This window comes from Pleuronectes platessa, chromosome 19 (genome assembly GCF_947347685.1).
Source record: "Pleuronectes platessa chromosome 19, fPlePla1.1, whole genome shotgun sequence".
NCBI lineage: Eukaryota > Metazoa > Chordata > Actinopteri > Pleuronectiformes > Pleuronectidae > Pleuronectes > Pleuronectes platessa.
This window is the reverse complement of record NC_070644.1, coordinates 1,068,708-1,197,412: the sequence shown is the minus strand read 5'-3', so window position 1 is coordinate 1,197,412 and position 128,705 is coordinate 1,068,708. Positions and strand designations below refer to the sequence as shown.

The 128,705-nt window shown below is 41.2% G+C and overlaps 4 protein-coding genes and 2 long non-coding RNA genes across 10 annotated transcripts; 5 read left to right on the top strand and 1 right to left on the bottom strand.

Annotated features, from left to right (window-relative positions):
- Nucleotides 1–808: 808 nt before the first annotated feature.
- Nucleotides 809–22,634, bottom strand: mapkap1 (MAPK associated protein 1). 3 transcript variants are annotated; one of them, XM_053411274.1, is made up of 13 exons: nucleotides 22,484–22,634; nucleotides 20,799–21,282; nucleotides 17,125–17,163; nucleotides 16,714–16,803; nucleotides 15,981–16,129; nucleotides 14,718–14,890; nucleotides 14,445–14,621; nucleotides 13,675–13,784; nucleotides 12,189–12,296; nucleotides 7,053–7,193; nucleotides 5,817–5,954; nucleotides 4,854–4,951; nucleotides 809–1,576 (listed from the first exon to the last, which is right to left on the bottom strand). In XM_053411274.1, the coding sequence occupies exons 2-13, from the start codon at nucleotides 21,070–21,072 to the stop codon at nucleotides 1,454–1,456; spliced, it is 1,620 nt and encodes a 539-aa protein (XP_053267249.1). In that variant the 5' UTR covers nucleotides 21,073–21,282; nucleotides 22,484–22,634; the 3' UTR covers nucleotides 809–1,453. The 3 variants fall into 3 exon arrangements, with proteins under 3 accessions (XP_053267249.1, XP_053267250.1, XP_053267252.1); XM_053411275.1 differs by lacking the exon at nucleotides 17,125–17,163; XM_053411277.1 differs by lacking the exons at nucleotides 15,981–16,129; nucleotides 17,125–17,163; nucleotides 20,799–21,282; nucleotides 22,484–22,634 and having other exon boundaries at nucleotides 16,714–16,802.
- On the top strand, nucleotides 10,294–10,696 carry LOC128424853 (target of rapamycin complex 2 subunit MAPKAP1-like). The gene is made up of 2 exons (XM_053411278.1): nucleotides 10,294–10,414; nucleotides 10,511–10,696. Exons 1-2 carry the CDS (start codon nucleotides 10,296–10,298, stop codon nucleotides 10,689–10,691), a joined length of 300 nt encoding a protein of 99 aa, XP_053267253.1. The 5' UTR covers nucleotides 10,294–10,295; the 3' UTR covers nucleotides 10,692–10,696.
- Nucleotides 22,635–50,259: 27,625 nt separating the features above from the next.
- LOC128424461 (uncharacterized) lies at nucleotides 50,260–52,561 on the top strand. Of its 2 annotated transcripts, none has more exons than XR_008333030.1 (4): nucleotides 50,260–50,449; nucleotides 51,461–51,578; nucleotides 51,746–51,822; nucleotides 52,442–52,561. It is a non-coding gene; the product is annotated as an uncharacterized LOC128424461 (long non-coding RNA). The 2 variants fall into 2 exon arrangements; XR_008333031.1 differs by lacking the exon at nucleotides 50,260–50,449 and adding an exon at nucleotides 50,550–50,640.
- Nucleotides 52,562–55,057: 2,496 nt separating this feature from the next.
- Nucleotides 55,058–86,300, top strand: LOC128462375 (multivesicular body subunit 12B). Of its 2 annotated transcripts, XM_053447772.1 has the most exons (11): nucleotides 55,058–55,415; nucleotides 65,022–65,144; nucleotides 75,499–75,606; nucleotides 75,799–75,895; nucleotides 76,827–76,956; nucleotides 77,660–77,803; nucleotides 81,285–81,379; nucleotides 82,587–82,642; nucleotides 82,797–82,856; nucleotides 83,181–83,233; nucleotides 83,353–86,300. In XM_053447772.1, exons 2-11 carry the CDS (start codon nucleotides 65,034–65,036, stop codon nucleotides 83,423–83,425), a joined length of 927 nt encoding a protein of 308 aa, XP_053303747.1. In that variant the 5' UTR covers nucleotides 55,058–55,415; nucleotides 65,022–65,033; the 3' UTR covers nucleotides 83,426–86,300. The 2 variants fall into 2 exon arrangements, with proteins under 2 accessions (XP_053303747.1, XP_053303748.1); XM_053447773.1 differs by lacking the exon at nucleotides 83,181–83,233 and having other exon boundaries at nucleotides 55,062–55,415.
- On the top strand, nucleotides 69,063–69,884 carry LOC128462376 (uncharacterized). The gene is made up of 3 exons (XR_008333029.1): nucleotides 69,063–69,185; nucleotides 69,572–69,644; nucleotides 69,776–69,884. It is a non-coding gene; the product is annotated as an uncharacterized LOC128462376 (long non-coding RNA).
- Nucleotides 86,301–86,450: 150 nt separating the features above from the next.
- LOC128462374 (nuclear receptor subfamily 5 group A member 2) lies at nucleotides 86,451–120,735 on the top strand. Its single transcript, XM_053447771.1, has 6 exons — nucleotides 86,451–89,981; nucleotides 90,943–91,084; nucleotides 93,156–93,784; nucleotides 101,567–101,686; nucleotides 119,450–119,588; nucleotides 120,078–120,735. The coding sequence occupies exons 1-6, from the start codon at nucleotides 89,880–89,882 to the stop codon at nucleotides 120,329–120,331; spliced, it is 1,386 nt and encodes a 461-aa protein (XP_053303746.1). The 5' UTR covers nucleotides 86,451–89,879; the 3' UTR covers nucleotides 120,332–120,735.
- Nucleotides 120,736–128,705: the final 7,970 nt, after the last annotated feature.

The following is a 128,705-nucleotide window of genomic DNA, read 5'->3' as shown; positions in this document are numbered from 1 at the left end:
GAGCCTACATTGGGTTTCTGCTAGGACTATATGGTATACATACAACTTTAACCTTCAGGCATGGGAGAAAAATGACTAAATATTAAGATTTATTTCATGTCTGTAACATATTTAGGTATAGTCTAGACGTTAGAACTATTGTGACATGTGTCCGTTTTATGTTGATAACGAACAGTATTTTCGAGATTGTGAAAAATGGACACATGTTGAGACTCAAGTTGCGCCCCTGACTCTGCTCAAATCCAAGACTCTATATAAGATGGACAACACATCTAAAATTCCTCCCACTTCTGATAGACATTTCCCTGTATATGAATGCTGAGGTAGGGTCCTGTGAACAGTCCTGTCCTGCATAGGACAGGACTGTTTAGGGTTAGGGATAAGGAAAGTTAAAGATATGAGGGAAACTTTGATTTCCCTCCTTAAGTTTGTACTCTCCTATACAGATGCAAGGTTCATCATGGCAATGGTGGTTTGTGCTTTAGGCGTGTATGTTCCTACACCTGTTTGGTGTGCAATTACCAAAAGGCTGCTCATTTTTTAAATGAAAAAGCCTCAGACCATGTGCAGGGATAAAGGAGAAAGCATTTAAACCAAGGCATTCAAACACCTGTCCTCACTAGGCAAACCCAGCTAGTCCGCTAGTCCAGTCCTGTAAAATGTTTTAAAAGCCGCATGGATAATTTTGTAGGCTGCAATGTGTGGTGCTGTTACAGTTAACAGCATTATACTGTTTTTTTTTTATCTTATCTTCATCTCTTCTCCCTACTTATTCTTCAAACATCTGTCTGTATGTGAAGCACATACCTCATCCCAAAGCCAATTTTATTTGAAAAGGTTCATTTGCTGCAGGTCTTGTTTACAGTTTCAAAAAGAAACCAGCAAACAGATTTATCACAGGCCAATCAAACTTAATGTTAAAGAGTCAGACAGAAGGTACTCACCTGTTTGTTTTTTATTCCAGGGCTATTTCATCATTAGAATTTAATCTACTCAAGTTAAAATGCCAACTACAATACATCAGCAACGTGAAGCATTTTCTTTTTATATTGTGTAAAAAGATGCAGGAAGCTTGAGGAAAACACGTAGCATGATTTGATGTAGCTTTGATTTGATTGTTGGGTGTACAGACCAACTTGTCCAAGCTGTACAAATCCATCCTGGAGGATAGATAAATTCAGAGGCAGTTAATAAAAAAGGAACTGACGGCAACATGACAACCAACATTTCCCACAAGTCTTTCTTTTTTACAATACAATTTAAACGAGAAAACACATTTGTTTCCACTTGTCTTCTCTCTTCCCTGGTGGAGTTTCAGCTGTGTGTCCTGCTCTCCTCTCTTCTTTCTTGACTGTCCAGTCAGTCTCCAGTCCTATTTAGCCCGATGCTGTCAGTGTATGAGACTATCATTTCTGTGTACATACAGACAGGTGGCTGAGCAGCTTAGGTCAGTCTACTGGCCAGTCTTTTTCTCCTTCTGGAAGCTGAAGCTGGTCCGGCGGCTCAGTTTCCGCTGCTTCTGAGCAAAGTAATCAGCCCGAGAGGTACTGGCACGCGACTCCAAGATATAGTTCACCTGATGATCAAAAACACGAAAAATTATGAGGTACCACATTCAGCTGCATGTCTGACTTCCCCAGGCCTTGACCAAAGATACAAAGACATTAAATCATCATCATGGTAACACAGTTTAAGTCACCATCATTTAGTAGTAAGAAGACAAACAATCTCTATTGATACAGTTAGGTCCATAAATATTTGGACATTGACACAATTGTCATCATTTTGGCTCTGTACACAACCACAATGGATTTTGAATGAAACGATCAAGATGTTTTAATTTGAGGGTATTTACATCCAAATCAGGTGAACGGTGTAGGAATTACACATTTTATGTGTGGCCCTCCCTTTTTAAGGGAACAAAAGTAATTGGACCCTTAAAAACATAACATAACAATCATAAATTTAATTGTCACTTTTAATACTTGGTTGCAAATTCTTTGCAATCAATGACAGCCTGATGTCTGGAACCCATAGACATCACAAGATGCCGGGGATCGTCCCTGGTGATGCTCTGCCAGGCCTCTACTGCAACTGTCTTCAGTTCCTGCTTGTTCTTGGGGCATTTTCCCTTCAGTTTTGTCTTCAGCAATTGAAATGCATGCTCAATTGGATTCAGGTCAGGTAATTGACTTGGCCATTGCAGAACATTCCACTTCTTTGCCTTAAAAAACTCTTTGGTTGCTTTCGCAGTATGCTTCGGGTCATTGTCCAGCTGCACTGTGAAGCGCCGTCCAATGAGTTCTGAAGCATTTGGCTGAATATTAGCAGATAATATTGCCCGAAACACTTAAGAATTCATCCTACTGCTTTTGTCAACAGTCACATCATCAATAAATACAAAGGAACCAGTTCTATTGGCAGCCATACATGCCCACGCCATAACACTATCTCAACCATGCTTCACTAATGAGGTGGTATGCTTTGGATCAGGAGCAGTTACTTCCCTTCTCCATACTCTTCTTTTCCCATCATTCTGTTACAAGTTGATCTTTGTCTCAGCTGTCCATAGGATGTTGTTCCAGAACTGTACAGGCTCTTGTAGATGTTTTTTGGCAAACTCTAATCTGGTCTTCCTGTTTTTGAGGCTCACCAATGGTTTACATCTTGTGGTGTAACCTCTGTATTTACTCTGGTGAAGTTTTCTCTTGATTGTTGACTTTGACACAGATACGCCTACCTCCTGGAGAGTGTTCTTGATCTTGCCAACTGTTGTGAAGGGGTTTTTCTTCACAAGGGAAATAATTCTTCTGTCATCCACCACAGTTGTTTCCCGTGGTCTTCCGGGTCTTTTGGTGTTGCTGAGCTCACCAGTGCGTTGTTTCTTTTTAAGAATGTACCAAACTGTTGATTTGGCCACACCTAATGTTTTTGCTATCTCTCTGACAGGTTTGTTTTGATTTTTCAGCCTAATGATGTCTTGCTTCACTGATAGTGACAGCTCTTTGGACGTCATATTGAGAGTCGATAGCAACAGATTCCAAACACAAATACCACACTTGAAATTAACTCTAGACCTTTTATCTGCTCCTTGTCAATGAAATAACGAGGGAATAACACACACCTGGCCATGGAACAGCTGAGCAGCCAATTGTCCAATTACTTTTGGTCCCTTAAAAAGGGAGGGCCACATATACAAATTGTTGTAATTCCTACACCGTTCACCTGATTTGGATGTTGATAGCTTCAGATTAAAGCTGAAAGTCTGCACTTAGAGCACATCTTGATTGTTTCATTCAAAATCTATTGTGGTGGTGAACAGAGCCAAAATGATGAAAATTGTGTCAATGTTTATGGACCCAACTGTATCAACAACTAAAACTCATCCTGTGTATTGTCTGCAACAGTTGATAATATAGCAGCTATTATTGTTATAACATTTTAAGATGTACATATACAAATATAGTAGTAGTATGATAGGGTTGCAAAATTCTGGGAATATTCAAAGTTGGAAACTTTCCATGGGAATTAACGGGAATAAACTGGAAATTGTGTGGGTAATTTATACTAACTGTATTTACCTTGTCATAATCAGACATAAATATAAACATTTTGTTTTGTCATAGGCTGATTTGAGCCCTGAGGAAACTTTGGGCACTTGACTATATGCTTCTGCATCTTTTGTGTCATTCTTAACATAGGTCTCTGCACAGTATTTGTAAATGTACATAGCCTTTCCTTCTACATTGGCTGGGGTGAAATGTCTCCACACATGAGATTGTGTACGTGGCATTGTTCTGTAGAATAAGATGAGAAAAAAGCTTGTAAAAAAACACTAAAGCAATGCCAGAGATACAAATAGTTGGAATCGTATTTAAAAATATTTTACAATTGATGGATAAATGAATAGAAATAGGCTAGATGAACAGATGAACCATCCTCAATCAGCATGCTAATATATTTCCCCCAGTAATATCATCGAAACTTACCTGACTAGTACTGCACAATACAGCAGGCCTCAATAGCCCTGCTGTAGTGTGCAGGATGCTGGGAATTATCTGCGCAGGTAATGGAGAAATGCACAGTGAAGGGTTGAAATTCAACATGCAGCGTGTGCTGCATTCCATACATCTTTAAAATAGAGTTTTGAATGATGTTTTTATTGCTCAGCGTTTAATTTGTGTACCTTTTTTTTTAAAAATTTTTAAACAAAATTCCCGAGCTTAATATTCCCATGGAAAGTTTCCGGAAATTTTCCGAAAATGTACCGCCCCTTTGCAACCCTATATGCATTTATTTTCAAATGGTTGTAAACACGACTAATTAGCAAATTCTACATGATATCATGCATGCTGACATTAGAAAGGAGAGCGTGCTGAAAACACAAGACTGAAATCTGAGGAGGGATCATGAGAGTGAGAATACATGCTCAGTAGCAAGTTTCAAACTATCTTTCTGCTGTTTCATCCTGGGTATTTTTCTCAGACTTGACACAGTTGATATTAAGTGTGTTCACAGAACATACAGCACTGCAACAAAACAATAGTCTGGTCAATGGAGATAGTTAATGCTGTGATCCATTATACCTCGGAGCTTGGTATTACTGGCCCTAGTCGGAAGTTGCAACAGCCTGCGATTTCAAATTTTCACTCAGTGTGATTTTTTTTATCCAAATTTTTGGAGCAATGAGTGTTTCTCCTTCCACATTTGTAAAGACTCATCATCTATTTACTGACAGGCTGTCAGGTCATCTTGTTTGTCTGATCAGCTCTGTGCATGTCCCGGCATAATATTTGATTGAGAAACAAACCAAGACAGACACCCTGGAATACAGACCTTCATTTAGAACTCACCTTTAGCACTATTTCATTGACAGTACCAGCATCAGACTCAAAATAGAGGGGCTTGTAATCATGGTTGCTGAGATAGGTTAGCTTAAAAATTGCATGAGCTGTAAAACAGAGGGAAAACATTTATGAGACAGAGACTGACAAAAGCAATCATGCACAGACCAAAGCTATAACTTCTCCTGTCCATTTCTGCACATCTTTAGTCATGTTAGTTTGTGTGATCCATGTGTGAAACCATGAACGTGTCAGATTTCTTCTGAGCTGAGAAGATAACAGGCTGCTGGATAAAAGCAGAAATAAAGGGTTAATGATCCAAATCTATTTTTCATAAATGTTTAACAATTAAATGTTGTTTCCTGATTTCCAGGGAGTACCACATAATGTGAGAAAAATATCTTATCTTATATTATCTATATAAGTTTACACCCATATTTTAACTGATCAATATCAATATTGTGTTTATCTTCTAGTTCTGCCAGCAGAGTGTTGTTGAGCACCAACTAAATGTTTTTAATTTATGTAATGTGCTTAAGAGCGGTAGAAGAAAGGCTTACAACTGCTTGATGTCCCAAAACAAGCCTAGATCCCAAAGTGGGATAAATGTTTTACAAACCCAGCTACATCCAGCATTGAAACATTAAGGTAAAAATATCTTAATCATAAAAAATGGCAAAATTTACACTAGGGGGAGCACTAGCATCATCCCACAGCAGCTACAATGCCGATGTGTCTGCAGAAATTGTTGGTTTATCAGCTTTGAGAATTTATCTCAAAATGTCAGAAATCAACCCCATTAACTTCTGGCTGGGGTAGACTTAAAAGAATGAAAATTAAACATCAACTATTGTGTGACAATTGGGTAAAGTCCTTCTGCTGCATGAGAAAATCTCATCAGCAATGGGTGATAATGTACGTATGAATTGCTTTATATGTTAAGTTGAAGAAAATAAGCCATGGTACACTCACTGGGGCTTCTCTCCTCTACAAGGTCACAGGCACAGAGGTGGTCTGAGTCAATAGAGATGGGTTTCTGCCGTATCCAGAACTTAGTACTGGCCTTCTGATTGGTAACAGGATCAATCTCCACCTTCTCTCCTGAAATGCCTGAAGAAGCAATGGTATGTCAATCATGAATCAACTGGACAAGCTGCCCTGTGGTAGTATGCCTCCGCAAACCAGTGCAGTTTCCACTCAAATCAGATTAGTTAATCTCTGAGTCCAAATGACAACTGGCAAAAATGTGAAGAAATTCTGTGAAGGCAGACTTCAGATATCATGCTAAAAAATATGGTCAAAAACATATTTTAAGGGGCCAACATGACCTTGCCCTTTGACCATCTAAATCTACTCAGTTAATCCCTGAATCTAAATTGACATGTTCCAATTTTTAAAGCATTCTCTATAGGCCTTATTAAGAAAAAAGGGGTTTTAAGGTCACACTGGCCGTCTAATCATTTCCTCCGTGAATCAGAGTGAAAATCTTTACCAAATTTTATCGTATTCCTGGAGGTGTTCCTGAGATAACCAACTGACAATCTCAAAACAAAGCTTCTGGATACTGGATCAATATTTTCATAATGCAACTTTAGGGATGACAATATCAGTCAGTCCATCTATTGACAAATAGGGATAAGCATGAAATGTATCCTTTCAAGATGAACAAAAACACAGAGCTGCTGATTAAGGGGTAAAAAACAGGTGTCAAAAGGTTATGCTGTATGGGGTGTTTATCTTCCATTACCTTCTCTGGAAAATGATAAAACATTTGACTGTGAAGTCTGGTTTGTCTGTTTCAGCGTAAGTAGCATACCTAGTAAACAACTTTGTATTAAGCTCCAATTGTAACTTCAAACTTTTTAATTTTTAGCTAAAATACATTTGTCAAACTCATCAATTGGTTCAATTGCTCAATGCTTTCTAAGCAGTAACCAGCTGAGCATGACTGTTATGGATAAAAACTCCAACCTGGCTTATTAGCAAATTAAGGCTAAATAGCATTCAACTAAAGACAGTTTGTGTCAAACCTCTAAGTTAATTCACTAGCAAGCTCCAGCTAGAATATGCTCATTACGAGCATCTGGAATCAAGGACTTATTGTTTCAAGAATTACCAAGAGTTTTTCCAATAAGCATTATCTTGTGTAATTTCAAGAAACTGGAGAAAAATTATTACACAAATTATACAGCTTGCAGCAGTGTGTACCTAGCTGGACATCTGTGGTGAAGCGTAGCTTGTGGATCATACTGATCTTGAAGGACTTGTAGTGGTGACTGCTCAACATGTCTTGGACTGTGGTGATGTCAACAGGAGGGTCCTCCTCTGAACTCTCCTCTCCCCTAGAGCCTAGAGACAAAAGAAAAGCAAGCAAAAATATTGCTACAAACAGAAATTCTGGGAGGAAGCCCTAATCAGACCAACATTTGTTGCCATTCCATTGGGGCCACTCAGGGAACAAACACTGATGAGAGACCATCATCATCGATCAGCCCATTGTCTTCTCCACATGTTTGGTGACACCAATGGCTGCAGACCAAAGGACAGACTCTTCTGTGCTTTTTGGATCATCTCTGACCAAGAGAGCTAACTCAAGTGCTAGTTAGTTAATCAGACAATCAGTTTGAACGGACAGGGACAGACTGTATTTACCAGTAACTCCTGTCTGACAACTCTGATCCTGTGAAACATCTCTTTGGTTTATCTTTTTATTTTTACTTTTTAGTCCCTGAATGCGTATTTCCCCCATTTACAGAACTTAAATGACTGTCCCAGATTACCCAGAGAATGCTCTCCCACCTTATCAATCATATTTGATAAAGTGGGACAGCTAAAAAAAACTTGTTAACACATTTTAAACTACTCAATGCATATTCTGTTGCTTGAAGACATCACAAACATTATTGATAACAATCAACAATTATGAACATATCTTATTAATGATTTATAACCTTAACATTAATTGTATCAGAATCCTATTTCATTGACCCTATCATGCAATTCCAAGGGGGAGCTTCACATTGACACGTTCCATACCCCTTTCTGTGATATCAACCGCATGAAGTCATTTGATTTCAGTCAAGTCTTAAACTCCCTCCCCCCTGCTCCTCATCTGGCCTGTGACCTGATGTTGAAATATAATACAATAAGTCCCCTTATCTTTATTTTTTTTATTATTATTATTCCTAGTTGTTCCACAGCAATTTAAACCTTCAAATGCAATTTAAATAAACAATTCTATTCAAAATGTATTTAGTTTTGGGCAAAATAATGGCAAGGCTCAAAGGTTTAGAAGAGACCGTAACAGAGCAGGTTCGTGTGTTGTTTGCCGGCGAGCGGTAAAGATGACGCTTTCCCAACCGAAATGAGTGGAAGATGAACACAGAGAGTTTCAAGAAAGATGGACATTGAAGTATTTTTTCGTGGAGTTTAGCTGGAATGCTACCTGCCTGATATGCAAGCAAAAGTCGCTGCTCTGAAGGAATATAATCTCAAGCGTCACTACTTTATTAAACACGGCGAACATTACAAGAAGTATAAGCGTGCCTCGCAACCAGAGAGGACTAACGTCTCAGCAAGGTTTTTCCGCAAAGCAAAGAAGGATGCTGATGCTGCAGTTGAAGCAAAGTACATGGTGAGTGAATTAATCGCCAAAGCCATTCATCGAAGGGCAGTTTCTTAAGGACTGTATGTTGCAAGTTGCTGATATTCTATGTCCATAAAAGAAGAGCTCATTCAATAATATATCTTGCCGTCAGCAAATACAGTTACGGCAAGTAACTGTTAATATAAATAGAGTGTAAAAGCCTTCTCCACAAAACTGAGATTGTAGGAAACCCAGCCCTCTGCAAAAACCTCAGTCATTTCAGTGTGCAGATCCTCTTATGGAAGAGGGCACAGCATTCACTGGTGATGGATACGTTTCTGCTATTGAGAACCTACAGCAGGAGTTTGATGAGTGTTCCGCTGACTTCAAAGGCACACCGCAACACTTTCCAGATGTTTGCAGACCCCTTTTCAGCTGATGTGGAGAGTGTTCCAAGTGTGTTGCAAATGGAACTTAGACAGTGAGCTAAAAACTAAATTTAGAGAAGCAGAGCGAATAGCAGAAATGACTGGACAATTTCTGAGAGAACTGCCTACATCCTTCCCAGAAGCTGGATAATGTGTCTTTTTGGAAGCACATGTATGTGTGAGAAACTGTTCTCAACAATGTACCTTTAAGCTGTACTCAGGGAAACATTTCTGACCTTCATCAGGGCAAATGTGGCTCAGCTGTGTGAGAAGAAGCGCTGCCAGGTGTCTGGCAAGACAAATGCATTTGGGGATTTGTGTAATTTTTATGAAAAAAACATTTGCACTAATTGTTCAAAAATGTGGATGTTTGCATTTTATTTATTAAGTATGAAGAAAATATGAGTAGTAGCAATGCCAGGTGTTTTGGAAGACAAAAAATACAAATCTATTAAGGGATTTCATTTTGATAGTTCAGTAAGTGCAAGGTTTCAGTTTAAATTACTTTCTCTCACTTACTAAGGGTAAGGAAAAAAAGAATTTAACTTACTATTTAAGGCAGATGTTCTAAATTTGGATAATTTTCTGTTTAATGGTAATTAAAATGTTCAATTTTAGAAATATTGCACTTTCTTGTACTCCTTGAACATTGAAGTGGCCCTCCCTTGAGATGGCACTACCATTAGTGGCCCCAAGCTTATTTGAGTTTGAGATCTCTGGTTTAAAGGGATCAATGGTGTTCATTTGACAGGGATCAAACCAGGATCTAACAGCCAACCCGTGGTCAATTATATTGTAGTAGCTTCACTACACTGGCTTCCTGTTAACCATAGAAGAGAATGTATAACTCTCCTCCTCACCTCCAAAGCCCTTAATGATGACACCATCATACTACCATATCACCCCACTAGAGCACAGCACTCCCAGAATTAAAAAAGTAGCTATCAAGCTCCTCTCCTGTGGAATCTCCCAGTTTCAGTTAATGAGGGGAACCTTCCCTTTTGATAAAGCTTATAATAAGAGCCAATTCAGGTCTGCCTTGGACCAGCTTTTAGTTATGCTGCTATAGGCTTAGATTGTCGGAAGAGACATGACAGATCATTTTTCCTCTTCTCTCTCTTTATCACATGAATAAATTCTGTGTTTTTGGCCGTTTGAACATTTTACCTTTTGGAAATTAACTGACTAGTTGTCACTTGGACTCAAGGATAAATTATTGACATTATTTTTAGAAAATTGTAGGGTCATAGCAGGTAAAGCTCTAGGTGACCTCATAAGTCTTGGGGGGGGACATTCTGTAAACTGAAACTACAATGGTTGGCAAAAGCATTTCTAGGTATTTCCAGTTCCTTCATGATTTTCTTTCATCACTTCATGTTTTAGGGCCATATTGGCACAACAGCTACAAAGAAGATCGACGTCTACCTTTCAATGCAGATGGCTCAAGAGAAAGTACATCCAATGACAGTGGTGACTATCGCAAATGCCCGTGTCCATGACCGCATCGGGCTCATCTGTTGGCAGTACACAAGCGAGGGACGAGAACCCAAACTCAAGTGAGGGAAAACGTGTTAACAGCAGCTTCATTATATATCAGTTTCTATGTAACACTTCAGTCACTCTCTGCACTCGTTTGTCACATCTCTCCACAGTGAGAATGTGAACGCCTACTGTCTCCATATTGCAGAGGATGATGGTGAGGTGGACACTGACTTCCCTCCACTTGACTCCAATGAGCCAATCCACAAGTTTGGTTTCAGCACGTTGGCCTTGGTGGAAAAATACTCCTCTCCTGGTCTCATATCTCGACAGTCGCTGTTTGTCAGAATGTAAGGAGTACATGTGTGACATGACTGGTTTAGAGGAGAGAGAAGATTCCAGAACAGTTGTGTTTAAGGGTGTCTAATTACATTTTTCTGGCTTGACTTCTTCCCAGGAGTTCTTGTGCTTTATTATTGCAGATCAAGAAATCTGTCTGCAGCCAACTTGTGGATCATAGTTGGGCATCATGGACGGTAAATCATGCCACTATACTATATATTATCTCTGTTCATGTATACCATTTCTGTTTGTGTAGCTGCCAAGAGGACCTTCGATGATCGGCCTCACAGCAGATGCACTAGGTATCAGTCTCTGTAAAAGAGCTACAAAACTGTACTAGTCTCCTCCACATGGACCTTTAATGAGGCCCCTGTTGAAAGAGGCCCTTGATCTGTGTCTTATCTCCTCTTAAGACACACACGCATACCCATCTGCTTTTCACACAAACACATTACCTCTTCATCATTTTTGCATTAAACAGCATGCCTGCGGTTGTTTTCTTTGTCTTTCACATCTTCAAACTCTCCTAAGAGGTAAAATCATTGTTTAAACATTTACATCTACAACCACTGTTTGCTGAAGTAAAGCTGATGAAGTGTAACCAGTTGTAGCTCATCACTGAGAAGATAAGGCAGATGTATCAGCGCATGGGTCGGCAACCCGCAGCTCCGGACCCGCATTCAGCTCTTCGGCCCCTCTGCAGTGGCTCTCTGTAAAGTATTGTGTTCAAGGAACGCCGTTCATATTATTCGTGCGCAATGAACTTAACGATTCAGTTTACTATGACGAATGTTTACGTTCATTTTTTCATCATAATTATAACAGGCCTTCATTTGGCCTCCCAGAAAGTACGCACACACACAGACACCGGGGCTCCACCCCCCCCAGTCACAGCGACACACGCAGTGAGATCAGATCTCGTCCAGGTGAAGCAGACAGTAAGTGACTTTGAAGAACAGTGGAAACAGTGAATGCACAGAGTTTCTCTGGTCGCAGTTGCTCAGTGATTAGCGCCGCTGCTTCATGATCCAACCAGAAGCTGCAGTTGGTTTGTACCGAGCTGGAGTTTCTGTGTCCTCCTCCACCAATTAAAAATGACTCCTTCAACATTTTGTGCTCAGTACAATACGAGACGGGACGCTCAGTCAGGACTCGGTGTTAAAATGAGGAGTGACACGTAGACATGATCCGAAACCATCGATTCATAACCAAACATATGATGGTAACTTTGTCACCTAAATCATCCCAATAAAAAAATATAACAATGAACATAAACTAGTTCCATTTTGGAATCGTGAACTTAGTTGAAAATTGTAAAAAATTAACTATGAACGTGAACTAGTTAATTTTCATCTGCATGAACTGAACTTTATAAACTGTTATCAAATATGTTTTGCGGATCCAGACAAATTTTATTGGCTGGAAAAGGGGGGAAAATGGCTCAGTTGATTGTAAAGGTTGCTGACCCCTGTGTTAGTGGAATCCAGCTGAACTACTGGGATCACGTACTGTTTTCTCTGACAAGGCAAAACTCCAGGGTGCTTTGACTCTCCAGTGTCAAGTCCAGGTCTACTGCGACATTCGGCTCTGTCTGTTTCTCTAGGCGATACATGGGCCCTGTTGGAAAATGATGGAGAGTCAGAAAACGGCAACAATTTTTTTTTAGAAATTGAACTTTTTTTCAGTAATAATAATGGTGCACTTTTGTACTTAGCCTGTCTGACTGTTGACCAGTCAATCTCTTTTTTAACAGATTGATGGTATGAAAATAACACTTAAATTTAGAAATTTCAATCCTTAAAAGTTTGTAGACAGGTTAGTAACAAATTCACAACTCTACTAATTTGGTTCCAGAGAACCACAATGGAATTAAGTCCTTGGCCTTGTTTTTTTTTTTTTTTAACAATTGTGTATAAGGAAAAGTTGTTTCTGCTTTGTGGTAGGGCTTTTTTTTGTAATGTAAGGTAGCTGTTTAAATAACAGTTTTGCTGGTGAAGGAACCTCTAACCCCTGCCAGCCATCATGTACTTTATTTTTAAAGACATAAGCCCCATATCTGCAAAGGGTGAGGGTTGGGTGGTTTATGTTTCCACCCAGCAGCAAATGCAACTTCAGTTTGGTATCTCACAGAAAAAGTTGTTAATTCCAAGATAAACTTTTTTATTATCATTTGTGGTCCACAGTGTACATGTGTGCCTAAATGCATGTACCAGTGTACAAAAGGAGACAGGACCAAACTAAATGAATACATACGTTGGCTAACTCAATGTCCTTACTCAATGAAAAAGAAGAACCAACATTTAACCTGTCAGGATTTCAATATTTTAGCTATATTCTCTGTCTGACTGAACTCTAAATAAATAAAGATAGAAGCATTTCAAATTATAGCTGTACTCTTAACAATAATGATAGAAGCAGTTTGAGTCAGATAATGGCCTTCAAACAAATGATTAATAATAACCTTTTCCTTCCTACTGTTTAATCTTGAAATTATAATGTGTGAGCGCCAGAATGTGTTTCGTTGTTTTGGTTAAATTGTTTTGAATGTCTGTACAAACAGAACATTGTTTGATATCGCAAGAACACAATAATCTTTTCTCCAATTGTCAACACCATTGGCCCACATGCCTTCAGCTGTGTCAAGGCCTTGGGAGTGGCTCCTTGTCACTTCCTTATTCCAATACCAAGAGGATGGCCTACGCCTGCGCACTTTCGAGGAGGAAGAACCAAGATCTACTGTTATAAAATAGACAGGCGCCGGCTGTTTGATGCGTTCTGATGGGTCTGCGGTTCTGATGCGACTTGTTGGATGCCCATTGCTTTGCTGATTGTTACCTTTCATTGCTTCCTAAATAAATACTTGATTGAACAAACCGAGTTCGGCTCATCTTCTCATATTTAGGATAAACCAACACGCCTGACAAAACCTACTGTTCTGGCTTTAGCATTATGGTCACATTCAAGGAAGAGTGCAGGACATCTTATGCATAATTACCTGAACCTTTCTGTGAGCCTTTCCTCTTCTTGAGTGCTTTCTGGAGAATTTCCTTCATAGTTACCTTCAAACTGTCCACAGGTATCAGAGAAAAACCATGAGCAGCATTTCTAAAATGGAAATAGTAGAAAAGGTTAAGGATGTTTTTGTTGTGGATGGGCATTTCAGCCTAAAAACAATAATCGATTAATGTATAGTATATATATCAACTAGTCAACCATTATACATTGAACAAATACAATACACACTGAAGAAGAATTTCTTGTCAAAACATCACAATTTTAGACATTAATAAAAGTTGTCATCAAAACTACCAGAGTGTGGTCTTTAAGTTATTGCTGAGATATCCTTATCTGAAATACATGCAAATTTGCCAGCATTAAAAGGTAATTCTTTTGGGAGCAATTCAACCTTAGTTATTATCACCCATAATTCTTTATTTTCCTATTGGGAAAAGCATAATGTTTAAAATATAGGGTGAATATAGAGCAGGAAAATAGCTTTAATATGACGTTACAACAATTTCTCTATGACCTGAATTAAGGGAGATATGGCTAGTCAAAATCCCAGAACCCCAAATCAAAAAAAAGCTTCAACTTTGTTAGTCCAAATCTCACTTAATTGGAATCGGAGAAACCAAAGCTTTTGGTTCCTTGGGCTTCCTATTTCACCAAATGAGTGATGATTAAACATTAAATAACCCTTAAACACAACTGTTCTGGTATCTTCTCTCTCCTCTAAACCAGTCATGTCACACATGTACTCCTTACATTCTGACAAACAGCGACTGTCGAGATATGAGACCAGGAGAGGAGTATTTTTCCACCAAGGCCAACGTGCTGAAACCAAACTTGTGGATTGGCTCATTGGAGTCAAGTGGAGGGAAGTCAGTGTCCACCTCACCATCATCCTCTGCAATATGGAGACAGTAGGCGTTCACATTCTCACTGTGGAGAGATGTGACAAACGAGTGCAGAGAGTGACTGAAGTGTTACATAGAAAGCGATATTAAATGAAGCTGCTGTTAACACGTTTTCCCTCACTTGAGTTTGGGTTCTCGTCCCTCGCTTGTGTACTGCCAACAGATGAGCCCGATGAGGTCATGGACACGGGCATTTGCGATAGTCACCACTGTCATTGGATGTACTTTCTCTTGAGCCATCTGCATTGAAAGGTAGACGTCGATCTTCTTTGTAGCTGTTGTGCCAATATGGCCCTAAAACATGAAGTGATGAAAGAAAATCATGAAGGAACTGGAAATACCTAGAAATGCTTTTGCCAAGCATTGTAGTTTCAGTTTACAGAACGTTTCTCCCCCCCCCACCAAGACTTATGAGGTCACCTAGAGCTTTACCTGCTATGACCCTACAATTTTCTAAAAATAATGTCAATAATTTATCCTTGAGTCCAAGTGACAACTAGTCAGTTAATTTCCAAAAGGTAAAATGTTCAAACGGCCAAAAACACGTTTCGAGTCTAAGGCCCTATTCAGACCCGGAATAACATATCCTGAGATATCCAATTTCATGTGGACAGCGTTACTTTCCCTTTTTGGGTCCATACCTGGCATACGCCTCCTGTGACCACGAGTGATCATATCTCACTTTTCCTCTCTATACAAATAATCCCGGATGTCACTTTTGTTCACAAAGACCAAGTGAAATAGTTTTAACACAGTGCGAGTTTACTGACATGTCCAACAACTTTTGTGTGTGTCTGTGTGCGTGCCATGCATGTTTGTTTTTGAGTGAATGCGATGCAGGAAAGAAGTTGGGCAAGCGAGACAGGAGGGGCGGATTGAATTGATGCTTTGCATAGATCTACAATGATGAAAGATTTTAGCAATTGGACAAAACATTTGAATAATTATGTGTTGGTCAATGGTGATTTTGTGGCTACAAACATATCAGAGAAACATAAAAATTGTGGTCAGATTTGAGTTGTCATTCATATTTGGCCCAGGATGGATTTGAGTTCACACATTGAATAAAATATGACAACACACGTCTCACACCACCTCAGCATGTGTTTTGTGTGATTGATCTCAGGGTGCACTCAGGTGTGTTTCAGACTTAGACTTAGCATTGACCACTTGTTTTCATGTTAATAGCAGGTCTGAACAGGGTCTAAGGGAAAGTTTCTGCCAAGTCGAAAGAATTCTCTTGAGACATTCTAAAGATATGGTGTTCAAGAGGCAAAAGAGAGCTTTGTGACGTAATGGTGACCTTGACCTTTGTACCAAATTTGAAGAAATTCCCTCAAGTCATTCTTGAGGCACAGTGTTGTATAAATGTAGAATAATTCACCTTGCCATCAAATTTGGAGTATTCATTGAAGGGGTTGTTGAGCTGCTGGGGACACTGCTCCAGTCGTAGTGAAAGGGTGGATTTAGTACCTGTTAACCGGGGCCTGTCTTTGAAGTCACGTTTTTCAAACACAGACCCCAGATCTTCCACTGTACAGAAGTCATTAAAGGAAAAAAAACATGATGTTGTAAAACCTTGATTTGATCAAAACCAGGGATAGAATATTGGAGAAAGTGCAGTATATTTCATTTCACAAGCAAGTGTTTTGCTACAAGCATGCATATCAATCCAGTTCATCATCGCAGATCACACTTTCTTTTCTCTGGTCCCTTTAGCAGGTTCCTATCCCCAGGTTTTTGGTACCCCACTTTGTCTACTGATCAAGAAGTTTAATTTGATTTCAAAGTATTTCACATAATTACAGTGCTGTGAAAAATTATTTATCCCATGCCTGCTTTCTTCTATTTTTAGATTTAGGTTACATTGATTGAATGATAATTTAAAAACTGCATTTTGTGTTTCTTTTATTTAAATGAGTTGGATGATCTGAAACATTGAAATTTTACAAAAGAAATCCAAAATAGAAGAAATCAGGTGTGGGACACTTTCACTCCGCAAAGAAACATCAGTAAGTGCAAAGTAACAGGTTGTGTTTTACTACAAAATTGCCATGAGTGCAGCTTTGACATTTTATAATCTTAATATGGACTTAAACATTTTACAAAAATCATACCTGACTGGGATGAAGACCTCTCTTTCCACTGAATGTTTTTACATTTGATCTGGTTCTGCCGTTCTTTCCTTAGCCTTTCAAGTCTTTGGGCTGAAAAGAAAGAACAACTTTAAACTTCCTTTTATATGCAAACAAGTCAATGTCGCTACAAACCTATAACAAATAGAGATCAAGCAAACAATAAAAATATCAGCGATCTGTACATTTTGGTTTAATGTTTTTCCTTATGCTGGGATTGTGAGAGCAATACCAGAGGAAAAGGTATATTTCTAAACATCTTCCGTGTGAAACTCACTGACATGTCCCATGCTATAAATACAGTCTCACACAAATACTGTGTTACACATAAATATGAAGAGCAAATAAAACGTATATACTTGGCTATAGTTTTGTTCATCCCTTTTATCTTACCAGCAGCCCCCGGTTTGTCACGGCTGTCTTGTTGAAGTCCTGATGAGACAGCCACCACAGGTCATTCTGAAAGTCTCAATTATTGTCGCTTTCTAACCCCAACACATTACCGCTACCAGCACTTCACCCAACTGATTACAAAAGTCAAGAGAGCCAAAAGGAGAGATTGTGTCTACCTTTGGACTCCCTCTATCACCCAACCCACATTTTCTTTCCAGATAAACAGCTGATTGTAACTTCACACTCTTTAGTTGATTGAAACTCACTATACTCAGATTTTACATCACCACAGATAACGTACCCATTTGTACCAATTTTCATTTGATGACTGCTTTAATGCTAATTAGGACACCAAACCTTGACAGGCCATTGTTATGAAAATCAAAAGAACTCAATACTGTTATAAAGTGGCTACTGCTGACTTACAACTGTGGCTCAACAGTTATAGACAAATCAGAACTGATGTAATTAAATATTTTGCCTTTATAAAAACATGTTATGTTTCTGTATTGGAGAAAAGTGACAAGTAATTATGTCCCAGGACATGAATTGTAGTGAAATATTTGTACATTGTTTATGTGGTTGCCTTTTTGACAACCCCCTTTGGTATTCTGGTGTAAAATTGTCTGCTTACATGATTATGACTGCTGCTGCCACATCAAATACCACTAAACTGAAAGCAGATGACACAGTGGTAAAAACTGATCATCACAAGACAATAACCGATACAAAAAATTGTCACAGCCAAAACCCAAATCATAAAGTTTAGAGGGAAACACACAAAGTGGGAAGGACAGATCAAACTGGAAAGGCACTAAGAAATATGCTACAACTGTGCTGCATACAGACTGAGGCCGGAGATATACTTGCTTATAACTATGCATACGTCTGCGCATGATGGCTGCTTTGCGTATCCTGCATCCTTTGTGCACGTTAACGCTATGCATACGCCAGATGCAATCTGCACTTGACCGTTAGGGGCAGTGTAGCGGTCGTATTATAGAATATGTGGTGCATCATCAGTGGGCTAATCTTTCAGAGCAAATCATCAAAGGTACTGACAAACATTTGAAAATACTGGTGGTGTTTTTCATCATCGACCTCACGCATTGGCAGAACGAGAGAAACATTCTCGCCATTGTCGTGCCGTGATTGATTTAAGGGCCTTACAGACTCCGCTGTCTCTTTTTCTGCAGTGATCTCAGAATGAACAAAATGGTAAACTCATCAAGTTTCACCATGTTTATTGTTTACATCATGCAAATCCGAAAGTTCTATACGGACTAATTTCTTCGGTGTGCCCTCTCGAGGTATCCTCCGGTAACACGCGTAGTACATCGGCAAGTATATGAACAACTGTGTTCATGATGCAGTCGGTTGTCTACGCAAATGCATGTTTAAAAGTAATGTCCGGCCTTAATTTTTCAATTCAGCTGAGATGGATGATGATACCATTAGTTCAGTGAACTTCAGTGGCTTCCCCAGTCACCAGACGTAAACCCAGTCGCACACTCACCTCTGACCTGATCGTAAGTGCAGCTGAGTTCTGTCTGTTCACACCTGGCATTAAAATGCATCCTAAATTTGTCTCCTGTGACCACTGATTGGATCTCACTTCATCTTATTTGTTTAGAAATATCATTATGTTGTTTAGTTTTACCCAATCTGAGTATATACACTGTTGATGTGTCTGGGTTGGGTTTGAGTCTCCACCTTACTATAGCTTCTTCCAGATATGAACTGAATACAACAGTTCCTCCGTATTCTGTCCAAGTGAGACGCTCTGCAGTGTCTGCCGACTTTCTCTGCCAGTATAATGTCCATAGAAATCCAGGAGAAGTTGATGTGGGACACAGCACGGGATTCCCCCCCCGGGATTCACCATGAGCAATTGGGATGGGGAGGGGTCGATGACGCTTCTAACACGTGACAATGCAAACATCCTCAACGAAAGTGGCATTGTAAATCATGACAACAGGGCATTCAAAACAAACGGCAAAGACAACTGAATCTCCAGTACAGGGTTGTGCATAATGAGTACAGCTTATTGAATAATGAATAAACAGGTGAACTGCTCTATGTGCAGTAGCGATAGTTCAGTTTCAGAGTTGTGCAGCCCGAGACCCGCAGCTGGTCCTTACCTGCCACTTTTCAGTTACTGCAGGTCACTTGTGCAATTACAGAAAGAAAGCTGCATCCAGCATTACCACAGGCCAAGCTAACAGGCATGTTTAGAACAGACACTGCACTTGTATGGATTTAATGCCAGGTGTGAACTGACATAACTAGAGCTGTCCACCTTTGATCAGTTCACCCAAGGAGCATGTCAATGCAGGTAGACACATGGCCTCAGAGCGAAAATAAAAATGGGTTTTCTTAGGCCTGAAACGTGCTTACGCCACTCCTCACGCAAATGATGGGATTTATAAAAACAAACTTGACGGGAAAATTTGCGTATTTCCACGCAAACTCTGACCCATGCGTACAAACGTTTTGGAGACGTGAGGTGGTGAACTGAAGCAGATTATTGATCCAATTTAGCATTTACATTAAAACCCACAGCTAAGTTTTGCTCGCCAACATATCTGTTCCGCACAAACCTTTTAATTAAAAAAATATATAAAACAACTTACAGCAAATTACGTTTAGATTCCATTTAACAGCGGAGTTACAGAGCCGAGTCATTAATAGGTTTTAAAAATATCTTCTAACACTGCGCGTGTATCATCAATTCACTGCAGTGAACGTGACTGTGCCATCAGGCGCACAGGAGATCACTTACAAGAATTTAAGAAACTTTCCAAATAATATCCCAGAGTGGAGGTAAGGATCCGCTGATGTGAGGGAATCGGTCTGATGCTCTAAATAAATAAATCCTGCCTTGACAGTGGTGCGGGGTTCTGCGTGATGTGTGCATGTGAATGGAAGGATGAGGAAGAATAGAGGGTTCAGCGATGTCTGATCAGCTGATATAGATTCTATTGAACTGTGATCTTTTTTTTTTACTTCAGTCTCCGTTCTTTCTATCGTACTCACTCTCACACATTGTATTATCAGCAGCAGCAGCAGAGTATCAGTGTATTTTCTTTATTAGTGACATCACTGCTGTCCCATAAAATCGGTCTTCACCTCCACCTCACTAACAAGCACCTCGATGTCAGTGTCAGAAAATTTCGCTTCCTCTTCTCATCGCTTGATGCCGTGACTGTCAGGACTCACGGTGGAAACCCATTGGTCAGCAGTATAATTTAATATCCATGCCCTGCTTTGCATTGACCATTTATGGTTGAAAGTGAGCGTGTGGAGGGCGGATTTGGAGGCAGATACAAGTACGAGTGTTTCCAGGTGGACTGTGATTTATGAAGAGAACATTGCACTCAGGTGTGCGTTCGCACGGTTTTATAAATCAGAATTTTCTTTGGCGTACGCCATTTCCGCACTTTTTTATGAGACCCCTGCAATGTAACCCCATGCCTTTTACCTGCACAACAAATTTGAATTGCACACACAATTTGACACAAGCCTCAGTAAACCACTAGCCCAGATTAGACACACAAAACCTCTTCAAACAACAAACCAGGCTCTGAGGCTGCTCCTTTCATAAAGACAGAAGGAAACTGTGCTTGACCGAAAGCCTGCACAGTTGAGGAGCAAGGGCCAGGAGATGGGCTTACCTGTGTTAGAACGCCGACGGATACCAAAGTCCCAGCTGGAGGTGATGTCCATGGACTGGGATAGGTCACAAGCATGATTATCCGTCACACTGCTGCCCTCTTCACTCAGGTAGCCTGACCCACAGGTGCTACCAGGTACCAGAGCCAGCTGGCACTTCTCCAGATCCACATCCTGGTCTATCAGTACCATCTCACACATTCCTGTATCATCACTGGTAACATGGGACTGTCTGATGTGGGCCAGAATAATGGCTGGATTGTCCAAGAAAGCCATTTCCACTGCTCTTATTGTGGCTAATAGCTTTGGGTGTTTTCTCTTTGTCTGCCTGTCTTGTCTGATACCCCAGAAGATTATTTTAACTTCCTCTCAGGGTCTCTTGGAGGGTGTTAAAGCAGTGGCTGATGACAAGTGGAGGGATGTCATCTTTTCCATCTCCTTCTCCTGTTTGTGATCTGTGCTCTAAAGGAAGAAAGGTTCCAGTGCCTGTTTGGAGCAAGTTAAAAGTTATTCTACAGCTGAAGCTTGAGAAACAGTACCAAATTGGATTTCAAAGTAAGTGCATGTAAATGTCCTGCTCCATGGTCCTAAAACTTAGTTAGTTAAGGTAGTAAATAAGAAAAGTAAAGAAGAGCCTGATGACCCAGTCCTACAGTCTGAATATATAGTACAGGTCCATTATGTATTAAAATGTGTTTTAGTGAGAGCATTTGACTGCATTGTACATCATCTGCCATTTAACAATTTGCATCAACATAATAGATAATGTCACTAGCAAGGGCCATATATGGGTTAATGTGGACTAATCTGAACAAATTATGTTTGTTATGACACAATATTGATATTTTGCAAAGACTGCTTGGGTTACAAACTAAACAAAAGGACCTTGTTTCAAAATGCAGTTGTTTTACTGTCCTGAATATTTACACTGTGAACAAAAGGTTGTTGATCGTTGCAACAAGGTGGTGAGAAGCGTGAGCAATGACAAATCAAGACCAGTACGTGGTGTTTAAGGTTACACAGTTTTAGCGTGTATAATGCAGGACGATAGCACACGTAAACGCAAGGACTTCTTCTAACGTTAGCAAACAAACACAAGATGGCCAACACTATATTGTTGTAATCAGTATTTATAATGTGTGCGTGGCGTTATTCAATATTTAAAAAGGTGATAGTTACCAAAAAAGCTTCTCCATATGCAGCTAATGCTACACTAATGCTAAGCTGCGGTGTGATGACAAGTTTGCGTGGTCACATGAGACAAACCATTGCCTATTGACGTGATCCTGACCAGTGTTACTAAAGGAAGGAGTGGTTTGTTTTAACCTCGGGAGTATTTATGATATCGGTACCCTAGTTACGTAGTGATTGTTCCCAGTAGCTAGTTTGACGTAAGCTGTGGAAGCTATTGTGTTTCCTAGCTTCACTGAAACTAACAAACTTGCAGTCACAAATGGTCCTGTATCTAAACCAAGTCGCCATTCACGCGGTTAATGTAGCAACATAGATATTCAAGTCGTATTCACACTGCAAAATCACTATTCTACAAAATGCGATGAATCTGCATTGATTGTTCTCGTTAGCGTGTAAGCTTGTTTAGGCTAAAATCACTGACGCTGTCAGCTGTGCTGTAGTAGTTAACTACTACAAAACAACACAGAATACTTAGTACATTACGGCGTCCCACCTTCAAAAGCTCCATCCGAAGAAACATTTTTCCCAAACTCCCAGTTTTATACTCAATTTTTTAACTATTTCTTCTTCTTCTTCTTCTTCTTCTTCTTCTTCTTCTTCTGCTTCTTCTTCTTCTTCTTGGATTTGACGGAGAGCTGCAAGGGCGTATTGCTGCCATCTACTGTTTGTTATCTGTACTCCTTTTGACCATTATTCATATGTGTTTATATTGTCCAATACTGTACAGATAGTCCATCAGTATCTTCAAATCTGAGTTTGAAACTAGAATCCTTGGGGCTTTTCTTTTCTGTTTTCGAGCATACACAGACATCCAACCACAACAAGTCCAGCATATTTTTGGTAGACCAGTTAAAAAAATATTAGAAAATATCCCCAACAAATTTAACATTGGCCCTAATGTGTTGCTGTCTTATGTATACACGCTAATTTAAAGGGATGTATGTATATTTTAATAATTGTATATATATGTATATAGCAATTTAACATATATGTGTACTTTAATAACTTTATTAAAGTACACATACACATGTTATATTACCAAGCACAAATTAGACTTACAATACAGTATTAAACATGTTTTAAATAACAAAATACATAAAATTGTATCTTGTGTTTTAATAAGCAGTTTTGGGTTTCCGATTTATAAAAAGATTATTAATCACACCCTAGAATTTATTCTTGCTTTCTATTTTAAAATCAATGATCCTAATTAGGGCCCGAGCACTGACAGCCTGTCAGTGCTCAGGCCCTGACAACCCTGAAATTGTAAGGGTTATTATTATTATTCAGGCAAATTAATTGGCTTTTTGAGGGCTTTAACATGCTCAAATTCGTAAAAAAAATTGCAGACAGTTAGAAACTGGTGAAAATGTATGTTTTTACATTACAGCCACAAAAACCCCAGCGTCGGTAAGTGCTGGTTTAGTCGAGGAGATTTGAATTTATTAGCACTTCCGTCAACAGCTTGAGAGGTCACGGGGAGCGGCTCCTGTGGAAGAAAGGCGCCATCACAACACAGACGCCTGCAGCTGAACGGTTCACCGAATATGATCTGGAACCAGAATGATATGGCGAGGAGGCGACTTGTTCGAATATGAGACGTTAACGTTCGAACAATATTAACATTCGAATATTAACGTTAATATTCGAACGGACCCTTATTGCATTATCTGCTTTGCAAACGTCTTGTGAAAGAGGGACATTTTATATAAGATTATTCTTCTTTCTGCTCCTTTTATTCAAGATTTGAGATTTTGTGTTTGCATTTAAATTTGTTTGTTAGTTGGGTTTATGAATAAAATAAACTATGTTAACTTGATAAATCTGGTAATGAGCATTTAATAGGATCAACTCTTTATTTGATCTTTTTTTATCACAAATATATATTTTAAATAAATTTAATTTAATATATACATTTTATGTTAATTTTATTTTTTGTTTCTTAGTTTGAACTATGAAGGAGTGTCACAACTATTTTGTCAAATAAAGTAAGTAATTATTATAAAAGTAAAAATTTACTTCAGTTAAATAATTATACACTAATATATATATATATATATATATGTATATATACTGAAAGGTAATATGAACTTCATTCGCCATTTGCATCAGTTAGGAAAAGCTAGATATCACTAACGGTGATGGAGCTGAATATCAGCTCCATCACCAAAAGAGGACAACAGAGGATGTACTTCCTGCGGGAGCTGAAGAAATTCAACCTGCCAAAGACAATGATGGTGCACTTCTACACCTGCATCATCGAGTCCATCCTTACCTCCTCCATCACCATCTGGTTTGCTGCTGCCACCGCAAACGACAAAAGGAGGCTGCAGCGTATCATCCGTTCTGCTGAGAAGGTGATCGGCTGCAATCTGCCATCTCTACAGGACCTGTTTGCCTCTAGGTCCCTGAGGCGTGCAGGTAAGATTGTGGCTAATCCTTCCCACCCGGGTCACAAACTCTTTGAGGTTCTTCCCTCGGGCAGGAGGCTGCGGGCCATCAGGACCAGAACCTCCCGCCACAAGACCAGCTTTTTCCCTTCTGCAGTTGGCCTTATCAACAAGGCCCGGGACCCCCACCTGACTCGGACTTCTATTCCGCCCCCTCACCCCAAGGATGTGTTAAATTAACACATTATATCATATCATATTATATTATACTGCATTACATTGCATATTGCAATCGGACACTGTTTACTGTTTTGCATTTTGTTTTTTTTTACTTCACTTTTTATATCTTTTATCTTCTATATATTTTTATTCAGAAATGTTTATGTAAAAATGAATGTTACTTTGTATAAATATTGGAAAAAAGTGAGTAAATAAGAAGTTAACAGTGAGTAAATATATACTGGTTTTCTATTTTTTCCTATGTAAAAATGTATGTTGTATTTATTGCGTTTTTATGTTATTGCGTTTTTATGTCCTATGTTCATTGTATGCACCAATTACCAGAGCAAATTCCTTGTAGGTGTAAACCTACTTGGCAATAAAATACTTCTGATTCTGATTCTGATTCTGATTCTCCTCTCAGTATAACACAAGATTAGCACATATCTTGTCAACTTTAGGAACTTGGTAATCTGTTTCCCATTAAACTTACAGGGGATAATACTGAAATACATTAATTAAGGGGCGTGTCCTGTATTAGGACTTCTTAAAACCAGTTTGAATAAAACTAAGGTCAATTAAAGCATTTGATATTAATAAAACCTTCCTCGCCTTAAGCAAACTCAATACTGATTTCAAGTTGTTTACAGACCTACAGACACTGTCTTTTAACGTATTGTACTGTTTTTTAAAGGTGAACTCCAAAGATGAATGTGCTGACCCACAGGATTGGCAGCGACATTGAGAAGGGGTTCTGGACATCAACCTCCCATTTCAACCCATCACTGCCTATGTGGCCGAAAAGAAGGAGATGCTACGGCAGTGTCTCCTCGTGCTGGGGGAGAAGAAGCTGCGTAAGATGCTGTCTGATGAGCTCAAGGCAACTTTCCAAGATGCTGAGCTCTTCTAAGACTTCTCATTCAAATCAGTGCTGATCTTGTTTGTTCGACCTTGAAGTTACAATCGGGAAGATTTCGGCGCCGGTTGTTTTGATGATGCCGCAGGTCGGTAATAACGTGTGCGGATCAATACCACACCAGACACAGAGGGAGCAGTTATGTCGGGAGAACAACAAAAGAGGAGCTGGTTTGCCATATAAATTTGTATCAGACTGAAGTCAAGTTAAAACTGGGATGCTGGAATCAGTCCTTCCTGTATACATACACTGATTTACTCCAGGAATAGTAGACACTTCCTCACTGATGATTACGTTACATAGAGTTTGTCCATCCATAAATAATGTCAATAATGATAACAGTTGCCCCTGGAAACCCACTTACAGTGGGGTTGGAACAACAAACAACAAACCAAGCATTTTTGTATTAGACAGGGTTAAGAATCACAAAAAGTCGGAACCAGCTTCGGTTCCATAGCAACCGAACAAACTCAGGACCCAAAGTCCCAGAACAGGAGAGTGAGTTGACCTTGAGTTGAGGTGGTTTTGTCAACGGATTTAGTTCAGAATTCAGTCCCTTATTTATCTTACATTACCTATTTATTTTATAATAATGTTCTCATCTTCATGAACCCAAAACATGACTTAGCTTTTTCTTTATTCATCTCTTTATTTCTAATTTAGGTGCCAATTCTGTGGTTGCTCCGAGCTCGAGGTTTCCAGGTGTGCCAACAAACGTCTGGGATACATTTACATGGATCTGGTACATTCATTCAAACTTCAGGGTTGGTGCGAGATCGGATCAACTGCAGGGACGATACATCCGGGAGGATCGGGTCATGTGGCAGTCAGTCATCTGCTCCAAAACCTATACACCGATCAGATGGTTGCTGTGGACGATCCAATATACAGCCAATAAAAAAAGTTACGGCAATGGCCCAGTATATGTTTTGCCAAAGATTTCTTTTTTGCGTGAGGGGTGAGGCATTCAACTGTTCAGAGAACCCACAGCAACACATATCAGCACCTGTTGTTACAGGGGTTTACTTTAGCCAAGAAGGTAGCATTTGAATTGACTTGAACCACTGCACTTAAACTTTATGGACTCTGCATTCACACCAGCTGCAGCAGGGTTGTACCCCCGGTGCACTTTAACATGTCTTATTCAGACCACAGTGGACTCTCTGCAGGTATAAGCACAGCGGAGAGGCTGCACTGTAGCACTTTTTTGAATTCCGGCCGGTTCAGCTCACCTCCAATTTGCAGAGACCCACGCTCCTGACGAGCCGCAGTGCTTCCAGACACCGGCGTGACGCAATGAATAGATTTTTTCAATGGACACCTCCAGCTTTCTTTAGCCGAGGCAGCAACTGTGTACCTTAGACAACTCTTTGGTCTTGCCCATGGTGGAGAGTTTGGAGTCTGACTGATGAATGCATGTACAGGTGTCTTTTATACAGGTGATTGGTGACTGATTGACACACAGGTGTCTTTGCTGCAGGTAACATGTTTTTTTCAGTGTATCTAAGGAGTAGGAGTATTTAACCAGTCTGTGGGAGCCAGAATTGTTGATGGTTGGCAGGGGATCAAATACTTATTTCACTCGATAAAATGCAAGTCTGTTTATATATTTTATTTAAAGTGATTTCCTGGATTTTCCTTTTGATATTCCATCTCTCACTATTGTAATAAACCTACCATTAAAATTATAGACTGTTTGTGTCTTTGTGAATGGGCAAACTTACAAAATCAGCGAGGGATCAAATAATTATTTCCTCCACTGTATATGCAGCTCTGCAGTCAGAGAAGCCAGTCTAGATGTAACAAATGCATATACTAGTTTCTCAGCATCTCTCTGAGACAGGATGTTCCTAATTTTCTGAATATTGCTCAGGTGGAAGAAAGCTTTCCTATAGACTTGTTCATGTGTGACTGAAAACATGTCCTGGTCAGACATAACTCCAAGCCTCCTCACTAGGGCCCAAACTAATACCATTCCTTTGTGACTCTCTAGTCAGACAGTGTTTCTCTGAGATGTTTGGGGCCAATTACAATGACCTCAGTTTTGTCTGAATTAAGAAGTAAAAAGTTCTCGGCCATCCGTGCCTTGATGTACTTGAGACATTTCTGAAGTCGTTACATTACATTACATTTAGCTGATGCTTTTATCCAAAGGGACTTCCAATGAGTGCATTCAAACATGAGGGTACAAACCCAGAACAACAAGAGTCAAGCATGTACAATTTTCCTCAAGAAAGCCAAACAAAAAAAGTGCTATATGTAAGTACCATATAAGTGCTACTAAAGTCCTACTTTAAAAAAAGAGTTCTTATTATATTTTATCCAGGGTAAAGTCAGAAAAGATGTGTCTTTAGTCTGCGGCGGAAGATGTGTAGACTTCCTGCTGTCCTGATGTCATTGGTGAGCTCGTTCCAATATTAAGGAGACAGTACAGCAAACAGTCTGGATTTTGTTGAGTGGTTAGCTCGCAGTGAGAGAGCAACAAGCCGATTGGCAGATGCAGAGCGGAGTGAACGACTGGGGTGTAAGGTTGGACTATGTCCTGGATGTAGACTGGACCCGATCCGTTTGCATCAAGATACGCAAGTACTAATGTTTTGAAACGGATGCGGTCCGATACTGGTAACCAGTGAAGGGACCGGAGTAGTGTGAGTGAACTTAGGTAGGTTTAAGACCAGTCAAGCAGCTGAATTCTTGATGAGCTGCAGTGGTCGGATGGCATTAGCAGGTCGACCTGCCAGGAGGGAGTTGCAATTGTCTAGGCATGAGATGACCAGAGCCTGGACCAGAACCTGCGGTGCCTTTTGAATGAGGAGGGGGCGTATTCTCCTGATGTTGGGCAGCATGTATGTACATGAACCGGTTGTAGCAGTAATGTTGGCAGTAAGGGAGAGTTGACTGTCGAGTGTCACACCCAGGATCCTATAAGTCTGGGTGGGGGATACCAAGGAGTTGTCAAAGGTAACAGTCAGGTTGTGGGTGGGGGAGCCTTTCCCTGGAAGGAAAAGTAGTTCGGTCTTGTCAAGGTTGATTTTCAGGTGGTGAGCAGACATCCACTAAGACAGTGATTTTCAACGTTTTTTGAGCCGTGGCACATTTTTTACATTTACAAAATACTGGTGCACACCACCAACCAAAATGTATCAAAATGATGGCCTAACACAGTACATATAATACATAAAGTTAGTAATATAGTTTCTAAATGTATTAAAAAGCACTATTTTAAATTATTTCAGCCCTTTATTACTCTTATCTTTTAATGAGCACAAATTGAATCAGATTTATGAAACAATCTTTGATTTAACTAAACTTTATTTAACGGAGTCATATTATGCCCATTTTACTACAAGTCGATATGGTTCCTTGGGGTCTTAATGAAATGTCTGTAACATATTTTGGTCAAAATACCACAAGGATCATTTAAAACAGCACCTTTTTACCCTGTCTAAAACAGCCCTCCTCAGATTGACCGCTCCCCGGTCCAAGAGAAAGAAAGCCCCCCGCACCAGCGACGCCGTGAGGCACCACCGGACGAGGACCTCCCCCCCAAAAAAACATCGAGGCGGGCCACACACCGAGCCTCCGGCAGCGTGGAGAGGAGGGCGATGGGGCGACTGTTCCCCCAGCCGCGACACGTGCCCCACGGTTTAACCACAAATACCAATGAACATCGGCCAATGACACAGTGAAAGTCAAGATTATTACCGATGTGCCGATGTCAGTAAAAGAGGCGAATATCGGCCGCTACCGATGTTCGGCCGATACATCGTTGCAGCACTAGATATTAGATCATTTCCCACGGCACACCTGACGATCTCTCACGGCACACTAGTGTGCCGTGGCACACTGGTTGAAAATCACTGCACTAAGAGATGTCAGTCAGACAGGCAGAGATTCGTGCTGCTACCTGTGTTCCAGATTGGAGAGAAGAGAGGATTTGTTGGGTGTCATCAGCATAGCTATGGTAGGAAAAGCCATGTGAGTGAATGACAGAGCTGAGAGAGTTAGTGTTCAGAGAGAAGAGGAGGGGACCCAGGACAGAACATTGAGGGATCCCAGTAGTGAGAGGACAAGGTTCAGACACAGATCCTCTCCAAGTTACCCGATAAGTGCGTTCATTGAGGTAGGAAGAGAGCAGGGAGAAAGCAGAGCCTGAGACACCCAGGTCCTGAAGGGAGGAAAGAGGATCTGGTGGTTCACTGTGTCAAATGCAACAGAAACGTATAGAAGGATAAGGACAGAGGAGAGAGAGGCTGCTCTAGCAGTTTGAAGTTGCTCAGAGACAACAAGGAGGGCAGTCTCAGTTGAGTGGCCTGCCTTAAACCAGACTGGCAAGAATCAAGAAGGTTGTTATGGGGAAGATAGGAGGAGCGCTGATTAAAGACAGCTCGCTTGAGAGCTTTGGAAAGAAAGGGAAGAAGAGAGACAGGTCTGTAGTTGTTTACTTCAGACGGGTTGAGGGTGGATTTCTTCAGGAGAGGTTTTACTCTTGCCTCCTTTAAGGGTTAAGGAAACAGCCAGTTGACAGGGAAGTGTTGATAAGATTGGTGAGAAAAGGAAGAAGGTCGGGAGCATAGACTGGAGAATGTGAGATGGGATGGGGTCAAGGGGCCAGGCAGTGGTAAGAACTTGATTGGGAGACAGGGGGTGAAGAGGAAAGCGAAGGGGATGGAAATGAAGATGAAGTTAAGGGAAATGTAATTACAGAAGGTGGGTTTGTAAATGAGGAGCGTATGTCATCTCTCTTTTTTGTAAATTAGTTGACAAAGTGGCTTGGTAGAAGGGTGGAAGGACAAGGGGGACTGGGGGGGTCAAGGAGAGTGGAAAAGCAAAGAAAAAGGAGAGAAGAGATTGATAAGTGAGCAGGTCATCAAGGTGTTTTGATTTTTGCATTTCCTTCCCGTTGCTCGCATAGTGGCTCTCTCGGCACACACCGAGTCAGACAACCACAGAGCTGGGTAGGACTTGCGCTGCTGTCATGAATTAAGAGGACAGAGACAATCAAGAGAGGAGGACAGAGCAGAAAGGAGAGTGTCTGTGGCAGAGTTAGGATGCATGAGTGAGAAAGAGACAGTTGAAGGGAGTGCTGATAAAACAGAAGAGGCCAGAGAGGAGGGAGAGATGGAGTGAATGCTGCGACGGACAGGTACAGAGTCTGTGGATGTGGTAGGGTTGTCAGTTTCAGAGAGTGGGAGCGGAATAGAGATAAAGAAGTGGTCAGAGACATGAAGTGGGGTTACATTGAGGTTAGATGTAGAGCAGTTTATGGTGAAAATATAGTCAAGGTGGTTACAAGGTTTGTGACTAGGAGGGGAAGGACTGAATGAGAGAGCAAAGGAAGAAAGTAAAAGTAGTACGTCAGATGACTTCGTTGAAGTCACCCAGAGGGACAAGTGGAGGGCCGTTTTCTGGGATGTTCGATAGGAAGATGTCTAACTCTTCCAAGAAATCTTCAAAAGAACCTGGTGGACGGTAGAGAACAACAATTGATAAATCTACAGGATGAGTAACTGTCACAGCAGGAAATTCAAAAGACAATGTGGTAAAATTATGCAGCGGGTGGAGAGAACAACTCAATTTGGGTGGATGAGTAAACCTGTACCACTACCCTACCAGAGGGTCTTGGTGTGTGGATGGAAGAGAAGGCAGAGGAGATAGTAGCAGGGGTGAATGTGTTGTCCGGTGTGATCCAAGTCTCAGTGAGAGCAAGAAAGTTTAGCGATTGCTGGCTAGAAAAGCCAGAGATAAAGTTCCTTCTGCGGGTAGCTGACTGGCAGTTCCAGAGGCCCCCTGTGAGTAGGTGTTGGGTATGTCTGGAACGGGTGGGATAGATGAGAGATGAAAGGTTACAGTAAGGGTGTAAACAAGTGCGAGGACTGTTGGGATTCAAATTTTTTCCAAACAGAACATACAGCCGATAGAGCAGGAACGCAATATTCTTTACTCAAATTCTTTACTAAACACCACTGGCCTACAAAGCGTCAGCTGTGTCAAGGCTGGTCAAGAAGTGAACATTTTGCTTAGCAACTATCAGAGGAGGAGTGATATTGGGAGCTGCTGCTCGTCATATCCTTATTCCAATGCCAAGAGGGTGGACTTTGTCTGCGCACTAACGAGGAAGAACCAAGGAAGACCTCCCTTCGTCATATTATACCTACACAACCAGCTTCTGTTCGATGTGACTCGTGACTGCCCGGTGCCTTTAGAGGGCCATGTAGTAGGGGTGTAACTATTCATCCACTAAATCGATTAATCGATTTATATTCCTGCGATCCAACTGAATCGGTCTGTGCTCAGCACATCGGCATTCCGGACGACATATATCGATTTGTATCGATTGAAATGGTACATAATCGATTTGTATTGATACTTGGAAACTGCACATTGGATTTAAGTACAAAAACTGTGTGGATGTGTGTTTGTTTGTTTGTTTTTTAGCACTTTACACACGTTAAACGTTACTCGATTCAGTCTGCCTGTCTGTGACGTCATCGGTACGCACCGGCAGCCGCGCGAAACTCAGAACAATAACAAAACACAGCATGGCGGATCTCATGGGCCCACCACCTGTGGGAAGACCCGTTGGGGTCGGGTGCGCAGCCACATGGGTGGCAGCGAAGGTCAGGGGTCTCGACGGACCAGATCCGGGCGGCAGAAGCTGGCTCTGGGGACGTGGAACGTCACCTCGCTGTGGGGAAAGGAACCGGAGCTTGTGAGGGAGGTGGAGCGCTACCAGTTAGATCTGGTGGGGCTTACCTCCACGCACAGTCTCGGCTCTGGTACCGTACTCCTGGATAAGGGTTGGACTCTATTCTTCTCCGGAGTTGCCAAGGGCGTGAGGCGCCGGGCGGGTGTGGGGATACTCATAAATCCCCGGCTGAGCGCCGCGGTGTTGGAGTTTACCCCGGTAGACGAGAGGGTCGCCTCCCTGCGCCTAAGGGTTGTAGGGGGGAAAACTCTGACTGTTGTTTGTGCGTATGCACCAAACAGCAGCTCAGAGTACTCGGCCTTCTTGGAGACCCTGAATGGAGTCCTGCATGGGGCTCCAGTAGGGGACTCCGTAGTTCTGCTGGGTGACTTCAACGCCCACGTGGGCAACGATGGAGATACCTGGAGAGGCGTGGTGGGGAGGAACGGCCTCCCTGATCTGAACCCGAGCGGTCGTTTGTTATTGGACTTCTGTGCTAGTCATGGATTATCCATAACAAACACCATGTTCGAACATAAGGGTGCTCATAAGTGTACCTGGTACCAGAGTACCCTAGGCCGAAGATCAATGATCGATTTTGTGATCGTGTCATCTGATCTGAGGCCGCATGTTTTGGACACTCGGGTAAAGAGAGGGGCGGAACTGTCAACCGACCACCATCTGGTTGTGAGTTGGATCAGGGAATGGGGGAAATTTCCGGATAGACCTGGTAAGCCCAAACGAGTAGTGCGGGTGAACTGGGAACGTCTGGATGAGGCCCCCGTCCTAGGTATCTTCAACTCACACCTCCGGCGGAGTTTTTCTGGCATTCCTGTGGAGGTTGGGGACATTGAGCCGGAGTGGGCAGTGTTCAAAGCCTCCATTGCTGAAGCTGCGGCGGCTAGCTGTGGCCTCAGGGTCTTAGGTTCCTCAAGGGGCGGTAACCCTCGGACACCGTGGTGGACACCGGTGGTCAGGGAAGCTGTCCGATTGAAGAAGGAGGCCTTCCGGGATATGATATCCTGGAGGACTCCTGACTCGGTTGCAGGGTACCGACAGGCCCGAAGGGCTGCAGCTGCTGCCGTGTCGGAGGCTAAGCAGCGGGTGTGGGAGAAGTTCGGAGAGGTCATGGAGAAGGACTTTCGGTCGGCACCAAAGTGTTTCTGGAAGACTATCCGGCACCTCAGGAGGGGGAAACGGGGAACCATCCAAGCTGTGTACAGTAAGGATGGGACTCTGTTGACCTCACCTGAGGAGGTCGTCGGACGTTGGAAGGAACACTTTGAGGAACTCCTGAATCCGAATAACACGCCCTCTATGTTGGAGGCAGAGCTCGAGGTTGATGGTGTTTCGTCGTCAATTTCCCTGGTGGAGGTCACTGAGGTAGTCAAACATCTCCGCAGTGGCAAAGCCCCAGGGATTGATGAGATCCAGCCAGAAATGCTAAAGGCTCTGGGTGTTGAGGGGCTGTCATGGTTGACACGCCTATTCAACATCGCGTGGGAGTCGGGTACAGTGCCAAAGGAGTGGCAAACCGGGGTGGTGGTTCCCCTGTTCAAAAAGGGGGACCAGAGAGTGTGTACCAATTATCGGGGTATCACACTTCTCAGCCTCCCTGGTAAAGTCTACTCCAAGGTGCTGGAAAGGAGGGTTCGGCCGATCGTCGAACCTCAGATTGAAGAGGAACAATGCGGTTTTCGCCCCGGACGTGGAACTACGGACCAGCTCTTCACTCTCGCAAGGATCCTGGAGGGGGCCTGGGAGTATGCCCATCCGGTCCACTTGTGTTTTGTGGATCTGGAGAAGGCGTATGACCGGGTCCCCCGGGAGAAACTGTGGGAGGTGCTGCGGGAGTATGGGGTAAGGGGGTCTCTCCTCAGGGCCATCCAATCTCTGTACTCCCAAAGCGAGAGCTGTGTTCGGGTCCTCGGCAGCCAGTCAGTTTCGTTCTCAGTGGGTGCTGGTCTCCGCCAGGGCTGCGCCTTGTCACCAATCCTGTTTGTGATATACATGGACAGGATATCGAGGCGTAGTCGTGGTGGGGAGGGGTTGCAGTTCGGTGGTCTGAGGATCTCGTCACTGCTTTTTGCGGATGATGTGGTCCTCATTGGATCATCGGCTTGTGACCTTCAGCACTCACTGGATCGGCTGGCGGCCGAGTGTGAAGCGGCTGGGATGAGGATCAGCACCGCTAAATCTGAGGCCATGACTCTTAGCAGGAAACCGATGGATTGCTTACTCCGGGTAGGAAATGAGTCCTTAGCCCAAGTGAAGGAGTTCAAGTACCTCGGGGTCTTGTTCGCGAGTGAGGGTACTATGGAGCGTGAGATTGGCCGGAGAATCGGAGCAGCGGGGGCGGTATTGCGTTCGCTTTACCGCACCGTTGTAACGAAAAGAGAGCTGAGCCGCAAGGCAAAGCTCTCGATCTACCGGTCGATCTTCGTTCCTATCCTCACCTATGGTCATGAGGGCTGGGTGATGACCGAAAGGACGAGATCGCGGGTACAAGCGGCCGAGATGAGTTTTCTCAGAAGGGTGGCTGGCGTCTCCCTTAGGGATAGGGTGAGAAGCTCAGTCATCCGTGAGGGACTCGGATTAGAGCCGCTGCTCCTTTACTTAGAAAGGAGTCAGCTGAGGTGGTTCGGGCATCTGGTAAGGATGCCCACTGGGCGCCTCCCTTGGGAGGTGTTTCAGGCACGTCCAGTGGGGAGGAGACCTCGGGGAAGACCCAGGACTAGGTGGAGAGATTATATCTCAACACTGGCCTGGGAACGCCTCGGGATCCCCCCGTCAGAGCTGGTCAATGTGGCCCGGGAAAGGGAAGTCTGGGGCCCCCTGCTTGAGCTGCTCCCCCCGCGACCCGACCCCGGATAAGCGGATGACGATGAGAGATGAGAGCATGGCGGATGGCGGAGGAGACGGCTAGCAAGAAATTTACAAGCCAACTTATCGATCCAGTGTGTGGAAACATTTTGGCTTTTGCAAACACGGAGGTGTTCTAAATAAGTCGGTCGCTGTTTGTAGAATATGTAGAAGCCAAATAAAATACCACGGAAACACCTCTAGCAGCGTTACCGCTGCAGCAGCAGCAGAAGGTAACTCCAGCTCTGCAGAAACCTCAGGCCTCGCCAGCATGTTTTGTCAGAAGCTTGGCAGAAACTCAGCGCGGGCGAAAAACATCACAGTAACAATTGCCAAGTTTATCTGTAAAGACATGCGACCCTACAATGTGGTTGAAAATCCGGGGTTCTGTGAATTGATCCAAACATTGGAGCCACGGTACCAGATACCGAGCCGACCACACTTCTCCGAAAAGATCATCCCTGAACTGTACGAAAGTACTAAGAATGATGTGAAGATGTCGCTTTCTCAAGCTGAACGTGTGGCGATGACGACGGATGGCTGGACGTCATGCTCAAATCAAGGGTATGTGACAATAACCTCTCATCACATTGATCCGGAGTGGAATATGATGACATTTGTTCTGCAAACCAGAGTTTTAAACGAAGCCCATACTGGTAAAAATATCGGTGCGTTACTGCGTGAAGCCTGTACAGAGTGGAAAATCTCAGACAATAATCCTGCCATCGTCACTGATAACGCCAGGAACATGATTGTGGCCGGTGCAGAAGCCCAGTTTAGTCCGCACATAACCTGCTTCGCACATACGCTCAACCTGGCTTCACAGAAGGGTTTGGGGGTGGACCGTGCTTCCAGGTTGTTGGGGAAAGTGCGAAAAATAGTTGGATATTTTCACCGCAGCCCTATTGCATGTCACGTCCTACGGGAAAAACAAAAGCTGATGGATTTACCCCACCATAAGCTGACTCAAGACATCATAACCAGATGGAACAGTTAATTCGATATGCTTGAACGATTTTTGGAACAACAGACCGCTATAATGGCAACTCTGATGTCCAAGGATCTGCGAATAGGGGGCACAGATGTAGGCACGCTGAGTGAGAGTGATATTGTCAACATGGAGGACATTGTTCAGTTGATGGGTCCTGTCAAAATGGCAACCACTGTGATGTGTGAAGAAGAACAGCCAACTCTCTCTGTAATTGCTCCTCTTCGAGGAAAACTGCTTAAACACCTACAGCCATGCGAAGACGACTCAACCCTGGTTGCAGAGATTAAGAGGGTGATGGCCAATGACCTCTCCACACGCTACAAAGGCACCCGAGATGCTCTCAACATAGGTAATTAATTTGGATTCTTAATTAAAATCAACCTTGGTTATTAGACTGTATTAATTTGTAAAATGCCAAACCTTTGAGTTTTAAGTTTTAAGTTGAGTTGATTTTTTTTCATATGGAAAAGTAAACAAGATATCTGCAATACAATTCTTAGTTCATGGTGGCTTTACCTCATTGCTGTGCCATTTCTTTTTTTTTAAACATACTAAAGTTTAATCTCTTGATTATTTTGTGTATGAGCAGATGGTCTTGCAATGTCAGGTAGACTTAATTTAATAATGCAATGCAATACTCCTGTTCTTTAAACAGCATCAGTGTTGGACTCGCGATTCAAAGAACTGCCCTACCTGGAAAAAGAGGACAGAAAACAGGTCTATGCAAAACTGGTTCTTGAGGCACAACAGGTAACTCTTCTCTCCTCTCCTCTTTCCTCTCTCCTCTCCTCATTCCTCTGCTTTGTTCACTTCTCCCCTTTCATTTGTCCTCTCTCAACTCTCATCTGTTCTTTAACCTCTCTCCTCTAAATTTCTGTGTGCAATCTTACAGAGCAGACATTTTAACAGTGCACACATGCTTACTTCCATAGATACCAGCAATGGGAAATGAGGAGGAAGGTGAGGGAGTTTCAAGCCCAAAGCTGTCAGGATCCCAGGAAGAGACCACAGGTGTGTTTCATGTAATACCAACAAAATATTGTTGTTGTTTAATGAGGATGAAAAACATGACTATATTTTGAAATACATTTCTTATCATATTGCAGCTTCAAATGAGTCGCCTCCATGTAAGAAGAAGGCCTTAGATGCACTGTTTGGCAATTCCTTCACCCAAAGAGGAAGAAAAAATCCACAAGTGAGACAGCCAGAGCAGAGGTGATAAGGTACCAAGCAAAAGATGCATTGCCTTTGACTGAAAATGCCATGAAGTGGTGGAGATCACAGGAGAAAGAGCTACCACTACTTTCAACACTTGCTAAACGGTACCTCTGTATCCCAGGCACCAGTGTGCCAGCAGAGCGAGTTTTTAGTACTGCTGGGGTAAACCCACTGTTAATTCAACCTGAAGTATGTTGGTCGCAGTTTATTTTTGGTATTACTATTGTACTCTTTTTATGTTGAAAACAAAAGCAGAAGTAGCAGGTACATCTACTGTTAAATCAAACTTAAGAAATGTTGGTTGCACTTTATTTTTGATACTGTATTATTTTTATGTTGAAAACAACAGCAGAAGTAGCAGGTGGTTGTACTTTATTGTCTGATGTTTACATTGAAAATGGTTGCACTTGATTCAAATAAAAGGTTAATACATTTGCCATTAATTGTTGTTTGCTTGTTTATAATATCCATAATTAAACCTGATTTCCTTACAAGAAACAACACGGATCTCGGAAACTTTGCCTGCACTGTCCAGTAAAGTTACTGAATCGATTTCAAGTCACTGAATCGAATCGAATCGTTCTAAATTAACCAAGATCGTCCTTGAATCGAATCGGCAACCATGAATCGTGATTCGAATCGAATCGTTGTTAAAATTAATCGTTACACCCCTACCAGGTAGTGTGTTGGTGCCCATTGTTTTGCTGTTCATACCTTGTCATTGCTTTCTAAATAAATACTTGAATTAGACCAAACCGGCTCTTGTCATATTTAGGATAAACGAACACACAACAACAGGCCTAGTATCTACAAGTAGATATGCGAACATGGACAGAAAGTATACACATATTCAAATAAGAAAAATAAAAGGAAAAAGAGCAGCGTTATACTCCACCAAAAAACACGAACCTGACACTTCGAACAATCCCCGCTTATTACACCAGAGTCACCGAAGATTAGCTACAGCTGTGCAAGCCGCACCCCCTGCTAATGAGTCAATTAGGCACCATGTGGAAACCAGAATCAGAATCATGCCAAGTAGGTTTACACCTACCTGGAATTTGCTTTGGTATATAGGTGCATACAATGAACATAAAAACATAAAAACACAATAAATACTACACGTAAGAAAAAAAAAATATATAAAACATGAGATAGTGCACGTGGCAATGTTCTGTAGAATAAGATGTTTTTAGTGCTCAGCGTTTAATTTGTGTAATTTTTTTTTTTTAATTCCCAATATTCCCATGGAAAGTTTCCGGAAAGTTTCCGGAAATTTACCGGAGATTTTCCGCCCCTTTGCAACCCTATACTCAAAAACTATAAGTCCTATCTGGAGAGCTAAGAAATCGAGCCGTGGGAGCGATTTACGTTTTATTTTTCAGTTTTTATCTTTTCAGAAAAATCTTCAAGATTAACATGGGGGTCCAATGAGAGAAAGATCCGGAAATAATTCCTTGATTTTTTAGTGACGAAAAAAGGGTCTTAAAACACTGATTTTCAGCCTCTCGCTTTTTGGTAGAGAGACCTTGAGTCCCATTCGTCGTTTTTGGCTTTGAGCGAACCCGGGGAAGAATCAAAAATCGGAATAATAGCACACCATTCGACGTAATTCCGCAGGGTTTATTTATAGGTCACGTGAATGTGCGACAAAATTTGTGGGAGGAGAAGCGCGCCGAAATAAAGACGGAAGAAGTTGCGTTGCGCCATGCAGAGGTTTTTGACTGCGGTCAAGTGAGCAGACGTTCGTCTTTTCGTGGTCAAGTGAGCAGACGTTCGTCTTTTCCTGATTTCAAGTGCGCCCTTATTACAGAATGTATGGCAAATGCAGGTAGTCCATGATACGGAGCGAGCCAATCTTTTATGCGACTGTAAAATCCCTTTATTCCATAATTTCTGACAAAGGCTGATACAGTTGTCCTCAGGACCATCCTGACTGTTCACTCACTCAGTATCAAGCATATTTACCGTATCATTTTGGAGAAATTCACCCTCAAAGTTCCTTTTTTTGTTTGTTGAAAAAGGCAATATGCGCAATAGTTACTCTACTGTAAAATCCCTTTATTCCATAATTTCTGACAAAGGCTGATACAGTTGTCCTCAGGACCATCCTGGCTGTTCACTCGTTCAGTATCAAGCATATTTACTGTATCATTTTGGAGAAATTCAGCCTCAAAGTTCCTTTTATTTAGTTGAAAAAGGCATTATGCGCAATAGTTACTCTACTGTAAAATCCCTTTATTCCATAATTTCTGACAAAGGCTGATACAGTTGTCCTCAGGACCATCCTGACTGTTCACTCACTCAGTATCAAGCATATTTACTGTATCATTTTGGAGAAATTCACCCTCAAAGTTCCTTTTTTTGTTTGTTGAAAAAGGCAATATGCGCAATAGTTACTCTACTGTAAAATCCCTTTATTCCATAATTTCTGACAAAGGCTGATACAGTTGTCCTCAGGACCATCCTGGCTGTTCACTCGTTCAGTATCAAGCATATTTACTGTATCATTTTGGAGAAATTCACCCTCAAAGTTCCTTTTTTTGTTGTTGAAAAAGGCAATATGCGCAATAGTTACTCTACTGTAAAATCTCTTTGATCCATAATTTCTGACAAAGGCTGATACAGTTGTCCTCAGGACCATCCTGACTGTTCACTCGTTCAGTATCAAGCATATTTACTGTATCATTTTGGAGAAATACAGCCTCAAATTTCCTTTTTTTTTGTTAAAAAAGGCAATATGTGCAGTATTTACTCTACTGTAAAATCTCTTTGACCCATAATTTCTGACAAAGGTTGATACAATTTAACTCAAGACCATTCTGACTGTTCACTTACTCAGTATCAAGCATATTTACTGTATCATTTTGGAGAAATTCAGCCTCAAAGTTCCTTTTATTTAGTTGAAAAAGGCATTATGCCCAATAGTTACTCTACTGTAAAATCTCTTTGATCCATAATTTCTGACAAAGATTGATACAGTTGTCCTCCTCAGGACCATCCTGACTGTTCACTCACTCAGTATCAGGCATATTTACTGTATCATTTTGGAGAAATTCAGCCTCAAAGTTCCTTTTATTTAGTTGAAAAAGGCATTATGCGCAAAAGTTACTCTACTGTAAAATCCCTTTATTCCATAATTTCTGACAAAGGCTGATCCAGTTGTCCTCAGGACCATTCTGACTGTTCACTCACTCAGTATCAAGCATATTTACTGTATCATTTTGGAGAAATTCAGCCTCAATGTTCCTCATTTTTGAGTAAATAAAAATTCCCATTTCCCTTGCTAATTTCCGTGTGCTCTCTCTCTCCTTGAACATCAGCAAGGTTTGCAAGGGGGTGGAGGTGGGAGAATTTTTTGTATATACTTCTGTATGTATGATGTTTAATTTTCAATTGTGAAAACCAATAAATAAAGTGAAAAAAAATGAGTAGTATACCGTTTATTTATTTATTTATTCATTTAATATTTATGTATTTATTCATTTATATATTGTAGCGTCCTCGCTTACAGAGGACAGGGAACTTTTTCTTCGTTTAACAATTTGTATTAACATTTACACGGACATGTGCACTTCTTCTTTCACTCCGTCACTCGAACGGATCACCTTATCATCTTACGGATATCATATTATATCATACTCTTTGTATATTCTTTGTATATATAAGTCTTTATACACATATTTATACATGTGTACATGTTATTATTATTATATTTACTATTATTATTATATATACTGTTGCTGCCATTATTACTATATACTGCTATTTTATTGGTATAATTACTATCATATATAAATATATATTATGTTATATTATATATACTGTACTATTTTTATATACTGTCTAACAATAACATTACCATCATATCATCAGTACTATTACCATCATCTTGCCACTGCACCTCATCTACCTATTTATCTTGTGTTTCTGTTTTTTATTCTTTCTACCTCAATATTATTCTTTTATTTTATTCTATTGTATTGTATTTTATTGTATTCAAATATACCGGCTGCTATGACGACTTAATTTCCCTTCGGGATGAATAAAGTAATCTATCTATCTATCTAACACCTCAACAACAACTTCACATCGTCATTGACTCCTGATCCCCCCCAAAACCAGCCAATGAGAGACTGTCTTCCCCAAACAGCCCCATCCTATTCGTCTAAACAATCACATGTCCCACCCCCATCCCCTTCTGTGACACTCAGGATCTCAGAACACTCCTTAAACACAGTGTTTTACTGAATAACGTCAAACCCACATATATACATAAAACCCAGTCCGTTGCAATATATTTAATTATGCATTTGTATTATTTCCTGAGCTGAATAAGCGCATGCGCGATATTATAACACCAGATTTGCTCTTCCAACGACTTCTTCTCGTCAAATGTGGAGGCATGGCGCCAACACGAGGGTAAGTTGCCCTTGCAAATATTTCTTATGGCTACTTGGGCTTAAGTGACATGGGATGTTGACAGTAATAGTAGCTAAATAGCGCCATCCTATCCTTTTCTATGAATAAATATAACATTTGTTATAAATATTTGTGGCATCTACACCGCACATGGTTCGTCTAATTGTTCAGCCAATAAGCACGTGCTCATGTTAATTGGCACACCAAGTAACATATGCAAAGTATGCACAATAGGCTATGTTGTATACATTTTTATCAGTGCAAATTATATTTTACTATTTTCCAGTTGTTACATAACTCATCCGCAGCTTGTTGCGGAGCCTACAGCACGCAGAAACTCAGTCGCTACCTGCAGGCCAGTGATTGAGAGAGACATATGGGGGTGACAGGCAGCCCCCGCTAGTTTATAACTTTTACACTGTGGTTATTATTAGGGAATTTATTTATTTTCAAAATTTCTAAATTTATAGGCTACAGCACGCGCAGCCGACTATGCGCAGCCGGGCCTACAGAAACACTTCAAGAAATGCTGCAGCATAACACAATATATTTTTCTTTTGTTCACTTTAGAGTCTTTCTGTTCTCTACGTTTGGAAAGGTAAGCAACCCCACTCCAGCCAAATGTAGGCCTACTTTTAATTAATACATTTTATTTTTTTCCCCTGGATTATATTTTGTTAATTTCATCCAAAGCCCAACAAACGGGTGTTTGGAGCAGGCACGGCGGCAGGATCTCAATTTCGGGTGAACCAGAGTAATTTTGGATGGGCCTATTAATTACAGATGTTAAGTCAATGGCGCAGTATTTCACTGGGCGCATAATCAAGATAGTAATCTGTGTCTCTTTGGGCGGGTGCACAACACACACTGCTTAGACACACACGGAGCACTGCACACACATATGCAAACGATTACAAATAAACGTCGTTTATTTTGTTCTCTCCTATGCGAGACGACCCGGAGCGTAAAGAAAGTTAGTGAGACGCGCGGCTCCCAGTCCCGGAGTCAGACGCGCGACTGCACTTGGACTGTGTGTGTGTGTGTGTGTGTGTGTGTGTGTGTGTGTGTGTGTGTGTGTGTGTGTGTGTGTGTGTGTGTGTGTGTGTGTGTGTGTGTGTGTGTGTGTGTGTGTGTGTGTGTGTGTGTGTGTGTGTGTGTGTGTGTGTGTGTGTTTGTTTGTGTTTGTGTGTGCGTGCGTGCGTGCGTGCAACAGCTGAGATTCGGATGTGTACAAGAGTTCAGAACATTAATTACATTAGATCCTGACCGATCACATGAGTGGAGATTAATGGTTGGGGAGTAACAGATTACATGTAACGGCGTTAAGTATTTAAAATAAAAAACACGAGTAACGGTATTCCGTTATAGTTAGTTTAAATTGGTGTATTTACTTTCTTTCCCGAGTGCCCCCGCTGGCGGGGGCAACAGCGCCCCCTATAAATTAAAAACTTCTCAGGGCAGTTAAACAAGCACGAATATAAGTCATATGACACACGTTAGTCGATTCAAGCCAATTTTAATTTTAATTTCCCTAATTTCTGAGCTTTGGAAATTAATAAAGTTAAAAGAAATTGAAGAATGTTGACCCTTGGATGTCATTTTTCTTTAAATAGTATCAGTTGCAGGACAAAACGTACCACATTTTGTTTTGTGTATTTGCATAACTTATTCTCTGAAGATCGCTCTCTAAAGCAAGTGTTAAATAAAATCAGTGTCAACGTTCAACTAGACAATTTTGAAGTAAGCTTAAAGTAATCCAAAAGTATTTAGAATACATTACTTTACTTGAGTAATCCAAGGGAATACAATGGAGTGTTAATGAGCACATGTCTTATCGATTTGCCTGGCATCTATTGATTTCTTTTAAGCACCGCGTTGCTGGACAGCTCCCGTTAACAGCTTCTTCAGTGTGATCTTAAGGCACTCAAAATAATCCAGTTAAGAACGCGCATGGGAAACATTCTTAAGAGCGCTCTTAAGTCCTTAAGTACAATCTTAATTGGGAAAATGACATATTGTCTTTTGTTTTACAGTCCAGAAAAGTTGAAAAAACCATTGAGGATATAGTGACTGTCATTGACAAGCGTCGTGCCTCGAGCCATGATGAGACTTTTTGGGGTGAAATCTGCCGTGACCTTGGTATTACAAATTCCAACATAAACAGGACAAGGCTCAAAGATGGCTATCTTCGATATAAAAAGGTAATTGTTTCAGGTTCTCACTTTGGCATTTCTAAAAGCCTGTGGACATGAACCTTTAAATAGTAAAATTCATAGTTCATATAGTGTCAAAATGTTGTATTGTCATTATTTGTCCATAAATTTCTTAGAGAAAGAAAATGTTTATAAAATGAGAAACTAAGTTGACAAACCGCTGTGTTGCTTGGTCCAGACTCAGTAGGCAGAGTGAGTAGCAATAGAACATAGATTGATGTTACAACACAACAATTTTCTTTACACACCCACTCAGCAAGTAACATTACTTATTTATGACCTTTTTGTAATTAATTGCATAATTTGTGTGTTGAACGCTAAGCACAACCACAATGAAACATAACTTATGATATCATTTGTTAAATTTGGATAGATTCAATGGATTTCCAATCATTTAAAAATGTTTGACAGTATATACATGAACGCCTAATTTACATGGTTACAGGCACATGTTGCATGTGAGTTTCCAAAGGCTCTAATATTTGGCATCACAAATTAAATCTGCCAGTAAAAAACGATATTGCCCTTGACTGTACTAGCTGTTTTCCAAGGTAATGTAATGTGTTATGACTGACTGTTTCATCTCTCTCTAGGAAAATGTGTCCACTAGCGTGACCCTGCCCACACCTGGGCCAAATGTCCAGAGTCCTGCAAAAGAGACCACACCACCTGTGGAGGTAACACAAGAATTAAATCTTTCAGTAGTAAAGACAGAAATATGGAGATGGGTGTTATGATACATGAAAAATAACTGAGTGTCTTACATTATTTAACATTCAACGTGCAGTAATATAAATTATCAGCCTTTAAAAGAATAACTCATATTTTAATTGTATTTCATTGCTATTTGCAGATTGGATCCACAGACGCTTCAGATGAAGAAAAATCATCTAGTGAAGAGTACTTCACCCATTCATTGCCGCCGCCACCTTGTTTTTTCTTCATTGACCAGAAGGATTGGACCAAACTGCGCAAAAAACAACACAGCCGTAGATTCAAAACACTGAACTGGACCTCTGTAATGGCCAAAGGAATACGGAGTGTTCATCCTTACTGCAGTTTTGGATTTAAGTGCCACAGTGTCAAATCCATCGGCTCTAAAAGAAGTGGCCCAGTCTTCACATGTTCTGGCTACTGTACTTTTGATGACTGCCCTGTAGAGGTGGAAATAAAGTTTCAAGAAGAGTCGTCTCTGAAGGCTGAGGTCATCTTCAGTGGTGATTTGGTCTGCCACCGATGGGATCAAATAAAAAGACGGCCGGTGCAAGGTGAGGAAAGGGATGCCCTGTCCCATACTCTTTCAACCAAACTGCCGAGGACTGTCTTCTTGGAGAGCATTGAGAGGCTGGATGAAACTGTTGTGGCATCAGGGTGCAGGGACAACGTCCCTGCAACTGGTGTCATGAAAACAGTGTCATGGAGCAAGAAAAAACTAAAAAGAAGACACAACAATGAGATGATCAGCCTCCAGAAGATGGTGGCAGAAGAGGAGGCAGAGGCAGAAGGAAGGGTGATCCAGAACATCGGTCTTTACCCTAAAAGCGTGATGCTGTACTCTCTAGAAACACTTAATATTTTCTTTGACCAGTGCAAAGAAGATATTGTATATTTAGATGCAACAGGCAGCATTGTACGGAAGGGAAAAGGACAGACGTCACCATTTTACGTCTATGAGTTGGTCGTGAGACACCCAACTAAAGGATCTTCCCCTCTCCCTGTGGCAACATATATCACCAGTGACCACACCACAGCATCAGTCTCACATTTCTTAGGGTCAGTGGTCACAGACTTAGCAAAACATCATGGTCGACAAGCCAAATCAAGGCCAGTGATGTTAATTTGTGACGGCTCAGTGGTTCTGCTGCAGTCACTTGCATATAATTTCTGTGGAGTGAGTCTGCAGGAACTACTCTGCAGATATTTTGCAATTGTGACTGGACAAGCAACAAATGATGCCATAGGTCTACCTATACTCCACCGATGCTTGAGCCACATTATGAAAAATGCTAAGGAGCTTTGCAGAAAACAGTAGGTGGCGACTGTATATAAATATGCTTAAGATTTCAGACATAACAGCATTATGACATCTCTGATAATGTTTTTTTTTTAATTATCCTTTGTAGTGCCTCCAAACATTACCATTTAACAATGTATGTGTTTGGACTCATGACCCGAGCATCAACCCTTAAGGAACTGGATGAAGTTGTCATCAGTGCTAACGTGGTCTTCTCCAGTTCTCACAGTGGTCAAAATGTTGAGAAACATTTTAAAAATCTACAAATGCTTCTGACCAAAGCAGGACCATGTGCTGAGGATACTTCCATCAAAGAGCAAGACTATGAGGTATCTTTTACTTAACTGCAACTGTTACATTCTTGCTTTTGATTTAGGTTTTTGCTGTACCTGACTAAGAAATGTGTCATTTCAAACACATTTGGCTTACTAAATTCAAGCTCTAAAGGGCACAACACTGGACACAGATACAGCTATGAACAGCATAACTCAAAAGTGTATGATGTATACACAGCTGGTTGTAAAAAACATGCTCCACGACACTCCATTCATCAGCTGTTTGGGTCAGACTCTTGCAGTGTGTGGACCCAGCGTTATGTCTGACTTGTGGAGAGGAGAGAGCTGTCAACTACAGATATATACTTAGGGGGTCATTAGGGCCTCATACAACCACACTTAAAAACTTAACTATCCCTTTAAAGCTTTGTTCTTTTTTTTACTTCTTTGCTAAACTAAACTCTTGTGTAGGCATGCATAAATGTTTTATGTTTCATCTGTGATGTGTGAAAAACATATTTCAACACAGTCTGCCAGCCACTGTAGTGTCACCTGCCCTGCACACACTCTTTCTTAAACAGTCTTGTAGATTAGTACATTTTTTTTTCTAGAACGATGTTGGAACAACGCCTTTCTCGCAGCACTTTGAAGAAGTCATTGAGACTGAAGAATGTGACCAGGAAGGTGATTCAAACATCTACTTCTGTCCAACCTTCATCCCGACGTTGATGAAGTACTTTCTACCTCAGGCTGGCCTATGGTCTGGCTTACTCCTGGGTTAGTCCTGTTTAATTGTTGTTATTAATCTATATGCTTATTTTAATATATTTAAGTAAATTAAATACAAAATTAATGTTCCATCTTCTGCCAGGTGATCTAGGTCGTCATGGATCAGGCCCAGTATATGACAGTCTGACAAAAAAGTACAGTAGAGCTGCCTGTAAATCACAACAGGTACAATAAAGCTGAACATCTGTTAATGAAACTGAATATTACTTGCACGTTTTCATGCTGGATATTACACATGATAAAATAAACCAAATGAATGAAGAAATTTTGATTTGATGCAATGTTTTTGTTGAACCCTAGAATTACACCCTGGACAACAAAACGCAGGGAATAATGGAGAAAAGCCAATGGGACCTCAAACACATCCGTTTCCAACGTAAAAAAATGACCAGACTCGATGACTTTGTGGACACCTACAAAGTCACACTCAAGGCTCTATTGAGGGAGTATGCTGACTCCCAGAGGAGAAAGAAAAGGTAAGAAGTGCATATGCTGATCATAAATACTTCAATTACTAGTATTTTAGAAATTTGTGATTGTGCACCAGCCATTGCTAAAGTAACCCCATCCTCATGCCAAACAACCACGCAAAAAGTACAATCCACAAAATGTAATGCTTACACTATGGCTACAATAATCAAAATCAAGATAATTTCCATTCAAAGTCAAATGAAAAATAAGTAAAAAAATGTTGTAGTTAAATCTAATAATGTAGCATGGAACAATGCAAAATTGTGCTTCAAGAATACTACTATTAAATTAATTTGATATTGACAATATTTTGTTGATTTACTTTAGACACATCGGGTGGACGTGGAACGCTGGAAGAGCAGGAAACAGAGAAAACGAGGGGTGTATGTGTCTCGACTGAACAAGCCTTTTGTTTATAAACAACAGAAGAAGAAGGTAAGTGTTTTTGAAAGATTCATTGGAATTTCACAAGTGCATACAGAATATGGTCATATTCCACTGTACAATAACACAAAACCATACACAGTCCTCTATATTTATCCATATTCATCCTCCATACAGTTCTCTACATTTATTTTATCTGATCCTATTTCACTTGAATCTTACTTTATATATTTAGTTAGAGTTTACTGCTTACTGTTAATAGTTTATTGTTTTACTGTTTACTTATATATATATATTTAGCTTAGAGTCTATTGTTTATTTTATATTATATTTTGTTATACCTCCTTTATTTTGTATACAAGTGTCTGTATGCTACTGTAAATTCAATTTCCTTCAGGAAGTCATCCCAGAGTGATCAATAAAGTGCAGTCTAAGTCTGAGAATAATGTACTGTGTCTGTCTATTTTAGAGAACATTGGCCAAAAAACCCTCTAAAGCATCTGAAGATCATTCTCCATCACAGGCTCCATCACAGGTAATTTCTTGAGGCAAAATGCTACAAATAGCAAGCAAAACAAACAAAGTAGAAATCAAAACCTGATTTTACATGTTCTGATTTTAGATGAAAATGTATAAATGCATATAGTGATATGGTTATTTTCCATTGCTTGCAATATGTACTTGAAAGATTTCTATAACACTACTATTTCTATCCCTAGAGTCCACAAAGCAGCACACAAGCTCCACCAGCATCACTCAGTGATGATCTTCAATCACAGGTATGTCCAACATAGCGTAATTGTCTAATGTTATATTTCTTAATTATATTTTATATATTTTATTAAATTAACTTTAGGATGGAAAAAAAATTGGTTAATTGTTGCCAATTGATGTATATAATCCCTGATAATATTGTTATGTTGATTAATGATGTATCGCTGTGGCTTCAGGTGTTTATTAGTTATGTCACGGCAGTGTAGTGAGCGTGCCAATGCGTCCATTAAGGGATCGTCACACATTTATTTGTCTCGCCTTCCGTGTACACTATGCCAGCGACATAGATATGGAACTTTCTGAGCCAAGAGGTTGCTTTTTGTTAACAGTCTCTTAAAGTCCTTTAAGTTTATAAACACTAAAATCTTATCATTTATTAATCTTCTACTGTTTATCATTATATATCCTTATTATTGCATTGTGTAATTTAGGCAAGTCTGTTTGGTTTATTATTAATATTGCATATGATTAATATGCACATTTCTGTTGATTCCTTATTGTAGTAACACACAGACAATATCAACAGAAGAGTCTATTCAGCAATAAATGAGGGGCATCTCAATGAGAGTGTGTGTGAACTGGACTCATTAACCCTTCACCATCATTCCTGTTCTTACAGGACAACCTTTGTCTATTATTAATAGGTCTCAAGTTTGGCATTCAGTAAGCCAGCACCTGTTTTATACCCACCATAAAAAAAAAGTCATAGCTTTTTATGATTTGCAGGTCACAGAACTGTGGGGAAAAAGGGACACAGAAGTGGTCGTTTCTGTGGTGCCCTCTCAATTAGGGAACAACTTTGTTATCCACCACAGTGAGTTCAACACTCTAAGACCTCACCAGTGGCTTGTAGGCGAGGTAAGTAGATTGATTAAAAGAACAGAACCACTTATCTTAAAGACATAAAAACTATGAAAGATGCAGTCAGCGATGATCGAGCAGACCATTACAGTACAAGCAGTTTGAACAATGTGTGATAGTGAGTCAAATGTCATTGAAGAACAGCTCCATTAGCCAAAACAATTGATATAAGTGTGTGATTTAAATGTTTTTTGTTGACTTTGTGTTATACATAACAGAGAAGATGAAGAGTAATCCATAAGGATCATATGTTCAGCATTTTAACTAAATGTATGACTTCACAACACTTTGTGTGTGTTCATAAAAAATCTCTGAAGGTCATCGAGTCCCTACTTCACCACACTGCCAGGAAACTGAATTTGGGAAGCACCATTTACGTTCTGAGCCATTATGTGGCTGGTGTGATCCTCTTTGGTAAGAGGGAAGAAGTTAGGAGACAGACTATGTCAAAGGTAATATTTTTGTCAGGTACAAAAACAAAGTAGAACAGTATGTCAATTGTTTACAAGTTAGCTGTGTGTGTGCATGTGTGCGAGTGTGTGTGTGTGTGTGTGTGTGTGTGTGTGTGTTGTGGGTGGGTGGGTGGGTGTGTGTGAATTAAGATTAATCAAATAAAAACAATATTCCATTGAGCCTTTCAGTCAGTCATTAATTTATTTGTAGTTGCAATGACATATCTATCTATCTATAAATTACAGGAGCACACACAGACATATACACACGCTCTTGCTTGCGCGCTCCAGATTCTGGGAGATTGGATCTCATTTACGGGCGTCAAGGAGCCGCTATCAATATGTGGGAGAGTTTGGATGTCTGACTTTGTAGTAAAAACACACGCAAAACAGATGTTGCACAGTCAAAGCACTAGTAAAATTAAATAACTAATTTTGAGTTTTGTTACAGACCGACTTTGACAACTATAAGGCCATTGTGTCCTTTATTAACATTGGCAATGTACACTGGAAGTTTCTGGTAAGTCGTTACTTAATACATCACAACTGCCTTCAATTCTGTGTATGTCATTACTAACTTCTAAATGATATTTCATATTTTCTCTTTTGGTTACAGTACATCAGTGCTGCAGATAGTACTGTCTTTGTTGTTGATCCCGCACGCAGTGCTACCGAGCAGGCAGACTCAGACAACGCAGCAAAAAGATTGCGGTAATTAAGCAGATCTATCTGAACAGTGTGACTGAAGCAATTTCAAAACTGAATATTTCTTATATGTTTGCAAGATGTGTTTTCTTTAAATTAAAATATTTAAGTATGGATGCTATGTTGTGAATCATGCTTGCAGTAATCTGTTAAACAACATGTTAGAGGCAACTTTACAAAACAGAAATAGGTAACAAGCAGAATTTATGCATAAGGCTGAACATAGGCAATATGTCAGAAAATACTTGTTCAATGTCCCACACATTAACAATGTCACCCTTGCTAAACACCTAAAAAAGTTAGAAGAGACTTGTGACCACTTAAAGACATCATTACCAACATTATAATTTTTTTCAATCAAACTTGTTAACACTATTAGCCGAACAAGTGTTACATAATTTGTAATTCTGACCCCAAAATATTAACTCTGTCTAACTCTCTTGGCCAAACAACCCCCTTTTTCTTTAGTACGACATACATTGTTTTCTTGGGTGAATAATGTGTACATATTCCTTACATTAACCACTTTAAAAAAATGTCCTTTCACAGTGAGTACTTCAACATGAGGAGGATCTGTCTGGGAAAAACTGACTGGGTCAATGTTAAGTGGAAAGGCGGTGTTCTGGAACACCCATTTCAGAGAGACGGGAGTAGCTGCGGTGTAATTGTCATCAAAGTAATGAGAATGTTTCTTGGAACATCATCTTTATCTAAATGATCTACATTCATTAAGAATTTGGATCAATTTCTGTTTTATTGCAATTCCACGTACTTTATTTTGCTGACTAGGAAACTTATGCAAACAGATGCTTTCTTGTGTGTTTAGATGGCAAAGGCAGTCATGGAGGCTTTTCCAAAGAAAGCAGAAATGTCATTTGGGACAGCTCCAAGATTGATGGCAGATGACAGAAAACACTTGGCTCTCGAGCTCCTGGAAGCCTCAGGTATGTAACAACTTATCTTAAATCTACAGTGACACGGTATTACAGAAAACACTTTGTAAACATATTCTCTATACACTAAAACAAGTAAATCATCATTTTATTTATTATAAGTACAATTGTTAGTGGTGGCAGTAGTGGTAAATCTAATATTTTCAACTTTCTGTTAGTGTTTAACACAGAGACCAGCTGTGCCATGTGCTCAGCAGTCAAACCACCAATTAAAGGGCCTGACTTAACAAACTGGGTAAGTTGTTTAAAATGTTTTTTCTGCACATTTTGTATGCCTTGTTTTAAAGTGGATGACAGCAAGCAAGAGCCGAAAAGGATGAGAAATGACGACAGACAATCATCTGTGCTAGGACAACCTGAGGTTCACTCCTCAGCCATAGGGATATGCATGTTTTCCTATCAAGAATTCAAAAAAGAAAGTGTGCATTAGATTGAGATTTCAACAATGACAAAATTTTGAACAGGAGAATAATCAAATGAAGATAGTCATCAAAAGATTGTAGAACAGTACATAATTACTTAGCTATTTCATGAAGAAAGCAAAAACAACGGCTAAGTCAACCCTGTAATTTCATGTCATTCACATTTATAATGTCCTGTTTTACATGGTGGAAATGCATTTCTACAGAGTGAAATATTATATTTGGACCACATCAACCAAAATATCACACTGTGAAGCCATCACCATTTCTAGAGAAAGATCTACAAATATAAAAAAACTGTATCTGTATTAAGTGTTTCAAAGAAGCAAATATTAGCTCAAAATATTACTTTGGGGATCATGGTTATCTGGTGTCCATCATGGCTAGATATCAAAGTTTATTCTTGCATGTGCTTAATTTGCCCTTTTACAGATTCAGTGTGACACCTGTTGCAGGTGGTTCCATGTTGAGTGCATCGACATGGACTCGGAAACACTTCAGCAGGCAGAGAGTAGTGAATGGAATTGTGTTATTTGTGAAAAATGAATGAACAACTTCAACAATGATCTCAGACTATATCTACAGTCTGTATTCATCCTGCTCCCACATCCACATTTTACTAGAGAATGATATTATTTGTTCCCTGAGACATGGAGGGTTTGTAATGATGTTTTCAGTTTTCAACTGAGTTTAGTTTTTCCTCTGTGTTTGGAGTTTAAACCTCTTGATTTGTTCAGCTTCATTCTTATTTTGAACAAATAAACAAAACTGATATTTAAAAAAATGAATAAAGAATCTACCTTTACAAAGCAAAAATGTGAACTTTGAGGCTGAATTTCTCAACAGTCAGGGTGGTCCTGAGATCAAGTGTACAACCTTTTGTCAGAAATTATGGATCAAAGAGATTTTACAGTAGAGTAACTATTGCGCATATTGCCTTTTTCAACAAACAAAAAAGGAATTTTGAGGGTGAATTTCTCCAAAATGATACAGTAAATATGCTTGACACTGAGTAAGTGAACAGTCAGAATGGTCTTGAGTTAAATTGTATCAACCTTTGTCAGAAATTATGGATCAATGAGATTTTACAGTAGAGTAAATATTGCACATAATGCCTTTTTCAACTAAATAAAAGGAACTTTGAGGCTGAATTTCTCCAAAATGATACAGTAAATATGCCTGATACTGAGTGAGTGAACAGTCAGGATGGTCCTGAGGACAACTGTATCAGCCTTTGTCAGAAATTATGGATCAAAGAGATTTTACAGTAGAGTAAATACTGCACATATTGCCTTTTTCAACAAAAAAAAGGAACTTTGAGGCTGTATTTCTCCAAAATGATACAGTAAATATGCTTGATACTGACTGAGTGAACAGTCAAGATGGTCCTGAGGACAACTGGATCAGCCTTTGTCAGAAATTATGGATCAAAGAGATTTTACAGTAGAGTAACTATTGCGCATATTGCCTTTTGCAACAAAAAAAAAGGAACTTTGAGGGTGAATTTCTCCAAAATGATACAGTAAATATGCTTGATACTGAGTGAGTGAACAGTCAGGATGGTCCTGAGGACAACTGGATCAGCCTTTGTCAGAAATTATGGATCAAAGAGATTTTACAGTAGAGTAACTATTGCGCATATTGCCTTTTGCAACAAAAAAAAAGGAACTTTGAGGCTGAATTTCTCCAAAATGATACAGTAAATATGCTTGATACTGAGTGAGTGAACAGTCAGGATGGTCCTGAGGACAACTGGATCAGCCTTTGTCAGAAATTATGGATCAAAGAGATTTTACAGTAGAGTAACTATTGCGCATATTGCCTTTTTCAACAAACAAAAAAGGAATTTTGAGGGTGAATTTCTCCAAAATGATACAGTAAATATGCTTGACACTGAGTAAGTGAACAGTCAGAATGGTCCTGAGTTAAATTGTATCAACTTTTGTCAGAAATTATGGATCAATGAGATTTTACAGTAGAGTAAATATTGCACATAATGCCTTTTTCAACTAAATAAAAGGAACTTTGAGGCTGAATTTCTCCAAAATGATACAGTAAATATGCCTGATACTGAGTGAGTGAACAGTCAGGATGGTCCTGAGGACAACTGTATCAGCCTTTGTCAGAAATTATGGAATAAAGGGATTTTACAGTAGAGTAACTATTGCACATATTGCCTTTTTCAACTAAATAAAAGGAACTTTGAGGCTGAATTTCTCCAAAATGATACAGTAAATATGCTTGATACTGAGTGAGTGAACAGTCAGGATGATCCTGAGGACAACTGGATCAGCCTTTGTCAGAAATTATGGAATAAAGGGATTTTACAGTAGAGTAACTATTGCGCATAATGCCTTTTTCAACTAAATAAAAGGAACTTTGAGGCTGAATTTCTCCAAAATGATACAGTAAATATGCCTGATACTGAGTGAGTGAACAGTCAGAATGGTCCTGAGGACAACTGGATCAACCTTTGTCAGAAATTATGGAATAAAGGGATTTTACAGTCGCATAAAAGATTGGCTCGCTCCGTATCATGGACTACCTGCATTTGCCATACATTCTGTAATAAGGGCGCACTTGAAATCAGGAAAAGGCGAACGTCTGCTCACTTGACCACGAAAAGACGAACGTCTGCTCACTTGACCGCAGTGCATTATGCCGCCTAGTGGCTGGCACCTCTAGGTCCATGCTTTGCAGGGCTTTGCCCTACTCCAAATAAATAGGGCTTTGCCCTGCAAAGCGTTGCCTAGAGGGGCCAGCCACTAGGCGGCACCCATAATAATAAGTGACGGGGAATAGTAATATGTAGTGCTTTGCCCATAATAAAACAGTAGTGAAGGTATGACACCATAACTGTATGCAGTGTCTCAACCCTCCAAGCCCCGGATCAATAACAAGTATTTCAAAAACTATTCCAAATCTCCCTGAATAAATCACAATCAGATATAGTTGCACTGAGACAGCGTGGCAACAGCGGCAGCTGCCTCTGAACAACCTGGCAACAGAGACAAAAGCAGGTGCCCTATAACAGCCTGGCAGCAGTGTGATTTTAAGTTTCAGTTCGCGGCAGCTGCCTTTACATATCAGTGGCAGTTTTTGTTGCCACCGGAAGTGCCTCTCCGAGCCGCTGCTGCCACGATTTACGCTTGCCCTTACTGCAATTTGTGGTAGCCCCCAATGTCGGTTCGCTGATCACACCCCCACTCCTGTTCCTAAACCCTCTGAAAGCACTAGCTGAAGGACGACTATGCAAACATCATCTTTTGCTGTGGAGTGCTTTGATGATTACTGTTATTTCGTGGAAATGCGAACCTCCCTAACGTTGTAAAAAGGAGTTAGAGAGGTGAACGCATAAAAAACAAACAGACGAAGACCGTTTGGATCCGACTGTTATCACCGCTGGGTAGGTGGACTGCTCAACTAGTTAGCAAGTTAGCTAGCATAGCAGCTACTGCAGATTCGATGTGTTCAAGCAACATTACGTTACAAAAGGCAGTTTTTGTCTTGGGCACTATGGTAGTGTAATGCCTTTGATGTTAAGGATACATGTTTTAATCGCACGGTGGATAATGTTTGCGCATCGGCCTGGCCTGCAGCACCCTGGGCAGGTCTGACAGCCTCGATCACCAGCTGGTGTGTAGCTACTACTAGCATGCTAGCTGACTAGCTTTATGGCTGTGTCGCATAGAATTGTTTTCTCCACCATAGTTAGCTCCTGCTTATTGACTGCTAAAATGTTGTGTGTAATACGGGTATTAGGCTTTGTCGGTCATTGCTGATGTGACATTTATCTTAATTGTTGCTATGATTTTGGTGTATTGCTAGTTAACAATAACAGCTCAATGTGACTGGGGTGTACTGTGATGTAATGTGTGGGTGCCATTACCCCTTTGTTGTTGTTTGTGGGGTTAAGTGTTTGCTCAATCTGGGTTTGAAAGGGTTTCAATCATCATGTTAAAGTCAGCAATGAGCCTCATAACGATTATGTATTGCCCACGCCAAGACCTGAGCTGTAATAAACCAGGACTTTTCAGCCCCCAACCCTCAACCCTCAAAATATAGATGACAGAGAATTGCGACTACCATTTTACTGGAGGAAGTTTAAGCAGTCAGAGGATATTGATATGAACATCCACTAACCCTTCGAAGGGGTCCTGGCTCCTAGACCCCATTTAGATCTGGTATTAACATCCATCCATCCTGAGTGATCGGGTCTAACAGAGGTGATCACCCAACCAACATTGAGGATGCATTTGAGATTCGATTGCTTGGATCATATTTAGTGGTGAATGTATGTATGGTACACAGATCAAGTCATTCTCTCTCTCTCTCTCTCTCTTCATAACACAAACCAAACCTTACCATAACCTGCTTCTAAGGTTGTAAATCTGCATTGTCTTTATCATATGATATCTATCATTTGGACAATGATACAATATTTGTCTATATCACACAATCCACCTGGGATCGATATGAAACAATATTATATGTACATATTACAAAATCTGTTCAACGATATAAACTCATTATAAGCAACTTAAAAATATTTGGCAATTTTATTGAAGTCAGTTTTGACTTTGACTACAAAAATGACCAGTATAAAGAATTTAGCAGTTTTTCCATAATTATAATGGCCAACATTTCAAAGTATGTGAAAAATCTAAAAACTAATCCCTATGGTACAAACGCTCAGGTGTTAGAATGCTCTTGCTGCTTGCCAGATGATATTAAATGACTACAATTTAGTGCTTCGTCCATCAGTTAAAAATAAACATTGGTAAACTAATAACTGGCATGCGATACTTGGGATATATGCAAGAAAAACTAATACAGTGTAAACCGAATATGTACAGTGGCAACATATGTTCACTGAAATGGATTGCACGTAAGCCATTGAATTTAACAAAGTTTAAAAAGTGAAAGAAAAAAAGAAAATGTTAATAGTGAAATGAATTGAAGGCTGATGTTTCACTGGATGAAGGAAGGGTTTCTTTCATCAAGGTGTAGCTTTATCTTTTTATATATTTTCTTATCCTATTTATATTACTGCTCCACATTCATTACCAAGTCTGTGGCCGTATCATAATGTAATAGGGCGGGCGATAAAACTATATCAGTAATTCCTGTCATATAATTGTCATTGATAGCAATATAACTGTTTTCCCTTTTTATTAAATACACTTAACATCTTCTGTACCACAAATTACAGGCTATGTTAGTCTTTTGAATTGTTTCATTTATTTATCTTTAGATCTGTGTTTATATTTAGTTTCAGTACTTAGACTCTACTTCTCTCACATAAAATATTGTCAATATCTCCATTTGAATATGCTTCACTACAGTAAGAGCTATCTATCTGTCTGTTAATTGAGAAGAGGGAACTAACATAACAGCCCTATTTCCACCAACGTACAACGAAAAATACTAAAAGAGTTAACAGCTAGAGGAAAAATGCTTGTTTACTTTCTGCATTTTGGATGAGCTGAAGTCAGCCGCTGCAGACGGAGAAAAGGAAGTTGCAATAATATAACCGTGTTGATATAAATGCATGGCCGAGAGAAAGGGCTTAATTTCATAAATCTTCCGGAGTTGAAAGTATGACTGTGTGATAAATTGGATGCGGCTGTTCTAAGTGAGGTTGTAGCAAATATAGCAAAGGTTTCTACATTGAGAAGTAATGAGATGTCAGTAATGACCTAGCATGTTTGTGAGTTTGGTGTGTGCGGAGTTGGTAGCAATCATAAGTATTTCAGTCTTTTTTGGGTTCATCTGAAGGATTTGAATATCTGTGACACAGTTTAGAAGTGAATAGATTTCATTTAAGTTATCGGGGTTACATCTGAAGTAGACTTAAGTGTCATCTGCATTAAAATAAAATAAAATAAAATTAGATGTTGTCACCAAGTGGTAACAAGTAGATAATGAACAGAATCGGACCCAGCTCCCAGCCCTGAGAAACCCCACAACGCAGCCTAGAGGAAGAGGACCTAGCTTCCCCAGTGCTGACACAGAGCTGTTGGGTAAGATTTTAGACATTTGAGAGCCATAACACTGATGCCCACCCACTTCTCTAAACGGGACAGGAGGATGGTGTGATCGAAAGTATCGAATGCCGCATCAAGATCCAGGTGTACTAAAATGGAGAGGCGTCCAGCATCAGCAGCTAAAGCAAGTCATTATTACTTTCAGAAGTGCAGTTTCGGTGCTGTGGCAGGCTCTAAAACCAGACTGAAGGATTCAAACAATGAGTTATGTGATATAAAAGCTAAAAGTTGATCGATCTTCTCCAGGACTTTTGCTAAATAGTTTGGAGATGGGTCTAAAGTTGTTAAAGTCATTGTAGTTACGTTGGGGTTTCTTTAAAAGGAACTGGATAATAGCATTTCAAGTTAAACACAGTCCCAGAGGAGAGGGAGCTACACTGCTCAAAAAAATTAAAGGAACACTTTTTTATCAGGGTATGGCATGAATTCAATTGCACTTTTTTGATAATTATCTGGTCAGTTAAGTAGCAGAGGGGGTTGTTAATCAGTTTCAGCTGCATTGGTGTTGATGGAATTAACAACAGGTGCATTACAGGGGCAACAATGAGATGACCCCCAAAATAGGAGTGGTTTTGGATGTGGAGGCCATTTCAAGTTTTTCCTTCTTGATCACTTCGACTGGTTTTTATTAGTGTTGGCTTTAGCTAGAGTCATTTTCTCTACTGGGAGCATGAGGCGATTTCTTAACCCTACAGAAGTTGCACAGATTGTCCAACTCCTCCAGGATGGCACATCCATGCGTGCCGTTGCAAGGAGATTTAATGTGTCTCCCAGCATAATCTCAGGAACATGGAGGAGATTCCAGGAGACAGGCAGTTACTCTAGGAGAGCTGGACAGGGCCGTAGAAGGTCCTCAACCCATCAGCAGGACCGATATCTGCTGCTTTGTGCAAGGAGGAACAGGTTGAGCACTGCCCGAGCCCTACAGAATGACCTCCAGCAGGCCACTGGTGTGAATGTCTCTGCCCAAACAGTCAGAAACAGACTTCATGAGGGTGGCCTCAGGGCGCGACGTCCTGTAGTGTGCCGTGTGCTCACTGCCCAGCACCGTCGAGCTTGATTGGCATTTGCTATAGAACACCAGAATTGGCATGTCCGCCACTGGCGCCCTGTGCTTTTAACAGATGAGAGCAGGTTCACCCTGAGCACCTGTGATAGACGTGAAAGGGTCTGGAGAAGCCAAGGAGAACGCTATGCTGCCTGCAACATCGTTCAGCATGACCGGTTTGGTGGTGGGTCCGTGATGGTCTGGGGAGGCATATCCATGGAGGGACGCACAGACCTCTACAGGCTAGAGAACGGCATTCTTACTGCCATAAGTTATCGGGATGAAATCCTTGAACCCATGGTCAGACCCTAAGCGGTTGCAGTAGGTCCTGGGTTCCTCCTGATGCACGATAATGTCCGGCCTCATGTGGCAAGGGTATGCAGGCAGTACCTGGAGGATGAAGAAATTGATGCAATCGATTGGCCCTCACGATCACCTGACCTAAACCCGATAGAACACCTCCGGGACATTATGTTTCGGTCCATCAGACGCCGCCATGTTGCTCCTCAGACTTTACAGGAGCTCACTGATGCCCTTAGACAGATCTGGGAGGACATCCCACAAGACACCATCCGTTGTCTCATTAGGAGCATGCCGCGACGTTGTCAAGCATGCATACAAGCACGTGGGGGCCACACAAGATATTGAGAAGCATTTTGAGTTGCAGAAATTTAATTTTGGCAAAATGGACAAGCCTGCCACATCACTTTTTCACTATGATTTTCGAGCCCTCTGTAGGCTGAAAACTTGTATTTTTATCAAAGATGTGACATCCTTTTGTTCCTAAGACATTAAACTGTCCATATCAGTATAAATATCCAACATACTTTTTTTCACAGTGAGATCTGATGTGTTTTTCTTTAATTTTTTTGAGCAGTGTATTTAAAAAGTTCAGTATAAAAGGGCAGATTCGATTAAAATTAAAATCGATGGTGAAAAGTGTCAAGAGGGCTTGATGAGGGTTTCATTTTTTTGACTGTATTGAGCAGTGTAGGTAACTGACAAATGATCCACGGGTGCAATATTACAGTTGATGGAGATTTTTTGGTTGAAGAAGTTTAAAAAGACATTGCAGGCTTGATGAGTAGCCTCTACAGAGGGGATAGGAGGAGCATCATTGGCCTGGCTAACAATGTCAATAAGCACCTTCAGGTCCAAAGCATTTAATTCAATAAGATTAGTAGAATAGGCATGTCTAGAGTTATTCAGGTTCTCAAGGTGGACATGGAGTTTAGAGGCCTTCCACTGATACTTTGCTTCGCATGTTATCAATTAGCCAGGGCTGAGATAAGTGCATAATTTTTCTGCTCTTAAATGGAGCAATTTGTTCGAGGATGGACTTGAAGGCAGAATTAAAACATCGTAGCTGCTCATCAACTAATTATAAATGTAGCCAAGAGTTTAATTCACCTATACTGAGAGGCCACCTGGAGCTAAATAAATCGCCCACGATCATCTAGCATAGCATAGGTCACCAATAGGCAGACCTTGCTCTGGACTGGACCCAGACTCATTTCTGTTCAGAGCCACACCTGATTCTGGCAGAGCGTTTTTATTTTAACCTGTGCAACTTTTCTCACATTTACGGTAGTCTCATTTTTACCAGCACAGCTTTTTTTGATCTTTACATTAGTTAATCCTGGTAGTATATAAAATACAAAACCATTTACCATTTAGTACACGGTAGAGTTCAGTTCTTTCAATGAACAAGAGAACGTGGGAACAAAGAGAAGAGGTGTTAAAGCTGTAAAGTTGTTAATATTTGTTGATATTGTTCATATGTGTTGTTTAGTTATATACTGTATTAAGAAAAGATAAGGAGAAACTCAAACTAAATTATATTTTTCTTCAAAAATTAAGCAATTTATTTTAAGAAGCCTTTTTCAAAAGCTCTTTGTTTTGTTTTTAAAAGCAAACCTAATATTGCTTGAAACAAGAAAAGAACATTTATTTATTAGGGCCCGAGCACCGACAGTGCGAAGGCCCTATTGCTTTTTGTTTGATTATTCAGAAAATTTATCACATTTTTGACGGCTTGAACATACTCGAAAATTCACCAAACTTCGCAGGCAGGCCAGGGCTAATACAATTTTAGACAAAAAAGTCTCTGGCACCAATTTGATTAAAGGACACATATTATGCCCATTTTACCACAAGTTGATATGGTTCCTTGGCGTCTCAATGAAATGTCTGTAACATATTTGGTCAAAATACCACAAGGATCATTTAAAACAGCATCCTTTTTACCCTGTCTAAAACAGCCCTCCTCAGATTGACCTGTTTTGGAGGCCTGTTCCTTTAAAAGCTAATGAGCCATTTCCCCCTCTCCCCCTCACCCCTCCTCCCCCCTCCACGAGATACCTTTGTAGAAATATGCCTACTGGAGACGAAGATACAATCTTGCAACCATATCATTTTGAAGGTCATGTAAGAGAGACTCCCCTTTCATTGTGAGGAGAGAATGATACAGAAGCGCATTCTCAGTTACTCAAGCATGACGTTTCTGACTTAGAGAAACCATAATATATCGCGGGATTGTTTTTTTCCAGAGTTTTGGGGTTGGTAGACATGCCAGATACCCAAATTAACACGTAGCAATCATTACAAAAGTGGAATTCTAATAATATGTCCCCTTTAATGCAACAGGAATTCAGCAATTTGGGATTTGTGGCCATTTTGGCTGTGCATTTTAACAAACTCCTAGATATTTCATAAGATCAACTTCATGTTCAGTATCATCTTGTAAAGTTTGTAAGTTTTGTCACACGGTGTGGCATGGCGATCTACTGCACTGTTGAGTTTAGTTGATCAGATGATTAATCTGAAAGAATAACATTTGTTTGTGACTTGATGCGGCTGTGTGTGAGCGGTAGAGCGAATGTCCTCCAACCTAAGGTCGGTAGTTCGATCCCCAGTCTTTCCCATCTGCATGCCAGGTGTCCTTGGGCAAGATGCTGAACCCTGATTTGGCCCTCATAGAACAACAATAGTGCTGCTAATAGATGCACTGTATAAATGTGTGTGTGAATAGGTGAATGTAAAACTACTGTAAAGCGCTTTGAGCGGTTATCAAGATTAGAAAAGCGCTATATACAAAAGCATTTACAATTACCGTTACTTACTATTTAAAGGGCCTATATTTTACACCTTAATTTGATGATATATCAGTGGTTTAAAGTCAAAACTGATGCATTGTGTATTTCCATGTCCTCTCTTCTGCCTCTCTCTGGAGCTGCAGACAGAACACGCTGTTTTCGCGTGCCTCTTGAGCCCCTCCTCTGATTGGCTGACTGTACTTTGAGTGACATGCAACAAGGCCTATCACTGGTCTCATTATGGTGCATTGACGATCTCTCTGGTGAACAAAAATGAATGTCACGTTATGTTTGGATACATTAGACCAGCCGCAGATTCACAGTCGGTTACAACAGGATGTTTCTGAATAGTAAGTTATACCATCCTCATGTTTGTTGAAATTTTAGCAGGACAGTTGGCCCATGTAGGAGCATCATCCTGAGTTAGAGTACAGAGTTTCAATACTAATGTTCTCATCAGAAATGTGCATGGACACATTCTCTTCCTTGCATCCCTCCACGCTGCACTGTTTCTTCAGTCTTGTTCGTTGTGGTGAGCCTGTGGTAGCTAACAAGCTGCTAGCTCAGCAACATGTCTGCTTGGTGTCGCTTTCGATGTGGAGGGGTGGTGGTGGAGATGATGGGGAGAGGGGTTGGTGGGTTCGGAGACTCGACTGGTACCGGCTTGGTGCGGCTGAAAGACGAGTGCGATCCTGGATGGCTCATACGGGGGAAGAAGTACGAAACGAGCCGTTTCGATAACGTATGTCTTAGAAAGGACTGAGTGAAAAAGTCAGCAGAGTGAATGTTTTCTTACCTTGAGATTACCTTCGTAATTACTTGAAGGGTTACCCCTTTAGTTCAGTGTGAAAATTAATGATTTGGGACTTTAAAAGGCAGATAAGCAGTTCAGACCGTTAGATTATTTGAAATTTTTTCGTTAGATTAATTGATTATTAAAAAAAAAATCATTAGATTAATCGATAAAAAGGCATCAATAGGTGCAGCCATACTGAGAGCTAATAGTATTATCAGGAGATGAAGCATGTGTGCTTGAACCAGGACAGTATGCCCATTTATGTTTTCAATACGTTGCTTCCATAAGAGAACAACTTCCGTTGGTAATCCTTCACAATAAAAGTCCCAAACACATACATTGCTCATGATGAAAGGAAACACAAATTTATCAATCAATCCAATTTTATTTGTATAGCCAATATTCACAAATCACAATTTGTCTCATAGGGCTTAAAAAACAAGGTGTGCCCTCTGCCCTCAATCCTCAACAAAAGTTAGTCAAAACTACTAAATAAAATCCCTCTCCCAGGACGGACAGAAGTGCAATAGATGCTACAGGTAATGGATATCATCGGAAAGATAAGGGTATTTCCAGCATTGATTAGAATAAACAGTTTGTAGAATAATGGAAGGTATTTGAATTGATGTATTTTCGTCAGTAATGTATCTGAGTATACATTATCAATCAGTTTTGTTGTAATCATAGTCCAAGGTCAGCAGCCACCACAATCAGGATCCACCATCATGAACGGATGCCACTGTAGTCCACAATCGTGTCTGCCTCTTTTGACATGTCTGATTTTTTAGATGTTACGCAAGTGAAAGAAGACAGTCCTTGAAATTTGTTTTAAAGGACCCATCGTATGCCCATTTTACCACAGTTGATATGGTTCCTTGGGGTCTTAATGAAATGTCTGTAACATATTTTGGTCAAAATACCACAAGGATCATTTAAAACAGCACCCTTTTTACCCTGTCTAAAACAGCCCTCCTCAGATTGACCTGTCTTCCACACCTCAGTGGAGAGTAAGTAAGAAACAGTGGGCGTCTCGAGTGCAGGTTGAGCGGCCAAATTCAGACTGCTGGCAAAGTATTTTACGTGCAATAACACCGCCGGATTTTCCGGTGTTTCTTCCTTGTTGTTTTGAATTGAGACGTGTGCTGTTTTTGCTTATGCTGCCACCTATTGGCATTATTATGCACTGCACCATAGGTGAAGTTTTCGTTTTCAAGACGGCCGTCAAAGCATCGATGCGGGCATCGGCATGACGACATCACGATATACCGCCATATCGATTTTTGGAGCACAGCCCTAGTCCAGGATCGGTTTTTTGAGAAGGGGTTTGATTACAGCTAGTTTAAAGGACTGTGGTACATATCCTGATGATAATGATAGATTGTATTCAGTAAATAACTTGTAAGGACAGGTAGAATTTATTAGAAGTAACGTTGTATGAATGCAATCTAATTTACAAGTTGCGGGTTTTAGAAGATTAAATTACTTTAGTCAGCTGATCAAGGGTCATCAGAGAGAAGCTCTCTAAATAATAGGTAGGATTCTTCAGGGATCGGTGAATACTGGCTTTGGTGGAGGTGTAAATCTCTATTAGCCCGCTACAGTGCTGAAGAGAGTGCTGTTGTTTTTATTTTCTTCTATTAATGTGGAGTAGACAGCTCTTGCTTTGTGGAGGGCATTCTTCGATGATTTAACAATATCTTTCCAGGCTAAGTGATTTTCAGCACAGTTGTTGGAGTGCCACTTCCTTTTTAGTTTTCTTGACGCGTGTTTTAATTCATGTGTGTTGGAATTATATCAGGGAGCTAATTCACTATGTTTTACACGTTTCTTTTTGAGAGGTGCCATTGAGTCTAATGTTAATCGTAATGACTAACTGTATATAAACGTGATGATAATTATAAATATTTTTGTTCATTAGGGTATTATATTTGGTATATTTTGATTGTTGTGTGTCTTTTTTCTTCTATAGTATCCGTATGTAAAACCAGTGAATCCGTGCTATTTCCTCTGACACCTTTTGCTGCAGAAATCTACAAAGATGCCTGAGGTTCGGGATCTTTCTGATGCTTTGCCAGAGATGCCAATGGATCCAATTACAGGGGTTGGCGTAGTGGCCTCCAGGAACAGGGCACCCAGTGGATATGATGTGGTAAGTCAAGGAATGCAACACAGCACAGTTGGACACTTAATACCAAATAACAATGCCAAATAATTCATACATTTTACCTAATAATCCTTGATTCTATGATAATGCCCACTTGCACATTTTGGTGCATTAAAAAGCTTTAGGACATGCAATGATCTCCGGTGATCCTCTTGACTTTCTCTGCAGGGTCTGTATGTGTGAATGCAAAACGAGAAGTGAGAGCCTCTGGAGTTTCTGCAGACTTTTTGTGTGTTAATGTATTTGACAGTTTGTGTGTGAAGTAGGGATGGGCGTTCGATTAAATTGTCTTCGTCGATCGTCGGGAAAGTTAATGACGAATTTTCGATTAATCATTAATATTTTCAAGTTCAAAAATTCACTATTTATAAGCTACATTAAAATGCAGAAATGCCAAAAAAGCTTGTTTCGTCATTGAGATCTTTATTACAAGATGAACAAAATATGCGCTGCCGTAATATTAAACAACGGAGCCGACAGCTAGAAGCCGGTGCTACTAAACACAACTGACCCTCGTTTTTTTCCCCTCCAAAATAAAATAACAATAATTTAAAAAAACATAATGTTAACAACAACTGCAAATATATAATACTTAGGTCTGACAGGTTTTGCCAAATGTAACTCAAAACTATCAAACAAGGTACCGAGTCGAGAAAGCTTCATAAAAATAACCAGTAACTCGCATACAACTTCAGCACCAGCCTACGGATTTGTGTTGAGAAAGATGAGCATGATACCATGCTCTGGGGTCAGACGCGAACGCAGCCTGGTGACCGTCAGTCCAGCCGCCGAAAAACCCGCTCTGAGGGGACTGACGTCGCCGTGATACACAGGTAGCTCCGTGCTAACTTGGCTAGCCTGGCCGCGGCTCCGGTGTTTGCGCTGCCCTCGGCTGTGTCAGACAACGCAGGCTCCTTGTCTCCCCCAGCCTCTGGGATAGCTTCGCCAAGTCATTTTTTAACTCAAAATGGTCCCACGCAACACTTCGCCGTGACCTCTTCATGTTTACTTTGGAAATGGAACTACACGGTAACTCGCAGCCCGTCGCAGGTAACTGAGTAGGACTGTGGCGTTTTTTTCAAACACTGCCCCCCGTGGTCAAATGTGTAATTAGCGAATTTCTCGATGAAAAAATTACTACGATTAATTATGCCCATCCCTAGTGTGAAGACAGTTTGTGTGTGAAGACAAACGGAGACAAGCAGACACACACTAGGGTTGTGAATGTAGAGGGGCGGCTGTGGCTGAGGGGTAGAGTGGTCGTCCTCCAACCTGAAGGTCGGCAGTTCGATCCCCAGTCTGACCCATCTGCATGCCGAAGTGTCCTTGGGCAAGATGCTGAACCCCGAATGGCCCCCCGTAGAATAACAAAGTGCTGCGAATAGATGCACTGTATAATGTGTTTGTGAATGGGTGAATGTAAAACTGTACTGTAAAGCTCTTTGAGTGGTCATCAAGACTAGAAAAGCGCTATATAAATACAAAACCATTTACCATTTACCATTTTCTCCCTGCGGTAATCAAACGATGTGAGGGAAATTCATCTTGAGATTTGAAATAATTAAATTCTCAGACTGGAGATGCCATTGAGTCTTTATAATAGTAAGCTCTGCAGAGTTACACAACAAGCACGGGTGATCAGAATGGAACAACTGGCCGCAGGTTCACAAAAGCCAGAACTTATTCAAAGAGGCGTTTCACAAGACAATATGAAAAAAAGAAGACATGCCAGAACTAATACAAAGAGGTGCTTCATAAAACGTAATAAGAAAAAAAGATATTAAATCCTCCTCTGTGTCTATCTGCTGTGTCCGTCCGCTGTAGCAAACTCCCTGTTTGCCAAGGTCACAGGCGTGAGATACCTAGTCAGGGGATTTCCACAGCCTTAAGGCCGAATTATAATCGTGTTGCACGGATGCACGCATGCACGCAAGACACGCAACACGCCCCTTTCGTGCCCTCTGCGGGCTTGTGTGCGTCCGCCAATTTTTCTAACTACACGACAAAACGACGCGAGCCTCACGCAGCCCGCAAGGCTTGTGATTGGTCTGCTTACTACATCCCGTCCGGAGTCTAGTTTCCGGTTTCATGCCCCACAATACGCGGAAATCACGGAAGATTTAGAAGAACGAATATGGAACAAATAGAAGAGCACTTGGCAGAAGAGATCCGAAAGTATGACCACTTGTATAACCCGTCACTGACTGGAGGATTTGTCCGCCAGAAATAGGCTATTAGGAGCCGGAGTGGCGATGTAAATAAAGATTCGACGAAGAAGAAGACGTCTCTTCTTTGTGTGTTTTGTTTTCGAAACAAAACGTTACTCCGCCTAGTGTTCTGGCGGTGAATTGCGTTGCAACATGCGCAACACGTGAGTGAAGCATAAACCAAAACGAGTCCGTCGATGCAGCTGCGTGGCCTTCCGCTGTTGCAGTCGCAGGACTATAATTAGGCCTTTAGACACTGGTCATTATAATTTTCCATTACAGCGACATACTGCCTTGGTGTAATGCATGGCTCCCTGGGTGTCTGCTCCTTGTTACACTTGGGTTTATACCAAGGGGCAACATCCTGGGCTGAGCGATGAGGCTGATAAGGAAGTGTAAAAAGCTGCAATTCACTGGGTGGCCACAGAGGGCCGGCTCCAAGAAACAGAAAGTCCCATAGACTCCCATGTTAAAAAGGCCGACTTTAGAGCAGAATTAAACCTGTTTACAGCATGGTTCAAAATTTTGTTTTAGTCTCAATCGCGAGGTTCTTCCTTCATGACAACTCTGAAGGGGGTGAATTTTTTCGAACTCCCCCGTTTAAGCGATATAGAGGTTTGAAATTCACGTGACGTCACACTCAGCGCGATGACTGCAACTCCTAGCCTCCTGCCTGCTTGTCTTCACCTGAGCTAACAGGCTAATACCCGGTCAGTGAACACCACCTGAGACCGTTGAGAGGTTCCACTCACACATCGGATGAATAACACGGTTTGATGTTCTGCTTGTTCTCCTGACGGACAAGTTAAAGACGTCTGCGCTCCCGTTTCTGTGGTAAGTCAAGTTTAGTATTTTATTTAGATGTGTTAGAAGTGATTCGCAGGTATCAGTGTCTCTGTACCTGTGGAGCTAAGCTTGTTAGCTTAGCTCCGCTAGCCCTGAGGCAAGATACAAGCAGTAATGGCGATGTGAACGGTAGTTATTACCGACACACTCCGACATGAACCGACATGAGCGGGTCGCCCAGCAGAGAGAAGCGTTAGAGTTTGATGATGAATCTTTTAAACCGAGACAGGAGACTGTGTGTTTCCGGAGAATAAGCTCCGCCACATAAGATATCTAATGTTATGTAAAGTTTTTTCGACATACCATTTGACTTGACTACGTTACACAGATTCTTATTCTGCAGAGACAGATTTACTGTGGTCAACTGAAACCTGAGTATTTAAAGTCAATCAATCAATCAATCTTTTATTTGTATAGCCCTTATTCACAAATTACAATTCGTCTCATAGGGCTTTAACAGGGTGTGACATCATCTGTCCTTAACCCTCAGCAAGAGTAAGGAAAAACTACTTAAAAAACCCTTTTACAGGGTAAAAATACGTAGAAACCTCAGAGAGAGCCACATGTGAGGGATCCCTCTCCCAGGACGGACAGAGGTGCAATAGATGCCATGTGTAGGAAAACATCATCAAGATTAAAGTTTTTAGCAGCATTTGATGAGGGTAAACTTCCCGACAGACAACCCCAACATGACATGCCAAGCAGTCCCGCTGCAATCACAGTCCATGGTCAGCAACCAGCAGGACCACAATCCACCATCCAGACCAGACGCCACTCCAGTCCTCATTCACCGTCCACCGCCGCCCACCAGGACCCACCACGAGCCTTCGCCGCGGTCCTGGTCCATCGCCCGTACCCAATGCCAACGCGACACAGGGTCCGCCACCACCACAACGATCAGCCCACATGAAACAGAATCCGCCGCACTGGATCCACCACCGCGACCCCCGATTCGCGAAGACATATCTGCATTGTAAGAGCAGCTGTTTAAAATAGCATTACGTCTCCTAACGCTCTTTATTCAGAGTATTGGTGTCGATGTGTTGTAACGTGGTTACAGTGAAAACTAGACTTGTCTGCTAACTTCAGTTTTTACATCGTTAATCTCAGGCAGTCTTCAATGAATTATTGTGTTAAATATAAATAAATTATAGGAAGTGTAACTTTACTAGAATAGACAGTCTCATAGAGAACCTGAGGCTGATGTTCACCACATATTTCCTAAGCTGAAATGATTATGTTCTGATGAACTTTGAAGTAATACACTTTTATTTTTACCACGTAAAAGTCTGTTAAGGAGTTAACCTGGCACATGTATGACTTTACATATCTGTGTATTTGTGTTGAATGTTCCTCTAGGATGTCCAACATTAGACACAGCTGGAAACCAACCAGACTGAACACTGAGTCATTACTTCAACACTGACTCCAGGTACAGACCTATTTTCATTACTTACAAACAATCAAAGCAAAGTATTGCACATAATACATAATGGATTAAATAATATATGCAATACTTTTAATGTGAAATAACTCCATACTGTCAATTCATTGTCTTGGTAGTGCACAGTGTAATCCAAAAGACCGTTTGGACCAGGACCGCGGCGGCGGCTCGTGGTGGGTGGGGGTGGACGGTGACTGAGGACTGGAGTGGCGTTCTGGCCTGGATGGTGGATCGTGGTCCTGCTGGTTGCTGACCATGGACTGTGATTGCAGCGGGACTGCTTGGCATGTCATGTTGGGGTTGTCCTTCGGGATGTTTACCCTCATCAAATGCTGCTAGAGACTTTAATCTTTAATCTTGAAGACTTTAAATCTTGATGATGTTTTCCTGCACGTGGCATCTATTGCACTTCTGTCCGTCCTGGGAGAGGGATCCCTCAGATGTGGCTCTCTCTGAGGTTTCTACGTATTTTTACCCTGTTAAAAGGATTTTTAGTAGTTTTTCCTTACTCTTGCTGAGGGTTAAGGACAGAGGATGTCACATCCTGTTAAAGCCCTATGAGACGAATTGTAATTTGTGAATATGGCCTATACAAATAAAATTTGATTGATTGATTGAAAAGCATATTCAAATACATAGTTGAATATCCACAGAAAACATGGATACAAACTTTGTTCATAAGTAACACTTCCTCTACAATAATGCCATACTTTTATGTTTCCTATCATTTTATTAGGGATGGACGAGCCTGAGGGATACAGCTGTGATGACCATGTTCTGTCTCTTATGGCAAAGAAGAAAAATAAAACACTGGGTTCTTATCTAAAGTGTATCAAATCAGAAAGCAACAGATAAACATTGTTCTAATAAGTGTCATTTTTTTAACCAACCATAATGACTATAGAAATTAACTCTTTTATCCATGACACTTAGCAATGACTGCCAACTCTAAACAGTTGCAGGCCGTCTTAAGTTAAGGGAGGAAAACATGAAGTGTTGTGCAGGTCGTCCTCTTGTTGACCAGCCTGAAGCTGCCGATCTCTACCATGTTGCTGCTGAGGACATCAGGTGCTGCAGTTCTTCATCTAATGAAAAGAAGAAACTCACTTAAAGAATGTTTTGTGTTGTGTATGAAGCACCACAGATGTCAGACAGAACCAATGTACTGGGCTCTGGGTTTGTACCCTCATGGTTAAATGCACATATTTTAAGTCGCTTTGGATAAAAGTACTGAAAGAAATAAAACATTTTACAAATAGATAAAATGTCTTTCTACCTCATCTGTAATATTCAAGGTGAAAATCTCCCACAGAGCTGTTGATAGCAATCCACATCAAGTCTCTCCACTTCCCTCAGTGTGAAAACATAATTATATAATTAATATGAGAACTGTCTAAACTGTCTAATTCACTCTAAAGTTCCATAACAGGCTAAATAAACGAGGTGCAATAGTAATAGTGGATATACCAGCCTGTATCAGAATATTTATGAAACATAGTTACTATCACATGCAACTTACACATGTAGCTTATTGATATTAACTTATTAAAATAAAAAAATCATGTCACAACCAAACACAAGACTCTGTAGTTAACTTGCTTCAATTTGTTCATTAGACGTGTTAAAAAAACGGTAACTTTTATAACAATTACATATTAAAAAACACTTAAGGCATGTTAGCATATGATTATTATGATAGATAAAGCAATAGGTTTTGTTGTTGTATAGTTTCAAGGTTACTTACCTCTAGTTCATGGTAAAGATCGCGACCATCCGGCTGGGCAGCGCTAGCCGTTAGCACTGGCTACTAGCATGTCGAAGGTAGCCGGTTAGCCGTAGCCTAAGCTAACCAGGCATCTAGAGCTCTGCTGCCGTCGCACAGCTGTCAGTCTTCACTCGCGCTCCTCCTGCTTGCACATTTATTGGTTAGCTAGGAACTAGGAGGAGTCAGCACCGGCAAGATGGCACCGGGGGAACGCCTCCTACTAGCCTCATTCTCACTCTGCAGAAACCAACGGGTGACGTCACGGACCCTCCGTCCATTTACAGTGCCTTGCATAAGTATTCACCTCCTTTGGACTTTTCTACATTTTGTCATGGTATAACCACAGATTAAAATTTATTTCATCGTGAGTTTATATAATGGACCAACACAAAATAGTGCATCATTTGGAAGTGGGGGGAAATATTACATGGATTTCACAATTATTTACAAATAAAAATCTGAAAAGTGTTGAGTGCATATGTATTCACCCCCTTTACTGTGAAACCCCTAACAAAGATCTGGTGCGACCAATTGCATTCACAAGTCACATTTGCAAGTCACATAATTAGTAAATAGGGTCCACCTGTCTGCAATTTAATCTCAGTATAAATACACCTGTTCTGTGACGGACTCAGAGTTTGTTGGAGATCATTACTGAACAAACAGCATCATGAAGACCAAGGAGCTCACCAAACAGGTCAGGGATAAAGTTGTGGAGAAATATGAAGCAGGGTTAGGTTATAAAAAAATATCCAGAGCTTTGAACATCTCTCTGAGCACCATAAAATCCATCATAAGAAAATGGAAAGAATATGGCACAACCGCAAACCTACCAAGAGGAGGCCGTCCACCCAAACTGAAGAGTCGGACAAGGAGAAAATTAATCAGAGAAGCAACCAGGAGGCCCATGGTTACTCTGGAGGAGTTGCAGAGATCCACAGCTGAGGTGGGAGAATCTGTCCACAGGACAACTATTAGTCGTCTACTCCACAAATCTGGCCTTTATGGAAGAGTGGCAAGAAGAAAGCCATTGTTGAAAGGGATCCATACAAAATCCCCGTTTGGAGTTTGCCAGAAGCCATGTGGGAGACACAGCAAACATGTGGAAGAAGGTGCTCTGGTCAGATGAGACCAAAATTGAACTTTTGGGCCTCAATGCAAAACGCTATGTGTGGCGAAAACCCAACACTGCCCATCACCCTGAGCACACCATCCCAACAGTGAAACATGGTGGTGGTAGCATCATGCTGTGGGGATGCTTCTCTTCAGCAGGTACAGGGAAACTGGTCAGAATAGAGAGAAAGATGGATGGAGCCAAATACAGGGTAATCCTTGAAGAAAATCTGATGCAGTCTGCAAAAGACTTGAGACTGGGGCGGAGGTTCATCTTCCAGCAGGACAATGACCCTAAACATACAGCCAGAGCTACAAAGGAATGGTTTGGATTAAAGAATGTTAATGTCTTAAAATGGCCCAGTCAAAGCCCAGACCTCAATCCAATAGAGAATCTATGGCAAGACTTGAAGATTGCGGTTCACAGACGGTCTCCATCCAATCTGACTGAGCTTCATCTTTTTTGCCAAGAAGAATGGACAAACCTTTCCATCTCTAGATGTGCAAAGCTGGTAGAGACATACCCCAAAAGACTTGCAGCTGTAATTGCAGCGAAAGGGGGTTCTACCAAGTATTGACACAGGGGGGTGAATACTTATGCACCCAACAGATGTCGACTTTTTTGTTCTCATTATTGTTTGTGTCACAATAAAATTTATTTTGCACCTCCAAAGTACTATGCATGTTTTGTTGATCAAACGGGAAAAAGTTTATTTAAGTCTATTTGAATTCCAGTTAGTAACAGTACATAATGGGAAAAAGTCCAAGGGGGGTGAATACTTATGCAAGGCACTGTATATATACAGTCTATGGTTGATACACACCAACATCTGTCTGATGGCTCAGTATGACCTGCGGTGATGACTTTAATGAGCATGGTGCAGCGGTAGACCACTGTTTCACATGACCACTGTATTGCGGTAATGCGGTCACCGTCACAGCCCTAACACTCACATACACATACACACACTCCAGAGGAGAAGTTCTTCCCGCAGATTAGAGGTAGATGATATGGAACAAAATCGTATCGCAATATTTTTGTCATATCCGTCGGAATCGATATATCGCGATATAAATCAAATAACCACAAAATACATTTTTTGCACCTTTGTGTTTATGTACAATTTTCTTCTTATATACAAACAAAAAGATTTGACTTGCTTGTACATTCATCCTGTGCCACTGCACTTTACTTATATTTAATACACCCACTGCAGTGAGAAGGTGCATATACTCTTTATTTAATTTTAATTAAAACATTTTTATTCTATTGCCTTTTTAAATGTCTTTTTTCTCTTTTCTACCTCAATCTGATGTGCCTGCTGCTGAAACAATTGAAATTCCCCAGTGTGTGGATTAATAAAGTTTTACTTTATCTTATCTTAAATCCTTGCCACTGCACTGACTCTGCTCCTCTGATGTTTTATTATCATCACACTTAGAACTAATCTTTATTAAAAACCTGATGAATTCATATTTATGCTCCTGGATAACAACTTGTGAACAGTGATTGTGTTTATTGTCCAAGTGTAAAGTCAGCGCGGGTCACAGGTGGAGTAAGGAGGAAACAGACTGAAAGAGACTCTGACACAGGATGACCGGACCTTTTATTGTGTGTCTTTCTTGAAGCAGCGGGGTTCTAATTACTCAGCTGTGGATAACAGCTGAAACACTGAATTAGAATGTTCAGTCACTGCATCGATGCAGAGTCGTCCACCTCTGTGCAAGAGCCTGTTATGGAAGTTTTCTGGAAGATGGTGAAAGGAGAACTCAGGCAGCAGCTGATGTCTTATGCAGAAGATTTTAATGTAGACTTGATGCATCAAGGAGGCCATAAGCTGAAACAATATACAAACGCTAACAGAGGAACATGAGCAATTGTCCCCCCTAAGTCTGAAGATAAATCCCCATAAATCTTTGTCTACTTGCGTCACCCATTCCAACAGCATATGAAAGGTTAGAAATTGCTGTCACTCTCTATCTTACATGTAGGTGTTCACATCCTATTGGATAGTTAAGCCTAAAGTATGCATAACTAAATCACATTGTGTCTTTACGTCTTGCCACTTGTGTAATACACAAAAGAGTTGAAGTTGGTGAGAGTCAAAGTTCTTGCCTCTCTGTCTGGAGCATCTGAGATGGATATGAAAGTCCCTCAACGTAGACAATTTACTGTTGGTTGGCCCTTTATGTATAACCTGACCTTGGGTGCTGCTTGGAGAGAGAAGGGAGTATCTGTGAAATTTAGACAGTCACCATTCTCATGTACAGTTATAATGTAATAAATAATATATATAATATCTAGTGGCATATACAGTGATGTGTGAGGATGGTCAAAAATTCCTCCACAGAGCCTAGAAATTAACACGTGTGCTGCTGCTCCTCGCTCTGTGCTGTTTGTGTCAACCTAACTTGATGTGGGTGTAATTCTATTACAGCCACATGATTTCGTTCAGTGCACCACTATTCTTATTTTTATTATTGGATTTTTGTTGTCCGTCAAAACATGGATGAAATGAGTTCTATCAATATTAAATCGACACGTGTTACATTTCTATTGAGGAAAAGTTATATCGATAATTTTCGATAACTGCAGCATCGATAACTGTAGCCCTACCGCAGATTATCACATAACGCAGGACAAAATAAAAATGCTGGGCAGCAAAAGTTTAGATAATAATGGGAAACAGTGAAATAAGCTGTGAGAATAAAAATGTCTCAGAATAAAAATATCCTGTAGATGTGACAAAACCAGCCCAAAGGTAAGGAGTTGAAATACCATTATTGGAAATTTTCATGGTTTATACTAAGCTTAATTAAAAACTACTTTTAAGTATCAGTGACATTGTTCAAGATTTTAGCCTATTGAAGATGTATGTTATTTAGTTGATGAAAAAAAACTCAGAGAGATACTATATAATGTAATGATGTAACCATGTCATCTTGTACCCTGACTGTTCACAGGTCTCAACAACAACAGATGGCCTGGATGCTGACCTATGGAAAGATGGCCTATTTAAATCCAAGGTGACCCGCTACCTCTGTTTTACCAGGGTCTTCTCTAAAGAAAATGTAAGTAAACTCACATCACCCACCCATGCGTGTGATACTATTTGAACCATTTAAAATAGTAATAATACCATTTGGTGGAGAAGTTGAATTCACTCATTATCCTATTCCAATTACTTATTTTCTTTGTACAACTTGGGCCTTTTCCCCCTGAAAATCTCCCTTAATCAAATGCCCCCCCTTTTCCCGCTACAGAGCCATTTAGGCAACGTTCTTGTGGACATGAAGCTTATAGATATAAAGGACACTCTGCCTGTGGGTTTCATCCCGATCCAGGAGACAGTTGACACCCGTAAGTTATCAAGTCAAGATAAAAGCACTGATAGCATGACTGTGTTGTAGAATATGGCTGAAAATAATATGAATGACTTACTTTATTCTGTCTTAAAATTCCTGAAATCTCTGTAGGCACATGCATGTATGTATGTTTGATTTGGACACAATGCTCAATATTAATATAATAAGTGACTTCGTCTACCACGACAACAGTACATTCACGACAGCAGGCACATTTACAACTGCAGCAACCACAACTGATTCTCTGTTTGGTGTTCTGGGATCTGAGTCGAGCTTCATTGAACTTCAAATATACAAATCCGATAAACCAGATACTTTTTTTTTTGCGAAGACCATTTCTGCTTTTGTGCGCACATACATTTTTAGTATGAATCCTATGCACTGTTTTGTAATTGAGGCCCCAGGTCCTAATAACTTGGGATGAGTGTCGGTGTTTATGTTAAAGTATAAAGTAAGCGCTGGTCAGAGTGGAGGGAGTACACTCAGACAATAGACTTTGATACGAAAAAACACCAACAGACTTTTAATGTGCATCTGTTCTGATCTTGAAGTAGTGGTGGTTGTAATTATGCAGCTGTGCGACATTGCTGAAACAACAAACGTTGCAGAAAACGTCTACATCCGCGTCACTATGCATCGAAAAACCTCTATTAGATAGACGACGAGATTCGATAGCTTTTGATTACAGTATATCCTGCCTCCAGCATGCAGCACCACTCCTCACCTTAATCCTTTGGGGATTTCTGTGTTGTTATGGACATTTTCATGTCTAAAAACGTCTTAAGAAAGCTGCAACAAGAAATACCACAGGCCAAGCAAACTGCCCATTCCAAACAGATATGTTCAGAAAAGGCTCTCCACTCGTGTGTAGTAAATGAGCTGGGTAAAGTGACACTCAGTCTTCCTGTCTTTCGTATGTCCCTTAGAGGAACAGGCTTTCAGGAAGAGGCGTCTCTGCATCAAGTTTATTCCGCGGGACTCCACAGAGGCAGCCATTTGTGACATCCGAATTCTGGGACGCTCCAAACAGGCCCCCCCTCAGTATACCTTTATAGGGTGAGTAGCTTGGGATTACGTTTTAATTTTGCTTAATTTATGTATTTATAGCTTTCTCGAGACAACTAATCACATGGATCACTAAGTTAAAGCACCAGACTTTTTTTCAGGTGTCCAGTAACTAAGGCATGTTTCAAATAGTGGGGCGTGAAGAAGCTGGAGTATCTTTGATATTACAGAATATGGTGTGTTCAGTCCAGACACAGGTAACAGAGTCAGAAATATACATTGGACTTAAAGTCTCACTATGGACTTTTAGATATTTGATAGCACTATGAAATTGCTGCCAGTTCCATTGGCCTGTTGCACATGCACAAGGCTGCACATATGCTTTGCATGTTTTTTTTTGTGGAATTAAATTCACCGAACACAATTGTAAGCGGTCAAACATGCTAATTTTGCAGCAACAACACTGGACTCTATTCAGTTTTATTTGCCCTAATGCAGTGCCTGTTAATAAACCTGCCTGTTCAGAATGGGCTGTGATAAAGTAAATTTCATTTTGTTAACAACATTTTTGGTATCGTGACATCCCTACAAAAGATGTAGAGGAAGATTCAAATGGGCCTATTGCTCTCATCACACCCCAATCTGTCGAGGAAGATGGCTGCCCACGTTGAGTGTGGATCTGCCAGTAATTTCTTCTATTTTATGATGTTATTTTCAGTTCTTTCTGCTTAAGGCGACTTTACTTGTTTGACAGAGAGCTCAACAACATGGGAATCTGGTATCGCATGGGGAACGTACCTCGGACCCAGGATTCAACGCATGTACCAACCACCAACAATATCCAGAATGTGAATTCCTCCTCCAGCTCAGCCCCAGTCCCAGCAGCTCCTATGCCCAAGTATGTTCACACTTATTGTGTATGTGTACTTACTAGGGACCCGATATATATCGGCCCGATATATTATTGGCCCGACTATGAGAATTTTATATTATTATTTATTTATCTGAATCGGAAATTATTGCAGATTAAACGTCAGATAAAAAGAGCGCGCCTGTTTGCGCTCATGAAATCATTCATCCGTGCCTGTCCACACGTGTCGGAACAGAAAACGTTGCGGCAGCAATTGATAGGGTGGTTTCAATCCTTTGAACATCACAGTCTGATATCGGATATCAATGGTCGTTTTGTCATTGTAGGATAGAAGAATCTCCTCTGACCACACCGACACATTTAGGAATTTCTGTGCTCTTCTAAACATTACATTACATGTCATTTGGCTGAGGCTTTTTGTCCAAAGCGACTTACAATTATTACACTCAACATTTATGAGGGGCCATTTAGGGGTTCAGTATCTTGCCAAGGACACTTCGGCATGGAGTTGGGGAAGAGTGGGATTTGAACCGGCAACCTTCTTGTTGCAGAACCACCACTCTACCACCTAGACCACACCGCCCCCACAAAAAAAAAAAAAAAAATTTGAAACCGCCTGGAAGCAAGACCTTTATTCCTCAATATCAAAGGCCTTCCTTATAAATTGTGTTCTGAACTTGTTCTAGTGTATGAAAATATTGGTGGGACATTTTTCAAACTCTGTCCATAATCCTTTTGCTCAATGTGGACACTAACCCTCTGCTCGCACTTTTCGGCACCACCAGAGAGGTCGACACCTCTGACTCCAGCCAAGGCACGTACATTGTCTTTTGCCTCCCTGCTGGCCAGTTAGGCGATACTTCTTAGGTTGAGGGACGCTGTCACACTGTGGGTGGGCGACCTATGTTCAGAGGGTGAGGGACATCATGGGATGTCTTCAACTTGAAAAGATCTTTCAATCAGTTCATAGCTCCGATAATAAGTTCCAAAGGGTGTGGTGACCTTTCAGTATACCAGGAAAATGCACTCCCTTGTCATATTCCTTTGGTATTATTATAAAGGTAATGCTGCTATTACTATTGTTAATAAATATGAAATGTTTCTTCATTTAAAGTTTGTTTGTTTTGGGTTTTGTTTTGTTCATCATCTGTCCCTCAGTTGACCTCTGCTAGTATTATACTTTGTATGAAATAATTATTCTCTAATTTAATGTTTTTCTATTATTTTCTTGTGTATGTGTTTGTAATGACACTAAACCAGACATACCACTCCAAGAATTTGATATTCCCTCAGGCATGGCACTTGGGTTTAAAGTTGGGAAGGGATATGGTTTATATGTGTTTAATATGTGAAATTTGAAAACTTAAAAAAAGATATCCAACTTTATGCTTGCGTAGGTCTGTCACTTGTGAAGACATCATCATTTACCCCCGAACCCCTACATTGACCGGAGCATACAACAACATCTCAGCTATGACATTACAAAGTAGCAGAATAGGCAGAATCGCAGGCTTACCGGCGCGGGGAAATGTGCGTCCGGCCCGAGAATTGATGCTGCTTTGCGGCACTTACAGTTGCAATCAGAAATATTCTACCCCCAACAGAAGTTGACTTAACTTTAAAGTTCAAATGAAAAATTTAACTCTTTTAACACATGTGCATGTTCAGTATTATTCAACCCCCAGCTTCAGTACTTTGTGGCGCATCCTCTAGCTTTAATAACTTCTAACCAACGTTTTCGGTAAATGCGGACAAGCTTCTTACACCTCTCGATCAGAATCTTTGCCCATTTTTCACGTGCAAACGCCTCTAGCTCAGTGATGTTTGATGGCTTCTGTGCTACAATTGCCTTCTTTAAATCCAACCAAGGATTTTCAATCAGATTTAAATCTGGTTACTGAGAAAGCCACTCCAGGACGTTCCAAGATCTTTTTCTCAACCAAGCTTTGCTTGACTTGGAGGTGAGCTTTGGACCATTGTCTTTCTCGAAAGTCCAATGATCACCAAGGTTTAATTTGTCAACAGAAGGCATCACATTCCTCCTAAAAATGGCCTGGTATGCCTGAGAATACATGATGCCAGCTACACCATCAAGATTGCCAGTTCCTGCCGCAAAAAAACAGCCCAACATCATCAATGACCCACCATCAGGCTTAACCTTGGGGATGGTATTCTTATGGTCATTAGCCTGGCCTTTCACATGCCAGACATACAGCTGGTCGATATGTCCAAATAGTTCCAGTTTGGTTTCATCAGTCCATAGAACTGTCACCCAAAACTCAGTTGTCTTATCCAAATTCCTCCTGGCATATTCTAGTCGACTTTTGATGTTCCTTGTGGTCAAGAGCTGAGTGTGTCTTGGAGTCCGGCCATGAAGTCCTTGTTTATTCAGTGCACGTCTTATAGTTGCCACTGAAGCACTTGTACCAGCCTTCATCAAGTCATCCTGTAGGTGTCTTGCAGTCACACAGGGTTTCTCTTAGTTTGTCTGACTAAGTTGCGGAGGGCCCTTGATGAAATGTTGGGCTTTCTTCCACGGCCAGGCAGGTTTAAAGCTGCTCCATACGTTTTAAACTTCCTTATAATGCTCCCAATTGTGTCTCTTGGAATATACATTTTTGGGAAATCTTCTTATACCCAAAGCCCTTCAGGTTTGATGAAATAACTCCTCTCTCAGCTTTTGTGGAAGCTCCTTTGTCTTTTCCATGGTTGCAACTCACCTTGAATACCCTTAATGGGTGGAGTTTATATATGCATCACAGCTGAAGCAATTGAAGGATCATTATAGAGTTCCGAAAGGCTTAATTACGTTTCAACTCCACTTTAGGCCATAAAAACTGTCAGACAGCTTTAAAAACAACACTATTATATAGGGGTTGAATAACTGTGACATGGCTATCTTAACAAAATATACTGTTACACACAAATACTACATCATGCATTTTCTGTGTTGATTTTATGTATCAATAAACTCATAAAGAAGTCATCCGAAGCAGAATCTTGCTCTTTGAAAAAACTGTAATTGATAAATCCTTAAAATCTTTGGGGGGTTGAATATTTCTGATATGTTGTAATGCGTAATGTTGTTGTCCAAAGGCTGACCAGATATGAATTTTTTTGTCATCGTTCAAGCAAAGTTTTGCTCCATGAATGCATATCTCCATAGCGCCTTGAGGGAGACTTCGACTCACAAATGAACTGATAAGATCTTTGTTATCATTGGTCATAGGGCAAGTTCACAGTGGCCTCACAAATTTTCTTTGGGCCTCTTGGATGTTTTGATATTTCAAGAGCGCCTTCATGGAATCTCTTAGACTTTTGATCAGTTATCACTTGGTCTCAAAGCTGAACTAATTACATCTCAGTGGTGAAAGGTTAATGTCACAGTGACCTTATATACATCTAAAAATGATTTATTTTGACAGAAACTGCCCTGTTTGGCAGTATCTGTATTTCTAGTTATCCATTGAAGTAGCCATATGTTTAATAATCTTTTTTTTGTCCCAAGGCATATTTCCATGACCCTACCGGCTAGCTTCAGAGGGAAGAACACGACCAGACCAGATTATGAGCACCAGAACTCTAGCCTGTATGCTATCTCAGGTCAGCAAGAATAACTTCTGTCTTCTTCTCAACATTCTCTTCCCAAAATGAAAGTTTTAATCTTCCAATGAACCTTAATAAACACAGTTTTGTCACTTTGTCAAAATCAAATCAGATTTTATTTGTGTAGCTTATATTCACAATTTGTAGTTTACCTCAACGGGTTGGAGGCTGCAAGGTCCAACATCCTCTGTCCTTAGGGGTGAGAAAAAACATATAAACCTCAGGGAGTCATAAGTGAGGGATCCCTCTCCTAGGACAGACATAAGTGCAATATATGTCACATGTAACAGAGCACATTCAAAAAATGTCTTATGATGTGTAAGTGTTGTGTGTTGGTTGTGTTACTACTATGTGCAAAACGTATTTTCAATTCAAAAATTCCATTTCAATTCATTAGGAAAAATATTGGCATTGCCTTGTGTCACTTAAAGGGATAGTTCAACCAAAAATGAAAATCAATTCATCTACTCACCACTATGCCGATGGAGTGGTGGGGGAAAGTGTGTGAGTCCGCAAAACACTTTTGGAGTTTGAGGGGTAAACAGCGTTGCAGTCCGCTTTAATACAATTGAAGTAAATGGTCACCACTTCCTTTATATGTAAAGAAAGAACAGAAAAAAATGAATCAAATGCTTCCATTATGCTCCTGCATTGTCATCCAAGTATCCATAAGCCCAGCCTTTAAAATTACACTCGAAACTAGGTCATTTACCCCATGTTTTTATGATTCACACACAAATGTAGCTGTGGGGGAGGATGAAAGTAGACTTTTAGGCTAGAAACAGGGTGTCAATGATGCCGTTTCGAGTTAAATTTGAATGTAGGGGCTTACGGACACTAGGATGACACCAGAGAGCTGTATGGAGGCATTTTATGTTTTTGAAGAATAGCTCACCATTTACTTTAATTGTAGTGGATTAGGCTGCAGCGCTGTCTACCTCTGAAACTCCTAAAGTGTTTTGTGTGCTCAAACACTTCATCCAGCCCTCCATCGACTTAGTGGTGAGTAGATAGTGAGTGAATTTTCATGTTATTGGGAAAGTCTGAATTTGAGTTCCTATAGTGGCACTCTATATCCATCCAGATCCACAATTGCATTATTGTTTTTCACTTTAATGAATGTATGTTTTCACTGTTATTTCTGTGGTTTTGCTGCAGAAGATACATTTATGTAACAGTTTCTATTTGAACTGTCTTTTTTAAGCAATGGATGGAGTGCCTTTCATGATATCTGAGAAGTTTGCCTGTGCCTCGTCTGATGTAAGTTACCTTAACTTAATTGAGTTGAGTCTTAGGTTTAACACTGCTGCACTGCTGAATTTAGTTTAATGTAACAGAGGAATACGAGGAAAAGAAATAATCAGTCAGTGGTTGAGCATACTTATAACTTATCAACCACCCTGTTTATGTCCAGCTGCAGCAGGTGGATCTGATGAACTTCACGATTAAGTCCCTGACTGAGATCGAGAAAGAGGTGAGTAGAAAGATGTAGTCAGGTACAGGTTACAGTTCTCATAATATTTAAGCAGAATTCACGCTTGTCAACCATTTCTATTTATCGTGATAACCCTGTTGTCACCAATGGGATTCCATAGATGTGGGAATATGCCAAGTACAGGAGCAGTCGGACGATCAGATCAGTAATTTAGAAAGTCAAATAATCAAGCATTGCTCCTTGGACTTTGTTGTAGCAGTAGCAGGACTTAATTTTTGTATTTCTATAAAGACATAAAAGCGATTAAGCAGGAATTATCCTCTAACTTGTGTAAGATGTATTTTTTTTTTATATGAAAATAAGATGCTCCACTGGTTTGTGTTGAAGAATGTGGTTCCACAATGTGTCCACCAGAGGTCAGTGGGTTTTTTAGTTTGATTCACTGTATTTTTGTGAATCACATGAAATACAGAGTAGAAAAGCCAGATTTTTGTTGTTTAATGTTAACAATAATATACATCTCTCCCTCTGTCAGTATGATTACAGTTTCCGCACAGAGCACAGTGCAGCAGCTCGCCTCCCTCCCAGTCCAACAAGGACCTCTCTGAGCTCTGAGGCCTAACAACCGATTACCACTCTCGCCTCCCGATGACAGCAAGTGAGACCTGTACACAACTACTGAACTACCTACAGGAAACAGTTACATCCAAACTGTCCAAAACAACTGTACTAAAAAGACAGGGGAAAAAAAAGATAATTTCTGGGACGTGTTTTTTCTGTATTAGTTGTGCTTTGAAATGAAGGAAACTGAAACACAAAGATACGAGGAGAGCATTGAGGGGCTCTGGAGGTGTGCCTGAGACATCTATATACAACATTGATGAGATGGATTTTAAAATGGTCCATTGGACGTTTTTGCAGAAGGATATTGAAATTGAGAATCTTAAATGATTTTAAAATACATTTTTCTAAAAAGAATGATGAATTGCTGGTCCCATGTAATACAAAATACCACAGCCCTCTTGAAGATCCAAGGATACTTTGCCGTGCTGGATGGCACCTGTCTGGCCTTTACTGTCCAAAATGGACTGATTCTCAAATCAGATAGCATGTTAGCCTTCCTTAGTCGAGGGTAACCTGCTGCATTCAGGAGGGTGACGCATCCCAGCTCATCTATTGGAAATATAAAAGGAATCTTTGTGGGATTTTTTTCATGCTTGTACTGATCTTCTTTGTAGGTAATGGATCTTGTTCTTTAGATGTTTCTGTGATATACTTGTGTAGCTGTGAGTGCACTTTGTGTTTGGAAATTTCAGTGTGCTCCCTGTTTCCACAGATACTATGTAAACCACTCCTTTTCAGTCTCTACATTAGCCGGCAACGTTGGCTGGATTTAGAACCACTGTTAGTGTTTAAAAGTAAGAAACCAGGACACAGGTTACACTGCACTGTTAGTAGGATTCTGTGAACCATGTTTAATGTATTGTCTACTGTTGTTGCTGAAAATGTTTCCATATCAGTGATAATTCAATACCTAAGATTTTTGCAGTTGACAAAACAATACTTTTTACCCAATACATTACTTTGAATTCATTTGATTGTTTTAACATTTGAACATTTAAAAAAAAAAAAAAAAAGTATTTTATGGAACACTCTGTTTTAACTTTAACACCCTCCTTAAAATGTTCACACAATGTCCTTCACACAGTCATCTATGTCCAATTTGTATACCAGCAGAAGAACTGTGACCTAGCTACATAGATCTCTCAATCTCTCTTTTCAAACTTGTAATAAGAGTACTAGATGTAACTATGTAGGGAACTTTGAATTCTGGTTTAATCAGTCTAATTGATGTTTCAATAGAGGACAACCCTTCACAGCTGTGAATACTTATTTTTTTTAATTGCCATCCTTTTCTTTACCGAACAACATGATCACATTTTGTTCTTGACAGTTACTGATGGACTGTGCCTTTGACACAATTCAGTCAGCAACAAAGTAGCACGAAAGTTCTGTTAACCATATATATACATTCCTCCCCATTTTTTGTTACTTTTCTAAGAACAGTGTTAAAAAGACAACACCTCATACGTGATCAAGCAAAAGTGCTGTTCTTATTCGATTGAAGCGGTTAGATAAGAAAAATGTGGCAGATCTTTGTTTCAGTTTGGTCGAAACCTTTGTAAACTTCCTTGTGATCTGAATGAGCAAGAATCATTTTAGAAATATAATTTTTTTAACCCATTTGACATGTGAAGACCACTACCCACTCAGGACCACCACAACTTATTTCAAATGAGACTGACGGGACAAGTGCTAGCTCTGAACCAGACTTCATTCTCACTTGTTCACAGTCAGTGTTATCCCACAACACGCACTGTATAATAGTATTGGTGGATCATAAGCTTCATTTATATGTCTCTTCAACCTGCAGCTTTTTTATATGTTTATCATTTAAGTTGAAGGAGTCTATTTTCACATCTGTCCTCTCTGCTTCTCCTGGTGCTTCTGGTAACTGAGAATATAGACTTTTTCTATTAAGAAGTTGCACAAGACATTGTTTCTCGAATTTAACCCCAGTTTTTTTTAAATAGTTTTTAAGCTATAGTCAGTGAATCTAAACAAAACATTAACACTCCAGAGGTTTCAATGTAAGACCTCTCAGTTGCTGAATCATCTCCATTATTTGGCAGGCTTTTAATTTGTTCGAAAAAACATCTGTGATGAGCTAAAGCTGACTGTTACATATCAGCATAAAAGTCCATCTTGACCTTAAGTACTATTGTTAAAAAACTATCTCAGAATCTAGTCATGTATTTATTGAGGTATTAATCTTAATTTCACTTCATGTGTGTGTTTTAGTGGCCCTTTTTCTTTATGGTAATACAGTATTGTACAAAGCAGCACCAATGACTGGTGTTTTATTTTTTTATTTTCTTTGTTCACTCCATTTGTTACATAAGACAGATGTTTACAAGAAAGTACAATTTTCCTTTTTTTGCCACAAGTGTCTGCAATATTATCCATTCATAAAAACATGGATTCCGTCCTTTATATTTCTGTTTGATTAATGTATTAGTCATTTCAGTGTTCTGACAATGTTTTCAGAATTGTAACCAATGCAATAGGCAGTTCTGACATGTTTGGAGGAAAGAAAAACACAGCTCATACCTACGTAACATTCTCTGTATATGAGCTGGCTCTGTGATAAGCTACACATGTAATTTGTCAGCCGTGGTCTTAACTTCCAATCAGTTCTGCAGAAACATTTAATATCAAACTAATATGATGTCTGCAATTCTCTTTTGATTATGTCTGTTAGTCTGCATGCATGAAGTTTAAGTGACAGTTATTTTTGAAAAGTTTTAAGTTAGATTTTTGCCTCAAATAGATTTTATTCACTATGGAATGAACAAAACCGCATCAGATGCCTTTGTATTATAAGGAAGTTTTATTAAACTGTGACAAACATGTTGAATTTAATTTTTGGTCAGATTGGTGAGGTCACACCGCTTCAAGCCGGAGCAAGACTAAACTTGAGGTTTTTAATTAAATTTTAAACACATTGTATGTATTTGAGCTTCACTTAGCAGTGTTAAGGACTATAATTTTCACCTGCATCTGCCGAAATGTGATAGCTAATCTCTTACATTTTACAGTGGGTATGGAATAAAATGTTCACAATGTCGTTGATATTCACAAAAAATATTGTTGAGCTACGGTTAAATTCATGTGATGGTGCCAGTTTGCCACAGTGAAACTTAAACATGTTAAAACTGTTTTCTTATTGGTTCAAATGTCTCCATCCATCAGCTACATTTTTTACTCCATCCATTTTTGCAGTGGAATTTCACACTTAGCTGATTAAAAAAAATATGACAAGCAGCTCTGTTACTGGAACAATAAATTAAATAAGTCATATACTGTATATACAGTACCAGTCAAAAGTTTGGACACCCCTTCACATTCAATGTTTTTAGGGCCCGAGCACCTCCGGTGGGAGGCCCTATTGCAATTGTAAGGATTATTCTGAGCGTAGTAAATGGGCTTTTTGAGGGCTTCAACATGCTCAAAAAGTTTTAAAAGTTTGCAGTAAATTAGAAAGTGGTGAAAATTTACGTATTCTGGAGTATTTGGAAATGGGCGTGACAAAATGGCTTGTCTTGTTTTTGGTGCGTCTTACACTTGGATGTATTTCTCCTCATCCACTTTGCGAAACCATGTCAAACTGTGTCAAATGGGTCTCAAGACATTGATAATGTAGGCATAAGATTACTGCGACTTTCCATCATGCAGATTATTAATGGCGTGGCATCAAAGTTCATCAGCTCACCATGACACACGAAATCGCTATTTCTTTGGTGTTCAAGGTTCAACCTCCCTCAAACTACATGTGTGTATCAACAGCCCCCCCTTGAAGATATTCAGATGATTTTTTTGGAATGGGCGTGGAAAATAACTGACTAGCACCCCCTAAAGGGCAGCCCCGGCACTACGATTGGTCTACATCTAAAAAAATCGATAGGGACATCTTTTTTTTCTTCAAAATAAGTTTCTGAGATTTCTGTTCTTGATGGTGTATTAGTGTCAACTGAGGGAAGGAAATGGTTGATTTTATTTCTAATAGTTAGAATGTAATGATTGAAGAAGTCTATAAAGATAGAAATACTGGCTTCGACGGAGGTGTCTCTCTATCAAGCCTGGCTTCTGTGCTGAAGAGAAACCTGGGGTTGATTTTATTGTCTTCTAATAATGTGGAGTAGTAGACAGCTCTTGCTTTGTGGAGGGCCTTCTTATTTGCTTTAACACTATCTTTCCCGGCTAGGAGATTTTCAACACAGTTGTTACAGCGCCACTTCCTTTCCAGTTTTCTTGACACTTGTTTGAATTCATGTGTCCTGGAATTATACCACGAAGCTGATCTACTATGTTTAACCCATTTCTTTTTTAGAGGTGCTATTGAGTCAAATGTTAATCATAATGACCTTACAGAGCTAACAACGGCATGATCAATCTCAGTGGAGCTAGGTTTTTCAAAGAATTCGTTGGCTATGTCGACGGATTATTAGGGTTTAAATGTAATTGGAATTATGTCCTTAAATTTAGCTACAGCACTATGAGGTAGACATCCAGAAAAGGAGTTTTTTATTAATGGTATATATTCTGGTAAGGAAAAATCAAAGGTTATTAAATTATGGTCTGATAGTATCGGATAAGGAGGAAGTACTATTAGATGTTCAATTTTGACACCGTATGATAATACAAGGTCAAGTGGGTGGTTACAACAATGAGTAGGATGGCGTACACACTGAGAGGAACCAATTGAGTCTATTACTGAAATAAATGCAATGCTAAGGCTATCATTATTATTATCAACATGAATATTGAAGTCCCCGACAATAATTGTTTCAGTTTTTAGGAATAGGTTTGAACCATTACTTAGTTATGCTGCTATAGGTTTAGACTGCCGGGGGAACTCCTATCATGCACTGAGCAGTTATCTATCGCTGATATCATTATTAACATCATTACATCTGTAAATGTCATCTTTAATTAATTTTTTACATTAACACATCTTTTCCTGGTCCTCCCTTCCCTCTATCTCCTCTCTTGCTTTTGTCTACCCACCTCTTCTCTCTCCTCCATTTTTCTCTGTTAATCCCAACCGGTCGAGGCAGATGGCCGCTCACATTAAGTCTTGTTCTGCTAGAGGTTTCTTCAAAGTTAATGAGGGTTTTTCTTGAAATAAAAAACAGTTGCCAAAGTGCTTTCTAATTGTGGGAACTGTGGAGTTTCTCTATGAGAAATCTCTTTGTAAGGTCTCAACCAAACAATGTAAATGATGATAAGATAGTGTGTCATATTTTGGCACTATATAATTAAAGTAAAACTGAATTGAATGGAAAATTATATGATACATATACTTTCTGCAACACTAAGATTTTTTTCTCAAAGAGGTCCCTTATAAACGGGTTTACATTTGGTGACATGGCTTCCAGACTTCAGGTAGGAAGTGAACACAAAAACAATTGTTTTATTTATTCATATATTTATTTAATGGGAAGTGAACCAATACAAAAAAATTCAGATTATATCACAAAATGATAATGGTATATGAACTGCATTTATATATCATTTTCTAGTCTCATTAACCACCTAGACGGCTTTACAGTACAAGCTACATTCACTCATTCACATACCTTCATACAGCAAACCTACATGCCACACTTTTTCTATCACACACAGCCGTTAGGGGCAAACTGCAGACTGGAGAAGCCTTGGATCCTGAGTCACAGCTGCCCCCATATCGTATTTTACACTCTTTGGAGTTCACTGATCTCTGATTCGCGATCTACCATCATGGTCCATCGTGTGGCAGCAGCTGCAGTACTGGATATGCAAACGATAAAGAACAAGGACTGCTGGAAAGAAATCAAGTCAGTAACATGTATTGATGAGATATTAAAGTCATAAATTATGAGGGAGAAGAGAAAGGAAAATCTACATGTGTAATGTTTCCCCAGACATTCTAGACCTACAGCAGCTTAGGGTTTCCTAAATTTCCCACGGGATTAATAAAGTATCCATCTATCTATCTATCAATGGGGAAATTTGTGTTTACACTGTTTAAAATAGCCACATTATAGGAACAGAGGATATTTTAAAATGTCACAAAAAGACACACCTTTGGCAAGGTTTATGCCCAAAAAAATCAAGAAAAATGTTGTTCCAGTGGTGTGCAAATAGGGCGGTGCTTATATAGAGTTATATCAAGTTAATCATGAACATATCCTGCTTGAAGCAGTTTCAAGTTGACAAATTGCCATGGCAGCTTATCTGGTCAATCGTTAATCATAAAGTTACACCTGACAACACAAAGTTACCCCTTAAGCTTGCTTCATGGTACAACCCTTCGGTCAGACCCCACCACCATGGAGAGCGCCCCTCCTACGAAGGTTTAAGAGGCCAGTGTTGCTCAGATCACACTCAACACTCAGCGCTTCAGTTTATTCAAATTTTTGTCACTAGACTAATGTTCCATTCTTTTCAGAGTTTTCCAGAATGGAATTTAGACATTTTGTCCATTTAGAAGAGCATTGTCCAATCTGTGGAGATACAGTCTCTGGATATCACTACGGTCTGCTGACCTGCGAAAGCTGCAAGGTAGATTACATTTTTCATGATGCAACTGGATGATGAATTAGGAAAAGTTGTTTGCAAGTTTATGTTTTATGTTAAAATAACTGGATATGCAGAGTTCAACGTTTAAAACATAAATGTATATCACTCCAGAAAATTAAATTAGAGCATTGTTTTCTCTTTTTGACATTAAGTGGATGATAGATTAGGCAGAAATGACTAAATTATTGTTGGTAGTAAAAACATTTTTTAAATATCTTTCGCTTTCATGAGCAGCTGTGTCGACGTCTTGGTAGAGAGTTTCTGTGCGCATTTACGCACAAGGCTCAATAGCCGACACACTCATTAATTATTTTTAACAATAACTGTTCGCGACATAGAGCGAGGATCAGTCCAGACCTAACGATCCTCCTTAACATTATGCAGATTAGACAGATCAGCTTTCATGCTGAATTTCAGTTAAGAAGCTCCAGTCCAATTTTTTATTTTCTTTATTTAATATTTTTTCTATCCTGTCAAGTTGTTATTATAAGGATTTTCCTGCCTGGTTCTTGCTTTTCAAAGTCTGACTGTATTTGCATCAGTCTTTTAATATATTTAATCTTAAACATGAATAACTATGAAAAAAGTATTTTTTTCCTTTTGGCTCAAATGTTTGCTGTATTGGAATTAGTTGGGGGCTGGATCAACACCAGTAACCACATTTCAAATAGTATGAAAAACAAGGAGAACCTATATTCACTTTTAAAATAGACTAGTATAGGGTGTGCTATGACTAGAAAAATAAATAAATACCTGGTTTCATGTTTTGTATATATGAGGTTAAAAATTGCTGTGAACAAAATCAGATTTAAGTTGAACATAATTTATGAAAGATATTAACACAAAAATAGAATGTGACAAAAGTAAGAACCTTGTGTTTATGGAAAAAAGTCAAGGTTATAAAATGCTGAAAGAGATCCTTCTTTTTCATAAATACTTGCAGGGTTTTTTCAAAAGAACGGTCCAAAACAACAAGAAGTACTTCTGTGCAGTAAACCAGGCATGCTGCATTGATAAAACTCAGAGGAAACGGTGTCCGTTCTGCAGATTTCAAAAGTGTCTTCAAGTTGGCATGCGACTGGAAGGTAAGAAAGACGTTTTTCATGGATGTTATTATTCCAGTTAGGCTTGGTGAAACAGTATCTAGTTATCTGGAAAATCGTGCATTAAAGGGATGGTTCACCCAGAAAGGAAAATTCACTAATCATCTACCTACCACTATGCTGATGAAGTGTTTGAGTCCACAAAACCCTTCTGGAGTTTAAGAGATAAACAGTGTTGCAGCCAAATCCAACACAATGGAAGTAATTAGTGACCTAACAGCAGTTTCTGCATTTTATCCCCTGTTAAAATTGTGTTTTGTGGAGGTTTTTTCTCCCCTAGTTGAGGGTTGAGGACAGAGGATGACAGACTTATAGATTGTTAAGCCCTTTGAGGCAACTTGTGATTCTGTCAACGGTTTGGCTGAAATGACCCAAATGCAGGCACAGAACCTTGGCTGCTGAACATGAAATTATTATGAAAAAAACATACAGTCTTATGGTATTATGGCAGGAAATCAGCACACTAACAAATGAAACTGAGAAACTGAGATGGAGGACAGGAGACAGCTGGAGTCCAGAAAGTGCAGGTACAAGTGTTGGCCACGTGCAGTTGCAGATATAAACTCGGCTATTGAGTAGGTGGAGTCAGGGTTTTGGCTGAGAGGAACCAAATGCAAGCATCGAAGCTTGTCACAAGGGAGGCAGCAGAGGCGCGCTGTCAGGGCCAGTAAGTCCTTCTCTGCTTGGCCCAGTGATTGTCAGGATTAGATTGTTCTTTGACCAATCAGGTTTCGAGTTTGCCATATTGGGTGTATTTTTGTGACACGCCGGGGCCTTCTAGCTGGCCTACCTGTAAAAAACAATTGTGATCCCTCCTTACTTCTCAAGTCCCTCAGCAGTTTCAGACGTATAGAGAAAAAAAACCCAGATGCGGTCTTCTCCAGCTTAACTCAGAGCCAAGGAACTCTCTTTGACCCGGGCTTAAAAAAGAAGTGATGACCATGACTGATTTTAAAGGAAAAAGCCCTTCTGACATTCTCACTTTCCTTCAGCAGAAAGATCGATGCAGGACAATTTGAATGACATCCCAGTATCTATCTACTTTCTCTGTCAAGCTGACATTTTCAGCTTTAAAGCGCATTAAAACGTATTCAAGAAATAAAACTGGGCAGGCTCGACTTTTGAAACTGAACTGCACCGATTTATTGTACAACTGTGTCATTGAACTCTTTAAAAAGTAAGAGAGGTGAATGGACTTTGTCTTCAATGATGAACAGCTTTGGTAAGATGGATTTGTATGTATCTTTACTAGCAGGGCCCAGCGCCACAAGGGGTCTTGTATTTTTGTATTAGGTTGTACGTTTTGCCTGCTCTTTTTAAGCTTTGTGTATCTATAGAAAAATAGCATAAGCAATAAAATGATTGGCCGAGATCCATGTGACTATCGCTTGATTTCAGAACCATGGAAAGCGCTGTTGTTTGTGTGTAGGTGCTAAGCTGTCCATGGCACAGAAAAGGTGGTCTTATGAGTAAATGTGACTAGTTGTTGTGAGTTTATTCTTGTTTCTTTGGTAATGACATTGATTTGGGTTATGAGATGTCTATCTGTGATACAGCATCTCAAAGCTGGTGAGCCTTTTGTTAAATCACTTTATTCCACTCGATAAAGGTTACTGTCACTGTGAATATGGGGTGGTTACATTCAGTATAGTTTAATTGCGGGAAGATAGAAGTGAAGGCCTCTGGAGGTGTGAAATACACAACATTGTAGGCAAGGATAATTGAACACAGGTGAAACACAGGAAAACAGGAGAGAGACAAGAAGTTAAGCAGACTAGACACAAAAAACATTTTTTTTTATAAAACGTGAAACAGAAAACTAAGAGTGCAGACCACTAATCCATACAAAAGAAAAACAAGGTAAATGCCCAAAATATAAAAAGTCCATACACCAGAGACAACAGATAAGTATTTTAATAGTCCTTTAATGTTCACAAGAGTTCAGAGGACAGAATTTTGACAGATTTATTAATATGATCTTTACAAATCAAATTGAATGCAATTTTTTATTTCTATTAAGAATTACCCTTAACAAATCAACTTTTCTCAACAGCTGTTCGAGCAGATCGTATGCGTGGTGGCAGAAACAAGTTTGGCCCTATATACAAGCAAGATCGTGCCCTCAAGCAGAGAAAGGCTTTGATTCAAGCTTGTGGATTCAGAAGTGAGAGCAAAGCACCTCTGATCTTCTCAAAATCCCATCGTGTCTCTAACTTTACTGGTGGCCTACAACCAGAATCAGTCCTTCACAGCACCCTGGTGACCAAAGCACAGAATGACTGTATGAGCTACATGTCTCCACCACTTCTGCCCTCCAGCTCACCTTGTGGCACAAAGTATCATTGCTTCTCCTTTTCAAACTGGACAATCAGACCAGAGCACACAGAGAACTGTACAAGTTCACAGGGCTCTGCTGCAGGAATCCACACAGACTCAGACGATCTATACTCAAGCTCTACACAAGGTCCCAGGATGCCTCAGCTAGTGATGGAGTTTTTGCTCTGTGATCTAGATCAGCTACAACTCCAGAAAAAGGTCACTACTTCTCTTCAGCAGGAGATGGCTAGCTGGAGGAAACACAGGAACCCCACTACTTTTACCCTGATGTGCCTCATGGCTGACCAGATGGTGGTCTGTATTGTGGAGTGGGCTCGCACTTCCATCTTCTTTAAACATCTCAAGGTAGGGTCCTACCTTATGTCTCTGCAATTATATACATACACACAAATATAATTAAAAAAACTTTTCGCTCATATCATCCTGCTTTAATTTTCCTTTCAAGCTAATAAATTCATATGTATTGATAATATATGTTAGTTTATGTCCATGTATTTTTGTTGCCCCACAATAGACCAACTTTGTAGTGCCACATTTTTCTAATTTACCAGTGGTGAAAAGTGCATTAACAGAATTGTTGTATGAATTTCTGGATATTTTCACTTTGTTACATATTTTTAACTTAATTGATGTTGCCATTTTCTGCAACTTGCTACCCCTACAACAATTTAGATTGTTCCACCAGTATTGGACTGCAGGAGTAGAACACAAACACACAAACTTTCCATCACAACAAGGTATATTTACAATATGAACAGTGTATATTCAGAAATTTGTGCACAGCAACAGCAGCCCCAAACTACTGAACCTAAGTACAGGGGTAAGTGTCAATTGGGTGTATCGAGGGGATCTCATTGAGTGTCTAGTGAGGGAAATCCAGAGGATCAGACCTATGAAGATGTTCCACAAGGTAACCCGCCGCTCTGGCAAGGAGATTGTGATACGACTGGATCCTTTATAATTATAGAGAAACGCAACAGTTCTCACAACGAGCAAGCTCTTTGGAGAGAAAAAACTCATTAACTGGATGCAACTACTGGCAGAACCGGATTTATCAAGTCAGAGACACATGCAGAGAGAGAGACAAAGCGAAAGAGAGAGAGAAAGAAAGAGAGAGAGAGGAAGAGAGAGAGAGAGAAGATGGAATGGAAAAAACACAAAGTTAGTGATAAATAAATATGGGGTTAGAGAGACAGAAAGCTCACCTGATCCAGCCCTAACTATAGGCTTTCTCAAAAAGTAACATCTTCAGTCTCACCTTAAATGTAGATATGGTGTCTGCCTCTGGAAACCAGAGTGGGAGCTGGTTCCACAGGAGAGGAGCCTGGTAGCTGAAGGCTCTTTGTCCCATTCTACTCTTACAGATTTTAGGAACAACAGGAGAGCCTGTGTTTTGGGAGCGAAGTGATCTATTTAGTTTTAGTTTAGTGGGGCAGATAATAGAAAATTTGTGCAAAATGTGATACAAGCACCAAATTTGGCATGGTGGTTCCCAAGGGTCTACTTAACAAATCTGCCTGACGTGCCATTCAAAAATCCAAGATGGCGGCCATTTTTCAAGATGGAAAATGGTTTTGCTCAAAGATATGCATGTACTTGTTGGATTTGAATGATCTTGGTGTCGATTTCTATGTTTTCTTGCATGCTGAATCAACATTTTTTACTTTTTCTAGCACTATAATACTGTAAATGGTAGCAAATGAATACTTATAATATAAAATAACAACATAGCCTAACACATCAAATAATACTCCTAATACTTTATTTACACAATATAAACATTAAATATACACATTTTGCATTAAGGTACTTAGCATTTGGATCATGTTATTCCAGACGGAAACAAAATCGAAATTAATAATAAAAACCCTTAATACTGTAAAAATCGTCCTTCCAAAGCAAACTATTAAAGTGGCCAACACACTGGCACCAGGTTTTACTGCTGTATATGTATCACTACAGCTGACATACACAGCTGCAGAGTGCAGTGCAGGCGAGCCCAGAACGAAGGCATTTGCATCTCCGGTTGCAGCCTTTCTTGCATGAACACTGGGTCAGTTCCTGACAGCTGGCTGCAGTAGGTGGAAACCTTGTCCAACTGATTTGCCATATGTCTCCCTTCCGATTCAATCCTCAGTCGGCAGGACTAACGACTTCTGGATTGGTTACTGTTGCTTGACCCCATATGATACCAGCCTGGTAAGCAGCGCGTTTTGCGTGTTCCATGAGGGCTGCACTGGTTGGTGGGATCGCATCATAGGACCTCTGCTTGTGGGTAAAGAGATTCAGCCTTGCCTCGTCAACACCGGTGGCTGCACTTGATCTGTCATACATGACCACAACAAAGTTCTCCAGCTTCTGCAGGTCATCTTCAGAAACCTCTGTTGGACAGTTGCTGAGTTGCATTTCACGTCTTATCATCCCAGCAGCCTTTGCAAAATGAACGGCTTCTCCATATTTGCTTGCTTGTTCAAGAATTGACCCTACATCCTTCTTAAATGCCGGTAGGACATCACGTCCATGATGTTCAGCTTGTAGATCAGGGATGTATTGAAGCAGCTGGTCCTTCATTCGGGTAGCATGAACATCAGGACCGTCAATGCCAAGCTGCTCCAGCCTCTGCCTGTAGAGCATACTTAGGCCGGCAAGTCGGGAGACTGATGGAGTTGAACCCTCACTTGCAGATTTTTTCTCAAAGATGTATGTTACCAGTTCAGAGAAGGCAATTGGAAACCAGCTTTCCATCATTGAGAGTCTTTGCAAACTTGTTGACTCTCTGTTTCAGTTTCATGGTCATAGCTTGTCTAAAGTCATCCAGATCTCCCTCCTCCTCATATATGAAACATTCTATCCGTTTGGGGTCTGATATTCTCCGCGGTATTTTGCTGCTGCCGCTGCTGCTGTTCTCATCCGTCGCAGGAGACGTTTTCTTTTCTCCCCTCTGTAACTTAGTGTTGCTGAACAGAGGCCTGCAACTATCATGGTACTGTGCTTGATTTTTCCTCAGACTTGCCTCTATCCCACTGCCGTCATCAAGCCTTCGTGGGTCCATCTTGATCGGTAGCGCATTCACTGCATGAAACAGAGGAATATTCCCACCTTAGAGGCTGTATCCATCCTCTATCCTTCTGGCAGGATTTGCAAGTGGAGATGTTAGACATTCACTCTTCTCTGTCTGACAGAGGCAACATTTGGTCCAGTTGGTCTGCCATGATGCAGTCTCACATTTGGTGTTTGAAGCCATTCTGATGACAAGGGCCGAGGGTTTATCCTTTTACCAACCTGTATCATGGTCACTTTCCTGTATGGGATACAACTAGGTTCATGCATGTCTGCCATACACCTAGCCCGATCGTTCATCCAATGTCATTTAAGTCCAGTGCGATCTGTACACCATCCAGATAACTTTGAAACCCCAATATCCTGGGCTCGGCTTTGACGCGCTGGCACCTCCTGTCAATTCAGGTGCGGTTGCTTAACAGGTCCGTAGGGTAGGTTTAGCAACATTTGGGACACTAAGTATGAGATGCACTCCTCCTTAGCTGACATTGAATCCCATGCTGAGTTTCACAGCAGTAATTGTCACCAGTGTGCCATGGTATTGCCGACAATCTCTCCTTTAGAAAGATGGCTTCATTGATCAATCAGGTCTGGTTTGTTGATTTCATGCACTTTGCATTTGGAGCATGGCATACTCCCTCAAGTACAGAGCCGTGCCGTGCCGTGCACTAGCAACTTCCTGGAGCCATAGATGAGAGTTAGGTAAGTAGTGAGGACCAGTGCCAGGAGTCCATCCGAAGGATGTGGCTGACTGATGAAACAAAGGTACTTCCTCTACTACTACAGCCTATGCACTAATTATAAATACTGTTCTATACATTTAGAAATTACCATCATGCACATATGAAAAAAATAATAAATCAGGCAAGCTAAAATGCAGAAAAAGACTGATCTAAATAGCCAAAAAGTGTGAAGTTATTCACTTGTGTTTTTTTAAAGTAGAAAAATTTGAATCAGCATGCAAGAAAACATAGAAATCAACACCAAGATCATAGAAACCCATCAAGTACACGCATTTCTATGAGCGAAACCATTTTCGGCAGACGCATTTGGCGTCCATCTTGAAAAATGGCCGCCATCTTGGATTTTTGAATGGCACGTCAGGCAGATTTGTTAAGTAGACCCTTGGGAACCACCATGCAACATTTGGTGCTTGTATCACATTTTGCACAATTTCAGTGAAAAATTGCTGTTATCTGCCCTACTAATTTGCATAATATGGGGTTATGAGCTCTTTGATATATGAAGGGGCTTTATGTTAAGGGCTTTGTATGTGAGGAGCAGGACCTTTTAATATTATTAGTATTAATATTTAATTTTACAGGGAGCCAATGCAGAGAAGACAGGATTATTATGATCTCTTCTTCAAGTTCCTGTCAGCACTTGTGCAGCAGCATTTTGTACTAGCTGGCGACATTACTGGGACATCCTGATAATAAAGAATTAATCCAGTCTAGAGGTAAAACATACATGGACTTCTTTCTCAGCATGCCTCTGAGACAGGATGTTCCTAATTTTCATAATATTGCGCAGGTGGGAGTAAGCTGTCCTAGATACTGTTTTATATGTGGGTCAAATGACATGTCGTGGTCAAACATAACTCCTAGGTTCCTCACAGCGGTGCCAAACTAATACCATCCAAGGTGACAGTGGTCAGACAGTGTTTCTCTGAGATGTTTAGGGCCAATTACCATGACCTCAGTTTTGTCTGAATTTAGAAGTAAGAAGTTTTGGGTCATCCAGGCCTTGATGTTCTTGAGGCATTCCTGAAGTTGAACTACAGTGCCTTGCATAAGTATTCACCCCCTTGGACTTTTTCCCATTATGTACTGTTACTAACTTGAATTCAAATAGACTTAAATAAACTTTTTCCCGTTTGATCAACAAAACATGCATAGTACTTTGGAGGTGCAAAATAAATGTTATTGTGAAACAAACAATAATGAGAACAAAAAAGTTGACATCTGTTGGGTGCATAAGTATTCACCCCCCTGTGTCAATACTTGGTAGAACCCCCTTTCGCTGCAATTACAGCTGCAAGTCTTTTGGGGTATGTCTCTACCAGCTTTGCACATCTAGAGATGGAAAGGTTTGTCCATTCTTCTTGGCAAAAAAGATGAAACTCAGTCAGATTGGATGGAAACCGTCTGTGAACCGCAATCTTCAAGTCTTGCCATAGATTCTCTATTGGATTGAGGTCTGGGCTTTGACTGGGCCATTTTAAGACATTAACATTCTTTAATCCAAACCATTCCTTTGTAGCTCTGGCTGTATGTTTAGGGTCATTGTCCTGCTGGAAGATGAACCTCCGCCCCAGTCTCAAGTCTTTTGCAGACTGCATCAGATTTTCTTCAAGGATTTCCCTGTATTTGGCTCCATCCATCTTTCCCTCTATTCTGACCAGTTTCCCTGTACCTGCTGAAGAGAAGCATCCCCACAGCATGATGCTACCACCACCATGTTTCACTGTTGGGATGGTTTGCTCAGGGTGATGGGCAGTGTTGGGTTTTCGCCACACATAGCGTTTTGCATTGAGGCCAAAAAGTTCAATTTTGGTCTCATCTGACCAGAGCACCTTCTTCCAAATGTTTGCTGTGTCTCCCACATGGCTTCTGGCAAACTCCAAACGGGATTTTTTATGGATCCCTTTCAACAATGGCTTTCTTCTTGCCACTCTTCCATAAAGGCCAGATTTGTGGAGTAGACAACTAATAGTTGTCCTGTGGACAGATTCTCCCACCTCAGCTGTGGATCTCTGCAACTCCTCCAGAGTAACCATGGGCCTCCTGGTTGCTTCTCTGATTAATTTTCTCCTTGTCCGACTCTTCAGTTTGGGTGGACGGCCTCCTCTTGGTAGGTTTGCGGTTGTGCCATATTCTTTCCATTTTCTTATGATGGATTTTATGGTGCTCAAAGCTCTGGATATTTTTTTATAACCTAACCCTGCTTCATATTTCTCCACAACTTTATCCCTGACCTGTTTGGTGAGCTCCTTGGTCTTCATGATGCTGTTTGTTCAGTAATGATCTCCAACAAACTCTGAGTCCGTCACAGAACAGGTGTATTTATACTGAGATTAAATTGCAGACAGGTGGACCCTATTTACTAATTATGTGACTTGCAAATGTGACTTGTGAATGCAATTGGTCGCACCAGATCTTTGTTAGGGGTTTCACAGTAAAGGGGGTGAATACATATGCACTCAACACTTTTCAGATTTTTATTTGTAAATAATTGTGAAATCCATGTAATATTTCCCCCCACTTCCAAATGATGCACTATTTTGTGTTGGTCCATTACATAAACTCACGATGAAATAAATTTTAATCTGTGGTTATACCATGACAAAATGTAGAAAAGTCCAAAGGGGGTGAATACTTATGCAAGGCACTGTAAGTGATAAGATTCTTTAGGATTCATAGATATGTACAGCTGGGTGTCGTCTGCATAACAATGGACGTTTATGTGGTGCTTTCTGAAGATGTGGCCTAAAGGGAGCATATATAAGTTGAAGTATTGGTCCAAGGACAGAACCATGGCCTTTTCTTTACAAATGTGATGGATTCTAAATCTTAACAAACCATTACTACAGATGTTTAATAACCGCTACTTTAAAGGGATAGTTCACCGAAAAATGAAAAAATACACTAATTATCAACTCACCACTAGGCTGATGGAGGGGTGGGTGAAGTGTTTAAGTCAACAAAACACTAAACAACTTTTCAACCAAATCCAATTCAATTCAAGTCAATTGGGATCACTTCTTCAGACTGTTACTGCTGTACACTGTCTGTGTGTTTCTGTATTCTTTGGAGTCCCCAGATGCTCCTCCTTCTTCCTGGACGGTGGTGGAGACAAAGACGGAGATCCTGATTGAGCGGCATCCTCCCCAAGCATCCAATCAGCATGAAGCACTTTGGGCTGACAGAATAAATTAGGCCAAGCTGTGTCAGTCGGGGCAGCTGTATGTCCTGTGTGAACAGCTCGCCAAACTAGCTCCTGAGATCGTGTCTGAATTAAGAATTGATGTGGTCTGAGAGTCAGTCTAGAAGTGTTATTAGAGAATTTATGACTTTTGATTTGAAACCGTGTTGTTAATGAGTATTGTTTTTCATTTTGGTTTACTTAAGATAGTTCTTTTTAAGAGAGTTCTTTTTGTTATATTTGTTTTCATATTTGAAATAGAACCTTGTTGCCTGTTTTTAGGTTAATTTATATTACATGCATTGTCCTTCAATCTTAAAACCACGTTTAAAAATAAACTAAACAACTTTAATTTACCAAAAACATCTGGTTTTATGTTACCACCTTTTTCATAGCGAGCTGGGTCGTGACAAGAGTTAATTTTTCAGTTCAGTTGTACAATTTCAGTTCAGTAACATTATTTCAGTTCATTTACATTATTTCAGTTCATGCAGATTATTTCAGTTCATGCACATTAATTCAGTTCATGCAGATTATTTCAGTTCATGCACATTAATTCATTTCATGCACATATGTCGCTGATGTTTGCTGCGGAACGCTGTTCCACAATGCTCACAATAATAGACGGGAAAGAGGAAGTGACCCTCTTGTTTAAACCGGATGGTTATAGTTGCACACCGGAAATTACTATATTATTTTTAGATTACTTTTTAAATCATTTGATACCTGGGTTACACTATTACATCAAATACATAAATATCACCAGACCTAACGCGCCGGTGTAATTTGTATGTACACTTCCGATGTTGCCTGTAAAACGTCAGTGACAACACTAAATAATCATATGAATACCATATATTGAAAGTATGTGTATTAAACAATAAAGGGTAAAACAACACCTATGATTTGCAATGTGGCCGATCCTGGATGCATTTTGAGAAACAGCTGACAGAAGACGAGTCTAAACTTGTGTCTACAGCCTAACCGACTAATAGCAAGTCCAAATATAAATTTTATTTTAAACATAGAGGATTACTCCTAGGAATAATTATCTTATAAGATTGTGTTCCTGTTCTGCTCAAATATTTGATGACACTGATAAAAACAGTATTCAAACAATATTTGTTATTTTTCTGTTCAAAGGTGTGTGATCAGATGAAGTTACTGCACCACTGTTGGAGTGAACTGTTGATCCTGGACATCATTTCCGGACATGTCCTTTACAACAGGGATGGCAGCTTGCTTCTGGTCACTGGGCTGGAGGTGAGATTTGTTATTTTTATCACATCTTATCTGTAACAGCATCAAAAACAGAGATTAAGAAAAAAGGAAAGGGGCAAAGTGGGATTCCTCAGGCTTTCATCTTTATGCAACATCCTTTAACAAACTCAGCATCTGCAATGATTTTTTTGAAGATTATAGATTATACCAAGTTTATTGCAACAGTAGAAGATTTAACTGTTTGGTGTCTAAGCAACTGACAGCAATACTGACCCCCTAATAAGATGGGTGTGTTTTATAGATGATTGTGGAGAGTGAGGTATGTCACATGATGTATGTCACATGATTGAATCAGGGCAGGTCGAGTTGGCTGCCTGAATTAGCTTGCAGGCGTCGGTCCATTTCAGTCAGACAACAAACGTTCAAATGTTTATTGCAACAGTAGAACAGGTTATTGTTTGGCGTCTAGGCTCCGACTTGATCACTCCCTCTGATATGATTAAATAGATATGATGGCAGTGATACTTATAACATCTCAAAACCACATCAATTTGGAGCCTGATGATACGGATCAGAATCTTGTATATTTGTGTTGCTATTCTATTTAGGCTCGTGAGCATTTTGTATGAGCATTTTCAGATAGCTCCACGGCCGTAGGGGAACTTACTACTTATTGAGACTGCTTTGTGTTGGCCTGGCACTAGCAGCTGTGAGCCCACGCTTGTATAGCCCATATTTACAAAACACAATTTGTCTCAAAGGGCTTAATGAGGTGCGACATTCTCTGTCGTTAAACCTCCACAAGAGGGAGGGGAATAGCGTTCAGGTGTTAAGACCGGCGCATGCTCCTCTGTCGACGGACTCGTTTTAATTTATGGTTCTCCAAGGGCTGCGCGTGCTGCAAAGCAATTCACCGCCAGAACACTAGGTGGAGTAACGTTTTTTGTCGAAGACGGCCTTAGAGACGCCTTCTTTGTGTGTGGCAGTAGTCGTCGACTGTTTATTTACATCTCCACTGCTGCTTCTCATAGCCTTTTTCTGGCGGACAAATCCGCCAGTCAGTGACGGGTTTTACAAGTGGTCATACTTTCGGATTTCTTCTACCAAACGCTCTTCTATTTGATCCATATTCGTTCTTCTAAATCTTCCGTGGTTTCTGCTGCTATTATGGGGCATGAAACCGGAAATGTGACTCCGGAAAGGATGTTGTTAGCAGACCAATGACAGCCTTGCGGGCTGCGTGAGGCTTGCGTAGCTTTGTCATATAGTCAGAAAAATTGGGCGACGCACGCAAGAAGGGGTACGCAAGGGCTCTTGCACTTGCATGTCCCTGAAAACACAAAAGCTTGGCCGGCCTTGAGGCGGCAGCTCTGGTATAGATTGCAAATTTTAAGGAGAACAATGAAAAGCTTCAAGGAATTTATTTATTTAATTAATCAATACATTTTATAAAAATGTTATATAAAATGTATATACCTGCCACATTAAGGATGATAAAGAGAAGAGAACACTTGATTTCAAGCTGAGATTTCGAGGTGGACAATTCTTACAGAGCACTTGTATCGGGCTCTCAGCACTAACAGTGTCAATAGCAGCCGGCACGAGGAGAAGACCACAGATCAGCACCGTCATCATCACAGAGCACAACTTAAGGAAGGCTTTCGGGAGAGGTAGTGGGACCAGATGGCATTCCAGGACGGTTCCTCAAAGCCTTTGCCGACCAGCTTGCACAAGTGTTCACAGATATAGTGTTCACAGGGCGGCTGTGGCTGAGGGGTAGAGTGGTCGTCCTCCAACCTGAAGGTCGGCGGTTCGATCCCAAGTCTGAACCATCTGCATGCCGAAATGTCCTTGGGCAAGATGCTGAACACCGAATGGCCCCCCATAGAATAACAAAAGTGCTGCAAGTAGATGCACTGTATGAATGTGTGTGTGAATGGGTGAATGTGAAACTGTAATGTAAAGCGCTTTGAGTGGTCATCAAGACTAGAAAAGCGCTATATAAATACAAATCCATCCATTTCCATATATTAAACCTCTCCCTCTCACAGGCAGTCATCCCCATATGCTTCAAAGGCCTATTATTGTTCTTTTATGTGACGAGCCCATGACTGACAGACTTGGACCAATGGGAAGAGACAACACAGAGGGAGAGCGTCAGGGGGGCGGGACTTCCAGCAGAGCGAGGCTGCAGAGAGGAGACGGCGGTGCAGTGTGGGAGCCAGTGAAAAGGTTAAAAAAGGACAAGCTGAGGAGCTGTAGGTAGCAAGGAACCGGAGGAAGGCTGGCGAGTCTGGACGAGAGGACGGCGTCGGAGTCACAGTGGACGGTGTTCGCACGGCAGGTTTGAGTGTGTGGTGCTCTCGACGCTCTTTTCCCCTCTCCCCTCGTGTCTCCTCCCGTGTGAACTCTGCCGCTGACGTTCTCCACGGCAGCACTGGGCTGTGAGTTAAGGCCTATGTATGCTTCTCCGTTTTGACAGACATGGACGGACACAGAGACATGGCAACGCCTTCTTTGCCGTGGAACGCCCCTCTCCGAGCTCCTCGGACAGCTTTTCGTGCACCTCTGATTTTTCTAACTATCCGTCGGCATTTGAGAGAGCCTAGGGAAAGCCCTTGGCTGTGATTGATCCGCTAAAGTCCGCTAACGACATTTCCGGACCTCAAACTTCCTGTTTCATTCCCTATAGCCCAATAAACCCAAAACACAACTACGACTCTAGGATTGTGTGTTAAGCCAGCAAAGTTGTCCGGCTGACGGTGACTAGTTAGAGCACTAACGGCATGTGTGAACGGTCACATACGGTTATAACGCCCTGTCATAATGGCGCTAGCGGGCTAGCCACCATGCTAACTACGGTCAGGTTAAAAGCAAACACTTGGTTGTAGCTGGTATCGGGTGTCCCTGCTGACTGAGTGTGGAAGCTGGAGGGGAAGCTAGCTGCCTCTGTGTAGCTTCAAGCTGTTGACTTTATTTCAGCAAAAACTGTTGCGTCATCAACAGCCTTTTTCTGTTAGTTGCCATCGTTCACTGTGTGTGAGGAGCCGGGAGGACGTAAATAAACAAGTGTGGACTTCTTCTACATACCTCATGAGGTAGGCTTCTCTAAGCTCATCTTCTGTTGCGCCAACTACTGTTCTGGCGGTGAATTGATTTCAGCACAAACAGCTCCTAGAACCATAAATGAAAAAGAGTCCGTTCGATCCATCCGTCCGCTCGTAACAGACTCGGAGAAGCATACAGAGGCCTTTAGCTCCTGCTACAAGCTACGGATACTACGAAGCATCTCCCCTACCGACTGTTACGATAAGTGAAACGGACACTTCTGACTGACTGAGACGATAAGTGAAATGGACACTGTGGACTGACTGTACAGAGTGAGGTGCGAGGCACAAACTCTACGGAGAATTCCGTTGCGATATTTGGACTCTATGCCCACGGTGGTGCACTGCACTTGATTGACGTGTTGTAGTGGTATTTGTTTGGTCTCTGTTCACTGATACTAGCTCGAATATATACTGTATAAGTTGTATTTTGCTGCGGAATTGAACTATGTTAAAGAGGTTTACTGCGAAAATATATGTTTGATTATATGAAGGATACATGTGAAGGGTGATTATTTTTATTATACTGTTGGAGATTTAGCACTCGTTACATTTACCAAAGAAAACCACACCTGCCGCCTATCTAAATGACTATCGCCCAGTAGCCCTGATAATAACTGATGAGTGTTTAGTTAAGTTAAAGGGCGAGCAGGTCAGCAGGAGAGTGGAAGAGGAAACAGAAACTCCAGCTCGGTACAAACCAACTGCAGCCACTGCTCTGATCATGAAGCACCAGCGCTGATCATTGAGCAGATGTGGACCAGAAAGAAACTCTGTATTTTCTATAGGCTTGCACAGGTCAGTCCTTTGTGTAGACCATCATCATTTACCCCCGAACACCTACATTGAACAGAGGATACAACAACCAATCAGAATCGCGGGATGACTGGCGTGGACAAATGTGCTTCAGGTGTGAAACGCCAGGCGGCTGCTCCCACGAGAATTGACGCTTCATGGTGTGTCGTAACGTGCCGCCAACAGTCAGGACATCAGGGTCAAAGTGACCAAAACGATCCGAAGTCATGATCCAACATCATTGCTAAATAGACTAAATACGTTTGATGATTAGTTTGTGTGTGAAGAGGGACAGGCAGACCAAAAGCAGAACAGGTGGGCAAACATGTGTCATCCTCCCTCACTCTCAACACAACTCATGACTGCATGGCCACTTTCAAATCTAACACCATCGTCAAGTTTGATTACGAGACTGTGGGGATGAGCCTAATCTCTAACGACGAGAGGGCCTATCTGGAGGAGCTTGAAGTCTACAGAAATGGTGTGAGAATAACAACCTCCACCTGAACATCAGCGAGACAAATCGTTGAAAGTGGATTTGAACAAGAAGCAGGAGAGGAGCTACCATCCCCATTTCAAAACATTAGTACTTGCTGTAGGGCCAGATTAATAATAATTTTTCATGATTAATAATAATTAGCCAACGTCAAATCTACTACTACTATTGCACAACATAAATGGTGCCCCTGCGTGAGGCTATCTAACTCCAGCTGTATCATAATACTGTGTACAATGATCCAGAAATAATTTTGAAAATTAATTTCTTTGCAAATTTTTTTTTTGTATTTCTAAATTCCCCTGCGCCTTTGCCAAACAGGTATACTAGTGCCTTGTGTATCTGTGGTTGGCTGCATAGTGTAATCGGTGGTTGTGTATTCGCGATGCACAATAATTATAATTAATTTCTTAAAGAGAAAGATAATTCGGAAATTTATTTCTCTTTGAAATTTTTATTTGTAATTCCCTTGCACCTGTGCCAAGCAGGTATACTATTGCCTTGTGTATCCATGGTTGGCTGCTTATGCATATTAGTGGTTGTGTCATCTCAATGCACAATAATTATAATTAATTTTTTTAAGAGAAAAATAATTTTAGAAATTTACTTCCCTTTGAATTTTTGTTATTCTTAAATTCCCTTTGCTAAGCAGGCGTTGTGTATAACTATGGTTTGTTTGCTGACTACGTTTCAGTAGGTTAGTAATTTTTATTGGAGAATTTCTGCATGCTTTGAATTTCAAGGAGACTAACTAGATTTGAGAGACTAGTTTCGAGTAGACTAGTTGTTAACCAACTAGGTCTAAAGGATTGAGCCATCGAGCTATCCTACATAGTGCTACTATATAGACACAGAGTGAAGCTCACCTGTGCATCTTGTGTAGTGTTTATTAAGTTTTTATCCGCTTTAACCTAAGCAAGCTTGAGTAGCCCACCAGGTGCTTTTCGCACTCAGGAGATGAGTAGCATGGACCATCCTGGGGCAAGGACTCCCTCAAGGCCAGACGACCTGTCAGAGACAGTCGCCAGTCTGAGCACTTTTTATAGTAATGCTATAATTAAGTTTTTATCCGCTTTTATCTAAGCAAGCTTGAGTAGCCTACCAGGTGATTTTCGCACTCAGAAGATGAGTAGCATGGACCACCCTGGGGCAAGGGCTCCCTCAAGGCCAGACAACCTGTCAGAGACAGTCGCCGGTCTGATCAATTTTTCTAGTGATGAAGTGAGTGAGTTGAGTGATTATGATTTAAGTACCTTCGATCAAAGGATTGAAGAACTGACCATACACCTCAACAACACCACTAGTCAGAAATTGAGTTTATCCCACGTTCTGGGTGACCTGGCACTCCTCTACAAAAAGAGGGCCAAGCGACAATCCCAAGAACATGTTGATGCGCTCAGAGTCATGCTAGCAGCATGCATGGCGGAGCAAGAACAAAACTCCCACAATCGGTTTAGATCTCATTATATGAATACCTCTCAACAGAGAAGTTGTTTTTAGCCAACGGAAACCATATCAGTACCAGGAGTATAGATATGGTGACCGAAACCCAAAACATGGGATGCATTCTGGGACAGAGGAGTTAATACGGAGATGTGTGGCTGAAACAATGAGAGACATTGTGCCACCTGTTCCTCCAGGCTCTCCTAAGACACCAGACACTGATCCCCATGGGCAAAACTAAACAAAACTCCCTCTCCCCTCCACATCTGAAAAGGGGGGGGGGAAATCCCAACTCCAAACAGAGAGATCACTCAAACCACTCACATCATCAATAGTTGCATGTCTTAGACCCTCTGTCATTAAATTGTATAACGTATGTTCAGGTATTGAACCTTCTTAGACCTCGTTGAGTGAATCTTGAAGTCCTCTACCACTACGGTTATGCATCCCTCCCGGTTAAACTTGGCAATTCAGTCTAGACAGTGCAATTTCCTATATCGGTAGATCTGCAGAACCTAGGAATAGGATTCATCATTAATTTACCGATTAGCAAACAACAGAACGTGATTCGCCGTTCTAAATGTTGTGGTTTGACAAGATAACACATGTTTACCTCAAAAACACCAGCACATACTCAAAATTTCCTTTTGTTTCCTTTTTCCCTTTTGTTTCATTTCACTCTTCACACAAATTCATTGGTACGTTGACCATTACTGCTGATAAGCATTGTAAAATTGAAAGTGTGTGCCGTGTTTTAGATATGTGTTATTTTAGTCTCTCTGCCCAGATTCATGCCTCTGTCTGCCCAGACAAAATTATGCCTCTCTGTGTCCAAATTATGCCTCAAAGACATTTATGCCTCTCTGCCTCATAATGAACCAACTTTCACTGCTTCAACTCCACTCAAGGATTACCTCTCATGGATTATCACTGGACTCTCGACCATAGATTGCCCTGGAGACCGGGGTCACAGCCCACTCTCCAGACCAAAAGGGGGAATGTAGGGCCAGAGCCCAGAGTGAACTGACCATCTACACAAAGGCCTGAAATTTGAGGCCCTGTGGGATATTCTGATCCAGCATAGGAATTTCACCTGGCAGTTTCGAGAAACCCCAGCAGGTTTCAAGACCCCCGCAGGAACATTAGGACCCCTGCTGGGTCTGAAAAGCCCAGAAGGTGGCCACCAGACACTGGAGCCGAGGTTAAACAAAGGGTTGTTAAACTTTTGGAGGGAAACATTCTCCAGCAGGCCCCTGGTGGTGGAAAATGTCCTGGGAATGCCTTGGGACCCCCGCTGAGTTCCAAGCCCCGCCCACTCAGATCGATTCCTGACAATTCAATTGGCCGATGGCCTATGACCAACTGCTCAAGGAGGAGGACCTCTCAGGTAATTTAAAAGCCCTGACACCCCAAAAATCTTAGCCATTTCCTGCTCTCTGAAGACGTCAATAGACCGTTCCCGGTCTAGCTAGATGATTTAGTTGCTAAAGGAGGCAATAACAACAAACGTTTGTTTTATTTTCATTTTCTTTTATCTTAAGTCGAAGCTTATTTTGAAAGACTATTTTTGTTTTTAACTTGAAAAGGCCGTGCACAGGAAGCTCACTCGCCGGCCGAGAACAGAGACTTTCTTTTTCACGATCCCCAGAGCTACTCCACAGCTGTTAATCCCTGCAGGACAAAGCATCATTCTGTCGCAGAAGGACGAAGCAGAGTCCCGACGAAGAAGACACGACGTTTAATACCGTTCCAAGAGCAAGAGAAATTCGCTCTATTCGGCCCAGCGCTAACCTCCGTTGCAACCACGAGACCCACCGGAGCCCCGCTTAAGAGGCCAGGACTTCACTCATTTGTTTTCCAGGAATCCGTCCGTTCGTGCACGCATCCTGAGGTTCAACAGCAAGAGATTCACTGGACTTCCGGAAAATCCACGCGCCACGCATAGGCAACACCGCGGCGGTCACAGTAAGAGGCTTTATTGTCTGGGCAGAGACTAGTATTTATACTTAGCATGTCATTTTATTTGAGTGTATGTTTGTTTGTAGATCGCTGATCTGGTTTTTGTTCGTGTTTAAACACGGCGAAACGATACGTCACTTCCGGTTCCTTTGTACCGTGTTGAAATGTTTTAAAGTGCCTCTCGCCGTGACAGAGAGCCTCCGGCAGCACTGTTATCGTCCGACTAAGTTTGCAGAGGATTTAACCTCGGTACACAACTCCAATTTGTGTACTGAGTGGTGAAGTCACTGTAGCTTGTCTCAGACGATGTTTTTCTGATGTCTCTCTCTCTTTCTCTCTCTCTATCTTTTCTCCTAAACCTGTTTTTACACACGTCCCGACCTACACCGACCTTTTCATGTTACACAGCTAAATCTTGACTAAAAGAGCCTAAATTCATCTCGACGCCGTTCGGCGCCAGAACCAGGAGATAAGAAATTTCTTTGTCTAGAAATGTTCCTTTGTGTAACTGGCGACCGACCGCCATCTTGTCTCCGACCTCATGTCGTCACAGAGGTCATACACCTCCATCTTGAGATTACTTGAACGTAACATCTTGATTTCGGCCAGACGACGTCACCACGTGATCTCGTCATTACGCCATAGCCACTCCCCTTTCTCTTTCTTACACACACACACACACACATAGAGACACAGACAGGCAGACACACACGACCACACACACACATAGATACTCAGTATTACATGTGTGACAATTGTGATAAGTGCTGCTGCTGCTGTTGTCATCTTTGAAATATTGGAGTTTGTTAAATGAAGAATCATTGAATGACATTAACTTTATTTCCCTTTTAATAAATACTTTTGTAATTAAAGTATTTGTATTTCTGTGATTATATGTACATATGTATGTGAATACAGCTGGATAACTATAGCCTGTGCTTGAACTTAAAACCCTTCATTGTTTATTATATAATCATTAATATTGAATATTGAGATTATTAATATAACGTTTATCCCTTGAGACTGATATTTAAAGATTGACTCGTTGGTCCCTGTAAACAGGGTGGTGCCCCGCAACGATAAGGAATGATTACAGATCGTATTATTCTTACTTGATAATTTTATTGTTTTCATTAATTATTTTACTATTATTAATTAATAGCTTTATCATTTTTAATTATTTTTAATAATTTTTATTTCAATAATCATTTTTCATGATTATTAATAATTAGCCAACGTCAAATCTACTACTACTATTGCACAACATTGCGTACCGTTCTGCGAATGGGTCGGGTCCAGTCAACATCCAGGACATGGTTGAACGTTACACTAAGCTCTGCATCTGCCAATTGGTTTGTTGTTTCCTCACTGCGACCTAAACACTCAACAACATCACGACTGGTTGCTGTCGTTGCTCCTAAAAAGTGGAATGAGCTCCCCAATGACATCAGGACAGCAGAAAGTCTACACACCTTTCGCCGCAAACTAAAAACATACCTCTTCCGACTATACCTTGAATAAAAGTGTAAACTAACAATTTAGTAGCACTTAAATGGCACTTATATATAGTACTTTGTAGTGTGGCTTTTTTGAAGAAATTGTACTTTCTTGACTCTTGTTGTTCTGGGTTTGTACACTCATGGTTGAATGCACTTATTGAAGTTGCTTTGGATAAAGGCGTCAGCTAAATGAAATGTAAAACAGAAACAACAGGAGTGGTTGCCTAGTTGCTCATGCCTGCACTTTATATATATATATATACACTCCTGATCAAAATCTTAAGACCAGTTAAAAAATTTCATGAATTTGCATTTTGCACTGTTGGATCTTAGGAAGGTTCTAAGTAGAGCTTCAAAATGCAAAAAGATGAAATGGGAACAAGAGACCAAAAGTTGTGAGCAGGCAATTTATTGAAAACAACAATTTAACTCAAATAGGCTGTTCATCAAATGATCAAAAGTTTAAGACCACAGCCTTTAAAAGCCCAAAACTGTGCAAAAATGTGGATTCCATGTCATTTCCTGTCAAGTAATCACACTGTGAAGATCTCTTGATGGCAAAGGCAAAAAAGCTCACCGTCTTTGAACGTGGTAGGATTGTTGAACTGCATAAACAAGGCCTCTCACAACGTGCCATCGCTGCTGAGGTTGGACGCAGTAAGACAGTCATTTTGCATTTCTTAAAAGATGCTCAGGGTTATGGAACAAAAAAATCAAGTGGTAGACCCAAAAAAATCTCACCGGCGCTGAGCCGGAGGATCCGAATGGCTGTCCGTCAAGACACGGGCCAAATTAAGACCATTACTGGTGCTGACTGCACCCCTATAACCATCAGACGACATCTGCGAAGGAAGGGCTTCAAAAACAAGAAACGTCTTCAAAGGCCACATCTCCTTCAACGCCACAAAATTGCCTGTTTAGACTTTGCAAGGGAGCACCAAACATGACACATTCAAAGGTAGAAGAAAGTTTTATTCTCTGACGAGAAAAAATGTAACCTTGATGGTCCTGATCGCTTCCAACGTTACTGGCATGACAAGGAGATGCCACCTGAGATGTTTTCTACGCGGCACAGTGGAGGGGGCGCCATCATGATCTGGGGTGCTTTTTCCTTCAATGGAACAATGGAGCTCCAGGTTGTGCAGGGGCGTCAAACAGCAGCTGGCTATGTGGAGATGTTGCAGCGGGCATACCTCATGACTGAGGGCCCTCGTCTGTGTGGTAACGACTGGGTTTTTCAGCAGGACAACACTCCAATTCACAATGCCCGTCTGACCAAGACTTTTTTCCAGGAGAATAACATCACTCTTTTGGACCATCCTGCGTGTTCCCCTGATCTTAATCCAATTGTGGCATGGCGTCAAAGTCTGATCACACGCCATCAAAACACGAGCTTCTGTATCTTGGACATATTTGGTCCAATCGAGTCCAAACTAGACATGTAAGACAAGAGTCGCGACCTGATGACATCTACAAAGACACCATGACTTAAATTCATAGCGCCATTTATTTAGTGGCCATTTTGGCCATATTCCACATTTTTACTTTGATGTACTTGTCGTAGAACTTTCATCAGATCAACTTAAAATTTTGTTGAGTGTCATCACAACAAGATGGAGATCTAAAGTTATTGAAAGATCGATTTTGCGTCCCACCGTGTGACAATGGCGGGGCGTCAAACTGTGGATACCCAAATGAAGACGATTAAGCTGTACCTGCAATATTAAACCACTAGAGGGCAGTGTAAGACCATGGTTTGCCAAAGGCAAAACTTGTGTTACCTAGGCACCATGTTCATGATCCAACATCTGACATCACCATTTGTGTTTAGATCCATTGACAACATTAGGACTCACCATCAGGAGGGATGACATACAAATAATATGAGCGCAAAAACATTACTGTAATGCTTCAATGTATAAAACATTGCATTTATTAAAGGGGACATATTATGAAAAATTCCACTTTTGCAGTGCTTCTACACGTTAATGTGGGTATCTGGCATGTCTACCGTCCCCAAAACAACTCCAGCAATTTGTTGTGGTTCCTCTATATAAGAAACTATACGATAGACTGCGTCGAATGGGAATACGACCAGAATTGATGTCACAGTCGGTCTACATGGCATAGACCCCCCCCCCCCCCGGAAGCGGAGATCTGGTGGAGGAGGAGACTGGGTTACGTTACGAGCCACAGCACCCTCCTCAGCTCGAGGCGGCGGGTGTTAGCTGTGAGGTTAGCCGAGGGGGGACGCTAACCAGCCGGTGAGCAGGGTGAGAGGCGGTGATCTGGCCGAGAAGCAGAGCCTGCGGTCGGGGCAAGTCACAAGCCCAAGCCCCCTAGTCAGCTCGGGCTCGCTGGGTGATGTCGTCGGGATGCTGGCTCCATGTCAGCGGCTCGCTTCTGGTGGACCTGTCGGTGTTTGTTTACGGTTAGCAGCAGGGAGCTAACGCTAGCTTGCTGTTAGTTTGTGTTTAAAGTTGCAGCACTTTCTGGAATGGCTGCTTGTGCACGTTTTTACAGCAGTATTGCATGTGGCAGCCCACCCGGGAAGCAGCGGAGATCTGGCCGAGAAGCAGAGCCTGCGGTCGGGGTAAGTCACATGCCAAAGCCCCCTCCTCAGCTCGGGCTCGCTAGGTGATGTCGGCTCGCTTCTGGTGGACCTGTCGGTGTTTGTTTACGGTTAGCAGCAGCCGCCTGACTGATCTCCCCACGGACAGGGGAGCGTTGACAGTGCGTGTCTCATGTCGAAGTGAGTGTCTTCAACTAGAAAAGCTGTTGTTTTGTTTCGGTAATTGACGGTGACATGTAAGCTAGGTGGCGTTAGCCTCATAGCAATCAGTGCCTGGCTTGCCGGCCGGCGGCAGCGGCAGCCGGCAGCCGGCTGCTCGGTGGCGGGTTGGTCCCCAGCTGTACCCGGGCGGCTCACTGCGAGGCTGGCGATGCTCCCGCTGACTTCACACACCTGAGAGCCGGACACGTCTCACCGGCTCAGGGTTCCCCACGTCTGAAGGGTATTTCTCATTTTCATCGTCGATCATTATCGATCTGTGACAAATCTCCAGCCTGTGTGTCCCCTTTGTGTGTCCCGCTACGGTTAGCAGCAGCGGGCTAACGCTAGTTTGCTGTTAGTTTGTGTTTAAAGTTGCAGCACTTTCTGGAATGGATGCTTGTGAACGTATTTACAGCAGTATTGCATGTGGAACCCCGGCCGGGAAGCATCGGACTGGGAGGTGGGGGGAGAGATCCCATTTTGGGTCCGGAGTGGAGGAACAATGCTCTCTGAGTCGTAGCTTGTGTGTGTGTGTGTGTGTGTGTGAAAACAATGCACTCGGAGGCTAACCCCAGTCGTTGCTTCTGTGTGTGTCGCCCGGTTGAAACAGCAGGTATAACTTAGAACAGCTGTTTGTGGAGCTTTGTTAGAAAACAGCACCGGAACGTGTTCCAGGACCCCCCCCCCCCGGTCTCTGGCTGCATTGTACCCGTGTTTAGGCACTCTCCTGTGATGCCCGGGCGGCGAAGCGGAGGAGGAGAAGGGGGGGGGGGAGAGAACTGCGCCTTATAACTTTTGTGGCCCGTACAGATTTGCTCCACGCACCCAGAGCTGCACGAACCGGTGACGGTCACCAGCAGCTCGTTGCCACCTCCGTCGCTCGCTTTAAAATAAACTCATACCCGGGGTTTTAAGTGCATTTCGCAGCAAAAGTTGCAGCAGTGTTAGCCTCCAAAGCTGTAGGCCCCCACGATCCCTTTGTCTGTGTAGTTTGAAAATTGTAGCTTCAATGAAGAAACACAACAAACAGATACAGAAATATATGTATAAGACATTGACTTAAAATGATTTTACATCCTTAAATATGCTAAGGGGAGATTTAAGATGTGTCTGTGTCTGTGTGTGCGTGTGTGTGTGTGTGTGTGTGTCGGGGGCGCGGCAGTGAGAGGGGGGGTGGGTTGTTGGTGAGAGGGGGGGCGGGGCACTCAAAACAGGTCAATCTGAGGAAGGCTGTTTTAGACAGGGTAAAAAGGGTGCTGTTTTAAATGATCCTTGTGGTATTTTGACCAAAACATTTTACAGAGATTACATTAAGACCCCAAGGAGCCATATCAACTGTGGTGAAATGGGCATAATATGTCCCCTTTTAAAGGAAAAAAATATTCATACAATACAGCTTGACACACAAATTCACCTTTAAAAGTTATTGTCATTTGTCTATTACAAGCGAACATTAGCTGGATGGCCATGAAAGTGATTGACCCCAACCAGTTGGAACAAGGAACAGATGCCAACATAAGCATGATTTAGTAAAAGACATCACAATATGTTGCATGATCCATTGGCACCATCAGGATTCAATATCACGATGAAAAAGATACAGAGAACATGAGATCAAAGACAATGCCGGCATGCACCTAATGCAAAAAAACACTTACTTTAACTATGACGTAAAAATATGACTGTGCTTTCACATTTCATCAACACACATCAAAATAACCATTTCATTAGTCTCAATGGTTGCATTTAATGGACAGGTAATGCAACAGTATCTGTGCAGAAAAAGATATGTGTGAAACAGTTGCAACCAGGATCAGGCGACACTACAAGATGGAGATTTAAACATATTCAAACATAGATTTTCCATCATACCTTGTGACCGTGGCCTGGCGTCAAAGTTTGATTACACACCATCATCACACAAGCTTATGTATCTTGCACATATTTGGTCTAATCAAGTCCAAACTAGGCATGTAAGACAAGAGTCGTGACCTGATGACATCTACAAAGACACCATGACTCAAAATCATAGCTCCACCTGCTGGCTTCAGGAAGTGAAGCGTTTATCCTTGCCACAGTGCGCAAACGCATGCAACGCGGAGACGAGCGCTTGGTCATCAAACGTTCTCTCTTCACCGACCGCAACATACTTAAAATCGCCTGTGCTTGGGCCCTTTAGTGCTACAACGTAGCTCTAGTTAGGGCCCGAGCACCTCTGGTGGGAGGCCCTATTGAAATTGTAAGGATTATTCTGAGCATTTTTCATCGTGCTCAAAAAGTTTCAAAAGTTTGCAGTAAATTAGAAAGTGGTTAAAATTTACGGATTCTGGAGTATTTGGAAATGGGCGTGGCAAAATGGCTCAACAGCGGCACCTACGGAAAAGCCCCTCATTTAGCATTCACTGATCCTCACGAAAATGAGGATAGTTGTGTATCATGACCAGTTGCACAAAAAAGTCTCTCAGTGCAATGTAAAAAAACGCAACAGGAAGCTCGCCATTTTAGATTTAGTGGCCATATATATATTTATATATATATATACTTTATTTTCTATTTTAAATTTTTATATTCTATTTTATACTATTTCTATTTTATTTTATAGGTTGTAATTACTTGAGCATTGCTAGAAGAGAGCCTGAGACTCAAGCATTTCACTGCCAGCGACTGCTTAATGTTATTGTTGTGCATTTGACAATAAAAAAATCTTGAATCTTGAATCTCTTGAATCTTGAATCATTTTGGCCATATTCCACATTTTTACTGTGATGTACTTGTCGTAGAACTTTCATCAGATCAACTTAAAATTTAGTTGAGGGTCATCACAACAAGATAGAGATCTAAAGTTATTCAAAGATCGTTTTTTTGTCACACGGTGTGACCGTGGCGTGGCGTCAAAGTTTGATTACACGCCATCAAAACATAGGCTTCTGAATCTCAGACATATTTGGTCCAATCGAGTCCAAACTAGACACATAAGACAAGAGTTGCGACCTAATGACATCTACACAGAAATCATGACCTAAAATCACAGCGCCTCCTGGTGACAACAGGAAATGTCTTGTTTTTGGTACGTCTTCCACTTGGATGTAATTTTCCTCATCCACTTTGCGAAACCATGTCAAACTGTGTCAAATGGGTCTCAAGACATTGATAATGTAGCCATAAGATTACTGTGACTTTTCATCATGTGGATTATTAATGGCATGGCATCAAAGTTCATCAGCTCGCCATTAAACAAGAAATTGCTGTAACTTCAATGTTCATGGGTCCGTCTCCCTCAAACTACATGTGTGTATCAACAGCCCCCCCCCCCCCCCCCCTGAAGATATTCATATGGCTTTACTGAATGGGCGTGGCAAAAAAACTGACTAGCTCCCCCTCAAGTGCAGCCGTGGCACTACGATTGGCCGACATCTACAAAAATCGATTGGGGCATGTGTCCTTTCATAACAAACAAATATATATAGATATATAGGCTAGACCAAACAGGAAGCCTGCCATTTTGGCTTTAGTGGCCATTTCGGCCATATTCCACATTTTTACTTTGACGTACTTGTCCCAGGGCTTTCATCAGATAAACTTCAAATTAAGATGAGTCTCATCACAACAAGATGGAGATGAAAACTGATTTAGAGATCGATTTTTTCGTCACACTTTGTGACCGTCGCGTGGCGTCAAAGTTTGATTAAACGCCATCAAAACACGAGGTTCTGTATCTCGGACATACATTGTTTAATCAAGTCCAAACTAGACATGTAAGAGAGTCCCGGCCTGATGACATCTACACAGAAATTATGACTTGAAATCACAGCGCCCCCTGGTGGCAACAGGAAGTTATAGATTGATACATTGATGAACTGCTCCTGGCTGCTTTACGATATACAGCTCAAATGAGCTCAGTCAAGTCATTGGATCTTGGTCAGAATTGTGACATTTTCTCAAACCGTGTAAACATTGAGGTGCGGCGAAGGATCAGCCTTCGCCAAACAACATGATGTTGTCATAACTCCACTGTGCATTGTCCTATCACTACCAAACTTCTGTCACATGATTAGAGTCCAAGCCTGAACAGCTCTAAGTGTCAATATTTCCTCAATGTCATAGCGCCACCTTCTGATTCACCATGAAACAGGAAGTACTTTGTTAATCCACTCTGCATTATCCAACCGGCTCCAAACTACTGACCTATGATCACAATCGTGACCTGACCAGCTCCATATATAAATATTAGTTCAGGGTCATAGCGCCACCTACTGATCAGTGTGAAAATTACGTTGTGGTAACATTGTCTAATTGACACAAAATTGCTCACACTACATCAGAGCGCCTACTTGAACAGATCTAAATGTCTGTGCATTATAAAAGTGATGGCGCCACCTACTGGCAACCGGAAGTAAGCTTTGTTTTATAACTATCATTCGATTAATATAACATTTTCACAGTGTAATGTCCTATTGATAACGTGGACCGTAATGAGCAATTAGCTGGCAAGCATCGACGTCCTGTGACGGACGCAGGAAGTGAAGCGTTTATCCTTGCCGCAGTCCGCAAATCGCATGCAACACGGAGACGTGCGCTTGGTCATCGATCGCTCTCTCCACCGACCGCAACAGGCTTCAACGTTCGAGTGCTCAGGCCGGCCAGTGCTACAACGTAGCCCTAGTTTCTAGTTTGAGTTTGAATGTCAGAGTTTGTGTACACTTTAAAGACATCACACAAGCAGTATTGAGGCATTTAATGTTTTTTCTGTTGTTGTTGTCAAACAATTCACCCATCGGCATGACTATCCCTTCAAATAAAACAAAAAATTGGAAAAAGAAAAAGGATATTCTGTCCAAAAAAACAAAAGAGCAGGCAGTAGAGGCAGTCGGCTGCCCTGCAGGAGACAGAGAAACAGAAAGAAGTGTGCTCTATAAATGCAATAATGAACAATAGATAGATTCTCTCATTTGCATTAAAAACTTCATTAAAGCTATTTCACACATATGTGTAATGGATACAATGATGAAGTCATGATATATTATATCCAAAAGGTCAAACTCACTGTGACATTAATATTGTTCTTCAGAAAGATGTCTGACCAGCATTCAATGCTCTAACTCAGGAACAGTAGGGGTGATTGTGACCGGATTTCACTTTGGGCAGTTATTGAATTGTGTCACTAATCTTGCTGCCAACCTAGAAACTGCGGTGAGTTATAATAAGAGTTTTTTCAGTCTATATTTGAGTCTGCAATAACATTGGGGATAAATTAAAACTTGATCAGACAGTTACTGAAGAATGTTAAGATTGGTCTTAAGATTGGTCAATAATTACTTACTATTGAGCAGAAATGCCAGGCAGGTTGTGGCCAGTACTAAGTAAAGTTAGCCGCTCCCAACCCTGCGTGGATATCCCATAAACAACTGCAACCCTTTTGTCCTGTGTATATAACAATTCAAATGTCAAACAACACATGACTTGCAATGTGGCCAATCCTGCAGAGATCGAATGGATGGATGTTGACACAGATTTTGAAAGTTCAGCCAGCAGCTGACAGAAACCGAGCAGCTTCCGATATTACAGGTGATGAATCCAGAGAAACCTGTCTTTAGTATATAAAATAATAATTAAATAAAACATGCGAAGAGATAGAGTGCAAGCTTGTGTCTGATGCCCAACCAAGCAAGTCCAAACATTAATTTCATCTTTAACTTGAAGGATTACACTCAAAATGTGTATTATTCGTTCCAGGTGCAGCTGTCAGACATAGCATCTCCTACCCTAGCCAACCTGATCCAGAGTGGACAAGAGCTGATTGATAAGCTCCATACCCTGAAGGTGGACTTCCAAGAGTTTGCCTGTATTAAATTCCTCATCCTCTTTAACCCAGGTTAGTGACAGATTAAAATGGTTGTGTTCCACACAAATTTAATCACTTGAATTGGTAAATTGTACCTTTAACCAAAATGCCTTTTATTGTCTAATAATGCAGACATCTCCACAATTAAAGCCCATTCCAAATTGACTTTTCCAGGTCCACAGGAACTATTTCAGGGACTGTACCTGAATCTGTTCCAAAGCAACTAAAGTCTAATTATAGGTTATCATCATTGTTAATAGGCTCAAAAGGTTCTGCTCTTTGGGTGGTAGATTTCAGTGGCCCAGGACTTGTCAAGGTGGAATTTGTAGCTATTGTGTAATTCCTGGAATTATGGAGCCAAAAACGAGTTTACCAGAGAGCTCAAATATATTTTTACACAATAGTAAATGTAATATAAAGAATGTAAAAAAGATGTGCTTCTACAATTCTCCAGACACAAGGGTTGATGTTTAAAGTATATTCATTGGTTCTATTATTTCCTTTTTCCTCCTTAACCAGGTGTGAAAGAACTTGAAGAACATCAGCTCATAGAGAGTGTGCAGGAGCAGGCTGAAAGAGCCCTCCTGGAATATACCCAATGCACCTCTTCTCAGCACCTTGGACGCTTTACTAATCTGCTACTGTGTCTCTCTGAGTTACGCTCTCTCAGCATTCTTGCTGAAGACTACCTGTACTGCCGACATCTTAATGGTGAAGTGCCCTGCAACAACCTGCTCACTGAGATGCTCCGTGTGAGGCACAGCTTGGCATGAAGACTGTCTGCATATATTACTATTGAGTTGATGAATGTCTTGTACAATGAGTTATCCTTAATATCAGTCAGTGCTTATGGCAGAATATACAATAAAAATTATATAAAGGACATAAATAGAAAATTGGTCATAAAGGGGAGAATGTGACTTATAAACCATTAACATTCTACTTTGTGTGGTTTCAGTTACTTAAGGTGCAATATGTGTTTATCCCCTATATCTCATTTCATTTCCTGTTTACATTTAAGAAAGCTGTAGTTGCTAATTACAAGGTACCTTTTAGGGACACAAGTTACAAACAGCTGCATCTGGGTATAAATATGTGTCATCTTGTGATGTCCTTTGTCAGATCTCCTGAATACACCTGTGTATGAGCTCTGTCCTTCAGCTGAATTAAGATTTCCTCTGCAGCTCTTAGTGTTACTTTAAATAAAACTTACAAAGACAAGTTTTTTCTCACCACTCTAAGTTATTTCACTTCTCATGAATTTCCACCAGTCTATGCTCACACACAGAACTGGTTCCCATATTATAGCCTGCCATGCTTCAGGTGTGATACATTTTCTTTGTAAAGTTACCTTATCCACTGATATTCGTGAAATACCAAAATGATAAGTTAATCACTTATTAGACTAGAAACATTGATGAACACTTAACCTACAGTCTTTGCTGTTGTTCTTTACACTAAAAGACAGATATAGGCCCTGATTGTTTAACCATCAAAATTTTAGATAAATCCAAAGGGGCTGGAGCCGCTGCCCCTTGTCTTCCTCGAGAGAAAGTGTCCTTTTTCTAAGGGGCTTTTTAAACATGAATGACTATTATATTCCTGTTTGTGCACAGCTTCCCTATCAAACAAATATATTAATTCAATAAAAACATAAAAATATCAGGTTGGGAGATTAGACTTAGTCATTACCCTCCCTGTACGTCTCCTGCAGTGGTGAGCACACAGTCATCACAGTCACATCATACATGCAGGAACTCCGACTTCCCAGCTCCTGTTACAGTTGGTTGGTTGTTTGTCTCTTGTGTGGAGCTCAGTGGTTATAAACAAATGACTAAGCTACCAGTGCCTCAAGTTTATAGCTAATTAGCTAAAATCCAAAACAAATTAACTTTTGTCTTGCCTATGTACATCATGAGATACTAGATTATGTAATAAGTTAGAGCATACAGGCTATGTACTGTACTTAAGGGGAGACACCACAGGTGAATACAGTCAAATTTGTATCTTATAATGTCATCACAATCGCCACATTGATATGCAAAATAATCGTCAACTATATATCACTGCAGCTGAATAGGATTTCAGAACTTCCCCTGTTAATGACATACTTCAAGACAATATTTCCCCCTTAGATGTTATGTTTTAATATGAAGAGTAGTATTTCCTTTTTACCTTCCCCGTGAATTCAGCTCCGTTATAATCACAGCTGTTTACATTCTGCCGCAGGCAGACAAAACGTGCGCGTTAGACGATCTGTACGGAGTTATTAATAATAATAATACATTTTATTTATAAGCTACTTTCAAGATACTCAAGGTCGCCGTACAACAGTCAACAATACAGTTAATTCAAATTTTTAAAATGCACAAAGCAGAGCAGCAGCAGAACAACAACTTCAGCAGACAGGAAGATTAAAAGTTATACGCCTGCCTAAACAGGTGGGTTTTGATGCTAGATTTAAAAAGAGCGATTGAATTTGGGTCAATGTTCCTGATGTCAGGGGGGAGGGAGTTCCAGAGGTGAGGGGCAGAGCGGCCGAAGGCTCTAGATCCCATGGTGGACAGATGGGCTCGGGGGACGGTCAGGCTGATGGAGGAGGCAGACCTGAGCGACCGGGTAGGGACATTGATAGTCATTAAGGATGGCCTTAAATGTATGGAGGAGGATTTTATAGTCAATGCGGTGTTTAATAGGAAGCCAGTGGAGTTGATGTAGAACGGGGGTGATATGACTGATGGATGGTGTTCTAGTGACGATACGGGCAGCAGCATTCTGTACCACTTGAAGTTTATGGAGGAGTTTGTGTGGGAGACCAAAGAGAAGGGAATTGCAGTAATCCAGGCGGGAAGTGACAAGGGAGTGAACCAGGATTGCGGTGTTGGGAGTGAGTGAGGGGCGGAGGCGGTTGATATTGCGGATGTGGAAGTAGGCAGACCGGATGGTGTTGTTGATGTGGGTATGGAATGATAGGGTGCTGTCGAGGACGACACCCAGGCTCTTAACCTGAGGAGATGGGGAAACCAAGGAGTTGTCTATGGTGAGGGTGAAACTGGGCTGTTTGGTGAGGGTGTGCTTGGAGCCAATGAGGACTGCCTCAGTTTTTTCAATGTTCAGTTTGAGGAAATTTGAGGAAAAGCAGGATTTGATTTCCTGTAAACAGGCACAGAGGGAGGAGGGTGGGAAGGTGGAAGTGGGTTTGGAGGAAACGTAGAGCTGGGTGTCGTCCGCGTAACAGTGGAAATGAATGTTGAATGTTGAAGATCAGTCCAAGTGGGAGGAGGCAGATGATGAATAGGATAGGGCCAAGGACAGAGCCCTGGGGAACACCAGAGGAGAGGAGGGATGGGTGGGATGTGAATGATTTTAACTGGATGAACTGAGTACGGCCATAGAGATATGAGCGGAACCAGTCTAGGGGTATGTCAGTTATGCCAATGGAGGCTAGTCTGTCAAGGAGGGTGGAGTGGGATATGGTGTAAAAAGCCGCGCTCAGGTCGAGGAGGATGAGGATGGATAATAGTCCGGAGTCAGCTGCCATCAAGAGGTCATTTGTGATTTTGAGGAGGGCTGTTTCTGTGCTGTGGCGGGGGCGAAAACCGGATTGGAACTGTTCGTAGAGGTTATTGTTGGAGAGATGAGCATGGACCTGTGATGCCACTTCCTTTTCCAGGATTTTTTAGAGAAATGGCAGTTTGGAGATGGGACGAAGGTTATTGAAGTTGTTGGGGTCTGAACCAGGTTTTTTCAGCGTTGGTGTCACTGCAGCAGATTTAAAGAGAAGATGGGACAGAACCAGAGGTCATGGAAGAATGGATAATGGCAGTTATCAGGGGCAGTAGAGAGGGGAGGGAGGCTATAACCAGGGAGGATGGCAGGGGGTCAAGTTGGCAGGTGGATGATTTGGATTTCCGGATGGCATCTGATAACTCGGCGGCAGAGGGGAGTTGGAAGAATGAAAGTGGTACAGAGAGGGGGGAGTGGAGAACTAGAGGGGAAGGACAACTAGACATGTGAGGGGTCAGCTGCTGGTGGATAGTAGCTATTTTTGTGTTGAAAAATGACATCAGGGAGTTACAGTGGTCAGTGGAGTAGAAATGTGGGGGAAGGGAATCTGGGGGGCGCAGTGTGTTGTTGACCCCTGAGAACAGGGCCCTAGTGTTCCCAGCACCAGCAGTGATTTTATCTGTAAAGTGTTGGGATTTGGCTGAGGAGAGGGCGTCTTTGTATTTGATGATGTGGGCATGATACATCTGTTTGTGGATAGTGAGTCCAGATCTTCTGGAAAGCCGCTCCAGCTGACGTCCTTTGGCTTTCAGCTGACGTAGGTGAGAGGAGAACCAAGGAGCAGGGTGGGTGAATGAGACAGTCCGAGTTTTGAGGGGAGCAAGGGAGTTCAGCAGAGTTAGGAGACCATTATTGTAGAGAGAAACCAGATGATCCGGGGTGCATGGGTAACTGATGGTGGGAAAATTGTCAATGCCTGTTCTGAAATCAGCTAAATTAATGTTTTTTTATGTTACGGAAGGACATAACATGTGACTGTTTGGTTTTGGATAGTGTTAAAGTCAATTTAAACGAAACAACCATGTGATCAGAGATGGGGAGATCGACAGCAGAACAGTTAAAAGGAGTGACACCTGAGCAACAGACCAAGTCCAAAATATGACCTTTAGAGTGGGGAGGGAAATCAATATATTGTTGGAGGCCAAAACTGTCCAGGCAAGAAGTGAACTCCTTAGTGAAAGCATTGTTAATGTTGTCCATGCGAATATTGACATCACCCAGAACAATTATATTGGATGAGAGTGAGCAGATGTGGGTGAGAAATGTGGTGAATTCATCAATGAAATCCTTATTAGGTTTAGGTGGATGGTAAATGTTGACTAAGACAGTTGGAGTGGGTCCATTAAATTGTAGAGCAACAGATTCAAATGACTGGAACACTGGCACAGTGACAGGCGAACCTTCCAGGTCTCGCGGTGAATTATCGCGAGACCACCTCCTCTGCCGGTGAGACGGGGTTGAGAAGTGTAAACAAACCTAGGTGGAGTAGACTCATTCAGCTGAGAAAAGTCATTGGGTTGCTGTCACGTCTCCGTTAGACAAAGAAAGTCATACTTGTGGTCGAGGAGGAGGTCCTGTAGTAGTTGTCCCTTGCCAGTGAGGGAGCGGATGTTAAATAATCCAAGATTGATGTCACTGTGTTCGTTGGAGAAGCCAGCGTTAGCCGACCTGGCTAGGCTAGCTAACGCGTTGTGGTCCACCTTCCTGGAAGGAAGTCGGCAGCGGGATGAGGACCAGAAGGAGCCGATAGCAGTGGAGTCATCGATGTGGTAGCTTTGTCCGGATCCACGGTGGGAGTACCTCCGAAAGGGAAGGCGAGCGATGTCCGGAAAGTGGTGTAGCACCGGCGGGGGAGCGGACCGGAGGAACCAAAATTTGAGGAGCTCCGCATTCATGTATTGGATCAGGGTTGACGCTGGTTTTATTAGGAAGGACAGGACAGTCCAGAAGAGCACAAAGCTCACAGCGAGTTTGTAGATCCACATGATGAATGGGCAGATGTTACGTTCACCGAACAGCAGGAGCAGTGGCCAGGTGAGAAGAAGCCAACACGCTACAGGTACGTTTGAACAGACTAAAGCAGGATACTGACAAAACCGATCGTATTGACAGTAGGATCAGGATAAAATCAACAGTACCACGTTCGCCGAGAGTAAATGGTCTTCTGCAAACTGTGCACATAAAATCATTAAAAACAACCGGAGAGCAGCGGCCACTAATCGCGCCAGCACGGTCCTCTGCCTATAGCTCTGGTGACCCAGAGGCTTTGAGGAAGTCCAGATGTGACCTATGGAGGGCTATCAGAGATGGAAAAAGAGACTTCAGTGACAAGCTGGAATCCAAATCCAGCTCTGACCCTCGACGCTTGTGGGGTGGCCTGCGACACATCACTGGCTATAAAGGGAGAAATAGCAGTGATGATCAGCATGCTGCCTCCCTACCTGAAGAGCTCAACACCTTCTACGCACGGTTTGAGGCAACCAACACCCTTCAATCCGCGAGAATGGCTGAGGACCAAGACGATGACTGCACTCTGTCCCTGACCGTGGCTGACGTGAGGCGAGAGCTTCAAAGAGTGAAGCCTTGAAAGTCATCTGGGCCCGATGGAGTTCCAGCCCTCCTCATGGGGTGCGCCGACCAGCTAGCGGCGGTCTTCACCTCCATATTCAACCTCTCCCTACAACTACAGTGCCTTGCATAAGTATTCACCCCCCTTGGACTTTTTCCCATTATGTACTGTTACTAACTGGAATTCAAATAGACTTAAATAAACTTTTTCCCGTTTGATCAACAAAACATGCATAGTACTTTGGAGGTGCAAAATAAATTTTATTGTGTCACAAACAATAATGAGAACAAAAAAGTTGACATCTGTTGGGTGCATAAGTATTCACCCCCCTGTGTCAATACTTGGTAGAACCCCCTTTCGCTGCAATTACAGCTGCAAGTCTTTTGGGGTATGGCTCTACCAGATTTTCACATCTAGAGAAGGGCATTTAGAATAGATACAAATTTGCGATTAATTGGAATTAATTTTGAGTTAACTATGACATAAATGCGATTACTCGCGACTAAATATTTTAATCGTTTGACAGCACTAGTAATAATGTATTTTGGGAAATTGTCTTTCCCTTAGAGTTAAAGAAGACATGGAGGCAAAATAGATCAAAATCTCAAGATTGACCAGTACATGAAATGTTTCTGCCTGAAGTGTCCTGCTTTAAACAATAACTGCATAATTTTAACTGTAGGTTCCTCATCTAATAACTATTAATATGTTCAGGCAATTCAATATTCTTTTGCTTGACTATAGAAGCTGAAGGTTATATTACTTGTGAAAGAAAAGGTAATTAATTTTCAGAGGTTTACCAACTACATACCGATGCCCAACCTTCCCTTCCTGTCTAAAATCCTTGAAAAGGTTATAGCCAATCAGCTTTGAGAGTTTTTCCAGGAAGGTAATGTATATGAAGACTTTCAGTCAGGTTTAGAGCTCATCATAGCACAGAGACAGCCTTGGCAAAAGTCACTAATGACATTCTAATAGCTTCAGATCTGGGATTTGTGTCTGTCCTCCTTCTGTTAGATCTTAGTGCAGCATTAGACACTATTGACCATAACATTTATTACATATACTTGAACAGTTAATTACCAATAAAGGAACCACCCTAAACTGGTTTAAATAACACATTTTAGAGCATTCCAATTTGTGCAAATTAATCATTGAGTCACCTGTGCACACCAAATTTAACCATGGTGTTCCACAAGGCTCTGTGCTCGGCCCAATTTTATACTCATTATATGTGCTTCCACTAGGAAACATTATCAGGACACACTGTAAAAGTAAGGTTTTATGCTCTATATATTATGACTTTATTCTTGTAAAATAATGACTATTATAATTTTTTTTAATTTAAGTGGTGCTATAATACTAAAGGTCCTATTTTTGATATCTTCAAAATCACAAACGCCGGGTTCATGTCTGCATCTTTGTTGAAGGTGCTTGAATTTTTCAAAAATAATATTTTTACGGACCAGCTCTTCACTCTCGCAAGGATCCTGGAGGGGGCCTGGGAGTATGCCCATCCGGTCCACTTGTGTTTTGTGGATCTGGAGAAGGCGTATGACCGGGTCCCCCGGGAGAAACTGTGGGAGGTGCTGCGGGAGTATGGGGTAAGGGGGTCTCTCCTCAGGGCCATCCAATCTCTGTACTCCCAAAGCGAGAGCTGTGTTCGGGTCCTCGGCAGCCAGTCAGTTTCGTTCTCAGTGGGTGCTGGTCTCCGCCAGGGCTGCGCCTTGTCACCAATCCTGTTTGTGATATACATGGACAGGATATCGAGGCGTAGTCGTGGTGGGGAGGGGTTGCAGTTCGGTGGTCTGAGGATCTCGTCACTGCTTTTTGCGGATGATGTGGTCCTCATTGGATCATCGGCTTGTGACCTTCAGCACTCACTGGATCGGCTGGCGGCCGAGTGTGAAGCGGCTGGGATGAGGATCAGCACCGCTAAATCTGAGGCCATGACTCTTAGCAGGAAACCGATGGATTGCTTACTCCGGGTAGGAAATGAGTCCTTAGCCCAAGTGAAGGAGTTCAAGTACCTCGGGGTCTTGTTCGCGAGTGAGGGTACTATGGAGCGTGAGATTGGCCGGAGAATCCGAGCAGCGGGGGCGGTATTGCGTTCGCTTTACCGCACCGTTGTAACGAAAAGAGAGCTGAGCCGCAAGGCAAAGATCTCGATCTACCGGTCGATCTTCGTTCCTATCCTCACCTATGGTCATGAGGGCTGGGTGATGACCGAAAGGACGAAATCGCGGGTACAAGCGGCCGAGATGAGTTTTCTCAGAAGGGTGGCTGGCGTCTCCCTTAGGGATAGGGTGAGAAGCTCAGTCATCCGTGAGGAACTCGGATTAGAGCCGCTGCTCCTTTACTTAGAAAGGAGTCAGCTGAGGTGGTTCGGGCATCTGGTAAGGATGCCCACTGGGCGCCTCCCTTGGGAGGTTTTTCAGGCACGTCCAGTGGGGAGGAGACCTCGGGGAAGACCCAGGACTAGGTGGAGAGATTATATCTCAACACTGGCCTGGGAACGCCTCGGGATCCCCCCGTCAGAGCTGGTCAATGTGGCCCGGGAAAGGGAAGTCTGGGGCCCCCTGCTTGAGCTGCTCCCCCCGCGACCCGACCCCGGATAAGCGGATGACGATGATGATGATGATATTTTTAATAAGGTGAAGGGGGTGGAAGCTCTTGACATACACAGTTATGGTATTGCAGCCTGTGCCTCTGGGATAAAAATGCATATCTTGTTACGGTTTGAAGGAGGAGATGGACCCAGGATGCAGAGGTTATAACAAAAGGGGATTTAATATACAAAAAGGTCTTAAATAAGACAAAAACAAAACCGGAATACTAACAAAAGTTACACTGGCGACAAGGCGCACGGAGAACAAGGAACGAGGAAGCAGGAGAAGCTGGACGAAACAGCAGGAACAAACAAACCATCTCTCACGACGTGTGGAGAAAACAACGAGTACAACCCGACACCAGACAAAGGGAAACAGAGGCTTAAATACAAAGCAGGAAGG

What these genes read in the sequence shown, in the direction of transcription:
- LOC128462375 (XM_053447772.1), top strand. Translation starts at nt 65,034, where the DNA reads ATGCCTGAGGTTCGGGATCTTTCTGATGCTTTGCCAGAGATGCCAATG. An exon ending in TAGCCTGTATGCTATCTCAG is followed by an intron (nt 81,380 to 82,586) that starts GTCAGCAAGAAT and finishes GTCTTTTTTAAG; the next exon opens with CAATGGATGGAGTGCCTTTC. An exon ending in TGACTGAGATCGAGAAAGAG is followed by an intron (nt 82,857 to 83,180) that starts GTGAGTAGAAAG and finishes TATGAAAATAAG; the next exon opens with ATGCTCCACTGGTTTGTGTT.
- LOC128424853 (XM_053411278.1), top strand. Translation starts at nt 10,296, where the DNA reads ATGGCTCAAGAGAAAGTACATCCAATGACAGTGGTGACTATCGCAAAT. An exon ending in GGACGAGAACCCAAACTCAA is followed by an intron (nt 10,415 to 10,510) that starts GTGAGGGAAAAC and finishes ATCTCTCCACAG; the next exon opens with TGAGAATGTGAACGCCTACT.
- LOC128462374 (XM_053447771.1), top strand. Translation starts at nt 89,880, where the DNA reads ATGGAATTTAGACATTTTGTCCATTTAGAAGAGCATTGTCCAATCTGT. An exon ending in TGACCTGCGAAAGCTGCAAG is followed by an intron (nt 89,982 to 90,942) that starts GTAGATTACATT and finishes AAATACTTGCAG; the next exon opens with GGTTTTTTCAAAAGAACGGT. An exon ending in TTCTGGTCACTGGGCTGGAG is followed by an intron (nt 101,687 to 119,449) that starts GTGAGATTTGTT and finishes TATTCGTTCCAG; the next exon opens with GTGCAGCTGTCAGACATAGC.
- mapkap1 (XM_053411274.1), bottom strand. Translation starts at nt 21,072, where the DNA reads ATGGCTTTCTTGGACAATCCAGCCATTATTCTGGCCCACATCAGACAG. An exon ending in CACCACAGATGTCCAGCTAG is followed by an intron (nt 5,955 to 7,052) that starts GTACACACTGCT and finishes TTGCTTCTTCAG; the next exon opens with GCATTTCAGGAGAGAAGGTG. An exon ending in TCAATGAAATAGTGCTAAAG is followed by an intron (nt 1,577 to 4,853) that starts GTGAGTTCTAAA and finishes TTTGATCATCAG; the next exon opens with GTGAACTATATCTTGGAGTC.